Source organism: Rhinolophus hipposideros, assembly GCF_964194185.1.
Source record: "Rhinolophus hipposideros genome assembly, chromosome: 25".
In the NCBI taxonomy this organism is placed as follows: Eukaryota; Metazoa; Chordata; class Mammalia; order Chiroptera; family Rhinolophidae; genus Rhinolophus; species Rhinolophus hipposideros.
The window spans coordinates 2,584,107-2,728,285 of NC_138071.1; the positions used below are offsets into that span (position 1 = coordinate 2,584,107).

The window sequence follows — 144,179 nt, forward strand, 5'->3', positions numbered from 1 at the left end:
TCCTTAATGAAATTTATTCCTAGATATTTTGTTCCTTTTGATGCAATTTTAAATGGGATTATTTTCTTAATTTCTCTTTATTTCTGATACATTGTTATTAGTGTATAAAGATGTAATATATTTTTGTATATTGATTTTGTATCCTGCAACTGTACTGATTTGTTGATTAATTCTAACAGTGTTTTTTTTTTTTTTTTTTTTTGTGGAGCCTTTAGGGATTTCTACATATAATATGGAATTTGCAAATGGTGATGATTTTACTTCTCCTTTGTGCCTTGGATGCCTTTTATTTCTTTTTCTTGCCTAATTACTCTGGTTAGGACTTCCAATACTATGTTGAATAATAGTGCTGAGAGTGGGCATCATCATATTGTTCCTATTCCTATTTTCAATACTCATTCTCATAGATATTTTTGATAATCTTAATAATTTTGATACTAATCTGATTATCATGTTGATGAAAAAGCTACTTCCCTATAAATGTAAAGTTTTGCATTTAAGAAAATACTGTCTTTTTTCCATGATGTGACAGTTTTATTTTGCAACAGGCAAGTGTTATATTTACTTAAAGAATTCAACATTTGCTATTAGACATTTTGTGTTAATCACATGACTGCGTGATACTGAGCACAATGATTTCTGGTTGAAGCAACATTATCCCGATGATGAAGACCAGAGTCTTCTAACCAGGTATCTTAGATTTTATGCTCATGTTAATACACTTCCCATATTGAGAAACATGATTTCATTGTGCTAGGGGGACAAAATACTCTCTTTCTAGAGAGGTCTTACATTTCTCAAATACTTAAAGTCATTCTGTTCATGGCCCTATAAAACTATCCAAGGTATTTAAAAATCACATGAAAACTCACAGATCTTACTGCTTTTATTTACTCAGTGACCCACAGACCTTCAAATATTCCTCTGGAAACTAAAGGGCATGTCCAGATTACTTTTTAGTCAATGAAAAACTAGCTAGCTGTGATGCCATATGATTTGTTTAATGTCTGTAAATTTAACTTAATTTACATTTCTCAGAATTGGGAGACTTTCAGATATTTATCCAAACTTTTGCATCTATTACATGGCCTTTAAAAAAATAGCTATGCAGTGAGCACAATGAAAATATGTTCATTGAAAGTAATGTTGCTAATGCTTTTACTTACGAGGTATGATAGTCATGTTTGCGAACTCATTCTAGAAAAAGTGCTACATACCTCATTGCTGAATATCACTATGGTCACCTTTGAAGTCCTCCCCTTGGGAGGCTATGCACTGATGCCAGCACCTAGTCCACCCTTCAAAGCAATTTTGGAACTCTTTCTCTGGAATGGCCATCGGAGCCATCATCATATTACCCTTGATATCCTGAATGTCATCAAAATGTCTTCCTTTCATATTTCCTTTGCCTTTGGCCAGATAAGGTAAGCAGGGAGGTTGTTCCAATACAGTTATTTGTTTACTGGCTGAAAACTCCCTCACAGACAGTGCCGTGTGAGCTGGTGCATTGTCATGATGCAAGAACCATACATTTTTGGCGAAAAGTTCAGGTCGTCTAACTTTTTCACGCAGCTCTTTCAGCACTTCCAAATAGTAAACTTGGTTAACTGTCCAGTTGGTTCAAATTCATAATGAATAATCCATCTGATATTAAAAAAAGGTTAGTAACAGTGATGCAATAAGTTCGCGAATTTAATTGTCACACCGGTATTCTATGGTGGATATCAGTAGGAAGGATCTTGTAAAAATAAAAATATTTTTTATGTCACTCTCTGGAAACCTGGGTTTTCTATTTCCTGCTACAAAATTTTAAAATAACATTTAATGAATGGTAGAATTGTAAGTAATGTGTTTTAGTAAATAGCCTTTGACTATTATAACTGTTTTTATAAAGATTTTACTACACATTCAATATGATGAATTCATATCATTCAAATGCATTCTATTGTTAACATGGATTCACAGCATACATGGATAATGGTTCCAAAGGAACCGTTATAAGATATACTCTGAATTTGTATGAAGAATAATAGACACATGTTATGGGTCAATGTATAATAAGGGTCCAAAAGGCAGAATACACAGTTTTATTAATAATCATTCACTGAAATTACTGAAGAAACAAAAAGAGAAACATTATGGTATAAATCAGAATATTAAATATATACCCAAAATTTAACAAGCTTTTATGAGTCCATTAATTCATAGTAGTGTGATGTACAGTATTTTGTTAAAGAACATTAGCTACTGCACAAACATAGGGAATGGTTTCAATTGGATAGTATAGCTCACATTTTAATAAAATGCAATGCTTGTAAGATATTTCCACCTATGATCTATTGATCACAATATAGGCTCTGATTCCCTTATGGAGGAATAAGCTACTAACAGATTAGTCTTCTCTAATACTATAACGATCAATTTTGTAGAAAATATAAAAGACAACTCCCTGAAGGCTATGGGCAAATATGAACAAAGGCTAACAGATTTTAGAAAGGAGTCAAACTTGAATGAAAGATGTGGTGTATTGTGAGTTCCTGGTTTTTGCAATTTGGGAATAAAGGTGGAAAGTTGAAGCTTTGGATGAAAACCCATAGTCTTTCTGGTATAAGAAATAGAAAATAGCTCAAGGTAACCATTGCCATAGCGAAATGACAAGTAACCCTGAAAGTAAAAGACCCAGAGAAGGGGAAGCCCAAGCTATGTGCATGTTCTGCCCAAATATTCAGCTCAAATTCTGCTCAAGTCTCTGAATCATACATAAGGATCAAGAAAATTGAATTGAGATTTGAGATGTCATAGGTGAGGCAAGAGTTTTCAGTTTGAAAATCAAATCAAGTTAATTGCCTACCAAGACAAAAATACCAACACTGTTCAAAGAAATATAAAGAAATCCAGAGAGTCTCCATAATGTAGCACTCACAATATCCCACATACGATCCCAAATTACTTGACATAGAAAGAACCAGGGAAATGTGACACATTTCAAGAAAAATATAATCTATAGAAGCTATAATTATTTTTATTGTTGTGTAGCAAATTACCACAAATTTAACAGCATAAAACTACATATGCTTATTATTTCATAGTTCCCATGGATCAGTAGTCCAGGCAAAATTTAGTTGAATCCTCTGCTCAGGGTTACAAAGTTACGATTGAGGTGTCTGTTAGGCTGATCTCTTATCTGGAGGCTCTACTGGGGAGTAAACTGTTTCCAAGATCATTCAGGTTGTTGCAAAATTCATTTTTTTTATGACTGAGAACCCCAACTTGTTGCTCATAGTCAACAGGAGGCTATCTTCAGATAGTAGAGGCTTCCAATAGTTCCTAGAGGCAACCTGCATTTCCTTAATATATGAGTTTATCCAGTATGCCTCCTACTTCATCAAAAATTGATAGAAATAAAAGGAGAAATAGATAATTTTACAATCATAGTAAAATATTAGGTCTAGGATTTGACTTATAAGATGTTAAATTAGCCAATTACTCTTTCATGGATGGTGGCTGAAAACTACCAGACTCCTGGGTAAGGGAAAAAGGAATTTATTTTTCACAGCAAGCAGCACAAATGCCAGCATATTTATATTACTTGCTCCCTTGTTCCCAAGGGAAGCCAGATGGGTGTGCAGTGCAGATGAGGAATGTTGAAATTGGGGAATCCACTGCTTTTATAGCGTGCAGTAAACAAGCACGTTTTTTTTCTGGGGGTTGGGTGGTGGTACCTCATTCCTTAAGGTTACCGGTGGGATCATCAACCCAGAAAATGGCCCAGATAAAGAAGGGCCAGAGTTATGTAGTGCTGACATACCCAGCAAAAATATATTGGAACGTAAGCAGTCCAAGGAGAACTATGTTTCACAAGAGATTTTTAATACCACTCTCTCAACAATTGATAGAAAAACTAGACAAAATATTAATAAACACACAGAAGATCTGAAAAATACTGTAAAAATAATTTCAACCAATTGATAGTTACAGAACATTATACTTGAATATAGTGCTCCTGGTGTGTTTACCAAAATAATCCACATGAAGGGCAATTAAGCAAGTCTTGATATATTTAAAAGAATAGAAATCATACAGAGTATGTTCTCTGACCAGAAAAAAATTAAGTTAGAAATTGATAATGAGATATCCAGGGAAACTACAAATATTTGGAAAATACCATTCTGATAAATAATTTATGGATCATAGAAGAAAATACAAGGGAAATTAGATATTTTTAAGGGAATAATATTGAAAACATATTTCTACGGGTAAATTCAATGAACAAAGGCTAAGAGATTTTGGAAATATAAACTTGGTGGTGTAGAACTAAAGCAATACTTACGGGGGAAATTTATAACTTTATATTTTTATGTGCAACAGCAAGAAAATTCTAAATTAATGATTCACCTTAACAACCCCGAAAAATTAGAGGAAATTAAACCTAGTGTTCATAGCAAAGAGAGAAAACAAAGATACAAATAGAATTCAATGAAACAGACAAGCAATAGAGAACATTTAAAAGCCGAAAGGTGGTTCAGTGAAATAATCCATAAAGTTGATCATCTTTCAGCTTGCTGATCAAGCAAAGAGAGAGAGAGGGAGGGAGAAACGGGGCGGGGGTGGAGGTTTGGGGAGAGACTGAGAGAGAAGGAGGAGGGGAGAGGTCAATAATGAGAGATGGATTATCATGACATATCCTATAGATATTAAACGGATAATAAACAAATATTAAGAATTACTTTTTGCCAAAAATATTACTACTTAAAATATAATTTACCTAAATTGACACAAAATGAGACAAAAAATCTGTGACCTAAGTATAGGCAAAGTTTCTTAGAAAAGACACACACACACACACACACACACACACACAATTATACTTCAGTAAAGTTGTTCCATAAAATACAGTTTTCGGGAGTAAATTCTTGGTATTATATATATTTTTTCTAACCACAGAGTGTTAGCATCTTCAAATATCTGCGTCAGGCAAATGCTGGAGAACATCACAGAAATATTATGACGCTTAAACACACTATGATAAGAGGCTTCAACATGGCTGCCAATGATCTCCACCTCTGGGTGGTCACTCTTATGTAATCCATTCCCCTTTAGGTGTGGCCTGGACATAGTGACTTGATTTTAACCACTAAAACATGCAAAGGTGCTGGGGTGTCTCTTCTGTAATTAGGTCACAAAAGATCATGTCTTCTGTCATGCTGGCACTCTCTCTTGCCCTCTTGTTTGCTGGCCCTGATGAAGCTCGGTGCCATGTGAGATAGTCTATGGAAAGGCCCAAGTTGTAAGGACTTACATGAAGGCTGTAGACCATATAATTCATGAGGAACTGACATGTTAGTCTGACAACCACAAGGAACTGAATTCTGTCAACAATATCATGAGTGAGCTATGAAGTGGATCATTCTCAGTGGAGCCTCGAGATGACTGCAACCATTTAAGAGAACAAGAGTCAGAGAGTTAAACCAGGCTCAGTTTCCTAATTTACAGAAATGACTACATAGTAAGTGTTATTTTTTTCATCTACTAAATTTTGGAGTAATTTGCATCTATAGAGAACAAATACACACACACGCACACACACACACCACTACGAACGTTAAAAATTAGAGGATAAAAGTAAAAAGGAACATAGATTTCCAATTCTGAATATTCATGAGTAGAATTATAGAATTAAGAAATCTTAGAGCTAGTGGTCTTAAAAATTAACTACTAAAGCCACTTTTTAAATTCTCATCCATGGTAAAGTGCTATGACTTACCCAAAGACATAACAGCATGTTTTAATTGGGATTTCACTACCAAAGTATGGTAATGGCCTAGTGGTCCTCCATATGTATGTGTATATTTCTTACCCATATCTCAATAACAACGACTTTTATGTGACCTTAGCAATGTTAACTGAAGGTTTATGAGGAAAATAATATGAATGAAGATAAATATTAACATCAAGTAAAGATAAAATGTAAACAGATGCTGTTTATCTGCTATACTAAGCACGGAATCAATGTCATCTGCCCTGGGTCATCTGAATTAATGAACAATAAACAAAGTAATATTCAGTCAGATTTCAACAGAATAAGTGGGGTGCAGAGTTGAGAAATATGCTCATGAATTAAATTTACATAGGCATCCAATCAGGATTCCTTTTGTGAGCTGATGCTGGTAACAAACTGAGCACAGGACCTGTCGCAAGGTAAAAGCTCCATAAATGTCAGAGATGATGATTATTTTAGAAACAGTCACTTTTAGTCCTTAATTTTTACTTAAGGCCTATACAAGACACAAATTAAAGTATGTATAAGTGGCATAAAGTTATGCATTTTGGCTGTGTGTGTGTGTGTGTGTGTGTGTGTGTACACACAGCCTTTTCCTTTTTTCCTTTGGACTCCTCCTCTCTCAATAAAATGACGTTCTGTATCCTCCACATGCCCCGTGTAACCCATGCTACCAAAGTGAAGTTCATGCTTCAGTATTTTATGTACATACAGTCATATTTAAATTCATCATACGTGTATATGCACATTTGTATCCACATCCATATTCATATCATAGCCATATCTGTATCTATATCTCTAATGTAAGCAACACACAAAACACATGAGCAATAGATTACGCAGTTTGCATAATGAATCATGCTCCTGGAGTTGTGTGACCACAGAGGTTAGGTTATGTAATATGTTTACATGTAAATGCATATTTATGTCTATACTTAGGGGATTTTTGTTTGTTTTTGGTCTGTGTTTTATAATATAGTCTATTAAACATATGTGTTTGCTTTTTTGCTACACATATGTTACACATGTTAAAAAGTAAACATATTTTGCTTTTATAGCTGAACAGTACCCACTAGGAGCTGTTTTGACTGAGCTTTCCTTCTTCCTCTTTAATGATATTACATGAGTGTGATGGGGCCTGTGGCAGAATATATTCGATGACTCTTTCAGTGATGGACACTCCCATTATTTCCAGTTCTTTCCTCTCAGCACAGTGCAGCGGTAAACAACACTGTGTGTGCATCTCCACCGACTGGGATTGCATTCCCACGGGACAGAGTGCCAGGAGTTGCCACAGGTACAAAGGTCTATATAATTTCTCATTGTAATTAAAATGGCCAGATTCCTTTTTAAAAAGCAACCTTTCTCACATTACTGCTAGCATTGTAATTTGTAGTGGACTCTGTAACAATGCGTTTTGTTGTTCCTCACCATATGTGTGTGTGTGTGTGTGTGTGTTACTTAGATTACATAATATAATATAAATGATACATATATGTTATATGCATTATTTATGTTTTATATATATGTATGAATTGTAGTTTTTCTGTCTTGGTAAGACGTGTCTCCTGTAGATATAGTTTTACCTATAGACTGTATACGTAATTGCGTAGTTTCCTACAAAATTTTATATTGCTTTAGTTTTACATTTAAATTTGTTTGAAATTGTTTGCTCATGGTTTAAAAGAAGGTATGACTTTATTTTCCAGAAAGATAAATTATTGAATCAGCATCATTTATTAAATGATTTATTTTTGCCCATTAAATTGAGTACAACCTTTGTCACATATATATTTCTAGATCTGTTCCACTTTATCTCTTGGTTTATTCCTTTGTCAATACCATATTGGTTTGATTACTTGACTATCCAGAAATTTATGATAACTGGTAGGGTGAGTCCCCTCAATATTCTCCTTTATATACTTGCGGGAGGGCATGCAGTATCCTCAGGTATTTTTTCTTCCATATTGATTTTAAGATTATTTTACTCCAAAATAAAGACAAAACAAAAATATATAACTGAATTCTAATTGGAATAACATTAAATATATAAATTACATTTGAGAGAAATGTTATAATATTAAAACTTCTCATCTAAGAACATAGGTTGTTTTTCCATTTGTTGAAATCTCATGTCTTAACAGGATTTTATACTTGATATAGGTTGTATGTCTCTCTTGTTAAATTTATTTGTAGTGATTTCATAAACTCTTTCACTGTTGAGCAAGTAATAAAAATGTCATTTCCATTTCTAGTTTCTTACTGCCTATTTAGAGAAAAGATACTGAATTAAAAAAAATAGTTATTTCCTATCCATCCTCACATTACCATTTACTGTTACTGTTACTGTTTTTACTAGTCTCATAATTCTAGGTATACAATCCAACTGCAGCAATCCAAAAGAGTTTTACCACCTCCCAACGATGTTTATACTGATTATTTAATTTTGTTTGTATTATATTGTGCATATATTGTATTATATCGTTTAACACCTTTTATTAAACTGGGTTTAATGTTAGCTATTTAGAGTAATATTTGCTTTTGATTTTATTAAAGACAATATTACATTTAAGTAGTTCCTCAGTTCCTTTTACTTAACGCTTTTACAGGTAATGACTGTTGAATTTTATCTAATGCTTTTTTGGTATTATTCTCTTCAAATTATTTGACAGTTTATTGAGTTGATAGATTTCTCAGTATGGAAACATCCTCACATTAGTGGAATAAATATTGTTTTATCATGCATTATTATTCTTTGGACCATGGTAGATTCCATTTTGTACTACTTTATTTTAAATTTCAATATATTATAAGTAAGATTTATCTGTACTTTTATATGATTATGTTGATTACCAGGATTTGGAGTTAATGTTGTTTCAGCTTTTATACAATGAGTAGAGCACTTCTATATTTTTTCTTTAGTCCATAATAGTGTACTTGACATTTAATTTTTCTGTTCTTTGAAGATGAGATGGAAGTCAGTGATGCTCCAGTGATGTAATCCTGGTGATTTATCAGTGCTAGCTCTTTAATCACCTTTCCAGTTTCTTCAGTGGTAACTGGTATGATCAATTTTCCACTTGTGTTAATTTTGGTAACTCATATTTATCTACAAAATTATCCATTTCCTCTAGATTTACAAACCTGAAGGAACTGCATGCACAGAATTGTATGTCCTAGTCTTTCATAATCATTATAAAATAATTATTTATATTTATTTATTTAAACCAGCTTTATTAAGGCATCACTGACATAAAATTGTACGATATTTAGTGTACATCATGGTGAGTTGACCTATATATACATTGTGAAACAATTCTACCATCTAGTTAAATAACACATCCTTCACCTCAAACATTTATCTTTATCTGTGTGGGGGGGGACATTTAAGTTGTACTCTCTTAACAAATTTCAGTTATACTGTACAGTGTTATCAACTATGGTCACCATATTATACATTAAATCTTCAGATATTATTCATCTTATAGTTGAAAGATTGTAACCTTTTACCAGCCTCTCTCCCTGTTTTACCCTCCCTCCAGCCATGGTAACCACTTTTCTACACTATGTTTCTAGGAGTTCAACATATTTTTCCCTCTAAGGTTCCATAAATAAGTAATACCATTCAGTATTTGTATTTCTCTGGCTTATTTCACTTAGCATAATAGCCTCAATGTCCATCTACGTTGTCACAAATCACAGAATTTCCTTTTTACTCATTGCTGAGTAATATTCTGTAATATGTATCTCACATCTTCTTTATCCATTCATCTGTGGATGGACACTTAGGTTGTTTCCATATGTTGGCTACTGTGGATAATGCTTCAGTGAACATAGGGGTACAGATAGATCTTTGAGCTCCTATTTTCATTTCCTCTGGATATATACCCAGAGTGGAATTGTGGGATCATATGATAATTATATTCTTCTAATTTTTAATATCTCCTTCACAGGTTTTTCTGACTCTAATTTTTAATCTTGTGTGTGTGTGTGTGTGTGTGTGTGTATGTACACATATGTATTTCTATTTTATTTGTAATCAAGACCACATTGTATTTATTTATTTTATAGACTTTTGTCAATTAGATTTATTTATCAAATCTATCTTTTAAAAAATTAGTAGCCCATTAATTAAAGCATTATTTCTTTAAGGTATCTATCTATCTAATAGTTTAAAATATTGCTTGTTTTCTTTAAAGTTTCTTAAGATGAATACCATTTTCTTATTCACCTTTCTTTTAATTTTAATAATAAAGGCATTTATGGCTATACATTTCCTTCAGAGTACAGCTTTTCTTGTCTTTTCTAGGTTTACAGTCAAAATATTTTTTATTTCTTTGTTTTATAGTGAGTCTGTAATCTCACTTTTTTTTATAAGATTTTATTGGGGAAGGGGAACAGGACTTTATTGGGGAACAGTGTGTACTTCCAGGACTTTTTTCCAAGTCAAGTTGTTGTCCTTTCAATCTTAGTTGTGTAGGGTGTTGTGGAGGGTGCCGTTCAGCTTCAAGTTGTTGTCCTTTCAGTCTTAGTTGTGGAGGGTACAGCTCAGCTCCAGGTCCAGTTGCCATTGCTAGTTACAGGGGATGCAGCCCACCATCCCTTGGGGGAGTTGAGGAATCTGGCAACCTTGTGGTTGAGATCACCCATGTGGGAATCAAACTGGCAGCCTTGGGAGTTAGGAGAATGGAGCTCTAACCTCCTGAGCTACCGGGCTGGCCCTGTAATCTCACTTTTTATTTCCTCTTTTATGTAATGATTTTCCAGGAGTACATTTTCTAATTTTAGGGTAGTTTGGATAATTTTGGTCATTGTTTTATTACTTTTCAATATACACAAATACTATCTATATACTAGTAATGAACAGTGGTAAATTGATATTTTAAAATTCAATTTAAAATACCACCTAAAACTTAAGATTGTTGGGAGGTTAATTCTCTATACATCTCTCTCATTTTGGTATGTCCGACCAGTGCAGGCACTGCATGTCTTTATTCTGAACCATCTTTTCAAGGGTGCTTTATTTTTCAAAACATATTTTTTTAGAAATGTCTTCTCTGGAAGACAAAGATAGTGTCTCCATACACAGCAAAAGGTAGAGTTCCTTATTGCTCACTGTAAAACTTTTATGTCTCTAAGCTTGTGCAGTTATCACATGACCACATGATCTTTTTTGCATCATCTTGTGGGAATTGAGGTTTGGAGAAGCAGTGCAAATGCTGATACTCTGACAGCTGATCTTGCTGTTAGTAATAAACTATATTTTGCCTCTGACCCAGAGTCTTCATCTTCTGCCAACATTCATGTAACTGTGGCAGGCTAACTTTTTTGCTTACAAGTAGGGTAAAATTTTAGGAACTTTATATTCGTGACAAAAATTCTTAGGGATAAACCTAACTAAACATGTACAAGACTTTTAAATTCAATTTGTGAATATTACTGTTATTAAAAAACAAAAAGCCCCAAAAACTAAATGGAGAGATAGACATTATTATTGATTGAGAGACTCAATAGTGTTTTGTCCATTCTTCTTATATTAATATATAGATTCAATGCAATCCTTCTCAAAATTCCAAGAGGCTATTTTCAAGATGTAGATTAGATTATTTTAAAATTTACATGGACATTCAGAGGATTTCAAAGTAAAATCAATTTTTAAAAGGAACACTGTTGGAGGACCTATACCACATGATATCTAGACTTACAATAAACTATAAGTACAGTGTAGTACCCATGTAATACCAAGAAAACGAATTGATGGAACAGAATAGAGAGCCCAGAAATAGACCCACAGATTTACCGTTATTTCATTTTTGACAAAACTGGTAAATTAGTTGAATGTGGAAAGTCTTCAACAAATTGTGCTGGAAAAATTGGATATCTGTATGAAAAAGAGTAAATCCAGATCCCTGTCTCACTCCATAGAACAAAAGAATAATTTGAGATAGATCATAGACCTAAATTTAAAACTCAGAGCCATAAAACTTGTCAAAGAAAACTATCTTTGTAACCTCAGAGTAGGCAAAGATTTGTTGGATAGGCCACAATAAGCACAAACCACACACTTAAAAAAAGATAAATTGTACATTATCAAAATTTAATTTTTTGGTTCATCAAAAGACTCCATTAAGAATATGAATAGCCACTGTCTGGGAAAAACATTAACTGCACATATGTTTAACAAGTGCTTGTATCTAGAATATACATGTGGTAGGACAATTAAGTTTGCAAACTTTCTACCATGCGCTTACACGGTGGAAAGTTCACGAACTCAATTGTCTGATCTTTCGTGTGTGAGTGTTTGTGTGTGTGTGTTTATGTGTGTGTACACATGTACATATGTATACAAATAATACAGAGGGTGCCAAAAATGTATACATATTTTAAGAAAGGAAAAAACTATTAAAATTGTAATACTCAATATATATCAATAGCAAAAGATGAATACAAGTCACATTTGACTTCTGCAATTACAAGAGGTGCTCAAAGTGGTTACCATCAGTGTCTAGACACTTCTGATTGTGGTGAACTACTGCTTGAACAACATTGACCAAAGTGTCCACTTGTATATATTTTTTGGCACCCCCATTATATATGTAGTTATACACGTACACAAATGACAATAAAAATTCAAGCAAATCAATAGAAAAATGGGCAAGATATATGATTGGTTTATAAACACTTGAAAAAATGTACAACCTCATTAGTTATCAGAGAAATTCAGATTGATACCACAATGAGATATCATTTTTACCTACTACAATGGCTGAAAAAAAAAAGATACTAACAAGATGAAATGTTACTACGGATACTGAAAAACTAGAACTCTCCTATATTGCTAATAGGATTGTACAATGGTATAGCCCCTTTGAAGAACTCTTTGGCAGTTTTTTGTAAAGTTAGCCGTATGCTTACTCAGAAATTCCAGTCCCCAATATTTACCTAAGACAAATAAAAACATGTGCACAAAAGACTTGTACTCCAATGTTCATAGATTTATTTAAAATAAACAAAACTTCAAAATAACTCAAATGCCCATAGTAGGAGAATGGAAAAACAAATAGTGGCACATCCACATGAATGAAATAATACTCAGCAATAAAAAGAAGAAACTACTGATGCATGCAACAGTGTGGGTGAATACGAAAATCATCATGATAGGCTAAGCAACTCGGACATAATCGAAGACACGGTGTTTAAATCCATTATTATGAAATTCAGATTAAGGCAAAACTAATCCATGTTGATAGAAATTAGATAGTTATTGGAGGAGGGAATCAGGAGTAGTAATTACAGGAAAGTGGCAGGAAGAAACTTTCTGGGGTGATGAAAATATCCTATAGCTTGTTCGGCGTGATGGTACATAGATATATACAATTGTCAAAACTTATCAAACTAAACATTATGATCTATGCATTTTATTACATATTAATATCTCAAATTTTAAACATATGAAAATACCTGATTCTTTAAGGAGGTAGAAGAATTCACTTACTGACCTAAAGGAAAGATGGAAACAATTTAGAACTAACAGAGTAGGCACATATTTACCCTTTGTTTGAAGGACAACTTCTGTGTTTATCTGAGTTGAGAAGCAAAGAAACAATGATCTTCTGTTCCCGGAACATCAACCTGAGTGCTGAGCAGTAAGGCAATTGCCAAGGTTTAAACTCTCTCTTTACAGTTTTCAATGGTGTTCTATTGTACTCTGTGGATTTAGGGGGAAAGAAATCAAAAACAAAACTTGCTAACTGACTGTATTAGTTATCTATTGTTACAGTACAAATTGCTCCAAAACGTAGTGGCTTAAACTAACACACATTTCTTATCTCATGGGTTCTGTGGGTAATGAATCTAGGCAAGACTTAGCTGGGTCTTCTCTATAACGGTCTTTCATGGGCTGAAATCATGTATCAGCAAGGCTGTGGTCTCATCTGAAACCTCAACTGGGGGCGGATCCACTTCCAAGTCTACTCTTGTGGATTTTGGTAGCATTCAGTTCTTCGAGGGCTGCTGGCTCAGGTTCCTGTCACAGGGCAGAGAGAGACAGCATGCCAGCAGCATGGAATTCTGAGGCTTTTGTAACCTAATCTTGGAAGGTATATTCTGTCACTTTTGCCTTATTCTGCTCAGTGCAAGCAAGCTAATAGTTCCAGCCCACGCTCAAGGACAGGGACTACACAGGAGTTGAGGATCACTGATGGTCACCTGAAATGCTGCCTGCCAAGGTACTTACTAATTCACTTAGCATAGGAGATAAAAAGTGTAAGGTACTACACGGAAAGTTGTATTTTCTGGCCTTCGGTATGCATGAGCTATATTATTCAATAATATTAAGAAATTTACATGACAAAGAGAAAATGTAACAAACTTTAAATATACCTTCATAATGTATAAGTGCATAATATAAACACTAACTGACAGGAAAATGAAGTAATATTTCAGTTATAAATGATTAGATATGCATTACGATTTGTAAAGTTAAGTACTAAAGGAAATATGGTTTAAATAACTATTTTAATTTAATTTTGTTAGACAACTGGATCATTTTCAGAACTATAAATCTGTGCATAGTATATTATAATATTTTTTATAATATAGTAGATATAACTTGATTGTATAGACAATTGATTATTTATTGGCTTGATTTTTCAATGACAGAACTCATCCCAAAATAATTATTTCACTTTAAAGCAGGTTTTCTAAAATACTGATTTTTAAAAATCTATTGAGTACACTATTATTATTATGCACTTAAAATAGCTAGAGAAGCGAAATGAGTTTGAAAATATTTCTAATATGAGAAGAAATTATATTTCTTTTACTCCATAGTTTGAAATTACCATAGGGTTTCTTCTGAATATACTAAACTACATGCACATAAACAGGTTAAAGTTTTTATTAATATATTTATGAGTCAAGCTTCTGCATTATCCATAATCCTGGAAGCAAGATTTGATAAATAGAGGTTATCACTTTTTGAAGGAATTTTAACAAACCCAAAGAACGTTGTTAATCTCATCAGAGACCAAAACATAAACCTCTTTCGTTTCATCTTGCTTAAACTGTGCAATTTTTTTAAATGTATCTGTTACTCTAGGTCAAGGGCCACTAGGGAAATGTTTCAAGCAGCTGGTAGTTTAATACAGTTTTCATCTTTCTCTTGAATTAAGGTTTCAGATTCTCTAATCAAAAGTTGTCTCTTTCCCTCGTGCCCCATTGTCGCCCTGATGGTGATAGAGGCTGGGGGACAAATGTGGCTCTTCTACTTCAGAGCCATTGAGTCTTGGGAAGTGTGACTTTCTCAGAGCCAAAGAAGGGGAGTGATTTATGTTCTTTATACTACACTAAAAATAAGAAGCATAATTTGAGTTATTTATGAATCCTCCATAGCCTTGTGTTTAAGGTAGTTATTCTTTGGGAATTACACTCAATTTTTAAAATGGCTTTTAAAAGGTGATGCTAGGAAAATCCTAGACCTTCTCCAAGGATTCATTTATCAGAAAAAAACAAAGCTAAATACGAGGTGGTCTTAAGAAGTTGTTTCCTTCTGCTTGTGAAGGTATTCACATCCTTGTATGAAAGAGGTTTCGTGTCTGAAAAGCTGAATGATCACAGAGCATGTCCACCAGCTAGAATCTAGGAGGACAGCACTTTGGGTCTCAGTGCAGACCAAATGGAATATTCCAAAGTTCTTCCAGTAGCTGTAAATGTCATGGTTTCATTTTGTAATGGGTTGTTTCAACCTAATCGTTTTTATTATCTTTGGTATGAATGATTATGTTTTATATGATTTGGGGATTTCCTTTTATTTTGAAGTAATTTTATAATCATACCTTTATAAGCATCATTCCCTGTCTTTTGTTTAAAAAAATATCCCTTGCTTATTAGTGGGCTTTCCAAATACCACCTTCTTTATTATAGAGAGACCCAGGAGGGAGTCTCTGCTCTTCAGAGTCTAAAAAGTAAAGACTGTTGGATAAAAAGAGACAGACGTCACCAAGGGACTCGAGCCAATGTAGTACTCCAGCAGCTTTATTGGGTGACATTTCTCTCCTGTGGATGGTATTGGTGCTGCAGTTTATGGTGTAAATACAAGTGAGTCTTCTAAGCATTCTCTCTCTCTCTCTCTCTCTCTCTCTCTCTCTCTCTCTCTCTCTCTCTCTCTCTCTCTCTCTCTCTCTTTCTCTCTGCCATCAGGTGGATTTTTGCCAATAGTATCTTGGGAATAACTTCAAATGCGTTTTTGTTGGATCACCAAGGGAAATTGACTGAGAAGTCTCATTATTAGAGAGTAAAAAAACTTAGAAATTGAAGTGAAAGCTTCTGCAATGTATAAATGAGGTCCTTTTTGATACAGGCATGCATGTTGTAAGAAATACAATAGAGCAGATATGAGGCTCAGAGTTCCCTGGATGTGCCCGCCTTACCCTCTGCTGTGCCTTTTCACTTGCCCTTTCTATCTTCTCTCCCTCTTCCTGTGCTGAAGTCCTCATTCAGGATCTTCTTCAAATGCTTTTCATTCTTCAAATTCCTCTCTCTCCAGATTGGTTTAGTGCCCTGTCTTGTGTCCTGTCACAGGACCCAATTCCTACTTAATAGCATGAATCACATTATATTTTAATCTTTTGATCCTTTAACCTTCTGTGCCGCTAAGTTCTTTTAGAGGAGGGACTTATGTTCTAATTCTGTGTTCCACTTACACACTCTCACGATACTCTAACATTTTTCTTCCATAACCACTATTTTTACCTACGTGTTGGTGCCTGCTTACTACTGCATACTTGCCTCAAGACTAGAAAACTTGATGAAGTCCAGGACGTATCTGTGTTATTTTCCATTTTATTCTGGGTGTAGCATCGTGTGTGACATCTTGTAGCTGAACACAATGCCTGGTATATCTATGTTCACTTTCTGTGTACCCAGAAAAAAATCTTATTGTCTATCGCATGTGATAGGCCTATTTTCATTTCTGTTTTCGCTCCTAACAGTCCTTATCTGACAGAGCCACTGGATGCCTTAACATCTCCTCCCTCCATTCAAAACACAAGCAGGAAAGCACAGTGAGAACAAGGAAATACCCTGCAGGCCAGTGCCCCAGGCCACAGGCGTCAGCCAGTTGAGAGCTTGCAGGGAAGATATTCAACCTGACTCAACAACAGGAGATTTTGTGCTCAGTTTTTGGTTATACGTTTACAGCAGGATATCTTGGGAATGCCACTATAGAAGAGCAGGTGTGCCTGGCTTCATCACTTAGCAATGATGGATTCATTTATGGGACTTATCCAGGTAACCAGAACAAGAAGTATGGATATCACAAACTTGGCTCTTAGTGCTGGCTCAGTCATGAGCTCAAACCTCCCTTTGCTGAGTCATTTAACTTCTCTGGGGCTTTCACCGCGGGGCCTTGCAGGCCTGTCTCTTCAATCTGGAATTCCCTAAACTCTTTGAAAGGCAAACTGTTGCTCATTGGCAGTCCTCAGCGTGGTATGTCTTCTCTCTGAAACATCCTCTGACTGTCCCCACCTACGCCTGAGCAGTTAGGTACCACCTCCTTTATGCTCGTGTAGGACAGTGACGACTGCCTGTTCCTCTTCCTCTGCCTCTCCTCTTACCTCCAACCTCACACACTGTGAGCTCCCAGTATTTCCTCTACGTGTGAATTGCCAGTGCTCAGCATGTGGTTTGATATAAACATTCAATATTTGTTTGTGGAACGTAATGAATAAGCTTTGGCTTTATATTTCTTCCTATGTTAAATGAGGGAATTGAGCAAGAGTGATAGTTTTCAAATGTTTAAAAAGTGGAAGAACCAATTTTCTCTGTTAACAAGTTAAGGGAAGGGCCACTACATTGTGGAGAAAAAGAAGAAAGGGCTTGATTGGAAGTAAGAAAGGGGTTACCGAAATGTGTCCACCTGACCTCTCTACAAACAGAGCAGTAGGAGGTAGAGAAATAGTTAAAAGAAACTGCCCTAGAATCACGATTGCCCATTTCCCTTGCAGCTATAAAAATGTAATTCTGTTAAAGTTATTTCAAATAGCAACATTTTTTTATGTGAACATTTTTTGGTGGAATGTTTCCTAAAACGTGAAAATACTGACCTGCTTCCCTAAAGAACAGAGCACGGGGCCGAGGTCCCTGATCGCTCCCTCAGTCAGGCCTCGCTAGGAGCCGTCCTCCAACGTTTCCAGGAGCTGCACTAGCCAAGCCTCGTTATGATGTGTTTATTTGCCTGCCTCTTCCCTGTTTGTCAACTGCCATTTCTTCTGCTGTCACTTTTTCTGACCTAATAGCTCCCTTAGCTAACCTCTTTTCCTCAAAGCCCCTGAGCACTAAATTTTCTGTGAGCTGAAACAATGGAAAATAAAGTTTGTTTAGAAGTGTATATTCACACACAAAAATTAGTAGGTTTTGAGAAAGTCAATGGCCATTGTGTTGGAAGGTGTAAAGGTCAGGAAGGTTATTTAGGACATTTAGAGTCTTAGCGTTATTTCCTGGCTTCTATGTCTTTGGGCTTGGGGATTGCTTAGAGTCATGCTACTACAAGAGGTCAGTATATATGTTTTCTAGAAAAAGTAACCTTGGTACAATCTAAGAATGACTGAATGAATGTATGTACCTTAGATGACTTAAAGCATTTAAACCATATTTTTACAAAGCAAACTAAAATAATTTTGAGCATGAACCCCTAATATATATTTATTTATAAATTATACACAAGTACTTTTGTACTATATATATCATAAAATATACATGAATATACAAATTACAAATAACAAATATAAATGCTCATTGTAATATTTTCTTCTCACTTCACGTGATGGTCCTGGGCATGCCCCAGGATTCATGCAGTTACACACTCTTCTCTGCTTCGGATAACTATGTAAGGATAATAGCTTCGACTTTAGCTGGGCAGAGAAGCTTCTGCCAAAGAGAAAATTAATTTAGTTGCTTTTTAAGGCATCAAACCATTTTTTTTCTGTCTGAAACCTAACATGTGGCTTAACATATAGTAGGTGACTAATAAATGTTTGACGAGCGTTGAATTAATGAACGATGAGCATTGAGTAGTCCATAGATGCTTTCTAAACACTTGTGATCCATTTGATGTGCTTGGCTCACGTTAGACCTCTTTCACAGTGGGTTCACGTATTATGTCATCATTATTGTGAACGTCGCTGGGCAGGAACGGCTGTCAGGCATGCTGGGGTTTAAATGGCAGAAGGCTTTGAGCCAAGACAGGGTAAACGCAGTGGAAGGCTGGTCGCCACGCAAGGTTTCCACCCACCTATAATATGCGCTAGGGTAAAACCTGGCTTAATAAAAACCCTCATGCCGTACCCAGGGGTACCTGGAATGGGGCTGGGACACTGACAACAGCAGTCACGAAGTAGGGTGATTCTCAAAGCCAGGCAGATAACCGTATTGTGACCTTGGGAAGGGTTTGGAGAAATGGAAAGGAGCAGCAAGAACACATTTGGGTTGAGTTTTGGGGCACAGCTGTATCTCAGGCCTTCTGCTCTTACGCTGCACGCTCACCTTAGGTACTCAGACCTCCGAGCCAGTGAAGTGCCGTCCGGGTGCTTGTATCCGGACACTGGTCCAGCAGCCTGCTGGGCGGTTCCAGTTAGCTGTCTTTAGATACCTCAGACAATGCATCATCTGCATGATTAACTCAGCAGTTTTCCCCCAAATCTGCCTCTCCTGAATGTTTCCATCTCTGCAGGTGGTATTACCACCACCCACCTAGATGCAGAAACCTGGGAGTTGGTTTTATCCTCTAGCTCCCTCATCCTTTACCCCTGTCTGTTTGGCTCCATTCCCTCTGCCAGCATCATTCCTTGCCTCCTAATTGGATTCCCTAGCTCCAATCTCATGCCCCCAAGTCATTTACACATTATACCAGAGTGACTTTTATAAATAGAAACTTGGATAATATATCTTCCTTGTTCAAAGAAGATAAAAAGACCCTGTTCTGCTCTTCTCTTCCGCTTCACCCACCCATTACCTACCCTCTGTTCCCCCTCCTCCAATTTGGTTAGCCTCTTATGTTGAACTGCTTTCAATTCTTCAAAGATGCTAGGCTGCTCTCAAAATTCTGGGCCTCCACCCACATTGCTACTCTGCCTGGGACAGTCTTTTCTCCTCTTTTCACTTTCACCTTCTGGTCTCCGTGGAGACATAACTTCTGGAGAGGTTTCCCTGATTCCTAGATGAGACTGCATCTCTCTAGGTATTACGCAGCAACCCAGAACTCCCCTCCTGGCTGGCTCAGTGACTGTGCTAAGTGGTTGCGCCAGCTTTTCTTCTAGACTGTGAGCTCCATGCGGGACATGGGCACTTTATCACCTCCACTGCTGCACCCCCCACGCCCATGACAGGGCTCTCACCTGCATATATATTTGTTGACTAAAACAATGAGATGGTGAGGGCCCTAAAGTGCTCATAGGAGTGAAGCTAAGTGATGAGTCAGATGGACTAAACAAGTCCAGCAAGGGGCAGCTTGAAACACTTGGGAGCTCACACTTACCTCCTGGTGTATCAGATACCGGGCTGGTGGATACCTGGCCACCCCACTCTCCCCCCCACCCCGGAGGGGACACCTGTGTTTACCTAAAGAGAAGGCACACAGACCTGAGGACAAATCCTAGAGGAGTAATCCTGGTGCACAACTAAGAGGGCTGATATAAGAACTCATTGAGATAATCTGTGGGCAGGGCATGGCCCAGTGACCTGGTATTGGATGGGCGCTTGTGGTACAGTCATGCTGTGCTCAACATTACCCAGCAGAATGCTTCTGCCGCAAAATAAGAATCCTCAACATTTTTGGGCACCTTTCCTGAAATCAGACATTCTTCCAAATGACATAAGAGAATTATTTAGTCTTTGTGGGACCATGTGAAGAGTTGCTCTTCTCATTCTTACCTAATGAGACCACCGGAGAATAGAGAGGGTGACTAACTCACCCAAACTCACACAACTGAGCAAGATACAGCACTGGACCATCTTGGCAATTCTACCCCACGGCCTCTCATTTTTTCCTTATAGTTTTATTTGAATTTTATTTTGTCCCCATTAAAGGGTAAGATGTTTACATTTAATTCAAGGAGTATTTATTGAATTCCCTACCCTGTGTGCCACATTAACTACTGTGTGAATTTAAATTTACAAGTGTTTATTACTGATTATAACTTTCTTGAAGAGTGCTGTAACTTACTGATATTCAAGGACTGCAACTTTGGGGGAAGCAGAGTTTGCCACTCCAAAATATTTATCTCTGACCGTGACTTTCTTGAGATATGGATTATTTTAAGCTGGCTGTTTTTAAGAAAGAAAAGACTCAGAAAGAACATTTGATCCGCCCCCCTTTACTGCCTAAAAGGATTTAGATAGCAGAAGTGCTCCAGGCAGGGAGCTATCATCACAGATAACTGTAGTTCAATATAAACTAGGTGTGACTGTTGGGAGGAACCTAGCAGGACCAATTTAATCAAAGTCCCCTCTGGGACCCATTATGAAAGCTGGCCCAGCAAACATTTATTTACGAAACATTTGCTTTTCCATCTTCTTGTGAATTGCCTTCCTGCCTTTGAAGTTCCAAACTACAATCCCCCCTTCTCTTCAGCTCCAAGGGGCATCTAAGCCTCAAGTGTCCCATGTATCCTCTGGCCTTGTATTCTTATGAAACCCCCATATGTCATATGTAATAAATTGGGCCATTTTCTCAATCTGTCTCATGTTAGTTTGATTATTACTCCAGCAAGAACTTAGAAAGGTAGGAGGAAAATTAATTTTTCCATCCCCAACAGCAAAAAACAAACAAACAAAACAACAACAACCAAAAATGAGGCAAGGAAATATATAAGAAAGGGATAAAACCGAATCTTCCAGAGCATCTGCTCTCTGTCCCACTGCTTTGGTTGTAGATTGTGCTGCAGTAGACTGAATACTTTCTAAATGTTTGTTTTTTAGTGGCAGTGCTGTCACTAAACTGATCTGACTCCATCATACAGAATCTAAACAGTCCAGGGCCCTAGATATGTTTTCTAGACAGTTATGGCATTTTTACACACACCACTTCTGAAATCCCTAAATTAAAAAAAAATATGTTAGTCATAGGTCATTGAGCAAATGCCATTGTCTTTTGGGAATACAGTCTGAGTAACTGTGGGCAGAAACTATAAAGGCAGTGTTTTTCAGGTTTAACTGAAAGTAAGTTTGGTTGCACTGACTCTTTAAAGCTAAGAAATGGATCTTCTCAGTCAATTGGAATCCACTGCAATTGGATTTTGAAGAAATGGAATCCCTGGGATTTTATTAATGATGTACCTAGAAAGAAGACGTATCCAATGTACATTTTCTTCAATTTTGATAACATTACTGTGATTCCTTTTTTGTCCTAGAGATTCAAAGAATGAATTTGTTCTAGCTTTCTACAAATGAATTCTGCATTTCACTCAAATAAAGAGCAAAAGTTATCTGAGTATATTGTTTAAGTGCTTTTTTTATCTGCATATTACTTTATACTTGTTATTGGCTCAGCAGATTGAGCTACAATCAGAACACCCCTTTCCAAATGGAGAGTTGATCTGCTACACAGGCGTTTATCTGGCCGCACAGCAGTGAAGGGTCCTGTCAGCCTGCCTGGGCCTTGGGCCAGAGGCTCTTCAGGGCCCTCAGACTTGCCTGCCTGGGTGCCTGAGTTCATTCATGCAACGCAACTGGTTTTACCTGATCCACAAACCTGTTTGACCAAAAATAAACAAATAACTAAAAAACCTTATGAATAAAAGGAATTTCAGAGTCAGAGTGTTAAACACTCAGCTGGGGGTCAGAGTTACAAAAGCACACTATTCCACTAAGAAAGTTTGAGATTTTTGTATTTTTTCGTTTAGCATTGTCCACCCTGAAGGTTTCTACTTCCCTCAAGGCATTGCCAGAATTTGGGTTGTTCTGGGGCTGGCTCGGGAAGAGTAAGGAGTTGGGAGAGAGGGGATGGGGTGATTCTGGGTGGGGGACCCTGGGGCAGTCAGGGAGCAGCGCTTTTAGTGCCTTCCCAGCAGCCGGGGGAGGAACCCCTCTCCGCGCTGTGGCTTCGCCTCCTGGCCCAGACCGGGGGGAGCAGGGAGCGTGCAGCCAGCCGGTCCCGCCCCCAGCTTCGGGCCCGGGCCCAGAGTTCGAGGCCTCCCCGATCCGGATGTGATGAAAAGGAGCTGCGGAGAGAAACGTGTGTCAGGAGCGTAGGGTGGAGGGGAGTGCGCGGCAGAGGGGAAAGGTCCCGCCAGGCGGGGAAGCGGCCGGGCCTGCGGGCTGGAAGCGGGGGCGGGAGCACGGGGCGGGCGGGAGCCGCCACCGCGGGGTCTGGCCGAGCCGGCGGGGGGCGGGGACGGCGCGCAGGGGCGGCCGCCGCCATCGGGCCCCCGGGGCGCGAGGCCGCGTCCGCCCGAGTCGCGCTAACTTTCCGGGGCGGAAGAGGAGGAGGCGGGGGCTCCGAGCGAGCGGGGGGCATGCCGAGGTAGGTGGCGGCCCCCGGGCCGGGGGGCGGCGGGGGTTTGGCCCGCGCCCTGTGCCGGCTCCTGGATCCAGTCCCCGCCCCCTCAGTCCGCGCGGCGACTCCCCGGGACCCCGCTGCTGTCCCCCCGCTTTGGAGCCGAACTTGGCAGGGGTGGGGCTTGGGGGAGGGGAGCTGGGGGCGGGGATGCCCGCAGGGTGTGCTCTTCCCTAAGCGCGCTTCTCCCTCCAGAGGCGGCCGGTTCCCAGCGCCCAGCACCTAACAGCCCCCGGCGGCAGCCCCGCGGGGCGGCCGGCTCGGCGCAGGCGGAGGAGCGGCCCATGTCCGGCGCGGGCGGAGCGCTGGCCCCCGGGCCCCAGCGCGGGCCCGAGGCGGGGGACGGGCGCCCGGGCGCCCCGGCCCAGGGTGAGTGCGCGCTTGCAAGTTGCAAGCTTCTTTGTCGTCGCTGCGTTTTGAGACGTGCTCCCACACACGCCGGTCGGGAGGTGTCTGCGTGGGTCGCGGTGTGGGCAGGACGGGTTCCGACCTCGTAGTCGGGAACTTCTTGCACAGTTGGTGTTACTCCAGCCAGTTGGCCGGGATTCCCGGCCTATTCACGCCCGGGACGGGAGGGCGGGTCCGCCGGCCTCCACTCCCCCTTCCTTTGGCCGCGCAGAGACAGGATGACAGGCTGGCTTCTGGAAGCCAGCGCCCGGGGGGTCCTAGGACGCGGATGGGTGGGTTCTGCAGCACCTCTCCCGGAGGGGCTCCAGTCCTCAGGGCTTCATCGGGCCCGGGAGCGCATCCTTCCTCCTCTGGCTTCTCGTGCTCCTCTGCAGTTCGCATTAGAATCCAGGCTTCTGTGCCCAGTTGCTTTGGAATGGCTCTTACAAACGTTTTCAATAAGTGTTCTCTTTTGAAGTAAATATTCCTTTAAAGAAACACTTTCTAAGAATGAGTTAGCTCCTTTGTGTTCTTTCAAAGTGTAAACGTATATAGACTAAAAAATAAAATAGTCCCGTTTCTGCAAAACTTCTATAACAATCCTGCGTACACCGGTCAACTGTCTTTCCTCTCTGGAAGGTACCATCAGGCTTTCATTGGTGACTGAGATCGGGCCTCACTCCTGTCACAGAGTTCTGATACTCATAGGAACTAACTAACATCCCAGAGCTCAAAAACCTACTTTATACTCTTGCTTTTAAGCATATCTGATAGCTTTTATCCCCCCCTTAACAGTAATGTAGTGGGGTTCTTCATAATCTCTTTATTAAAGGCAGCAAAACGTGGACAAGAAGTTCATGTGAAACTCACGGTGAAAGCATGAAACATCCATGGCTAACTCAAAATGTTCTAGCATTCAGGGCTGTAAAAGTGAATTATGTTTATCTTTGTTTTTTGTTTCTAAACAGTGAGTCCCTTTTTTCTAAACAGAAAATAGAGAAGATCTGAAAATCAGAGAATTAGATAAACATGTTTTCCCAGAAGCAACCCATGTGCTGCACATTCTGTTGCCGACACTGTCACTGTCCTGTCCCAGGCATGTCCTCTGTGGTCATTATCGACTCCGGGATGGGTTGTTGATGTTCACCCTTCAGCTGTGAATCACTGTTGTTAAACAATGCCTGTCAAAAGTCAGCTTCCAACACACTGCGAACACGATTGATTTGGAAATAGTTGATTTGATGTCTACAGCGTCCAGCTTTAATACTACGTTTTTTAAAACCAGCTGGAAGACCTTGCAGGGATGCTGAACGCACCTGTTCAGATGCCGTGTTCCTGGCTACACATGGCCTGACGTTTCGAGCAGGCCTCTAGGATGGCCTGAAGGAGAACGGAGGTGCCATACAACACACGTCAGTCGGGGGGGGGGACTCTTAGGTTAGATTTTACCTGAAAATTGGTTTAACCTCAGCAGCGAAGTTACATACTGCTTTTTTAAAAATTAGTTTAACATTGATTCCCAACATCCTTTAAATAGGTTATCAATTTAATTGTAAATGGAATATAAACTTGATTTTTTAAAAAGAAAATCCTCAAGATCGTGTTAAAGTATTGTATCTCAAACTAGCAGACTTCCTAAGATGGACTGAAAGCAAAGCAATTGTTGGAGCTAGTGGCTAGGGAAAGAGCTTCGAGGTGTAGCGTCCTTTGGTTAGGTTGGTTTTCTTGGTCCACACGCTGGTGCAGAAGCTCTGCTAACAGGGCACTCTTAAGCCCTTCCTCAGGTGCTGTCATCCTCCTCCCTCTTTCCTTGGATTCTTTATCATCTTTTCTGAAGAATAGCTTAATAATGGTCTGGTAGGATGTGGCTGCTTAGTTAATTGAAACTTAATATTAAAATTTACATATTAAAATCCGTGAGAAAAATGGAAGGTTTTATGAAAGCTAACAAATATCTTTTCATGAAGAGGAAAGATAAGATTAAGACTTTCTTGCAATTAAAGTTAAATATCCATCTATCTATCTATCTATCTATCTATCTATCTATCATCTATCTACACATATATACAGAGGATGCCAAATTTTAAGAAAGGAAAAATACTGTTAAAATTGTAATACTCAATATATACCAATAACAAAAGATGAATACAAGTCATGTTTGACTTCTGCAATGACAAGAGGTGCTCAAAGTGGTTCCCATCAGCGTCCAGACACTTTTGATTACGGCGAACTACTGCTTGAGCAGCGTTGACCAAAGTGTCCACTTATACACATCTTTTTGGCACCCCCGGTACATACATATACACACATCCATAAAGACAGATGACATAACCTGTGTTGTGATGAGCTCTCTACTGCTGACAATGTTAAAGCCATAGGATGTTAAAGTTGAAGGTAATTTTAGGGGGTCTCTAGTCTGAACCACCCATCAAATCTAGAATCCTTTCCATATTCTTTTAAGGGATTAGTTGGAAAACTACATGTAAAATGTGGTGCATGTTACAGGCATTCGGAGTTCGGTTTTCCTTATTGCTAGCATAACTCTGTCTCTTTGAAACATCTACCCTTTGGCTGTGACTCTGCAAACAAAATTCTATTGCTTTGAAAACATTATAAATCTTTTCTGTGAATTTTGAAAGTTGTTACAGAGCAAGGACATAAGCTCATATGCTCCAGTCTGTGAGGGGAACCAGGATAGGTGTCAGAGGATGGAGAGCAGTGGGGATCGTGGGTCACTAGAGCACTCGGGCCAGGTCATTGCTGCCATTTGGGTCAATATCTTCCAATATTTCACAAGATACTGGAAATAGGGATTTTTATATTATCTCTTCCTTTTTAAAAGTTGGCACCTAATTACATATAATTTTTGTTTAGGCCAAACAACCATATCTATAGGCCCCTAAGCAGCTGATTTGTGATCTGTTATAAAATAATAGAAGCTAAACATGCAATTTAAAATGATTTCCCTATTTGTGACTGGCTTCTGAAAGATAGGTTTGATTTGCAGACTCATGCAAAGTACCTGTGTAAGTATCCTCATAGGGGAAGGACAATTTGAGCTAAACTTATTTTTGTTTTAGGAGAGAATGGATCTCGTAAACGTGGTTCATCTAATTGTCATTTTTTTTCTTGTTTGGATTAAGCATTTTAAAATTCATTGTGTTATCAACACTGAAAATGTAGGTATTTGCTTTTTTTGTGAAATAGTTACTACAATCCGTATAGTCAAAAGAGCCTTTTAATTAAGTGCTTCATTCATAAAATTGCAATTTGTAACAGAGGATCTTTAGAAATAATTTAGTTCAACTGGCTTGCTCTTTGGAAAAGATGTCCAGAAAATTTAAGTGACTTGCCCAAGGTCTCATATACAGTCAGAAATCTGGGCAAAGCACAAATTGTAAAACATATTATGTGACATTGTGATAAATGTAGTTGAAGCAGAGAATCAATACAATTTTCCCTACAGACTATGAATTGGAGATAATGGGCTCTGGAATCTGTGAAGCACTTGAGTTTGTTCCCTTTCCCACCCCACCCCCACCCCAGTGCATTTGCCAAGACTGCTGGACTATCCTTTAATGTGATAATGTGTGATTTAATGCACTCTTCTCTCTTGGGAGAGTCCTCTGAGATTATTAGGCGGACTTTTCATAGCAGAATGCAAAATGCCAGTGAAGTTAATTAAAAATAATTTAAAATAGAAGGTAGGGAGAAAATCTTCAAGTTGAAATTACAGGAGAAGAGCTTTGATTTAGAAGCTTAGCTAAGTTGTCAGGAGTTTATAGAGGCTAATCAGATTTCCTTTATGGGAAGCCTGTTTATTTCAATGTATACAGTGTATGCTTATAATACCCATATCCTTCTACTTTTATCACTTTATTTTATTTTTTTGATTAAGGATGGCATTACTCAAAGTGTGCCATATTTAGACCGGTTCTGTCTGGCTCTCCACTGGGGAAGATTGTGCCCTGTAGGAGGCATTTCGAAAGTGTAGAGACATGTTTCGTGGTCGTAACGGTGGGGTGGGGTCTGCTGGCATCTGGCAGGTGGAGGCCAGACATGATGCTGGTCATCTCACAATGCCCAGGCCGGAGCAGTCCGGGACAGAGCAAACAGTGACCTGGCCTGCAGTATCAGTGGTATTGACATACTGACCACCCTAACCTCTCAAGGCCACTGGCAATGGGGCTCAGAACCTCCCGGTGTAAGACTCCAGGACCCGCGTTTTTTATAGGCAACAGGTCTCTTTATCTCTGGTTAGAATCATTGTTGTGGAGGCGTTTATTTACAGAAAGATGGGACATTGATATATTTAAATTTTTTTTTTTTTTGGTAGAAAAGCTTCAAAACACTTTTAAAAAGTCTGCTTTCCAAGTTCCAAACTTGAAGTCCTGTCAATCCATGTACATATATTTTCTATTAGTGCTCTCCAGCATTTTTATCACATACTCCAATTAAAAAATGAGTCCTGAGGATTCATCCCCAAAAGTTCCTTTGCAAAACTATATGTCCTGAGTGAAAATACATTTTGAACGTTAGAAAAAAAAACATAAATAAAAATTAAAAAGGATGAGATAAGAATTAGTATATGAATAGGTATGTTAATACTTTTTTCTCTCACCTCCCTAGCTATTCTGGCTTGCCACCCTGCATTGCTCTTTGGGGATGTCAGTATTAGGGAATAAAAAGGAAAGAAGTTCCTAATTTGCACATGAGATGTAGTCATTTGTAAATCTGATTTTTGGGACCTGGATTATATCCTTTCTCATGGAAACAGAGTGATAAATTAAATTTAGTTTCCTAATAAACCTCAAAAAATTGTTGGAATTGAATTTTATTAAGTTTCATATGTTTATAATGATAAGTCATCGAAAACATAAAATAATAGAAACAAATATAAATAACCCAAACCAAAATAAATTGACTAGAAACTGTTTTGAAGCCCTGTTGACCATAGGATCTTATGACAAGACAGGCTTACCTAGAAAACTATAGAACCTTGTCTAGATTGAAGAAGATCTGGGGGCATTTCCAAGCACCTTAGAACTAGCCTTCCAATTTCCTTTTATGTCTAAAGGAATTTCTGTTCATTTTATCAGTTTAGTTATAGAGTGCAAAGCTTAGCAGCGAGGCATAGTCATTTTCCCTTTGCTAAGAAAAGGAATCCAATGAGTAAGAAAAGGATGTAGCTGGGAAAAAAGCAAGAGGGGAAGGTGGGAGGAAGGAAGGAAGTGGTTAAAGAAGATGTCTTTAAATTTAAGAAAGCATTTTTGAGAAGTTAAACTGTTAGAGCTGAGACCCATGGAAAAAATGTTTGAGGGGAAGCATGCTATGAACTGAGCTGGCAGCTAGCATGTTATGGAAGTAGATGATGGGGTGAAATCTTGAGTTAGGCAGAAGCACTGCTGCCCTTGAAACAGGTCCCAAACATATTATGGAATAAATGATTGGGAAAATGGAGGGCTTGATGGTTGTCCAGAACAAGTGTGAGTCAGGGCACCCAATAACAATGAAAAGAAACAGTTTTGGGGTAGAGGATGGGAATAGGGAAAGCATTCATATGTGTGTGTTTATAATTCAGGACATTTGTATATAGGTTTAATTTTAGTACTTATTTTACTTTCTACCATAGCCTTTTTGTTTCCTTTTCCATTGCTTATTTCTGCCTTACTTAGATGGTCTATAAATGTATATATATTTACATATATATATGCTATATGACAAGTATGGAGAGAGACAGATTGATTAGTGAAATGAGGGGGTTACAAGATTGTGGGGGAAACACATGCATTGACGTAAACCTATAATACGAGATAGAGGAATAGGTGGTATAAGGGAGGCAGAGAGAAAATGGGGTGGGGAACATGGGAGAAATACACCATCTGAAGCTGGGGCGTTTGGAAAAACCTCAAGGAAACATTGGATTTGAGTTGGACCAGGACGCATGGTCGCGGGCCTCAGCTCGGTGGAGATGGATGGTGGGAAGCAGGTTGAGAGGGGCTTCCTGCCGAATGCTGAGCAAGGCACTGAGAAGTGGGCTGGGCTGTAGGAAGGAGCAGGCAGTGAGGTAAAGCTGTGAAGGTAGGCTGAAGTCATTCTGAGCATGGCCCCATGCTCTTGCTAAGGAGCCTGCAGAGCCTTTTGGCACGCGGTGGTGAGTTCTTAAAAGGTCTTGAAAAGGAGAAGAGTAGGATCAAATTGGTGGTTTTAGGAAAATAAATCTGGTGGTAATTAAAAGGATGATTTTGGAGGGAGGGACAAGAGTGAAAGTATTGATTATCCAGGAGGATATTACAATAACCTGACAAAAGATGAGGACCTAGGGCAAAACCAGTATGAATGGAATTGAGAAAAGGGATTTAAGAACAATAGCAAAAGTAGGATAGAGCTCTACTGAACTGTGAAAGCCCCTTGAAGGCATTGATTTTTACCTACTCATCTTTAATTCTCCGAAAATTAATTACAGTGTCCAAATTGATTTGAATTGATATGGTTGGGCAATATATTTAATATGGGGGATAATGGAAAGGTAGAAATTTAAGGTAATCCGTAGGTTTGCTTTTCATCCTGAATGGAAATATAGGAGGAGCTGTTGAGTCTTTTGATCATGTTGGCTCCATGGAACTTAGCCATAGCCATGGTGGCCAGTTGGCCAGTGGAAAAGAGAATTGATAACTACTGGAGTGGTGAGGGTTAATCTCACAGGTGGAGAGTTCACAACCAGGTAGCTCATGGGTGAGCATGATAGTGAGAGAGAGGACTGAGGACCAGACTGGGGAATGGCTGTGCTTTAGGGGGAAGAAGGAAAAGAATACAGGAAACGCGTCCAGACGCGTTAGATGTTTTGTGGTCATGGAAGATGAGAAGAGTTATGATTTGTTAAGGGAGAAACAAGGGAGAAAAAAGAAGCACAGAGGGCTTCTTTTTGACATACGGATTTTGAGTATGCTCAGCACACATTAATGGAAAGAAAGCCCGGGACAGAGAGATTGAAGCTGCAAGCGCATGGGGTGGGGAGTGGTGTGTGGGCATTTGTAACTGAGAGTGAAATTCTAGGAAGGAATGCCATGAAGACACTAGTCTTAGGACAGTGGGAATGTTCCCCTTTGTGATGGCGATGGGAGGAAAGGATGGTGATAGCCTAGAGAAACTTGATCTGAAAAAGAATGTTGAAGGCCTTGATCTTCTCAGCGAACTAGATGGTAACATTTGCTGAAAGCAAAGGGTGCAGTTAGGATGAGTCAAGACATTTGAGATGCGTGGAAAAGATTTGGAAGAATGAAGGAATCAAGAAGGACTCCATTTGGACCAAACACAAAGACAGCTTAGTAACACAGAGGGCTTAGCTAAGAATGAATGGCATAAGTGTTCGGTATGCAGGGTCAGCGTGGTTAGTGCCTTTCTCCTCAGAGAGCATGTGGGGGCTTGGGAATGGAAGAAGGTAGAATGGATTTTTGGAATTAGTACAGGGTTGGAGGTTGGCAGGGTGGAAGCAGTGAGGGACAAAGGAAGGGGATCTCGCGTGTGTGGGAAGAGAGTGTTGGTACTAACTAATCTGGTGTTTCAGGCTGTCTGGGGAGCCAGGGAAGCCAGAAGTGCAGCTGGCAGGCTGTGGTCTCTGGCCAGCAAAAATCGTGCCTCGGTCTTTTTGGTCCGTTCACATACAAGGACTTAATATATATGATTGAGTGACCTTTACAGGGTGACGGGAAGCTGGGGAATTTTTGGGTGTGTGAGGGCCTTTCCTGTTTCTTTGAACCTTATTTCCTGGATCTTGTTGAGATGATTTCATGGAAAGATCTAATAACAGTGTGCAATTATTTTACTAGCATATTTTTATAATAATAAAAGATTTGGGGAAAATATGGAAACATAAATTGACACAATCGAAAGTTATGCCATTTGCAAATGGAAAATTCATTAGAGCAGCAAAAAGAGAGAAACCAACCAAATTGTCTTTCTGAGTTGCTGTATTGTTCTACTGTAGAGAGGCAGGGGGCATAATTTTTGTTTTTCTTTCTACAAGTCTTTATTAAATTTTTCAGTTTTTATTACGGGAACGCCGCTGCTACAGGCCCTCCTGCTAGCTTGACCAGTCGTGTGCTTATGCAGCAGTGTTTTGGTTCTCCCTCTCCCCCTCCCTCTCTCTCTCTCTCTGTCTCTCTCTCTTTCTTTCCTTTTTGCTCTGTCTCTGTCTTTGCCTTTATTCCCCTCCTCCCCCTCTTGCCATTAACACTTTACTGAAGTTACTTAAACTTTTCCCATTTTTTTACAGTAGCATACATACCCTGGAGGAGGTAAGATTTTAACCTTAAGGTTTTGAAATTGAGTTGTATTTTCTAGATTCTAATTCTAATCGCTTAGGGTTCACTAAGTAGGAACTATGAGAAGAGTTAGTTTAACATTAATTTCGTTTGTGGTTTCTACTTGCAGTCCACTTCTGTTTTCATATGCACACCCACATGATCTGAAGTCAGATGATTCAGATACATGTGCTTTTGTGCCTTAGTTTTTAGTAGTTTCATGAATAAAGTCTGAAATATTTTTTCATGCTAGCACATTTAATTTATTATCAACATTGGTTTGAAGGGGAAACCCTGTCAACAAATATTTTTTGTGTGCCTATCATGTGCAAAGTCTTGGGAAGATTAAAAATGTTTAATACGTAGTTTTGTTCACAAGGAGCATGTTGACTAGGTGAGAGGATGAGATATAAATATGTGCCAAATTAAATTGTCTAAGTTTCAATTCAAGATTACCGCAAGAACCAAATGAGAGATTAGTTTGTGGCCAGTTGCCAGCTGACGGGTACAAAATGGAACATCCAAGTTGAGGGAGAATCTCAGGGTGGCAAAAAGAACTTGGATCTTGTCTGGGTTGGACTGTTAGTGGCTCCAGCTGAGGAATACACAGTTTGTAGGTGTTTTGGGTTTGGATTATGTATAGTTGAGCACTAAAAATAAGGCAACTTGTGGTTGAGCCGGTGACAGGTTCTCTGAAGGAGGTGGCAGAGTACAAAGGAGCCAGCCTCCTCTCATCACTTTTTCTGTTCCAAAATACAGTCTTTCTACTCTTTTTCATGGGGGATCAGCCCTTGATCTTTTGGATATCTATGAACATAGACCTAGCCTGTTTTTATTTCTTCCATCTCCCAAGCAACATGCAGGATCTTTAGTTAGCTTTTCTGAAGGGTTTTACTATTTATTTCCCCCTGAGAGACCAGGTGAAATGATGGAGCATGAGAAAGGTGTAGGAGGTTCCCGTATTAATGTATGTACAATGTTACAATAACTTTATTGGTTTTTTATCACATGCAAAATGAATTTAATACCTGAGCTAAGGAGCCACATATTCGATCTTGGTGTTAGGAAAGAATTTCTGGTTGGAGGAGAAAAAGGTTGGAGGCACTGGTCGTAAGTGTGGAAAAGGAAGTACAGATTGGAGATTAAATTGGCAAGTTGTAACTAATCGGATCTGGTACTTGATTATGTTCGGGCATGAGGAATAAGGGGAAAACGGAGTTGAAAAATGATTCTGCGAATACCATTGACTGAGGTACAGACCACAGTTGGAGAAACAGGTAGGGGCAGAAGAGTAGTGGACATGAAGTTTAGGAAATACTGAGTTTGAGTTGCTAAAGATGTACTCATGTAGAGTTGAAACTTCAGATCTATAGGTCAGGCAGGAATCAGGTCTAGGTTAATGGACCTGCATTGTCCTTGGAGTGACTGAGACTGTGGGTGTTAATTAGATTGCAAAGATTGCAGAGCCAGCATGGGTTGGTAGTGCCAAAGGAGAATCCAAAGCTGGCGGTGTCCCAGAAGGCAAGAGGCTGGGTTAGTGAGTTAAATGAGGGGCTCCTGGTTTGGGCCAGTAGGGAAATTATTAGCAAGGACAGATCCCCTAACTTCTGACCCATATCCATCAGCCTGAAGTCCGAGAAATCCACTTCAATATACTTCTAATGCTTTTATTATCTTATTTGTGGCCTCCCCACTATTTGAAATGTTCTTCTCCATCCTCAGTCACTTATTCATTTCAAGATCAGATACAAATTGTATCTTTGAAATGCCTTTACAAATTGAACAACCTCCTTTGGTTCACTTCTGATTTCCATTGGCTTTCATTCTTGTTAACCAGAGAGCTTGGGAAAGAAAGCATTCTTGATAAAATCGCTTGGTATAACCGAGAGGTAACAGAAAAGTTTTTAAAGTTGCTGCACTTATAATAGTGATCATGCTAAAAGACTAAAGAAGGGTGTGTGTGTCATCATTTCCAAAAGGGGAAGATGGTAGAGTCCTCAATTCCTTTTGGTAATGGGTTAATGGACTGCTGAGTAAGGGAACTGCTATAGATAAGGCATCTCTGGATTTCAGCATTCAGCAAGCAAACTCTTTCACGATAGCTTTCTAGACGAGAGTAAGCAGACTGGCATGCCTATAAGAATGAAGAGAATGTGATCTTGAGATTATTATGCGAAGTGAAATAAGTCAGACAGAAAAAGTCCAGAACCCTGTGACTTCACTCGTATAAAACTGAAAACAACAAAGGAACAAGACAAACAAATGAAGAAACAAAAACTCATAGACACAGACAATAGTTTAGTGGTTACCAGAGGGTAAGGGGGGAGAAGGGTGGTACAAGAGCGTAAAGGGGGTCAAAAATGTGGTGATGGAAGGAGAACTGACTCTGGGTGGTGACACATAATGTGATATATAGATGATGTATCACAGAATTGTACACCTGAAACCTAACAATTGTCACCCCAATAAACTTAAAATAAAAACAGTGAATAGAATGTGATGGCTCTGAAGACCATCGAGTGAATTGAGGGTATTTAGCACAGGCTATCTCCCTATTCCTGGAAGTATACATTCCTACTCTCCTTGGCTTATTTTTGGGGATGCTGGATGTTGAATGTTTTCATATGAATTTATGTTATCAGGTTGGGCGAGGAGACCTTTATGAGCCCACGTAACTCCAAATTCCATGAGCCTATGAGTGTTTGGTTTTAGCATGAGTGTACTTTTTGGTAGAAAGAACACAATTAAACCTGTAATTAAGGAGGCCTCAGGTCAGTCATCCTGAACAAATATTTTTCAGATGAGGAATGTTAGATTTGGATAGAAGGCACAAGAGATTAAGATGCCGGAGATAATGTGTCCTGATCCCCCCCACCCTGCATCAGCCTGCTGTCAGCTAACCTCCCCACTGCTGGTTTCGAAGTGCAGACTACCTGATTCTTTCTTCCCCCCTCACTTTTTAGAGCCCCGATTTATTGAGATATTATTTGAAGTATTGCTACCTTTTGTACCTATCATTTGTGTATTCATATTCAGTTGCATGTGCATGTAATTTTGTAATTACTTTCCATTTTGCTTTGTGTATAACCCACTCTTCTCTACCCACTCCAATCTGTAAACTACGTGTAGTTGATTCCATGTCATTTTTTTCATTCTTTTGGATCTAAACACACCATAAGCTTCTGAAAGCATAAGAAGCCCTTTGATGGAATGCATTTTAGATTTTGCTCAGTCTTATTTTTGAAAATATTGGTAATAATTGATTAAGCTGACTTAAGCATTAAATTCATTGAATGAACATTCATAGTGTATCTGTGATTATATAATAAAATAACTTTATCTAATTATGAAATTTTATGTATCTCTTTATTCATCTGTTAAAAATGTTTTGATTATCTCAACATGTTTTTTGGATAATGAGATTTTAATCCATTTAGAACCTTACGCAAAGCAGGTAGGTTTTCTTAAAGGTCATTCGGCTTGAGGGATTTTTTAAATTTTATTTTGGATCAGTGCAGAAGAAAAATTCCAGAGCCTCAGGTCTTCCTGAAAGCTGCCTTATCTTTGGTTTTTCAAAGGTTACATTTGGGAAGCATTTGTAGATTTCCACATTGTTCTGAGCCTCTGGGAAATACAGACCCAGATTTTTTTACTTTTCCCAGAGATTTTGTTCTCAGATTGCTTGAGATTTCATAAACTGAAATACACATAGACCATCTGAAATAATTCTGGTACTGAGTGGAAGAGTAAAAATGGAATTGTTTAAATAAATTTTTTTATCAATAGAGGAGATATGAATATAGGTCGCACAGCAGGAAGAATATACAAATTATGTAGATTACGAACAATCTGTCCTAGGTTATCATCAAATATTTAATTGAACTAGATGAGATCCAAAATGCAAAAGTCCCAAAATTTAAGCACAAAGAAAGTTGCTTATACTCTATAATATAAGAAATACGTGTATTTTACACTGATTATGTTTTGTGGGGTTTTTATAAGATTTTATAAGGGTATCTGTCAAGTGTTGTCATGTATATTAGTTTTTAATGAAGTAAGCAAATGAAGTATGGACAACAAATAGAAAATGTATTTGATGATTAGTTCATGCATTTACAGCTCCTTCTGTGTAAATCAGTAAAATATTTGAGGCAGTTTCTAAGAGTTTTTAGAAAAAGATTCAAATAGAATAATGAAATATAGGTAGCCTACGAGTTTCAAACCTGGGAGAAAATTAAAATGTACAGATTTAGACTGTAGGGTCAAACCCATTTATTTAATTTTGTTTGTACATTTAAATAAAAAAGAAAGTGTTTTCTTTAATATGATTTTCATTGTTCATAAGGAAAAGAAATAACGTACAGCTTCTTGGAGGAAACAATAGTTTTCCTTATGTTAAGTCTGGAAACAGATTTCTTGCATGGTTTTTCACTTAGGGATTACTGAAGAGATACTGCCCTCAACAGCCTCCCTCTGATAAGTTTATAGCAGGTTTTTAAAAGGCACTTATTGCAATAGCACTTGATAATAGCAAGTGTGAATGAGTCCGTATTATGTACCAGACACTGCTTTCCAGGCAGGGTTTCATTTCTTTCCACACCCACCTTATGAGGTAGGGATTGTTATTCCCATTTTACAGATGAAGAATCTGCCAAACATCCGGGTCTCACATAGTCAGTGGTGGGCCCAGGCATCATGCTTTCAGATCCGGGTTCTTAACCATTTCTCCAGTTCAAAGTACAATTTATGGATAGTTTTCTGTCCCAGAGACCCTAACAACAGTATTTTTATTATCAGGGAGGATTCATATATCTGGACTTGTAGATGACAGAATTGTCCCTATTCCTTGGAAAACCTTGGAGTATAGAGACCTCTATACTATATTTGAAAGTTCATCAATAACTTTGACAGGCTAATTTGATCCTCATGCAACGTTCCTAGATTCTTCTGTTACTTTACCTGTTAAAAGCATTTAGCTCTTGAGGTATATTTGCTTGATTACAAACTGATGGAAAGAATATCCATCTTTAATAGTTTGAATTGGTTGTCTTATAGAAAAGTTTAGTCTTAACTATTTCTACCTACTGGAACTAGCTATAAATCACCTGACAGCCGATTTATGCTCAAAATGAAGAATACCTTACTAATGAACCATACTGACCAAGAACAGAACGTGTTCTCTTTCCTTAGAATTTTGGGGAAGGGCTGAGTGTTGCAGTGGGATTTTCTACACTGGGTGGATATTAAATTAGCTGAACTGAAAGATCCTTTCCAATTCTGCATTTTAACATTCTATTTCCAACTGAATATCTATCTCTGAGACCCACACTGTATTTTCATCAGTAAAACTGAGCTAATGTTTTCTTCCTTATATCGTTCATAGTTCTGAAGATCAAATACATATTATATATTAAAGTTCTTTGAAAATTGCTACTACTACAATTACAGAAATTTGTTAATTCTTTCAACAAATGGAAGTATTTTATTTTTTATTTATACTTATTTAACAACCACCTACCAGCCGAATGGCTACTACACGGCTCATATTTTACATATATTATTATTCAATTGACTTATTTTTAATGCTCTTAAATTTTTCTCTCTGGTTAATCACCATTGAATTATTTTATTCTCCAACTGTCTGAGATAAGTAAAACTCTCAAAGTTTTAAATTTAGATAATGCCAACTAGGTAAAACATTAGAGAATTTTAAATTAAATGGAAATGCTATTTACCTGAATCTTTCTCATTCTCCTTCAGCAGGAATAATCGAAATTGGAGAGAGATTGCTTCTCACCATTCATGCCGTTCTTTAGAAAAATAGCCAAAAATAAAGAGTATTGATGACTGTAAGATAATAAATGACTGTAAGGTAATCATTTCTGAATAGGACATATTATATTTAAATTCATCATGTAGAACTCTTTTTGTCCTTTGATTCTTTTGCTTAATTCATGCTTGTCACTCTCTTTGAGAATTAATTCAAATCCCATGCCTTACAAAGGCTTTTCTGTGATACCCTCTACTCCATTCTAAACACCCTTCCGTGTGGATATGAAGTTTTGGCTCTATTGTTAACCCTCATGCAGACAGAATTTTAGAGCCAGAAAAGGCCTCTGCAACCATCCCTCTCCATGTCCTCATTTCCCATTGAAGAGAATGAGGCCCAGCCCCAGTCACAGAGCTGGTCAGTCAGTCTTAATCCAGAACTGTGACCTAGGCAGTGTTCATCACCTTCTGTTTCATAGTGGCTTGATTGTTTCACGCGTATGTGTGGTTTCCCGACCTAGAGGATTGTTGTCAGGGACAAGCTGTTTTTTCTTTATCTGAAGATTCTTCTGCACTTCTGTGTGCAGAGTCGTCACCCTAGAAAGGCTGGGAGCTACCCTTTCGGAAGCAAATACCAGTGGTATGCGACGGTCTTTTGGTCTAATGCTATTTTCAAAGTGTCTTCAGTTTTTATTTTAATATCTAAAACATAATTCATGTATGAGCACAACTAACTGCCATTATATGTAATTCAGGTTTTGTATTCTCATAGTTGTCCTGACATGCAGACAGAACTAAATATCCCTGTATTAATTAATGACTAGATACAATTGTATTTTCGGATTACTTGAAGCATTGTGACAAGGTGATGAGAAGCAAGGTGTGTATCTCAATATTTGATAGGCGCTTCTAAGTTTTCTCTAAACGATTTCATACAGAAGAGCTTACTTAGAACAGAATCCTCCAACCTGGCCTAATATGATAATGGCCTCCCCCTTCCCCACCACCCAAATTTAGACGTCTGAGGTTGGGACCTGTGCCTCTTTATGTTTAAAGAGCTCTTAAAAAAATAAAAGCTAAAGAGAACTGTTGGCTTAGAAGAACATCATACTAATTGAGGCAAAGGCCCCCTTTGATGAAAGAATTGTGTTATGTTGGAGAGGGGTACTTGTTGGACATATAAATAGAAACCTTGTAGAAAAGTGCAGATTGATGACTTCAGGCATCATTGAGATTACGTGATTGTCTACAGAATACTTCATTCAGGCCTACGTAGTAACTGAATGGCAACCACAAACCTTCGTAAATCTAGAAAGGAATTGATTAAACCAGGACTGCTGTGGCCTCTGCTTTTGCAATTCAGAAGTGACACAGCAAACTATTGTGACTACAGAAATCTGCTATTAGAAACTGCTATTTCATCACTGTAATGAGTAATAGCTGACCTAACCTACTGCAAGTTGTGGTAAGGTTGGTTCTATGGCTGGACAGCATGGTGCCATCTTACAATTATCTACCGATCAAAGCTCACTCTGCCTGTGTTTCTTCAATGTTAGATGTAACTGTGCATCATTTATGAGGCTGCTATGTAGGTATTCCTTAAATGTTAAAGAGAGTTCCATAAAATAATGTGCATATACTAGAAAGTTGTAGAACAGTCAAGTGGTCACAGAAGTTCATAGACATGAAGAATTGGAAAGTCGATTTGAATGCGTGGACTTCTTTCTGAGCCTTGCTTTGGGCTGGTGCTGTGGGTCATAGCAAAAGCCTGACACCAACTTTTGAGCCAAGACATTTAGTTTTCAAAGGAGGGAAAGTTGGATAGACTGATGATTGTGATTTAAAGGTAATTACATATCCTTTTCTTCTTGAACATGAGACAGAGGATGATAGTTTTTCTTTTTTCATTTGAGAAGGACTCTGGGGTCATTTAATTCTAGAGGTTCACAGTTAAAGAAAGTTAAAAAAATGTGATAAGCTGTTTCTTAAAAATATTTAGAGCAGGAAGAACTTTATTTTCCTCTTACTGGTGGGTTTCTATTAAATCCATGTATATGGACCACATGACGATTTCATTTATTCTGTGGAGAGTTGAGAGGTTCTGTGTTTAGCACTTGGATATTGGACACGATTCAAATGTGAGTCAAGTGTGTCTAGAGGCTTTATTCAACCCTATTTTCTTTTATTCGGCAACACTTCATAATGCCCTGGTTTCATGAATTAATTTTAATGGAATTAAACTTGAACAGCTCAAAATTATATAATTAATTTCATTCAGCTTCTGTTTAAGTTACTAATTGAATCAAGCCTACTAGCATGACACCTGGCGGCAGGCAGCTACATAACAGTAAGGGCAGTAAGCCTGGGCTCTGCTGCTGAGAAAGTCCATGTGTACGAGTGAGTTTGTAGAAAAGTCTTTTCTGACAATCCCAGAAAGGTCTTGAGTTGACTGTAGCAGTGGAAAGATTCTTGAAGTGTTTTAAAACATAAAGATTTTAATTGGAACTAACATATCTCAGGAAGATCATTTTCTCTATGGTAATGTTGAGTAAATGTTACATAAATCTAGAACATACTGGTTTAGCATGCTTCCAATTTCTGCTTTACTGTTATCTGAATATGGTTTTGCTTTCCCAAAATACTTAGCCTTGGAGACCCTACTTTTTTGGAGCTCTTAGCCTGGACTTAGTCCTAAGTGGGCGTCCATTTATTTTCACGTGTTTAAATGTGTTTTGTTGGCAGAGTTTTCAATTGTTGAGAAATCCCCATGGTACATGAGACACTTTTGCACGTGCAGACACTTTTTCCTTCCACTGGAAATGTTACCACAGTTGACTAACAACTTCTGTTTGCATCTCTTTCCTTTCCTTGCTTCCATGGCTTCACGTCTTCTAGCTTCTTTCTTTGATTCTTTTTAATTGTACAGACACGACTTGATACACTTCTTTTAAAAATACGCACTCTTTTAGTGAGCCTAGTCATTTTGACAGCTTCCGAAATCAAGTTTAGGAAGATGACTGTTTCTAGCTATAACTTTATTTGTGGCCTGCAAACTCAAATATCGACCGTTGACGTCCTTCATTAGACTGTAAACTCCAGGAAGGTCTGGGCTGTGTCTCGTAATTCATCATATCCTCTCTGCCTAGATTTATGCCTAAACATCTACTATGTATAAATATATATTGGTTTAATTAATAAAGTATTCTCCTGGTCTCCAGGTTTTCTCAGTCAAATCCAGACTAACTCAGTCGTCTCTAATCCTGATTATCTGTGCAAACCCCTAGTTATTTTCTCACACGTACCCGTCTTGTTATCCAGTTGATTAAAGTCTGTTGAAGTTCTCCCTGGACTATGTCAAGTCTCCCTTTCGTTTACCTTCCTCTGCTCCTCCTGTTAGACATTCATACTCCAGTGATTCCCAGTGATGTAAGTTCAGTAGAATCACATGAACCCTCCTTGCCACCCCGCCCCCCAGTTGAGATAGGATCTTTGGTGATGGGGTCAAGGAATCTTTTGTAAAAGCCTCTCAGGTGAGTTGAAGTGAAGTCGAGATTGAGAACCACAGGTGTGCACAAATGTATTCATCTTTCTCCTGCATGGTTTTGATTAGGGAATTCATAAAGCATCAGTGGCTACATCTACTTATTTATCTTGCTTTTAAGTCACGCCAAGATTTCTCACCTTGGCATTAAAATATCCATTCAAAGTCTCTATTCAGCCTTTTACTGTCTTCTCTCCTGATGTCCCTCTCAGAACACTTCTCTCTAGAGCTGAAATCTTTCCCCGAGCGTCTGCTTGTGGAGTTTGCCTTTGCTGTCCTTCACTTAGGGTGGTCTTCCTCCCGTCTCTATTTTCCAAGTCCCACTAATCTTTTCAAGACCACCCAACATACCTTTTTCTGTAGGGCCTTTCTGGAGCTCTGAATCCTGATGATTTTCTTCCTTTGAACTATGTTAGTGCTCTGTACCTCTCATAACATGCATTTTGGCTTGTGTTACAGTTTTCTTTTTGCTTGAGTTTTGTTCCGAATAAGATGTTACTTTTCCTTACTTATTGGCTTTCCCCCTGAGAGCCCAGAAACCCACATATAGATCCCTCACTAAACACCTCCCTCTCCGACAATGTCTAACACACTCCTTGACTTTTCCAGGTTTCTATGGAGAGAACTCTGCACCTCTCACTTTTCATCCATCGGTAGTCTGACTTTCATCTCTACCACTCATTAGAGTCTCTTCTTTGGTGTTTTCCCTACTGCCTCACCCCCTACTTATATGGACTCACTCACTTTCATCCTTGATTGTAACCTTTCCACATTTCTCTGTCATGGCAGATCACTTACTGTGTTCCAATTATTTGTTTACAATAATCTTAACAGACTATTTCCACTGTAAACATCTCTGTTTCTTCAATGCTGGGCACATAGTGGGTGCTCAGTAAATATCTGTTATTCCATCAATAGGTATGCAATAGTCCATAGAGGTGCCACTCCTGGTTTCTTCAGTTACGGTGGACTGCAATTAGAAAAAAATCTGTAAAATGAAACAAAAAGAGAGAAAGATGTGTAACATTTAATGGTAATAAATGTATGTTTTTTTATTCAGAAAAATGTGATAAGGAAAATACTGAGAGAGACATAACTCAAGCCACCAATAGCTGCTTCACACATGGAGAGATGCAAGACCAGTCTGTTTGGGGAAATTGTTCCAATGACGAGCTCATCAGAAGTAAGTACCTTTAGAGGAAAACAGAGGGATTTGATGATATGACTGGGAGAATATGCTCTGAGTTAATTGTACCATATAATTTTGCTGGAAATCTAATAAATCAGAGTTTATCTGAAAGTGTTTTCATGAGTATTTTAAAATGTAGGGCTAAAACTAGGGTATAAATAATACTCTGTTTTCATTCTTTCTTAATAAAGGAAGAATTGACCTGTAAATTTTAGACTCGGTTCTCAGAGACATTTAGACAACACTTAATTCCTTCTTGAGCGGTGACTAAGTGGAAGTCAGACAATTCTCAGTATAAGTGGACTGTGACACTAAAAAGATAGAAAGACAGAGCTAAAGGACAACAAGTAGTATTGTGACAATGCCACTCTGGTCCCTGTTCGTGTAGCCAAATGATTCCAAACTTGTTTTTAAATTAACATCTTTATCTCTACTTGATTTACTTTTATTTTCTTACTCTTCCTAAGACTGTTCTGCAGAATATATACAAAAGCTTTGGTATGTTTTCATTTTACCCTGGGAATACCTAGAAATACCAGCATCTTTGGGTGCTATTCAAAATGCTGAGTGATTGTCATGTTCTCTGGAGCTCATGTTCTGGTCACTAAGTATCCCCAGGTGGGTTCGAGGTGAATTTATTATGTAAAAAATTATTCTCTGCAATAAATGTGTAAGTATAAAGATCACTGCTATGCCACACCTGGAAGAGCATAGGAGTAAATCTTTTGGAATTCTTTTTTGAAGTGGTAACCAAGTTACCATGTCTTATTCTTATTCCGAGAGTGGACAGAGGAAAAGAATTCCTTTCTGGAAATCAAGTGTTTTTCTTTTTCTTTTTTTTTTTTCTTCTTTTTTTAAGTTTAGTTCTTCAGTTCAGACAACTCCATAATATAGAGTCTTCGTTGTGTTACGTATTAAACTTACTTTGAATCTTTGAATATTTCCTTTCCTCTCTAGAATGCCCAGTATCTGTCCCTAACTTATAACCAAACTGAATAAAGCAGGGGGGGGAAAAAGACAAAAACAAAACAAACAAACAAACAAAAAAACAGAAGAAGAAGAAGGAATGAACCAACTTAGTAGAAAACATACAATAACAATAAAAACACTATTCAAGGAAATTTCAAGATTTTAAACAAAATCTCTAAAAGTGAGTACATTTTCGTTTTATTTTAGAACCACTTTGGTTTTTTACACTTTTGTCTTGGAGAATGGAATGGGAAGGAAATGAAACTCAGAAATTAGTGAGGAACAAGATTTATATAGCTTTTTCTCAAGAATCAAATAAACACTATTTCAAGTAACCATTTATCCCCCAAACATGTATTAGTTGTCTTCTACCTAAACACTGACTCTAATGCTGGGAATCATGGTGTTGTGATTTCCTAACAACCAGAGAGCTAGTGAGAGCTAGAAGAGGTCTTAGAGATGATTTTAGCCCCACCTTTTGGGGAACATGATTGTTTTCTCACTTTTTTTTTCATAGTCAGAATTTTAAGTGTGTATGTTTCGTTTAATCGATTTACCTTTCCTACTTCCCCAAGGCCCGCACTAGGGAAAAGTGAATAAGAACTCATAAGACAAAACCTGAAATACAAGCACTGTTGCATAAGGATAGGAAGAGTCATGTTTAATGTGTTAAACATTTTTGTGCTATTTGATGAAGCTCATTTTAGCCACAAAATTCATTAAAGGGAATGGATTTGAAATGAACTACTCTCTCTATTGTCTATACTGATTAAGTGGACAGTGATAAAAAATATTGTAAATTGCATGAAATTGTTTTTTTATTGAGATAATGATGCAGCCTGCACCATGGGACACTGGAGCATTTGGGAACAACTGTCTCGTTTGCTACTAATGTACACTGAAGGAATGCAGAGAGAGGGAGATTTATGGCCCCTCGGAGAGGCTGCTGGGAAAGCTGACACATGGATGGATGTGTTATACAAAGATAATGGCTGCTTCTGCCCGAAACCTAAGCTGACAAGAATTTCCAAATATATGTTGGTGAAAATCGGACATTGAATTTTGATAACAAATTTCAAAAACTGTATTTTGGGTTATTTTCCTGGTTATACTTTCTAGACAAAAGCGATTTTGTTCAGTCTACAAGAAAGATTTGATATCCGGATTTGCCAAACTGGACAGTTTATGTCACCTTCAAACCCGACTCAAGTCTGGACAGCATTTGAAAATTCGATGTTGTGATAGCTTCTGCTCTTTCAGCTCCTTAACTTGAGACTACAAAGATGCCTGAATCTCCCTTGGCCTTTCTTGCAGTCTTTGGTCATCTCCACATGCTTTGATGTCTGTCTCTTAACCCTGCTGTTAGGGAGATGTGTGTCTTCCTCTTGGTTCAACATATAGCCCGGTTTTTGGGGTCCAGTAAATCTTGGTAATAACAATAGGCCCTGGAAAGAAGGCTTTGGCTCAGAGCTGCCTGGGGGAGGAGGGGACGTCCGCGGTGAGTCACCATCGGCTGTCTCCCTTTCCAGCATGCCTATGTGGCTCCCTAAGCACCGTGGAAGGGGTGGACAGCTGGCTTTCACGGAATTGCTTTCAGTATTCCCACTGTAGTGTGGCATTGAAGGGATGGAGGCATCAGCAGAAAAATGAGGCTGGCTGGGCTGTGGGATCATTTTCAAGTGCACAACCCACTCTTTTTTCCAAGGTTCCATGGGACAGCTCAGCTGCATAAGCAAGAAATAAAGGAGGAGACTTTTGTTTAATATGACTCCTTTTTCTCTATCTGTTCTTGAGAGAGTTAGTGAGAGCTGAGCTGACATGTAGTCCTGGATGGCTGCTGTCTTCTTTGTCGGACATTTAAGGCATAATTTATAGGGGACTGTTAGCTGTCAGTGTGATGAGGCTGTTTTTACTTTTCTGAGAATAACTGAGCTATGGAAAGTCAAGGGAGTGGCTGCTTTGGAAATTGTATTCTAATTAAAGGGTGTATTCTCAGGCCTCATAAACGGGATCCATGCTGAGAATAATTTCCAAATTATTCTGTGAACTTTAACCCTGATCTCAGTGGACCACCCACTTGTGGCTCACACTGGTTCGTGCTCCACACAGAAGTTCCAGCTTTGTCTGCCTTTCCCGGTCCTTCTAGAAAACACTGCAAGTAGCAGACCTGAGGTACTAGCTCCCAGGGCCTGGATTCCAAATTGGCCATCCTTGAGTTGTCCACTTATTAGAGAGAATCCTTTCTGGAAGTTGTATGTAAAAGAGAAGAAATCCATATGGAATCAACATTTCAAGTAAATAGGCCACACACAGTCTGGTCAGGCAATATGCACTGTGATTTCTCTTAGAAATTTAAGTTAAAAAGACATTCTAACCCTCAAGTTTGTTTGTTTTTTTAAAAAAGAAAACTAAATCAAATAAGTAAAGAATTAAAAACTAAATGGAAGTTTTGTGAGAAAATTTTATACTTGGAAAGTTTTGTTTCTCATTTTATGAGTTTTTATCCTTTTCACAGTTTAAAACGCTTTCATATTCAGAGAAAATATTTTGGTATATAATTTAATTTATGAAATTAAATTTTGTAGTTTATAAGGGCATCTTTTTATGGGAATACCAGTTAAGACTTTGGCTTTTTCCCTCAGATTAGCATGTGTGATACAGTATGTAATTCAGAGGTATGTCTTGTTTTAATAATCATTGTTCCTCTTTCTTACTTAAACAAATGTTGCAGTGAAGTGACACCCTCAATTAATATTAATCTTTCTGTTTAACCTATAATATGTATAAACTGATAATAGGCAATAGGCAACATTTCATATTTTAATTAGATTAGAAAGGGAACAGAAGTAACATTTTGATCTCAGTCTTTGGGGGGATTTCTAAAGTAGGAAGGAGTGTGTGTGTGTGTGTGTGTGTGTGTGTGTGTGTGTGTGTGTATGTCTTCCTGTGCTTCTACTCATAGGCACACGTGATATTTTCTTTTAATTTAGGTCAAATTTTACTATTGTAATTATTTCCTATAGCAAGAGAGCTTACAGTTTCTTTGTTCCTCTTTCTAAACTGCCTCAGGTCTCTATCTCAGATTTTTCTAGGTCTTTCTGAAAATTTTTATTGCTTAACTTTATCCTTGGACATTGCTTTTACATAAATGTCTCCTAATTCTAAATGTCATTACTTAACTCCAGAAATTTTCCTTAGCTTCTTTTCTGAAATAAATTTCCTATTAAATTAAACTATTTTGTTCAGCTAATTCTCCCCTTTGTGATTTTGTGGAATTCCCATGATCTGAAGCAAAGTTAGAATGCTCTACTTAAATGGTAATCCCCATTCTATTTAACCCATTTATTCATTTTGAAGGGGTTTTAGCTCTCATAATAGTAAGGACTTAATTGATAGTAGAATGAGAGCCCTCTTTCCCTAATTCACACGTGCTTCCTATTTATGGAGCCAATGTATCATGCTTTTCACCCTTCGCACTATTTGAAACGTTTCTCTTGGCATCCTCTGAGTTTCCCCTGAACATCTGTTATTAGAAACCCTATTATTTCTTTTCCGAGCCTTTGCCAACTTATTGCGGATCACTCCTTCATGCATATCGTTTCTTCATTTTACAGAATGCATCCACTATGTAAAATACTGAGAGAAAGGCAGGTACTCAGGTGTATGATGTATATACTTAGGACATGTCTTACTTTGATGGTAAGGAAAGAGCACTAAGAGTTTGGATTTAAATTTTTTTCAGCAGCTCTTATGTTTGCATGCATATTACATACACTAAATATTATTTGGTTTTCTTTAGAATTCACTTTATATGAAAGAGGCCATAAATAAGCGCTCTTCCCCATAAGTCTACCCAGTACAACTGGGAGAAGTAGCTTTCGTGTTATATTTCTTAGGTAATCTTATTCTTTCCCTAATACTTAACGTTCATTCATTTTAGGAACCCATCTTGGGAGTAAGTTGTGTAACTTTTGTTTTGCCCAGTGTCTTTTCTTCCTCCATTTGTCTCAGAAAAATTTTGTTTCTCAATATGCTGATCAAATAGGTATGTGGCTGCAGTTCAGATTCTTTGATGATTGCCGTTAAAGAAGAATATTTAACGAGAAATTATTGCAAAATCCAGCTCATGGTTAGGTTTCAGTGTTAGGTGGATAATCATAAGCTGTTTTGGATGGCTACCCACGTTGGTCAGAAATCGCCATTAGACTGTGTTCTGTAATGGAGCCCATGTTCCCTAACACATTCTTCTTCAGGCTTCATCATCTGGGCTCCTCTGGGTTTTGCTCAAGAAGCTAGAGAGAACCATTGTTCATCTTTTGTTTTGAGCATGTTATGTTAGGGTCCTAGAGGCCAATGGAAGCCAATTGCTAGGATTCAGACCCTGGATGTGTCATGACTACAGGTTTTGGACGAGTTACCTAACCTCTTTGATCTCTCTCATTTTTAAAATGGAGGTACTACTGCTATATACCCCATTGCGTAATTTTGGAGGATTATACGAGAAAATGCATATTGTGTACTTAATAAGCATAGAACTAAGTGAGTAAACATTCAATAAATTTATCAGTTTTAAGTATTGTTGTCCTTGGGCCCAAATGTCACTTTTGAGGCTCTGTTGTTGTTGTTGTTTTTCTCCATGGTTCCATTGGGTTATATGTACACAGACATGCTGTGTACACAGACCAGGTCTCCTGAGACCCTTGACATTTATGTCCACAACAGATGGTCAGCACCTTAGATATACATGGTTTATGCTTAATAAATAAACGCTTGATGACTTATGTATATTGAATTAATGAGGGGAGGGAAGAGATGTTTTACCCATGTTGCTCCTGTTGTTTCAGACTTGAAGGTCCTATGGCAAGGATTCCAAATCATTACATATTCTGTTTATTCCTTCTTACCCCCTTACTCCCAAACCAGTCTGGTTCATTCATGTCAAGTTCCAAGTATTTTTAGGTGACTCTAGTGATATTAAAGCAACCAAGCCCTGTGCTGTTCACTGATAAGGCTATTCACTTATCAGAATAAGGCTATTCTGAGGCGTTCTCAGTGAACTTCCAGAGCATCGCTCTGGAACATCCATTGTCCACACAGGTGGGCAGGGGTGGCACTGTATTTAGGGCCTTTTTGCTCCCTTACTCCTTATCTTTCTTTCCTGCCTGTAAGAAAAAAGTTTGAGACGATTTTAGTCCCCGCCCTTCCTTCTTCATGTCTCCTTCCCTTGCTTGCTCCCTGCCTTCCCACCCTCCTTACTGCCCTCCCTCCTTCCTTCTGCCTTCTAATATCTTTCTCTGCCTTTCTAAAATGGTTTTTAAATGTTTTGTATACTATAAAGTTCAATGTATGTTGTTACTGTTCTTATTATTATATTTCATATTATTATTCTAATTTGTTACTTTACCCTTCACTCTTACCATACACCATGATAATTCATTCCATTTTCAGCTTATATCTTACTACACTTTGTCAAAGATTTTCAGTGTCTTCCTAAAATTGTTTGATCTTTATTGGGGGAATGAGGTATTATTGAAGTACACATGGTGGGTGAGGGCTCAGTGAGGGATCCAGGTTTACTCCTTTCCCATTTGGGAGTTCTTTGAGCTCAGGGAAGAGCTGAGGCCTGGAAAGTAGCTTCGACATCACTCTGAAAATGCTAACCACTGAAGAAATAAATAACATTTAATGATCAAGATCATAAATGCTGCGGTCTAGATAATTTTAGTTCTCAAACCTCAAACTTCCTGGATGTGAACACTGTGAATTTACACATAAACAATTTTTTGTAGAACATGTTGTTGTATGGAATTTTCAGCATTAGGCGCCAGCGTATACCTTGGAAAGCTGAAGAGGAAGTCGGTTACACTAAGGGGTGCGTGTAGCATGCCGACACTGCTATGGTAGGGTGCAGTGTGGACGGTGCAGAGCTTGTCTCTGCGTTCAGTTTGCAGTCTGGTGGCTGACACACACTGTGCATCTTGAAATGGTAACAAGCGCTATGAGCGCTATGGTGGGAAGTCGCAGGTGGCTGTGTGTTCACATTTGAGAAGCACATATTCTGGAGGGAGGGTGGGGTCAGAGAGGGTTTTCCAGAGGAAGTAGTGCCTATGACGAGACAAAGGAGTTAGCCAGCTCAAGCAGAGCACGGGAGGGGGTGGGGTCTGAGTGTTTTAAGCCAAAAGAATAGAACACCTACAGGTTAATGGTAAGAGAGAAACTGACCGGTTTGAGGTGAGTTGGAGAAGTTTTGTGTAAGCTGGGGTGTAGAATGTTAGACGAGGTGCTGAGAGAAACAGGAGGGAAAGAATCTGTTAACAAGGTTAAGAGAAGATGGTAGGTATTAGAGGGATTAGCAACTTAATCAAATGTATATTGTGCTTTGGCTATATTTTAGGATAATTATTCTTGCAATCATTAGAAAACAAGAATGGGAAGAACTGAAGCCATTAAGAGGCCAGCTGGGAGACTTGTTATTAATCTAACTGAGAATGGAGGGTATCTGGGACTGAGGTGATGGCATGTAGGTTTGCAAGAAGTAGATGGATTCAGCTTTTTATGGGGTACAATCAGTAAGACATATGGGGTAAGTGGATGGCAGGGGCTGGGAAGGAGGCCAAGGTTTTTAGTTTGGACAAATGAAAGTTGTGATGAAAGCACAATGGAGCAAAGGATTTAAGGACATTGTCCAAAGAGAGTTTGCAGTAATAGATGGTGACGTTAGAGAGATAGAAAAGGAAGTAAAGATAAGAAGGGTCTTAAAATAAGAAAAAACAAAACAAAACAGAGGGTCTCACAATCACTAAAGGTTTTTATTTTTTAAGAACTAAAACAAAACAGTTATGGATGCAGTAAGTAAATGGGACAAGTGGAAAGAGAACATGGATTATGAGAATTGGAAATATGAATTTAAGATTTCTGAGGTGGAAAAAACCCAGATAAAGACAAGACCTAAGATGTGGTCATGATCTTGGGAGACTAGAATCGTTTAGTTTATAATATAAAATAGTTTATCCTAAACCCACAGTGCTAGATTTAGAAGAGGTTTGGGAGGTTTTTATAAAAATTGCCATATTTAGCAGATGGGGAAACAGAAATCCAGGTGTTTTGTCTAATCAGTATAACCAATAAGAGGGAAATCTGGGGCTGTGTGTGTGTGTGTGTGTGAGTGTGTGTGTGGGTGTGTGTATGTGGGTGGGTGTGTCTGAATCTCTTGAATTTCTCATTGAACCTCAATGGTGTAGGAGAAATCAGCCAGTTGGTTATCTCTGATTCTTTGTTGCTTTGCCCTAAACTTAGTCACCTGGTGTAGATGAGTGGAATAGTAATTTGATATGCTCTAAGCTGAGCACCCTGAAAAGAATCAATAATGACACGCATTGTTTGGAGCTGCTGGTTTTCTTTATTGTAAGATTCTAAACGATTTCCAGTAGACATACAAAATTGGGATTTTTTAGAAAGGATATGTGTGTGTGTGTGTGTGTGTGTGTGTGTGTGAACTTATAAATGTGTGTGTGTGTTTTTCTTAATGGAAGATTTCTTTTACAATAGTTGCTTCTAGGGAGTTATGTGAAATTGGGGACATATCGATGGAGAGGACTTCCACTTAATATTCTGTATACTTTCTTCTGCATTGTTGTCTTTTTTTCTCCATTAGGTAAATTATTTTATTATATTAAAAGCAATAATATTTTGAAAGGAAAATTCTCCCACAAAAAACCAAAAATTATCAGGGTGAGGGCCCAACTTCTCCAAACTGCATTAGGGCCTAGTCAGCTGTGGGAAATGTGTCAGGTCACAGGTAAGCCAGGAGCCTGAGTTCCTTTAGGTTCTGCAGAAGAGAAGACCAGTTACATAACTTGGGAGGTGGACAGCCATGCAAAATGAGAACGCAGAGCCTCTTGTTAAAAAATTAATAAGAATTTCAATACGGCAAGAGCAGAGCATGAAACCAAGTGCAGGCCCTTCTGAGCACGAGCTGGGAGCTCACGCCCATGAAGCTGGGCCTGGCTGAGGGTGTGGGGAGATTTAGTTCTGTTAAGCACAAAACGGTACTTTGTACCCATTTTATAATTTTCAGTAAGTTCCTGAAATTCAAGAAGGAAGGTGTTTTTCTGAGCGTGGCAAATTATCTGATATGTCAGTCACAGGCACGCGCAGTTTGCATAGCTGGAAGGCCAACTCGCCACTCTGGTTTTGGCCTTATCCAGGCACTGAAGGAGTGAGACCTGTCCTAGGATGGGCTGCTCTGGAGGGTGCGGGCACGTTCGAATGAGGAGGTGGGTGCAGTTCCCCTGCGCTCTTTCCAGGGACTCTATCCCCTCCCTGTAGCACCGCTGAGACTCAGCATTGTGACCTGTGCAGGGTTTCTTTGGAGTCCTCAGTACGTGGTTGTGAATCTTGGCTCCACAGGGTTCCAACCGGAAGCTGGGTTTTTCCCATGTCCCCATGAGTTGTGTAGTGAGACAAATAAAAGTCAGGGAAATCTCAGATGCTGGTATTAGAGGGTAAAATTGTATTAAGTGTACCAGAGAAGAGAGTGGGTGGAGAAATTTGTTCTGCTGTGGAACATGATTGAAGTAAATACATTTTCCATGGTTCTTGAGAGGTTGGACTGGAAAATTTCAGGGAAAAAAATGATTCCCACTGTCTCAGATTGTCACATGTAATTCCTTCATGCCAACGTGATCATAGTAAGACCGTATGTCTCCTCTTTGGATGCCGCCCATCATTCCTATCTTTATGAAAAAGATACTAATATCATCTGTGTGGAGGCCTAGCTTTGCAGGTCACATTCTCTACGTTTCTTCAGGAAACAAAGGTGCTGTCACAATCACAAAGGTGAGTGGTAATGTAGACAGCAGCAGCGACAACACACCCAGTGAATGGTGTGATTATGTGTAATTATCACTGACCCACCGTTCCTTTGAGTTAGGTTCTTCTTATTGTATTTATCTCATATCCAGTAAATTTTTACACGTCTAATCAAGTAGCTCTGAATATGAATATTTACTACTGGAAATGTAAAATTAGACCCATATTCAGACATATTTAAGTTTTCAATGTTTTTTGCTTTAGCCAGTTTAACATGGTTGATTTTTGGTCTGGCTTTACATTTTGAAAGAAACAGAACAAAAACCATTCAGTATTTTTTATTTTAATATGCATAACTTGCCTTTTAAGTTTTAAACAATAGGATTCCTTTTAAATTTATTAAATTTCAAACATATCCCAATGAAATATGTATAATATGGTATATATGTATCATAAAACCGTTTTTTTACAGAGGATTAAATAATACTGACTTTTGCCATAAAGTCCGAATTCGCTTGGACTGATTCAAGGCAAGATGTACAGTTTCAGGCTGCAATATGTATCTTCTAATTATTTTACCGTTATATTTGAGCCTAGTTGCCAATCTAGTATCTGGAAAGTTGCTGTGAAGTGATGTTGATAGTACATTAATTCCCAGGTGACACTGAAAAGCAAATGGCAGAACGTTAAATTAGTGAGTCAGATACTGTGTGAAGAGATGTTGAGTGTTGTATTACTGTGACTCTATTCATGCCTTCTCCTCCACCTTCTAGCATAACCTATTTGATCCCTAGCTAGTGTCTTATTTGTCCTCTAAATCAAGACTTCCCAGTGTTTAATGTAAAAACTTCTTTTAATTTCTCTCAAATCATATTGATTCTGGCCTTCTTGAACTCACATCTTACTTACGTCTATTTCACTTTAACCGCCTTTCAAATATGAACACAACTTGGACCTTGTTATCACCGAGATCTGCTCCATTGTAAGATTTTGAAATCAGAAATTTACTTTCTCATTCATTCCTGCTCTTTCCCTTAATAATAATTATGCCTAATCTTCTAACTATGTTCTTTTCCCCATATTAACTCATCTTCTTATCTTCACGGGCCTTTTTTTCATGGCCCTCTGGGACCAGCAGATGATCTTTCATTATTCCCCTAAATTCTATGACCTTATGCCATACCTGCCAAGCTTACGCTGAAACAAGGTAACAGACCACACCATCAGTCTTCTCTCTTGAGGTTCCAAGAGCTGTGGATCATAGAGAAAAAATGTTATATAACAGAAGGACTAGCTTTAACATAAATGGGTGTTCTCTAATCTTAATCAAGACATCTCTATTATTCACCTGTCCTTTAATTTCTAGTTGATTACCCACTTTTGGTCCATCCTTGCCTTTTGATTTTATGACACTTACTGTTATAAGACTCAGATTGTATTCTAGTTCTTTCATCACTGAGGCATTGTAGAGTATATTTAAACACCAGACTGGGGTAGATGCTGATTCCTTTGCCCACATTGATCTCTGTCCTGGAGGCTAAATACAACTAAAACCATCTTGTGATCCTGATACATCACCTTTCCTCTTCTTAGTCCCCATTTGTTCTGTAGCATCTGACACGACATATTTTCTGCTTGAAATTTCCTCCTTCTTCTGCCACTCCTCCTTTCTGCTTCTGCAGCAACTCTGGCTTCCTTTCCATGCCTTGGATACCTATGAGTTCCTTTCTGTCTCAGGGCTTTTGCATATCAGGTCTCTCTCCAGGCTTAATGGTCACTTCCAACAAGAGGCCTTCGCAGTCTTCTCAGTCTAAAATGAATTTCTCTATTTCTCACTGCACCCTTTCCTTTCTGGCCATTGTCACGATTTGAAGTCCGTGTTCGCTGTGACATGTTTAATGTCTGCTGGCTTCAAGTTGCATCCCCAGTAACTAGCATCGTCCCAGGACCACAGTTAACTTTCAGTGGACTATTTTGGATGGTTGACTGTGGGAATACAGTACATTTTACTTTTTACTCCACTGCTTCCTTCCACCAACTTTTCCCACAGCGAAAGTACATTCCTTGCTCTTCCCACTACATGTCCAGTATTTTCCTTCTCCCAAGCTTTATTCGGGTTAACTGTCCCGTATATCTACAGCCGTATGGGCAGGCCTTCTGTGATTCCCCCTCATCTGCACTCGCAGAAAGTTTATCTTTGTCTCTCCTAAAGGACTCGCTAATTTCAAAATTAGAGTGTGCGTGGTGATGGTTCTCTTCCCAGTCACTGAGCCGAAGGCTCCTTGGAGGCAAGATGGCATCTCCTTCAGCTTTGTACCCGCACTGCATATAGCCCAGGGGTGTGCACAGAGTTTATTCCCATATTAAACTAATATGTTAATTATTGAATAGTTGAAAATCTGTACTTTTTGACTACATTCAGCTTCTCTGTAGGAGACTGACAGTTTTGAATGGGTTAAGCTATAGTAATTTGTTTTAAAATGTGGATTGATTGTCTTTGATTCTTTTAAGGAGCTTGTCTTCTGAGTCTACAGTTCATGCCGATCAAAGGATACTTTGCATTAGTAATATTTACAGTGTTATTACTTATAGCTAACTTGGCCTATCGGCAGCTTTATCAGGCGGGGGTGGGGGAGTAGTATTATTTTCAGATGAGACTGAGCTCAGAAAAGTCAAGCATCTTGCTAGGGCCACACAGCTAACGCCCGGATTATCCAGCAGTGATTCTCATATCGGGTGGAGTAGAGGGAGGGGTAGGGACGTTGTGGCATTTATTGTCTCCTAGTGATTGCATTAAAATCACAGGAGCGGTGGCAGTTTTCCCAAATTATTAGCTTATTCAAAGCCCAAAATTCTAATGCACTTCCCTAGTTGGAAATTATTGCCATTCTGCCACTATTAATGATGTGAATATATCGTGCCTTTGTGTTGGGTCAGAAAAAAGTTGGGGAAAATTGCAATGTACTATACTCTTTCAGAACCTCATCTTTGATGATAAAGTCAAGACAATTTCCTGGCTTAATATATACTTGATATCTTAGAAGAAAGCCTCCCCCCGCCCCCCCAGATCTATTTACCCACTGCCGACAAGAGAACTTGGTCTCATTCCAAGAGAAAGACAGAAAATCTTGGCATTTTGTGGTATCTAAGTTTTATAATATTGGGGGGAAAACGATTATATTTTGTACTTGGAGCATTGTTAAATGGCACAGTGATGTTGGATGGCACAATAAAAGGACTTTAAAATCTGAAACTTGATGTTGCTATAAGGAATTATTTGATGATCTTAGGAATTTTGAATATTAAACCTAAATCAAGGTTTATGTTATATATGAGTCAAAATTTTAAGAATGAAAACGGTTTCACCTGTTTTTCTGAAGAATTACAAATGTCTCCTTTCATCTTCCTTTGACACTCTCTCAAATTGGAGTACGCTCTTTCAGTTAAAAATCTCTGGAATATGCAACTTTCCAATTAAGTGTTTGTGGACATATTGGAAAGAATATCTCCCCAACTGTTATAGCTAGTTTGTTTTTGGAGTAAAGTCAAGTCCCTTATAATAGAGATACAGTTTACCTAAGAGTCATATTAATAAGTAAAAAAAAAATCAGCTTTTGAATAATATATGAATTCTTATGGTATCAGTGGTATCTAGGCATTTGGGACGATACATAATTAGTTTCAATTCCCTTTGAGAGGGAGATGTGAATGTTAAAATAAATTGCTGATGAAGCATATGCTTTGGAGAACTGCATTTCAAAACTTTGTGCAATATCAGCTATTTCTTTCAATGGTATGGAGTATAGCATAAGACTGAGAAGATTTATTAGGGGCAGTTTTAAACCATTCTTATGGTATAAAAGTTCATAGTTTGCTCACTTAGGACCAGTTACTAAAAGAAGAATGACGCATATGTGTAGGCCTGCTGGGAACACCATTAGCTTTGTACAACTTCTGGCACAAATATTTGCAGCCATTAAACCAACAATAATCATTTGCTTGTATAATAATAATCAGCATCACAATATTTAAGCTCTTAAAAGGATTTGGTCATTTCGTTATTAAGAGTTATTCTTTTACAAAACACTGAATAATGGATCGTCTCCTGAAAAATCAGTACTCATAGAGTGAGAAGACTTAGAATTGTGAAATAAATATACTGAGGGAAGAGGGGAGGAACAGAGTTTGGAATAAATTGATTTTATTAAGTAAAAAGTGAAGAAACTGCCTCTATGAAAGGGATTACTTTGCTTCTGGAATAAATATTCCAAACTACATTGTTCTTGCACAGTAAAGTATCTGCATCATTCTCACCTTGAGGGGTTTTTATAAAACTTGCAGTTTTGTTGTGGAATATAGACTATAATAGACATAGTATATGTGGTGTGAAACCCCACCCAAGCCCAGTTATCATCTACTCCTGAGTTTTGACGCACACGAAGAAAATGCTGTCCCTTCTTGTGTTTTGCTTGGACGCTGGTGCAGTTCATCATTGTCCGGAATGCGTTCACAAGTTTTCTTCCTGAGAAAGGAGCCTATTACTTAGCCAGGGATTCAGCACTCCTTGCTCATCAGCTCTCTCAGGTTTATTTTGATAAACACTGGGTACATGATCAGTTCCTGTCCCCTCTAAGTCGAAAGAAAATGAGGGGTTTGTGAGAACACGCGCTGGGAAGAAGTCTTCAATTTGGTTTGTTTTTCTGATGACATCTACAGTGTTAAAGTAAAAATATTTAAATGGAGCAGTTCATACAGTGCATACTTAATGTGTAGAAAGCACACATGTGGGAGTAGTGCTCATTTTCTGCATTTATTTATTTGTGTTTTTTTTTTTTACTACAAACAAACAAACAAAAGCCTAACCACCACTTGTTGGATCTGAAAAAACAAAATAGGATAACAACTTACAGAGTCAGACTCTACAACTCTGGCAGGCTGAGTAAGTGCGATTATAGCTTGGTCGGTAATAATGACAGATTTTAGTGTCCATTTTAGTGTTTGAAACACTAAATTACAATGAATTGAAACAAGTTGGTAGTTTATAGTCCTAGAATAGCCATTCTTGGGGGATAAGGATGATGTTAAACATTTTGGGGTGGTTTTATGCTTTTCCCCTTCAAATGCGGGTAAAGTGCCAAGCCATGTTTCGCGTCTTTGCATATCAATACAAATGTGGAAATATTTCTGGATGGTGTGTTTGCAAGAGAGGCTCATTATTATGGGCATCTCCCCCCAGCATATTCCTGTGATACTTTTTTGGCACACAGTATTAGGACTCAGTCCCTTGGAAACTGCCATAAAGAAGTTGGTTATTCAGATAACTTAATTTTTGTAAATCTTCATAAGGGCTGCTTCAACGGTGAGAGTTTTCAGTTGGGCCTGATGCAATCCACTCTATTATGCCTTGCTAACTAACCGCTGAAATCTTACATTCTGTTAATGAGTATGCCTGAAGAGTGTGGAAGTACTGGAGGTGTCACTGACGACAGGTACAAACATAGCATGGTGCTTTTTTTGAGTAAGGGAAGGTACACACATGGCAAGCCAATTAGCTTAACTCCCGTATTCTAAACAGATTCCTCCCCCCCAAAAAAAAAAAAAAAATTGGAGGACAAGTGAAAATGGAATAATGGCCTGAAGCTTGCCTGACTTGTTAGCCAGCTGCATTTCCGACAGGAGTGAGGCTCCTGGTCAGACAGTAAAGGGGAGCAGCCATGCCTACAGCAAGGCTGTGTGTGGACAAATGAGGAGGGCAGTCCATGGTTTGGGTTCTCCTCCCGACTGAGCCTGATTGGCCGTGGGGCACTGTGCACATCACTTTTGTCTTTCACCTTCACCCTCTGCAACGTTAGAATATAGATGGAGGTGCTTTCTTCTCTCATCACCTCATGAGGTTGCTGGAGGGTCAAACAGGAAAATCAAAACGGAAATGTTAGTCTAGTCTCCAGATGGATATTAGTTACACCCAATGCTGAGAGTAACTAGTATCTAAGTTAAAGGAAGAAGCCAAGGACTTCTTTGAGTTATGCCTTGGAAAGAATGGGACCTCGTCCTTAATTGTATTTTGAGGTTGATGCAGAGACACTGCATGGAGAACTAGACACTCTGGATTCTGTCCGCGGCTGCCCAGGAGTGAGGGGGAAGATTCGGGATGCAAATGATAGCCTATTTTACACAATCGTAAAACAAAAACACATTACTGGTTTCCCACAAAAACGTGAAAGAATGAGCCCCTGCACTGACTAGACCCCTCTTTATTTTAAAATTAATTTTCAGTTTTAAATATAATGACACAAAAGAATACTGCAAACACCGATGTACCAACCACTCAGATTTAACAACTGTTAACATTTTGCCAAATTTTCTTGAGGTTTTTTGTTTGATTTTGAAGAAATAAAACATGTTTTTCTCAACATGGCAGATTAAACACATATTCCATTCTTTTTGGAAATCTGACTTAAATGATTATAAATTAATAATGATTTTAAAAATACATACATTTAAGAGAGAGCACAAAAAGGGAAATAACAATGGAGCATGAATGTTAAGAATTTCCTGGAAGGTGGAAAGTAGATGGAAAAATAAGAACTGACCCCGTAGTTCTGAGAAATCAGAACCTAAGTGTCAGTATGAGCCAAGATAGTACTTACCTGCACAAGGTTCAAAACTTGGAGGCATCGGGGTTCTTGGAAGCTGGGATGAAATTAGGACTGGAGAAGAGTATAAGTTGAAAGTCTGGATACAGAAGACGTAACCACTGGTTCTCCTCCAGCCCCCAAATCTGAGCAGCCTTATTCCGTCCACCGCGACCCTCACAGGACCCAGGAGAGTGATGCTCTGGAGAATTTAAATGAGGGAGGCACTGACATAGCAGAGCATGGAAACGAATGACCACAGGGGGGAGTGAAATCAACTGCCTGAGTAACAAGACACGTACACAGTTCTATTCTCCTTTCCCCTTATGCATTAATGGCCATAATCCAGATATCACAGAGCAACAGAGAACGATATTCATTTTCATAGTCTCTTTTGGCCACTAATATTCCAACTTTGGGGGAAAAAATGGAAGAGATTTAATCTTACCTGCTGGTTGCCATTGTCACTAAGTGCAGCCCTGAGCTCCTGATACCTGGCTAAGGGCCTAGGAGCTGTGAACCTGTTAAATGAGTAACTGTTGGCTAGGGGTGGCAGAAAGTGCTCAGTCACTTCTCTCAGCCCTTCAGGTTCACCTTGTTCCCAAAGAATGTTCCTATTTAGGTGGCATACCTTCCACCCTCTTACACTTCTTTCTCTAGAAAAATAAGATTTTAATATTGATGTCAACGGATATTACCTAGGCGGCTTAGATTCTAAATTATAAGGCCCTAATGAAGTGGGTGCTTACACTAATTTTTTTCCACCTTATTTTCTAGATATTATGTCACATACATAGTTTGTCTACATGTTGACAATGAATCGTGGACTTATTCTCCTGCAATAAAGTTAGGGAAGGTGCCTTAGACATCAGTGTGTTCAACCTCTGTGTTTTTTCAGTTGACCTATTGAAGCAGAGAGAGGTAAACCGTTTGTGCAGAGATACTCAGGTACTTAGTGGCAGAAGCAGGGCTATAATTTTTGATGATCAATGAGAATATGTAGTTATCACTTGCAATGTGTAAACCACAATGTGGTTTTTGTGGGATTTGAAAGGCGGCTATATTAATAGAAAATAATTACTAGAAATTAACAGGAATTTTTAAGGCCCTAGGTAGATAAACTTACTCAATTCACTGTCCAATTGCCCATTTGTTCTCCCCTAAGAGTTTGCCTTTATGATAAAAATTGCTCCTGGTCAGCAGTCTACCCATCTGTGGTTCCAGTATTAGAATCACGCTTCTCCAGTGAAGACAGCAGAATCCCTGGAGAGAGAGCATATTTTTGAAATCACACAAGGTATTATGAAGGGGTGTGTGTTGCTCAGAGAAACCCTGTGGAGTTGGAAAAGGTTGAGAGCTACTGGTGGAGAATTGTGTTTTAAGCGAATAAAGGAACCTGATTTAAGAAATTGGAATAAAACATGAAGATAAGTACAAATCAGAGTGATGATCTCTTTTCTAAAATCTGAGCAGATTCATAAGAACAGTGGCAAGATTCCCTCATAACCATTCATTTTACTGTTAAAGAACATCAAATAATTCATGCTCTTCTCTGTAGCCTCAAAACAATTTCCATCCAATTTCAATATAATAGATGTGTACATTTCAGAGAAATGGATGTATGTGTTTCTTTCTTGGAAAGTAATTAAAGGATAAGATTTCCATAAGTGTTTCTTAATACTCTGAATTGTGGTGGTATTTTGCATTTATATACAGCTGATGGTCCCTTACTGTAACTTTTTAAGAACTCTTATTGGGAGTGTCTTGATTCTTACTAAGTATTTACGCCAACTTCAGGTCAGTTATACTGAGAGTGGGCTTGTAAGTAAATAATTTATTATAGTAATGGCTTATATGGTAAAGAAGCACAGTGTCAGAAAGAAGATTGCCAGGAAGGGTTTACAGAAGCACATTCTGGGATTTTTCTAATATATTTGTTTATGTTTATAATTTGAATTGGGCAATAAATAAATGGTTGTCCAGAGGACTGTGTGAGTATTCTCTAGCCATGCTGGTTTCCATCGGTTCAAAAACTGTGCTTACCTCATCCACATCCAGGCCTGGCAGGTGTTGTTGCCTGGTCTGAAATCCTGTTACACATTCTCTTTGAAGACCCCTTCCCCTCAGGTCTCTGCTGAAAGGCCAAGCCAAGCTATCCAAACCCAAATAGTTTCCCTTGTGATTCTCTCTGAGGGTATTATAGTACTTTTCCTTGATAGGAAGTATTACCGTAATTTCAAATGGTATATTCTATTTATTACTTGATAAATTACATGTTTAATATCTTTTTGTTCACCTCTATTTAACTAGTTGTAGCACTGTGTCTGATACATAGTCGATGTTCAGTAAATATTGGTAAAAGAATGCATAACTCATAAAGAAAACATTTTATATGTGATGGGCACGTCCACCCACTCTTTATCTTCAGGTGCTAAAAGATCTCTTATAGTTTCAGGTTTTTGTTTTGTTTTTTGTGTGTGGTTTTCTTTTTTTACTAGCTCCAGTTATTATTCATAGGTTTTTGTCTACTGCTGGAAAACTGAATAATGTTCTTCAAAATATTGATGGAATTAATATGAGGTCTATGGTGATGAATAAATTTGACATTCTCATTTTTCCAATTCAGTTGAATTACAACTAATAAATGCCCTTATAAATTGCACAATGTGTGGAATAGTTATGGGGGGGGGTGGGTTTGGAAGGTGAACATACTCGCTAGAGGTTTGTAAAACCTTCTGGGTGAAATAGAAGAAGTCATTACTAGGGAGTTGCAGGAGAAGCCAGTTGTGCTTATGTTTTCCTTGTTTCCTTTTCTATGTAAGCAATAGGTACTTATTAAGACTTAGTATATGTGCTGCCAAAGTGAGCACTTAACTAAGACTTATTTAAATGACTGCAGTTGTGATCTGTAGAATGATCATTATCTTTTCCTTCCTTCATTTTTCTAAGTGACGACTGTTGTAGGTGCTGGAGCAGAGATTCAGAAGCTCTGGGCACTTGGATATAGCACTCAGTGAGTGCTCACTGAGTCACTTATAGAACAACCTGTTTCTTCCTAGGAGGAACACACAATAGGGTGGAGAGGGCAGACCTTCAAATGAATTTTGCTCCGGGAGAAGAGAGGAAGGAGCTTTGGGGTCAGCATGTGACCCAGTGCTGACCAATGGGACATCTCCTGGAGGATTTCTGGGAGAGGGATTTTCATGTTCTTAAAAACATGGTTGGAAAGATCACCCTCTGTTTTCAAGGCTGTCATCTATGGATGGGATGTCTGGAGCTGTGCCAAAGAGTCTTAAAACTATGAGTCAGACTGGAAAGTGTATATATGAGGATGACAATGAAAATACAGAAGCTGCAAAATGAACAACACTAGAGCTGCCCTGTCTTTCCATTTCCTGTTATGTAAGATAATAAATATCTGTGAGCTCCGTGAGGGCAGGTGTTTGTGGACACTGTACACTGTCGCCTCCCTTATGCCCAGGACAGAGTCTGACCCTGGAGTATACATACTCCACAACTAGGTTACAATAACTTTAGTTCGCAGGCAAAGGTACCTTGGCAGATTTAGTGGGTTGTCATGCAAAACTAGAGGAAGAAATGTTTGTGCAATTAGTCTCACGCATGTTAATATTTAAATATGGTTAATGGGTTTGCTTCTCTGTGTTTAGCCATTTCCTTGTGTTTATGTTTGGGTAACATTTTATTCCTACAGAGGTTAAAATGGTCTTGATATATTGATAAAGACAAAAGCCTATACATTCCCCAAATTTTAAACCAGCCCTGTAAGAGAGGTAGGGGTAGGGGAGAGATTTCATCTTAGGAAAAGACAAGATGAGAATAATGAGCAAACAGTGTTATTTTTACTTATTAATTTACATATTGAAAGCTTTCCATTATCTTTAAGCTATAAGCTATTGTTCACATATAACAAAGAATTTAAAATTCATATTTGTGAATCTATCTCTGCAGGTTTGGATAACTTATTGCGCCATTTTTCTGAATATGGTTATTTACGTGGGATAAGCAGCTTGTTCATTACATCCTCATGGTGAAATGCACCAGGGTCTTCTACAGGGGTTGGACATGATAATTAAGACCATCCAGGTCTGAGAGTCTATTCTTAGAACTTTGCTTGGAGTCCTAAATTTTCAGATTACGTATGTCAGAGCAAGCTGCATCTATAATGAGAATTGTTACTAGGACTAAAGCACAAAGGTTTCTTTGTCTCAGGCCACATCTTAAAGGAATTTATTGAGGAGTGAATAACTCTGCTAATAACAAACACTCAGCAATGAACTTTGAGGGCTGTGAGCTATACTAAACCTCTAGGGAATTCATAATGACGAAATTTTCTTTTCTTCTGATTTACCGTGTATAAGCTACTGGAAATACATTTACTTTTAAATGTTCAGTTAGCAATTCATAGTTTCCTCTACCTAATTCCGTATCTTCTAAGTGGGATTTCATTTGCATTTCCACTGCTCTAACCTCAAGGAGATATCAGTTTTACTTGTACATTAAGTTGGATTTACTTTCATTATAGGGAGGAGGAAAAACTTTTAGCTATATAATTTGGTACTGACTTTTTCTCTGCTGTTTTCAAAAAGGTCACTTAACTAGTATTTTTGATGCATTTCCCTACACATACTATGATATCTGTACCTGAATCTTTAATTCCCTTGTTATAACAGAGAATGTCTTGAATCCTTGCTGTAGCTGCACCATCCTCATATTATGCTTTTACAGCAATTCCCCAGACTCAGGAAGGTGAAGGATGAAGTTTATAATGGTATTGAATACCAAACTGTTGCTTGATTTATTCAAGAAGGTTGTTACATACTGGGATCAAATGACAGCTTAAAAGCTCATATAATTCATCATCACCAGTTAATTTTCACTGGGTGTCCACTGGGTGCTGCGTGCTGCACGAGGCTGCCTGTCAACAGGGAGGTGATGGGTGAGGTGAGGGGACGCGAAGACAACAGACACTTGTCCTGGAGGTGCTCGCTCCATAAGTCTAATGCCCCATGTTGTTAAGCTCTGTACAAAATGTATGTGACTGAAAGTGCTGTATTTTCTGAAGGGTTGTTGTCGGTGGATTGAGCTCCTGCTCACGTTACTATCTAAGCTGCTACCAGAGCAAGTGGGGTGACACTAGATGGACCAAGAGTGGGCATCTCCTCTGGGCCAGGTCTTTGCTGAGCAGCACACATTACGTGCATACACTCACAGATACTTTTTGTCCCTATATATATATAACTTCAAAATATTCCCACTGAATGAGATCCAGTTATCCTCCAACCCGATGTGTGTGTACTCTGTGTCTCCCTTGTGTGACACAAATTAGTCACATCCAGATGATGTGTCTAGAGCTAGTGTCAACACGCTCCCTGATCCAGAGATTCCGCATCGTGTTTATTCTTTCTCTGCTCTTGATCAAAACTGGATATACCTTCTCATGATCCTGCAACTTATGGCTTAAAACCCACCTGAGTGTCTCATGATGACGGAAGGACGGGACGGCCGTCTGGTAGCTTCTCAAGGACAGTCCTGGTGAAGGGAATATCGTGCTGGCTAAGGACAGTACAGAAGGTGACGTGGCAGGAACGTCCTAAGCGTCTCTCGTGAGTTTTCCCTGCCCTTGGCCTGGGTTCTGTGGCCAGTGGGAGTCGTACTCCCAGAGGATGTGCTCAGCCTTCCCTTGGTGCTTCATGGCCGCGTCTCTGAGAAGGGTTTAGGGAGGATGCTGGTGCCCGGGCCTTAGTTCTTTTCTGGTTGATAACATTGACTTAGATTCAGGGATTGCCTTAGGGTGGAACAGTCACAGCCCTTTATTTGGTAGGCTAGGGAATTTTCTGGCAGCATCGTTTCTTTAACATCTTTGTTAACATCAGTATCCTTTTTTTGGAGGTGGTGGCGGTGGGCATCACATTCTGGTAACTGCCACCAAAAGTTGTGTCAAATGCGACCTTTGACTCTGGCCCGCTGCCTTGCCACTTTTGTTCTTGTGCTCGCTGCTCCTCTGTCTCCTTCGGTCTCATTTAAAGTTTCCTTTCACTCGCTCTGCTTCTGTGGATGGGGAGGTTTGACAGCGGCTGCCCTTTCCTGGCCGTGTTCCCTTGTGAAGGAGTTCTCTGAACTACTGAGGGGCGCTGGGGAGGCACTCGGGACAGCCTGGAGCTTTCAGCTTCCCCAGCCCCTGCTCCCACCTCATTGCCGGTTCCGTGTTCCATCACTTCCCTAATCAGCGCACTAAATTTAGACTGTAACAGATGATCCGGCAGCTGAAGCTCAGCTAACACGCACACCCATCTGAACTTTGGTGGTCCCACGTCACTGGTACCAGGGCTGTTGCTTGCAGTTGTTAACCTGGATTGTACGAGGCAGGTGGGGGCGGAAATCCAGCGCTTTTCTATTCACCAAGGCCCACTCAGGCACGGAGGCATATTGAAATTTGTCAGTAGAGGGGAATACCTTTCCTTGGTTACACAATAGCAACCTTATTTGGTTGTTGCTGGCCAGGGCTGTGCTGCTTGCAGGTAAAAACAGCTCTCATAATAGAGTTGCCTATTTTTTCCAGTTGGCTTTTACCTTGGCCAGCTGGAATGGCGTTTATTGTGTTATTGCAGCAGCTCCTGAAAGCGGTAAGATTCCGATATACTGACATGTGAGTAGTTTTCTACAGTTATCCTAAAACTCCACCCTTAATATGCACACAATCTGTGCCCCAGGAACTAATGATACTTATGAGAATTTTAACTAAGTACTTTCCTGCTGTTTTATACTGATCACTGATTCTCCAGCCTGGGATGGAGTGATCTCATTTTCCCCATTCTTGCCTTTTCTTAGCTAATGGCACATTTCAACAGCCTACTACTGATGCAGGTTTCCATACTAAATCTGAGTTCTTGGTTTCCAGTTTTCTGACTGTGTCTTTGTCTTGCCAGACCGCTCTTCTCACATGGTGTGGGGCTAACAGCACACAAAGGCAGGACTGGAATCTGGGATGTGCGTCACAAAGCTTTTCTGCGTCATCCAGGTGTGTCAACATGCGTATTAGGTCAAAACCTAAGAGCACTGCATGCTTCTTAGTGCGGAGTCTATGTGCATGCTTTGTGGTCGTTGAAAGCTGTAATCAGTCTGTAAAATCTCTGGGAGAATTCTGCAGTTTCACGTATCGGGTTTTCAGTGTATGCTTTTCGTAGCTCTTAACTACCCTGTCTTTACTGTACAATACATTGCTTAATGTTTGTAGATGCTGAACTTGGATAAATAAAGTATATCTGACATGTTATTTAAAAAGATAATTCTTGAATATGCCTTATCCCATCTTGATAGACAATCGAGTGTTTTTTAAGACTAATAATTATTTTTCATCTTTTCCTATCAACCTTATGGTGAAACACTAGCAAGTTCTAAGAAATGTCTAACCAGTGATCTGAAGACTGAAGTCTGACCCAGCAGTTCCACTCCTGGGTATTTATCCAGAGAAATCCAAAACACTGATTCGAAAAAATATATGCTCCCCTGTGTTTATTGCAGCACTATTCATTATAGCCAAGATACGGAAACAACCGAAACGCCCATCAATAGAGGATTGGATAAAGAAACTGTGCTGCATTTATACAATGGAGTATTATTCTGCCATAAAAAAAAGAAATCTTACCATTTGCAAAAACACGGATGGACCTAGAGAATATTATGTTAAGTGAAATAAGTCAGATGGAAAAAGACAAATACCATATGATCTCCCTTATATGTGGAATCTAAAGAACAGAATAAATGAACAAACAAAACAGAAATAGACTCAGAGATATAGGAAAAAAGAACTGATGGTTGCTAGATAGGAGTGGGGATCAGGGAGAAGGTGAAGGGATTAGAAAGTACAGATTGGTAGTCACAATATAGTCATTGGGATATGAAATACAGTGTGGGGAATATAATCCACAATGTTGTAATGGCTATGTAGGGTACTACACGGGCACTGGACTTATCAGGGGGATCATGTCATAGATGGTGTAGGTGCCTGACCACTGTGCTGTCCACCTGAAGCTGAAGCTGAATACTACTGAATGTCAACTATAATTAAATATACATACTTAATTATACATATATATGCATATATAGCCATCGGATGTGGAGTACAACATAGGGACAATATAGAGTACTATATAGAGTACCATATAGTCAATAGTATTGTAAGTTATATACGATGTCAGAGGAGTAGTAGATTGGGGAGGGGGGTTATCACTTTGTGGGGGGTGTAAATGTCTAACTATTATATTGCTTTATACACCTGAAACTAAAAAAAAAATAATAATAATGAATAAAAGAGTGAAGTATGAGTAGTTAGCTACCTGATGTCACTTTGCTATTGTTTTGGGAATTGGGTATGGCTTCTGTTTGTTGAGACATAGCACAGTAACAGTAGGGCTCTTCAAAGTTTTGGTGCCCACTAATCGAGTCTTTAAAAAACAAAAGAAATGCCTTTTATATCTTAAAAAAATACATATTTGTCCTGAATATACCCATTATTACCTATTAGAAAACTCAGGAGTGATTCTTCAAAAGAACGTGAAGACATTGCATTGTTCCTTGTAAAGTTACCATATAAGTATTATAAAAATTTCAGTATGTAAAATAGGTTTTTAGAAGATAGTTCCTTCGTGTTCTCTTTTTATTGAATTAATATGTTTTCTGTCATACAGAAACACTGTTTAGGCTGTTTATCTTCTGTAAAATATAGGTGTATATATATTCATTTAGATATACTTATCATACAATTATAAATGACTTTAAGCAGAGGGCAGCTTTGTCAGTTGAGTCAGAGGAAAAGGGTTAGTACAGCAAACAGAATCCCATCTTCACAATGCAAGGACTGTGGTCTTTCTATGAGGAAAGCTCGCAGACAGCTATCCTTAATGAAACCTGCTGCCTTGACCCGGCAATATTCTGATCTCAGATGAGTGAGTGGTAGGCGCCTATTATCCAGGGAGATTTAACTAGAAACTATGATGTACAGTAGCCGACATTCATGTGAGGATAGAAACAAGCATTAGAGTAAAGCTACCTTTGGGGATATAGTCAACATTCTTGTTGTTTATTGGTTTACTGTCTGGTGACTTTTTAGAAGCACATGAAAATCTTAAAAGAAAATGCCGATTACTTTCCTTAATCTTTACTTTTATTTTTCTGTCAAGTTGTAATTTTTCTGAAAAATGAAAGATAATGTTTGTATATGTATTTGTAAACTTTTATCTACAAGAAGGTTTTGGGTTCATTTATACAGAAACAAACAAACCTGGTAACACAGAATAAAAAATGCAAGCCAAACAGTAAACCAGAAAGACATGGGAGGACAATTGGGCCGGCAGGGTGAGGAAAGGGAAGAACAGGTAGGGAACCCCGCGGTTAAACCGCCCCGGACCCGTGAGGCTCCATCATGCTCTCCTAGTGCAGGTCCTGATGCCCAGGGAGGTGCAGGAAGTTTCTCATGATCAGGGACCCTGGAAACACCGCCTCTGACTTCAAATCTTGTGGGTCTTTTTCAGCTCCGGTGGGCGTCACCACCTGCTGCTGACTGCAGCTTGTGTGGGAAGCAGCTGGGCACAAATTGCTTCTGATGTAAAAGTGACCAGCCCATCTAGTTTGCCTGGGACTGTCCTGGCTTTCAAACTGGAGGCGCCACAAACCAGCCCCTCCCTGCGTCGTGAGCAAAGCAGGGTGGTCGGCTGCCCCAGGAAGGAGAGAAATTTAGGCAGCTACAAACTGGTCCTCCACTGGCGGGTGTGGCTGGGTACTTTTCCTTTCCTCCTGACCGCATGACACAGTGTCACCCCTCAGTGACAATGAGCTCCTGCCTCGCAAAGCTGAGCTGCCACTTTCTGAGGTCCACCTCAGGCGTGGATGTGGCAGTGGTCTCTCTACTGCTACTAATGCATCGCTTCTTTTTTCCAGTTAAATGTGTTGTCTTTGGGTCACTTGGGCTCTGCGTAGTTTACGTATATTACATGCATATATACCATACATAGTTGTTAGTAGGCCTTGGTATAAACTATTAACGTTTTATAACAATGGATCCCAGCATTTATCCCATGGCTAAATAAAAGTTTATTTTTTATGTGATGGTATGAGGATACCCTTCCATGCCGGTGAGAGACTCCTTCCTGCTGCCCTGCAGACCCCTTCTGTTTGGTTTTTGTAGCATGTTTCTCTCAGCTGTAGTCAGAGCTGAGTTGCTGCCAAGTGCAAGAGAGAAAGGACAGGGAGGGCACGCCCATGTCCTAAGGCTTAGAGGGGGCCGAACTAATTGCTGCTCTCGTTACTTCAACACTAACATGGATACATGGTGGACCCAAATTGCAAGGAAGGCAGGGAAGTGGGTTAGCCAAGTGCCCAGGACAAAGGGGAGAATGGGTTGTGAAAAGCTAGCACTCTCCGTCTCCAGGCTGTACTTAAATATGTTTAAGTATTCTAAATGTTCTTTATCAAATGAAGAAAAATGATTGATTTTCCAAAGAATTTCTAAACTTTTGTCATCTTGTTTTGGGAGAAAGTACTTCCATCCCCTGCCACCTGGTGATTTAGTTTGCAATAATGAAAACTGAATTACTGATAAAATGCTGTTAGATGTGTGATATCATCATAAGACAATCCACTCCATCCTGTGAGTTCCCAGTTATGTAGTCACAGAATTTGGTTGAGGTTTTCAAATTGATCAATGTTCTAAAAAATGTCACAATTCCAAAATATGTTTCAATATATTAATATATACAATTAATAAAGTGAAGATGGAAAATACAATATATGATGAAAGAAATCATAAGCTCAAAGAAGTAAATACAAAAAAAATTCAGAAGGCTCTTGAAGAACTAAGAAAACAGGGGAAAATGCCAGGAGCTTCCAAACGGTGTTAGGATACAGGGGCCGCCAGGTCTGCCCTCCTGCGAACGGTTTGCACCAAGCTGATGAACAGGTTTGTCCATGAGTACATTTATTTTAGTTGATTTTAGCCTAAATGTACAACAATCAATAAAGTAATATAATTTTATTATATTAATGAATATTGAAGTAAGGTAAAGCTGTTATTGTACATACATGCATATTGTACATACATGCATTTTATATAATAAAACACCCTATATATTGTATATTTTCTACCACTGTCCTGTGTGTGTGCTTGTGTTTATAGATGACAGATAGCAGAGTTACTGGGCACACAGTAAAATCTTTGTAACGATCCCTGGGAACAGTAATTTCAGTTTGTACCAAGTCACTTCCCACCCTCCCCCCCCTCACCCCCGCCAATGTTCTATTTAGATCATTTTGTTACTGACAATTTTAAATCCTAAGCATTTAATTTTGATTTTTTTGTATGTGTACAATACCCATTTGAACTGACTAAATGGCATGAGAATTCTTTAATTTTATTAAATTTGGTTTATGTAAAGAGACGAGCAACGAGCAACGCTGATGATTTGCACATTGTCACCCATTATATGCTATAGCACAATGTTGCTTCTGTTGCTACGCCAGTAGCCACAGTTAAAGTGTAGTTAAATAGCTACATTGTCACCAAGGTTTAAAAAAAATTTACCAAAATAAGTTCATACTATTGACTCATTACTACCATATTTATTATTCTTATTGAAAATCATGAGATCTAATTCATTGGCTTCCTTCCTGATTGAAAATATTTGAACCTAAAGCACAGTACTTCTTAAGACATTTGTAGCTATTCATCATGGATATTAGAATTACAACCATGCTGCATTGTATGCGCAATGATTTTTTTTTAAATTCTTTACACACTTGGTAAGCGGGTGACCAATGCTATCCAGATTTGAAGATGTTGAATGTTCATATAACTGGTATTTGAAATTTTGATGTGTATTGCATTCGTTACTGAATATCAAGACTACATTTTTTTTGCTCATATAGAGTGAGTTTAAAATGGGGTCTTTTGTAGAAGCACCCATCCTGTTTAGAATGATATAACAGATGCATGAATGTTCACATATCAAACAAAATGCCAGCTTTCTGTAGAAAAGAGGTGTCAAAAAGTTTCTTTGTACCTTTAACACATGTGATTATGTAGTACAAAATGCAGAGTTTGTAAAATTTCTTGAATATACAGGCAAAAAAATGAATAATTCAAAACAACTCATAAGTTCTACATTGTATTGTCCCTTTATAACGCAGGCGAAGGTAGCAGCGTGCTCCCAATAGAGCTGAATTTGCACAAGTTACACCTCTGAAAATGCCAGATGGTCTATGGTCTACTTTGAGAGCTGTCACATATGTAAAGATTTGAAAAAAGAAAGACAGTTGAATGAGAGCAGTGGGTCATTAAAGGGAGAGCGAGGGTCCCCAGGCATCACTTGTGTTTTAAGAAGCATTGTGTCGTTCCCATATTAGCATGCCTTTTTTTTTTTAAAGCCATACACAACTTTTACACAATAAGGAAAAGAAATCTGTTTAGAGCCCAGTAGCCATAGTTTAATCAGATGGTTTTGTTCTTTGAGAATAAAATCATGTTTCTGACTTGGTTTTAGTTACAATTTTGCTGTAAGATTCAAGTCACACCCATGAAAAATTTTCAATGAAGTTAAAATAATGTCTGTTGAGATAGCACATACATCTAAGGTTTATTCAGTTTTTATTTGATTTGTGCATCTGACAAAAAAACTAAGAAAGTTTTAATGTTGAATAAGAAAAAACTGAAGTGAAGAGGTAATACTTGCTTACCTGACCATAATACAAACGATAGTAAAAATAATTAAGGGACAGTGAAACAAAAATGAATGTACTATCATTTATGTGTCAACAGAAGTAGATATCATTTTGAAGACTGATATGTAGCTAAATCATTAAGGATATGTTTGAATATCACTCCAGCTATACCCAGTAATTTGCAAATAGTCCATTTTGATAGCAGAAAAAGGTCAGCTCTGTCAGGTTTAGACTATGGTGGCAAGACATAGTTGTCTTTTACCACCTTTATTTTTGTTAAGAATGTTTAACTATTCCATGGTAATTTTAAATTTATCTTGTATTATGGAATATGACCGGACATTTTTGATTGATAAGAAGTCTCCCAGCACTGGTCAATGACATTTCAACTTAGCGGAGCTCTCAGATTGCTTCAACTATGCTTTTCAGAGAAAAAGTGGCCCAACACATTCCATTTATTTGGTGAGATTACTGGAAAAGTGCTCTGAAAAGAATGCCAAATTAGGTTTAACTGTCTTCTCTGGCATCCTCTTAAATAAATATGCATAACTAGCTTTCTGTTCAGTAGCAGTCATTAGGATGGCATTCTATTTAGTACAAGAAGTTACAGGAGCAGCAAATTAATCTCTAGATCAAATGATTGCTCACCCGTAAGAAATAGATCTCCTTTTGCAGAGGCCTCGGTTGCTGATTTTAGTTATGAGAAGGGCGTATATAGCATTTAACAAAGAAGTAACCTTTTCTTTTTTTTTTTTTTACCTCAGAAGTTAGGAGAAAAACGAAATATTTTGATACATTTTATACCATTATTTTGTGGTTTTAATTTTTAGACAATTACTCTTTGTTTATTACTAAACTGAAAAACTAGAAGAGTTCATATATTAGTTTTATAAATCAGATTTTAATATTAATAGACTTGGTATGAAAGCATGCTTTTTAAGTAAAAAATGAATTTGTCTTTTTCTTGAAATATATGCATTCATGAGTAGAATATGTTGATAAGTGAAGATACTTTTCTTCAAGAGACATAGGATATGTGAACAAGGACAAAGGTAAAGGATGTGTGCCAAAACCATGCTAAATTAAATGCAAACTGTCTTCTTTGTCGGAAATATATACCCCGTCTCAGCCAGTCTCCAGGTGACACATAATCAGTGCCTTTCAGACATCACCATTTGCATGGATAACTGTATGGCTTTGCAGGCAATACATTTTCTAAGTTGAAGAGTTCTAATATTCAGATTTAATTTACATTTCATAACTACTCATAATCTTAAATGGAAAAGAGGGCTCATTAAAACAGTAGTTTTCGATTTTGAAATCCCAGGAAATTATAAAATAGTAAACTCTGACAGTGAATGGATTTTGTTGTTCTGTTGTTTTTAATTGAAATGCTATGATTGATAGCTTTGCTTAGGAGCTACCCAATCAGGGTAAGTGTTCATTTCAATAATCTCATTACTTAACCAGTATAAATAGATAACTTTTGGGGAGAGACCAGGGCTCTCAGCTGCAAACACTAGAATTCATTTTGGCTCACTTAAATAGATAATAAATTTATTAGCAGCACAGAGACTCTCCCTAGAGTTACACAGCCAAGGCTCACGCTGTTGCCGGTCTGCTCTGCTGGGAAGTGGCCATCAGACACCACACCCGCTGCCAGGACCGGCGAGGGTCTTTTTCACTGTCTGTGCCGAGAGGCTCCAGCTTGCTGGTATGGCTGCATCGCGCGTGGGTCATTTCTGCACGGAAATCATACTTCTGCTTCGTAGGACTTTGGTCACATATCTGCCTCCTAGCCACAGAGGAGTCTACGAGTGGAATAGAGGAACTGACCAGAATCAGTTAGGTGTTCAGAAATGCTGGCATTACAAATGATGGCTGGTTTTATTCTGCTGCGTTTATGATTCATTATCCAAAGAGTCAAATTAGTTTGTCCTTTCTTAGTGTCAAGCTAGTAAAATAGCCTCATATTTTTATTTTAAGCTAAAGTGCTTTACTTTTCATGTACAGGCATTTAATATATCTGGAATTTCTTTGCATGGGGTACACATGCACTTACATTGCACATATACATTGGCGGATGTGTGAGGAAGTCTTCCTGTATGTCTATGCTTGGACCAGCACCAGACTGCTTTAGCTACGGTCATTTTTAAATAAGACTTTATATTTAGTAAGTCAAGTCCTACAGTCCTGTTTTCCTTCCTTAAAATTTCCTTCATGATTCTTGATCACTCTTCCTTATAAACTTTTGGATTAGCTTGTCAAGTTCTATACAAATGTCTGTTGGGATTTTTATGGCAGTTACACTAAACAAATAAATTAGAGAATTGACACATTACCAGAATTAATACACTTATACTCTCTCCATTTATTAGGGTTTTCGTTTATGTCCTTCAGTAATGTATAATTTTTGTTACAACATCTATGCCCATTTTTTTCTGGTTTAATTCCTACATACTTACAGAATTTTGTGATTGTTGTTGGCTTTTTTGTTGTTATTGTAAAAAGTTACTAGTTACTGTTGGCATAGAGAAACTTTATTGATTTAATGTGATTGATCCTGTAAATATCTTGCTAAATTGTTAGTTTCTCAAGATTTATAGTTTCTTAGATTATATACACATATCAAAAATTTTGCTGCTTCTTTTTCAGGACTCAGACCTGTTATTTCTTTTTTGTGCTTATAACATTCACCAGGACCTCTAGTGTAATGTTCCATAAGAGAGGTGAAGGTGGGCCTTGTTTTTCTGATCCTGACCTAAATGGGGGCACTTCTCATGTGCTGACATTTAACTTTGGTAAATGTGTTTTATCAGATTAAGAAAGTACTCTTCTATTCCTAATGTCTTATAAATGGTTTATTTTAAAATCAAATTAAGGAATAAAGATAGAAATGGGGTCTTCTCCAAGGTTTAAAATGGAATTAAAAAGAAAAACAACTGTATTTTTCTACTACTGTCCAGCTTTGGTACCTGAATTCATTTTTCTTTTATTCCAAAAGATAATCGAGTGGTTTACCATTATCAGGGATAGTGAAGTGAGACTTCTGTGTCTCTGGCACGCAGAGAACCCAGTACATAAAAAGCGAACCACTTTTGCTGTTGAATGAGTGGTGGATTATTTTTTTTCAGATTTCTAACTTAAATTTGCTTAAAAAACAAAACACTTTTTGTCTTTTTGTATCCCATGTGTAAAGTCGCCCCTGAGGACCCCTTTCTCATTTTCCCTTTTAGTAAGGATGCTTTCTCTATGTTTATTTGTTATTGTTTATGTTGTTTATTTTTTAGGTTATATTTAATAGTTTTTGTTATTATGTCCATGTTTATTCATATTTTCCTTTTCCTTTTTCTCTTCATTTTTAGTATCATGGGTAAAAACCCCAAAAAGTCTGTTACGGAATGTATTTTGATTATTTTCAAATATTAATTTCTATTTTAACTTTTCCTGTTTTTAAATTAGCCCAACCTCAGCGCCTGCCTCAGCGTCAAACTTCAGCACAGGAACCCAGTGAGGAGGAAATAGGCAAGATGAAGGAGTGCCACCAAAGTCTGCGCAATGGCAACGGGATTCCTCACGGGGCCAGACTTGCGCCTGCAGACACTCGGAGACTTTCAGCACCTGTTACTCAAAAAATGCACAGAAAAATTCAGTCTAGCTTGTCTGTGAACAGCGATATCAATAAGAAGAGTAGGGTAAATGCTGTCTTTTCCCAAAAGCCAGGCTCTTCACCTGAAGGTAAGTTTGAAATATACGCATATTTTATTTGACCAGGTGTCAAATCGTATTCACTAATAATTATTTGATCAAGCAAATGCAAAATAAGAACCTTGCTTATCTGTTAGACAAACAGGAATATTGGTAAAATGCAACTTCATCCTCCCCCATACCCCAAAGAAGAGCACAGGCTATGAAGGAAGTTGACCAGCTGACATCCTGCTTTTAGGTTATTGTCTCCTCGAGTGAATAGTCATTCTTTTATAACTGCTTTACTTTTTAAAATAGCACATTTAAAAGACGAATACAACGTTGTGTTGGTAGGTGAATGCACGTAAGGATATTTTCTGTTCCTGATTCAATATGTTTTCTGTGGTTGAGATAAAATTAACTGCTTGTATTTTTGTCTTGAAAATCAGTTCTTAACTATGCAAATCTTAAACCAGAAAAAGCTTTGGTAATTTCCATGTTTTTGCCAGGGACTGGGCTGGGGGTGTCTGTTGCTTGACTGACCAGCCTCCCCCGACCACGGTGCTGCCAAAAACTGCCCCACCACCCTGCCCATGCCCAGCTCACTGTGGTCTTGCCATGTGCTCCTCTCAGGAACTCGTTATTACCTCCTCAATTCTGCCTCATCCTACCCTTGGCCAGGTGAAAGTCAGATTAAATACTATGAACCTGAGAAAGCTTTCCTTTATTATAACAGAAACCCATGTGATGACAATGGGTTTAGAACTTACAGACGTTTTTTTAATAAAAATGGCTTGCTGTATTATATTAAAAAAGGAACAGTCTCTCCCCATATTTCCGGTCCTGCTTTCTCCCAGCATGTCCATGCTACTCTGCTCTTCCTCTTACCCCTCAGCAGTTCTCGAGCATCAGAACACTCAAATATTCTATCTGATGTATATGTAGTGTATATATATCTTTCTTATTCCCTTTACCTTTCTATTTTAATTGTCATGACCTCTTAAATAAGGGAATTTTTGTGGATGCCCCTGTGAAATTGGCCATGCTTATGCATAGAGATAAATTGAGTTGTAAATAGGAAATTGTACTGAGAGTTACAGGTAATGAGTGGGAGAAAGGACATTGCATTTTGGTTACAGGTGTTTCAAACTCAAGTGTTAGGCTGATCAAATGATATGATAATAAATGGTCTGCATAGTTCCAGGTCAGTGACACTACTTTCCAAACTAATTAGATTGAAAGGGGCATGATTGACACTTTAAAATGAGTTTGACATGTTAGCCGCATGGTCATCTCTGAAGCATAGGTAGGCTGTTAGCTAACGGGCTCTCCAAGGAGGTGGGAGGCAATGCAATTTTCTTTAAAGGGTCTTTGCTTCGTAGGTGATTGGGTGAAATAACTGAATGCAATTGAAATCCACTTGTTTTATACATTTGAATTTACTTATCATGCCCCTCATCTCTTATTTTCCATTTGATATTTACTTATTATCAAGAATGGAAGCATTTGCATATCAATCCAACTTGAAATTGCTCATGGAATTTTTATAAAATTTTTCATTATTTGCTTCTAATATCATGTGTGAATTTATTTCTGATGTAAGAATGCAGCTTCACAAGCAATATGTGAAGGAAGAGGAAAATCAATAGCATATAAATGAAACGTAGTTCTACAATCCCTTTCTCTTCTTCTCCCTTTTCTTATCTTCATTCGTCCCTCTCACATGCACGCTCACACATATGGCCCACCATAAAGATGGGTAAGTGGGGTCTCTTGTAATCCTGATCTATCATAAAATCTGTTCTAGATTGGTATTGGAGGGGGCATGAAGAGCATGAAACACAAATGAATATGACTAAATATATTGGCAATGTCCTATCTGTAACTTTGCTATTTGGCTATAGAGTTTAGCCAGTTGTGCGTTTATTTTACCTTGATTGTTTGAATAGATGAAAACTCCATCATCCAAGTTTATATTTTCCCAGAGTTAGATGTCTTCATGCTTTTTGCTGCTATTCAAGGTTGTGACCTAAAGTTTTGTTGTTTCTTCTGATTTTCAGTTTTGAAGTTAAGTTTGTTCTCTGGCAATGTGCTATATTTAAACAACAAACAAAAAGCAAGTGTAGAATTGGTAGATGACAAATTAAAAGGAAAACATGCTTAGCTCTGCCATCAGCTAGCTAGGGAATTGGGTTTTTCTGACGCTGCTTTTTCTACAAAATGGTGTGGATTAGAAATCTTCAAAGTAAGTTTTGGTTCCAAGATTCTGTGATGCTCTCTTTCCAGCAAAGCTCCTTCACTGTCAGGAAGGATTCTTGCTGTGTGGTCTATGTGAGATCCTTGGCCAAGGAGAAATCTAATACCTGCGGAGAAGAATAGGGCAACCGCAGAAAGGGTTTTCATGAATAGGTAGCATCTGTATTTTAGGAGGCCTATATTTCAGATCCATAAGTCTTGAACAGTCTCAATTTGTGACATGAATAAAAATAGATAGAAATTATTTTTAAAGCAATAACAATAAGGAGATTTAATAGCTAGAATTTTCTCACATCTCTGTTTTTCTTTTTGTATCACATTTTTCTTAAGTCTTCAACATCTGTGCCTGTTCTTACAGCAAAATGAGTAGTAAAATATTTTTCACTAAAAACCTCAAACACAGCTAACCATGACCAATGCTTTTTTTTCTAGGTAGGTGGTGCTTGTGGTTATGATTTTTGTATTGCACATAAATAATATTAACAAGTAAAGGGTTTTTTTTCTTGTTCAGATGATGGAACTCAGTATTTAACCAGTTCCTAGTGTTTCAGTAAGAGCAGTAAGGGCTTCTTTGCAAAGTTTGGAAAAGACTGCTGAGATACGTGCCCATTGCTCATCCAGAGGAAGGCTGGACGTGGCCACATAACTGAGGCAGTGTGTTGGTGACATGTTTTCGTGTGTCTTTACCTACGGCTCACCTGAGGCCTGAGGGCAGATACACATGTGTTCCATCCCACTCTCTTTTTAATCTGTGCTGATTCCTGTAGTCCGTTACCTATATCCGTTCTACTAAGTATCGTTCTACCCTCTGCGCTCACAGGAACTCATGTAACCTTCCCCACAACACTGTAATTCTATGAACTATATGTAATTATCTGATTATAAACGAAACTGAGGAACAGAGAAGTTAAGGGAATCCACCAAAGACAGTTGACACATGATAGAACTGAGATTTAAACCCAGACAATTCTAGCTCCACAGTCTATGCTATTAACCATGAATATTTTGCCTTATTAAAGTTCTTATTAAAAAGAAAAAGGTGATTTACTGGCCATTCCAATGTTGCATTGAATGTTGGTGTTACAGCTGCAGGTGAGGTAGGGGTCTTACAATTAGGATAGACTGGCCTTCTTGAAACCCTTCCTACTAAAATTTTAAAAGCAATCCTCACACCTGTATCCAGGGTTCATTTTCCTTCCCCACCAGACTCCAAATTACCGAAAGACTGGGCTATGTCTGAGTCAGTTTTTCTTTTTTTTCCTTTTTCTAATTTACACTGCTCAGTACATTAGCTTCAAAGAGTTTCCCAGGAGTTATTAAGTGATACAATGTTTTATTCCAAACCACTTTATCCTACACTTCCTTGAAACCTGTGCTGGAAAATATGTCTCAGATTCATTTAAAAAATGTTCTTTTAAAAAATTCCTTTTTTACAATAGAGGGAAAAAAATACCATCCAGGAGAATAGTGTCCATTTAATTTAAAGGTTTTTAAATTAGTAGATTTCTACTTGTTTTGTTTCATTAAATATTTTTATACATACTTTAATTTTCTGATTGCATCACTCAGGTGTAGAGTTTTGAGACTGAATGTTTAAGATTCTTGACCTTTGAAATAATTATAGTATAATTTAGTATTACACAACATTCAAATTGCCCAGGGTTTTCATCAGACTCTTAAGACACTTCTTGGAATAGGAATGGCGAATCCTAAGACATTTTCGGTGTGCCGGTTACAACGATACAGGAGTTTGTGTCAAAATGAAGTGGCAACAAAGATATTTGTGGAAGAGACTTGATGCTTTTCAGGAATATTTGTTAATGCACGCTGCGTGTTGACACTGTAGATTCAACATTCATAGAGAAGTGCATGTGTGGCCCGCAGCTCACTGGACACAAACGGTGCGCACGAGCATCAGGCCCAGCTGGCTCTCCGCCGCGGGCACCGTGTCCTTGCCGAGCGTCCTCGCTTCCCCGCCCGCAGTGTCTGAGTAGTGGTAGCGACCTCACAGGGTGGTTTGAGGACCAATGGCGTTGACGCTGCCTTCAGCTGGGCGAGAGCACAGCCTGGCCCACCGAGGCCCACCGAGGCATCTGAAACGCTAGCTCCTATTTGGGCATCTTACCCGCGGTGCTCAGAAGGGCTGGGAAGGCCAGCGTCCTGCAGGAGGCAGTGTCCGCGGGGACACCTGGCATCAGGTGAGCTTAGGCAGCCGAGACTCGAAATGGGAGAAGGAACCAGGCCGCAGGCAGCAATTCTGACGGGGTAGAGCCCGGTGTAGATGGCTTCCCTAAAGGACACCGTTTTATATCAGTTACACTGTCTATTTCTTTCAAACGTTGTATTTTCTTTCTTTTCTCTCCATGATGCAGAAAGGCCACAGCCCAGTCGTGTAACACCGGGGCGCCTTCTCACTTGTGAGAGCGCTGCCCCTGCACGCTGTTACCTTTACAGCCTTTCTGTGCTTTAGCCACCAACTATCACCACAGATAAAGCCAACCAACCCGGTTAGACTTACGGACCTTGGGGTGCTGATTGCTCTCCAGGAAGCCTGTGGACCTATGGAGGGAATTCAGCTCAGCTCTCTGAGTTTATGGGTTCTCGATCCTCCCTTTTTTTCAGTCTATTGGCTTCTTACCTCTGTGACCTTTCTCTCCTTTTTAGCCTCCCCGCCCTCCCCCCTTTTCAGTGTGTTTCCCCCTTGTATCCTAATGTAGCAGTTCTATTCAGCATACCATAGAGACACGGCATCACCCTCAGTAGAAGTACAGCCATGATTCTGGGTGACTGTCTGGGTGGGTATGTACCCCAGGTGAGCAGGACAGTTTGAAAAGCTCAGTAGGTGGTCACATGGTTCCTTAGGAATCCATGGTAAAATGGTAACAGTATCTTTCTTTGACCTCATGGCCTCCCCTTCTCACCTGGTCTGCACACCCTGACCTGGTCCCTTGACATTGTACCTTCACTGCGGTGTTGGGGGGCCCTGCACACGCAGTTAGGTAACATAGCTCACTGTCTTTGCTTGTCAGCCTAGAATGTTTTCACAGCTTTCTTTGCCTTCTTGACCTGTGCACATACTTTTCAAAATTTAACTCAGGCATCATATTCTGATGCCCCAATTTGGGGCTAATTGCCCCTCTTTTGGGTCCCCACAGTACAGTACCCTCCACATGCAAAAGGGTACTGCAGTTTATTTGTTTTTCTGTCTGTCTTCCTATACTGAAACATAATCTCATTGAAGGCAAAGACCCTGTCTTTTCTACTCTTAATTCCCAGCACACTGCCTGGTACCTGGCTTATCATAAGCACTCAGTAAATACTGAAGCAAGGAAGGAATATAAACTGGAGGGCATTGATGCTTATTCTTTCACATGCTCTAGTCATTACAATGGAAACCTCAGGAATGGCTGAAATCCTCAAGGAAAAGAATGTGGGCAGACAAAAGGGAGTGCAAATATTTGAGCCAAAAGAAAGGCAAAAGGAAACTCAGCTGAGGCAGGATTGGAACTCAGAGCCCTTGCCTCCCATCCCATCCAGTGTTCTCATTATTCTGTGTAGTTTTCAGTCAGCTACACATCCCCAAATCCCAAAACCAGCAAAAAATTAGAAAAGCAAAATTAAAATTTAAATGGTTAATTCTTAATTTTCGTAGTATTGTAAAATTTTATTCATATTTTTCCACATAGAAAGTTCTCGGTCTTCCCTGTAATTTTGGAAGTACTAGTATTTTAGTGGAAGGATAAAAATAGGGCTCTATAATATGACCATAATGCTATAATCTGAGCTTCCAGAAACCAATTTTCTGGGACTTTGGCAAGATATGGTGCTGCATTCCTCAGAACACTTAATTTGCTTGGATGATGTTTCGTTCTGTTGTGCTCTGTTTTCTCAGGCACAGTGCCTTCTATATCCCATGTCACAGTAACTGTGGGGGAGAAAGGCTTGGAATCCTGCTTTCTGGTGTAATATTTGCCAGGTCATTGTAAAACAGGATTTTAATAAATTTTACTGCTCAGCCAACAAACTAAATGGAACAACAGTAACACAAAGAAAATGGCGTGTGTGTGTATGTGTGTGTGTGTGTGTGTGTATAGAGTAGGCGTGATCAAAGTTGAATATGCCAAAGTATAAATCATTGTGCAATTATAAATCATTGATTTTTATTTACTAGAGATACTTATTCAGCTGTTCTTAAAAAATTAATTGTCTATTCAAAGTATTTATAAGTAGAAAGTGTTACTTTAGGGCTGAAAATAAATATTTAAATATACTTCCTTAGGAAAATAGGTTAACTATATAATTTATGACTTATAGTAAATTAGTATTATACCCATCCATTTTATGAGGAGTAAAGGAAAGATTTTACAAGGTCCTGAAATATATGTTATTTAACATCTGTAACATAGAAACACCTCACAATATGTGTCAAATCTGAGCTTGCTTCTTGTACGCTAGCCGACAGCTTTGCAGGCCCTGTTAAGGAAGAGGTAGATGCCATCAGCTGTGTATGGACCCCACCTCTCGTTTTGAGTTTTGTAGCCAAGCTGTTTTAGGCCACTGCTCTAAGAATTTAAATTAGCTTAGCATTCACTCAGGAGATGGGTGGGGAGGAAATGAAACAATGGAGATACAGATAGACTGGCCAAGAAACTTTGGGGTGTGGGGTGTCAGAGCAAAGAGACTATTTAGAAACCCAGCTTCAGAATAATAGACTAAATGAAAAGACTCTAACAAATTGAACAAATCTTCTGACCCTATGAATACCCTATTTGTACAGTGATGAAACATTCAGGTGCTCTTTTTATCAGGCCAAACAGTAATAGGTAGTAGGGTAGGGAGGCCTTGTAGGACAGATGTTTGGTGTCATCACCAAGAGCTGTGCCAAGGGCAGGCAGTGGTTCTAGTTTGGGGCTGCGTGAGGGTCCTGGTCTGGGGTAATGCTGAAGATAAGTGGAGCGGCAGTCAGATGGGCATCCTGAGCAGGACTGCCGCTCATTTCCTAGTTCCATTAGTTGGGAAAATGAGTAGAAATGAGGAAATCATGAGGACAGCTGAAGGTAGTTTGGGTCTGATCATGAGTTGAGTTTTAGACCTGTTCAGTTTCAAATGATGGCGCACAATCCAGGGGCGTTCGGAAATGTGCACTGGAGCTTGAAAGAAGGAGTCAGAAGCAAGTGTACTAATTTCTGTTTGTTCTCATAGAGGGGATATTTGAAACTGAATCTGCATGAGTTTTCCTAAGTAGAGATTTAAGAGAAAAGGTCAGATGGATGAGAACAGAGTGACTCAGGGATCACTGGAGGCCAGCCAGCTTGATGGGATGGGGAGGTGGGTTCAGCTTCAGTGCCTGGGAGACAATCCGTGGAAAGTTCAGACTTTTCTCCAGAGGTGATGTCAGGTAGAATAAGTCAGAGTGAGGCCCTGGCACTGACTAGATAACCTAGGGGAAAGGTCAGAGGGCAAAGAGAAGAGGAAGATTATCTGGCTGAGAAAAAATAATAAGAAAGGTCATAGAAGAAACAAATGGGAAAGAGGATGTTATGGAAGCCAGGAAAGGGGTGTTTTAAGAAGAGGAAAGGAATTGCAACAGATGCCGCCCCCGATACTACTGACGCCTTCCGTAGGATGAGTTCTGAAATGATTCTGTTGGGCTTAACAATGTGGGTGTCATTTGGTGGCCTAATTAAGAGCCATTTTCATGGAGAAGCCAGAATGATACAGGCTGTGCAATGTGAGGAAACATGACAGCTCCAGAAAGACCAAAGTCCATGGTGGACGTGTGGGTCAGGGAGGCTGTTTGTTTTGTGTTACTTTGTTTTAATATGGGAAAGGTTTGAGTATGTCCACATTTCGGGGGGGGGGGGGGGGGGGAAGGATGCAAGAGGGAAAGTTTGAAGCTTTTAAGAAGGTTATAATGATACATTCTAGACAAGCCTGCATAGCATTTCTATAGTTTAGATCTAGAGCTCAATACACTGAATTGTGTGATTGCACTGCTGTTATCACAGCAGCAGCACTGAGCAAGCACAGCGGCCTTTTCTGAGTGGATAACCGAGGTGACTCCGTGCTGCACGGGTGTGTGGTTCACTCGTCTCAGAAGCCTTGGAGTAGTTTCTACAGAATGACTTTGTATGGGGGACTGTAACCTTTAAAATGATTTGAAAGTCTCTCTCAAGTCCTGCTCCTATCTCATTCCAGAGCAGTAATTGCATTTGAATGTAAGGCGTTGACAGGGCAGACTTTTAGGATCCGGAGTTCCAAATCTTTGATTATTTCTTTTGGACCATAAATTGATGGAAGTTGATATCTTCTTTTGCTTTAGATTGTTAAGGGCCCTGATTGAATTTGATAATAGCTTTAACACATAATGTAGTATTAGAAAGGAAATAAAACATAAACAAGTAAACAAGCAGCGAGAGTTAGAAGAAAAGTGTAGGAAAGATGAGCAAGGAAACCATTGCATAATTCAAACAAATAGAAAACAGTAGCTTAATTCAAAAACGCGTTTAAAATAATTTATATTTTCTTGTGAAGTGAAAGGCCGCATTAAAAGACTTGGAAAGGTTGAGATGTAACCTGTAATTAATTAAATTTTGATTAATTGTAGTAGTCTCTTACACTGTGATTCTGATCATTTTTGGTTCATGGGCTTCCTTGAGAATCCGACAAAAGTGTTTCAGAACCATGGGAACAGAATCCTGCTCATCTTGTGCATTTCCTGGAGGTAATTGGACACTGGATACATTCTAAAATCACATGTGTAAGAACGGAGCAGTGAATGGGGAGAGCAGGTAATGGGGTGCCTAATAAGCTGGGGTTTGGATTTTGATCCGAGTGAACTGGGAAGCCAGTGGTGGGTTTTGAGCAGATAACTAACGTGATTTGACTTACCACTTTTAAGTATCATCTACCTTTTGTGCTAAGAGTGGATGACAAGTACACAAAGGCCAGAGAAAGGAAGCCTGCTGTGCGCTGCCTGCAATAACTCAGATGGAAGATGATGGAGTTGGATGAGGGTGGCAGTGGGGAGATGTTGTGCATATGGATATATTTTGAAGGCAGAGTAAGATTTACTGAAGGATGAAATCTCAGTGTGAGAGAAAAATAGAGGATAAGTATGACCCCAGCTTATTTGGTCTGAGCAGTTGGAAAGTATGGAGTTGTCATTAATGGAGATTGGAAGTCTGTGAAGAACAGGTTTTGGTTCTGGGAGGAAGATCAGGAGTTTGGATGTGAACATGTTGGATTTGAGATGCCTGTTATCTGCCTGTTATCTGTCCAAGTGATGATGTGAAATAGGTGTTTGGATAGTGGAGTCTGGAGTTCAGAGGAAAGGTCTGCAGCGTGAGACTCATTTTGTGAGTCATCATACAGAATGTTCAGGGGATGAGATCGCCAAGTACTGGGGTCTCAAGCCTTGCACCCTGGGTATTTGTAGTAAAACCTTCTGGGCTTTACCTTGAGAATGCAATGAGGTGGGGCCAAGGCATGAGCACCGTTTAGAAGCTCCCCATGGGATTGTAATATGCACGCAGGGCTTAGGACTGCCTGGGAAGGAGGTCCAGTTAGGTATTCCACGAACTGAGCCCTGGACGACAACAATACAGAAAACGAAGAGGAGCCATGAGGAAAATGAGGATGCATAACCCGGAATGGGGAAGGAACCAGTACAGAGGGGACAGCTTAGCAACCAAGTGAAGAAAGTATTTCAAGATGGAGGGAATGATCATGTATCAAATTCAGTTGAGAAGTTCAAGAAGATGAAAGAGCAGGGACTGTTGACATTGTCCTATGAAGACCATTGGTGACCTTCATACTTTTGGTGTTGTGATGGGGACAAAAGTCTGATTGAAGTGGGTTCTAGAGAGAATCAAAAGAGAAAATTTAAAGAATTGTGTAAGAATTGTGTAAGTCTAGGCTACTCTGTTCCAGGAGTTTTTCTGGAGGAGACTAGTAAGAGGGCTGTGAGCTAAAGGGGAATGCTTTAGAAATGGGATTTTATTGGTTGAGTTTTGTTGGTAATGAGCTCGTGGAGGGGAGCTATTGATGATGCAGGAGAAGGATATCCTTGAGCAGACAGAGGAGAGGAGATCTGGTACTAAGTACCCTATGCTGTAGTTACCGATCGCTATCTATGTCTATATGTCTCATCGTCCCTCTCAGTTTTAGATCCTTAGTAGAAAGCAGCCATGCTTTGAGACTGCCTTTTCTAATCACTGCTTTTGTACAGTGCCGTACTTATGAGGCACTTTCTGTTGCGTTAATTAGATCTTCCTCATGACCAGTAGGATTTGGTATCGTAGATTTACAATTTTGGAAACCTTCTCTCTAAGAACATATGTTATCATTTGGAATGATGTGAAATATGCTAAAAGTTTCCATTCATTTTAGAAGGATTTAAAGAAATCATTTCATAGTTACAATAATAGCACTAGACACTGCATAATACTGTAATTCTCAAAGGAGGGAGTTTTGGGGAAGAGGTACAGAATATGCAGGATGTTTTCAGTCGTCTGACAAATACTGGCTGATGACTCATGAGTCTCCTGTCATTTGTGAAGTGTGTTCACAGGGAAAATAGTGTCAGAGTATTGTTCACTAAATATAACTTTTGTCTTCAAATATTTGAAGTGACCACTTACACTAAAACTATTTAAATGTGCACAATAAATCATTTTCTTTATATTTTGTATTTCAATTGAACTGAAATGTTACCACTTTAGCTAAAGTGTCCTACCTTTAGAAAAAAAAATGGGTTCCATTTTTGAGAATAAAAGAATAGAAATATTTAAATCAGCAGATAAACTGTAGAAAATACTGTTGTATAATCTATACCTTAATCCATATCTCAATGCCCACAGACCATCTGGAGGAAAGAGAAAATTCAAAAGTTTAAGCCTAACTGGATTATATTCATGTTCCTTTGTTTTTAAAACTGTTTTGATAATACAGTATTTTATATTTTTTGGTTTTGGTGCCTTCATAAATTTCCTATTTTTCCCCCCGGTGTTTGGTGTTTTAGTACTACATTATTTCAATCCCTTCCTTTCTGTGCCCTCCACTTTTATGTATATACTGAAAAAATGTATTGTTTTGATGGCTAAATAGTCACTAAAATGTTTAACAATCGTGAATTATAATGTGGGAGAGGGATTTGAACATGGAATTTAAAAAAAAAAAAGAAGATTCTGAAGGAACAGGAACCAAAGCGTGCCCTTCATGTCTAGGAATCTGTCTGTTTTGTGCACTAGTCAGTGAACCTTCCATCTTTGAAGCTCTCGCCTGCCAGCCCAGTTGGTACCCCGAAAAGTTTACCTTCTGTATGTCTGTCCATCTGTCTCCTCCCTCTCCCATCTCTCTTTTTTCCCTCCCCTCCTTGCTCTCCTTTTCTTACTTCCTCTCCTTCCTGATTCATTTCAGTTAGAGATTTTGCCTGATTTCATTGAACAATTTATAACAATTTAGAATAACCTAAATGACAGTGACTCATGACATTTTCAATAATAATGTTTTAATACTCTTCAGATATTAATAGTTTTTTTCTTCACTTGTATGTTTGTGAGTCTGGGTACATAGCTTTAAAAAAATAGCTCCAAAAATTTCTATCTAAGACTTGAGACTTTTTTAACAATACTTTTATTTTCTAGATTGAATTAGATTCTCATGGTATTTGAGTTGATTTCTTTCAGAATACATAGTTGCTTCACTATTTGGTTTTTTTAAATTAGATTCTCAAATGACCCTGCCTGACTCCTAAAACTAGTTAAGGTAACATAGAAATACTAGTTTCTCTTAGAAATGTTTCCACAAATATTAGTTTCTACATATAGTGTCAAACTATTACACTTTGAGAATCTTTTATAATTAATTTGTATGACTCTCAACTAGCATAGAATAAAATAAGGTAGAAGGGAGCTCATGGTATAAAGTCACCATATTTCTGAAAAACTCTCATAATTTTTTTTTTGTTTTTTCTTTTTCTTTTTCTTTTTCGGTCATTCTAATAACATTTATTGAATCCTTTCCCTTTCTGATAAATACCAAGTATAGACAAATATGCTTCCGGTTCCTTGCTCTGTTGGACTATTTATTTATCCTACTTCCAGTATTACACTATTTTCAGTATTGTGCACTTTATAAAGAGTTTTAAGTGTTTAGTTTGGTTGGCATAGTGGTGTAGACGGCAGACCCTGAGACCAGCATGTGGGGTCTGTATATCAGCTCTGTCACCTTGTTACTGACGTGTGACCTTGGGAAGGTGAATGACCATCCTGTGTTGTAGGATCTTTCTCAGTTTTCGTACTAAGAATCTCACATCAAAGAAAACTCCTCAGTGCTGGGCAAATCATGAAGGTTGGTTACCCTAAACCTCACACAAGTTATGTAATCTTTGTTTCTTCCTCTATGAAATGGTGGCAATCATATCTGCCCCCACAGGGGTGTGGGAAGGATTAAGTGAGAGAATACATGGAAGAGGCTCTGAATAGCTCCTGGCCCATGCTAAGTGCTCAAAGAAGATTAATTTCCCCTCTTTCTCTCCCTTCCTTTCCTTTAAAATTGTCTTGACTATTCTTGAAACATGAGTATTTTATATGAACTTTAGAATCTTCTTCCTAAGTCCTGCAAAACACCCATGGGGACTTACACATTGATTTGGGAGAGAATTGACTTCCTCGGGACATCAAATGAATATGAATATGGTCATTTCTTTTTTTATAGGTTTTCTTTAATGTTACTTAATATGTTTTAAATAATTTTCTCTCTAAAGCTTTTGTACATCTTTGAAAGATATATTTAGGAACCCTAAGTGCCTAATACACTTGTTGGTATCACTATTTTTAGTTTTAGACTTTAAGTTTTCTTTTTTATAATTAAATTTATTAGGGTGACCACTGTTAGTGAAATTATATAGGTTTCAAGTGCACATCTGAAAATGTCTTTATATAGAAGGTTTGAGTGCACCAGGAAGCTATTTAAAAGATTCACTTATGATCCTCCAGCTCAGGGGTTCTTAACTTTGGGAGGAGCCCGTGACTGTGATGAGGAAAAAACAACAAAAAAAATCAACTTAACTCATTAACTTCTATGCTTTAAATGAAACTTGGCATTTTCCTCAATTTTAAATATAAGCAGTATACTTCAGTTGCACTAGTCGTACCTGTGACTTTGTCACTGATCCTTCCGATCATATTACAGTTATTGCAGAAATCATGAAACATCGTTGATGCTAATTGCTACTTTAAAATTATAGTAGTTATCAGACCACCACTAGATCTTACTATTAATGTGTTTAAAAAAGAAGCACATATTTATTCTACCTCCACTCTTAAAATTATGATAGCTATTTCAACATAATTGGTTTCCTTTGAAATTATTTTTTACACATTTAAAACTATTTTATATGCATGTACACACACACAAATAACAAACAAACAAGAATATCTAGCCCTTTTGCATTCTTTGTAGTTAAATACTATCTTTTGTAATACACTTGTTTTATAAGCTTTCTTTTCTGTGTGTGGTTTTCATAGTGCAGAGAACAGTTGTTTTTTTAATAGCTTTATGTTTTTTTTTTTGCTCATAAGAAATTGAAATAAGAATAAAGGGCATATCTAAATGCCCACCTTAAAAAAAATACAGTAAATAGTAAATTTCTAACTGTTCTCATGTTTACGTCTTAATGACATACTTTTCCCAAGGCATGGTTACAGAGGCATGCAGAAAATTAACTTCATGGTTTTACATGCCACAATTTGGGTAATCTTAATTTAACTCTCCATAAATAATTGCAGGGGTAAACAGAGGAAATGTATCAAAAGTCAACAGCATGGTGAAACATTTGTTCCAGGGCTCTCAGGCAAATCTTTCGAAGGTATTTTATGAGATGGTCTCAAGCCCCCTTCTTAGCACAGGATCCAGTGATTTGTACTGGCTCGCCTACTTCTTATACTCTTTACGGAAGGGAAAATGGAAGATGGTAGACATTCTCTCAAGTGGATATAGAAGGCAATTAGAAGAATAAAATTGAATAATTCTAAAACAGTTTGCTCAGGGAAATTAATCATATTCCCTATTTTGAAAGAGAAAATATTCATACAAATAAATAGTAGTTGTCTCCTAGAAGATTGAGAAATCCAGGATTTGGGGAGAAATGTGAACATAATTGAAAGAAAAGAGCAAAATGGATTAATATATTAGTTTCCAAAGACATATTAAACTTGCGTAAATTTCTGCTCTAACTTCTCTTGGGAAATCAAACTGGAGGAACTGGACCTCTTGGGGAATAATATCCCTATAACATAACATAATTTAAAGTTGACACTAGAAGTTGAAGTTTATTTTTTTCCTAATAATTATGCTCAGTGAGGGATGCAGAAATTGCATTTTGGAATGACAGAAGAGTAGTTATTTTAGAAAGAACTTTTCAACATCTGTGGTAGATATCTCCTAGAAAATGTGTTCTGTGCAGTGACAGGAGAAGTTGAAGTAAAACCCAAAGAAATCTTTGCCTCAGGCCGTACAAATGAAATTCATCAAGTCAACAGAGGTATTTACTGAGGGTCTGCCATGTGCCCAGACCTGGGTGCTACATTCTGTAGACCAGTCCCATTTTATTTTTAATCGAGTGTCTTTGATGAATCGGTTTTCTGTTATTTTTTAAAGAATATACTCTTAGTCAGAAATAAGTATGAATATACTGGCTTTTGACCCCAATTGAACATTAAAAGTATTTATTTTTTATATGGATCTGCCCTCCCACACATTCTCTCATTCAGATATGGATCTCTTGATGAATCTTGCAAGTTGCTTGAAACCCTGGCGTTGTGGCATGTCATTATGGCATACCTGCCTTTCAGAACCAAAAATCTGGATTGTCTTTTCAATGTGTGTCTACAGCGAGGAGCTGAGCACTGCTGAAGAAACCTGGATGTGCACGAAAGGCACTACACTCACCGTGTGTGGTCTCGGGTCCCCCCTGGATTCTCAGATTTGCCCACCAAAGCTTCAGCGTCCCTAAATCATTCAACAGATCATTATTGGGCTTGCTCTGCGGCTGGCACTCTGGTGCACTGCGCAGAGAAGCAAACGTGCTCTTTCCTATTTTCCACCTTGGCTCTTTCATTTTTTTGTTACTATCTTTAAAACAAAGCTCTCCAAATTTGTAGTTTTTCTTCTTTCACTTCGCAGATTTCTTGAAAGAATACCTTCCTTCCTCATTTTCCAATCACTCTTCTTTTTATTTCCATCCCTATCACATCACTGAAATTTCTCCTGCTAAACATGGTGTTTGGCACAATCTCCTTGAACTACTTTTCTCTCTTGCTTCCATGGCAGCCCCCTCTCCTGGAGTTTCTACTCCCTTGTTAAATCCTCAATTTCCTCTTCCAACCCTTCTTCCTCAGTCTTTTCCTCAAATGCTCTTGTCCCCTTTCATTCTCATGCTTTGCGCTGGGTGCACTCTCCTTGGGCAACATAATAGTCCACTCACTATAGGACTTTCGGCTCCCTCTCACTCCCTCACCCCAACGTGTCTCCCGAGCTCCGGACCGGAGTCTCCAGCCACAGCCACATCTTGGAAACCTGCATTTGAGTATCCTCAGACCTACTATGTCTTACGTTCAAAATGTTTTAAATCAAACTAGTTTCCTTCCTATATTTATTCCTTGATAAATGGCTCCAGAAACCAGGGAGACATACTTGACTCGCCGTCACGGCCTCATCCAGTGTCTTGTCAGCTCCTGTGAATGCTCCCTCCCTTACATTCCTCTGAGTCATCCTGCCTGACCCACTGTCCCCACATTGCCACTGATGCTGGCCTCCATCCTCCTCATTTCTGAAATGGAAACTTGCAGGCTTTCTACCTATTTTTCCCTGATCCCCAAATATTGAGCTACTCTTATCTCAAAAACAATTGTATTCTTGCGTCTACCTTTGCAGAGCTTCCACACTGCCTGGGTCCTTTATCTAACATGTGCTTCTGGGCTTAGCCAACTTGAAGTTAACCTTGTATTCAGCATTAATTCTTAACTTTTCATTGTGCTTTGGATGTCGGGTTAAGCCAAATAATGGTGTTCTTCCAGGCCAATAAAAGATCCTGAGCTAGACTTGAAAATCCATTGCTTATAGAAAGCAGTATCATCGTAGAGGCTTAGTGCTAGAGCTGCACTTGGAGATCATTTCCCCCTTTTTTATGTGCATCTGGACACGGAGCAACATGACGTGTTCAAGTCTAGTTTGCCAATTAATGACAGAGTCAAGTCTAGCAAATAGGTTTCGATTTTCTGCATCCTAACAAATAGGCTAATACTTGGCTATCTGTGCTTCTCCTGAAGACGACAGGCTGATCATCAATGGAAGCGTCTTTGTTTATCTGCCCCCAATAATGTTATTTCCCTGTTGCTAGAAGCCTTACCGAAAGCAAACATACAAACAGCAACAAACCCCACAGGCACGTACAGGGTTTCTTTTGGGACTTCTGCACTTGCCCGCCTGAAATACTGGAGTGGGTAATGAGCTGTGACTCAGGAAAACCTCGGTTGGGGGTGGCCCTGACGAAGTGCCAAGGATTGGGAGACAGCCAGTAGGAGGGTTTTTATTTTTATCTTCTTTACCACAATTTAAAGTAATATAGTTAGACACAAAATTTTTATTGTATGAGGAAACCCAGTATATCTGTTTTTGTCAGTTTTAGAGCACTTGCAAACTGCACGTTCATAGAGTTCCTTGGCTCTGGAATTGTTTGCACGCTAAATTAAGGTGGAGGTATTTATACCTTATAATTTCAATGTCATACTGTGCTGTTCATCTGAGTCTTGTGATGGTGCCTTAAAAACTCAAATGGTGTTAATAGATAACATGGGTGGAGAACGAGGGATGTGGAAACAGTAATGCCATGTTACAGAAATTAATTCCATAAGTCACGGAGTTTACCACTTGTGCCTGCTTAGAAACATTGCTGTACCATGTCACATGGCTTGTTCCTTTATGTTGCCTAGAGTATGTGAGGCTGATGTCCCTTGGTCAGGGCCTGAGATGCCCCCTGGGCCTTCTCAAGTGATGCTCCTCTGGCCACGGGATGCCTGTACCTCCTGCTGGGGACGCTCCTGGGGACATGGCAGGACAGTCATGGCTCCGCCCAGCTCTGCGGAGTCTTGCTAAGGAATGCTCAAGTGCCTGGAGAGTCATGCTGCCCCCAGCTCTGAAATGCTGCCAGCTTCCTCTTAGGGTGTGTGTTTACACCCAAGCTGCCATGGGGACCTTGTGTCACACGTGCATGGCAACCCTGTGGCCTCTGTAATCGGCGAACATCAGTGACTCAGAGCATTCCATACGAGGAGTTCTGGTTCAAGTCAGCAGCATAAGGAAGATCCTGAACTCACCTTCTACAAACACACCAAATCCTAGCTACATATGGATTTCTTCTGAAAAACAAAACAAACAAACAAACCTAAAAACTATCAGTGAATCCTACACATCAAGCAAATGAGATTAAAAAAAGAACTTATCAAAGCTGGTAGGAGAGGCTGAGACAGAGTCTCGCCATAAACCCCACCTCTGGTGCAGCCACCCACAATTGAGAGGGAACTGAAAACCTGGAGCTTCTCCCTGAGGAGTGAAGAGTTTGAACCACATTGGGCACCTCAGCTTTTAAGACCAGTACCAGAGAGATAAGCCCCCAAAACCTCTAGCTTTGAAAACCATTGGGGCTCCGGTCCTTGAGATGCACGGGCAATAGTGACCTGAGAAATGGTTTGTACGAGGCTCGTGTGCTGGGACTCACCCAGCCTCCCAGGGCCCAGCACAGAGGCGGCGACTGAGAGGCGCCTGAGACTTTATATGAAAGAGGCTTATTTTCATCAGCCTGAGGGTCAGGCATCTGGTTTAACCCTCATGTGAGGGCCTGCTGGGGTACTCTCTGGGAATGGAGGCTGGCAGTCACCATCTCTGCTCTCCTCTGCCTCTCTCTCTCTCCAGCTCACCAAGTCTAACCCTCTCCGGAGACCTAAACGGGCAGGCGCTAACTGTGTTCTCTTCTTCCGCCACCCTCCACATTGCCAATATCTCCCAGGGACAAGTTTGTATGTGTGTCTGGTCCCCTGGGTTGCCTGGCTTCTACCAGGACACCACTTGATCACCGAGCTCTGGTGGCCTGCGCAGCTTGAGTTCCCGGGTTCCATTGGACGGTAACACCACAGAGCCTGGTTTTGACACCTAACACCCACCTGGCATTGCACAGATGGCAGTCTGAAACATACTTGCAGTGATTCTGTGAAAGAGGCCTAAGTGCTTGACCTTCAGCTTGGGCAGGTGTCAGGGCTAGCACACATTTAGGGATCTGCTCGTATGCACTCTGGGGAACACAGACAGGTGGATGCCATCTTTGAGCTCGCCCTCTGCCTCACTCCAGGTCACCTGTATCTCCTGGAAAGGGAAATGTACACTCATATGGTGCTCTGATTTTTGCAACTGCCACCAGGGGCACCTCTAGATTGTCTGGCCCTGGTAGCCAGTGGGACTTAGGCTTGTGGTAGTACCACAGGAGATCTATATCTATATCTATATCTATATCTATATCTATATCTATATCTATCATCTCTCTCTCTCTCTCTCTCTCTCTCTATCTCTCTACTATCTATCTATCTATCTATCTATCTATCTATCTATCTATCTATCTATCTATCTATATTTGCAGAATTTAAAAGCTGTTAACTGAGGGTCTGGCTTCCAAAAAGTCTGAATCTAGTTGTTGACTGAGTCTTCCCTTGGGGAAAATGACAGATCTTGAGACAAAAGAAATGACAGATATTGAGACAAATTTGTCTCAATACCTTGAGACAAATGAAATGGATATACAATATATCAAAATTTATGGGATGTAGCAAAAGCAGTTCTACAAGGGAAGTGCATTGTGATATGCCCACTTAAGAAATAAGAAAAATCTCAAGTAAAAAACCTAAATGCACACCTCAAGAACTAAACAATAGTTTTTGAACTAAAAATAGAAGAACTCAAGAACTAAAAATAGAAGAACAAATGAAGCCCAAAGTTAGTAGAAGGGACAAAAAAAAATGATCAGTGAAACTAAGAGCTGGTTTGTTGAAAAGATAAATAAAATAAAAGAACCTTTAACTACACTCATGAAGAAAAAAAGAGAGGACTTTAAATTAGAAATGAAAGACAAGATGTTACAACTGATACCACAGAAATGCAAAAAGATCATAAGAGATTATTATGAACAATTATATGCCAACAAATTTGACAACCTAAATGAAATTGATAAATTTCTAGAAACATATAAGCTACCAGGACTGAACCATGAAAAAATAGAAAATCTGAACAGATCAACTGCTCGTACAGAGATTAAATTAGTAATCAAAAACCCTACCCAAAAACAAAGTCAGGACAAGATGCCTTCTCTGGTGAATTCTACCAAACATTTAAAGAATTAACAGGAATACTTCCCAAACTCTACCAAAATATAGAAGAGGAGGATACACTTCCAAATTTTTTTTACGAGGCCAGCATTACCCTGATACCAAAACTAGACAAGGATGCCGCAAGAGAAGAAAACTGGAGGCCAATATCCCTGACGAACATAGGTGCAAAAATCTTCAACAAAATATTATCAAACCAAATTTAACAATACATGTAAAGGATCATACACCATGATCAAGTGGGATTTATTCCAGGGATGTAAGGATGGTTCAGCATCCACTAATCCGTCAATGTGGTACACCACATTAACAAAATGAAGGATAAACATCATATGGTCATCTTAACAGATGCAGAAAAAGCATTTGACAAAATTCAATGTCCATTTGTGATGTAACAACAAACAAAAACCCTCTAAACAGAGTGTGTATAGAGGGAACATATCTCGATATAATAAAGGCCATATATGACAAACCCACAATTAATATCATACTCAGTGGTGAAAAGCTGAAAGCTTCTAAGGCCAGGGAGTAGACAAGATGCCCACTCTTGCCACTTTTATTCAATATAATATTGGAAATTCTAACCAGAGCAATTATGCAAGAAAAATAAAAAGAAGGCAATCCAATTTAAAAGGAAGATGTAAAGCTGTCACTATTTGCAGATGACGTGATATTATGTATAAAAAACCCAAAGGACTCCACCAAAAAAAGCCACACACACACTAGTAGAACTAACAAATGAATTTGGTAAAGTTGCAGGATACAAAATCAGTAAATATACAAAAATATGTTGCATTTCTATTCTCTAATAATGATATATGGGAAATGAAAATTAAGAAAACAATCCCATTTATAGTTGCATCAAAAAGAATAAAATACCTAAAAATTACTTTAACCAAGGAATGAACGACCTATACTCTGAAAACTGTAAGACATTGATGAAAGAAATTAAAGATGGCACAAATAAATGGGCAGATATTTCATACTCATGGATAAGAATAATTAATATTGCTAAAATATCTGTATTACCCAAAGCAATCTACAGGTTCAGTGCAATCCCTATAAAATTCCAATGGCATTTTTCACAAAAATAGAACAAACAATCCTAAACTTTTTATGGAATCACAATAGGCACCAAATAGCCAAAGCAATCTTGAGAAAGAATAGCAAAGCTGGAGATATCACGCTCCCTGATGTCAAACTATATTATAAAGCTATAGCAATCAAAACAGCATGATCTTGGCATAAAAACAGACACAAAGATCAATGGAACTGAATAGAGAGACCCAAATAAACCCATGCATACATGGTCAATTAATTTAAGACGGAGTCAAGAATTCACAATGGGGAAAGGATAGTCACTTCAAGAAACAGCGTTGGGAAAATGTGATAGCCACATGAAAAAGAATGAAACTGGACCAGTCTTACTGCATACACAAAAATTATCTCAAAATAGATTAAAGACTTGAACATAAGACCTGAAATCATAAAACTTCCAGAAGAAAACATAGACAATAAGCTCCTTGACACAGACTTGGTGATGATTTTTTGGATTTGACACCAAAATTAAAGGCAACAAAAGCAAAAATAAACAAGTGGGACTATATCATATTTAAAAAGCTTCTGCACAGCAAAGGAAACTGTCAATACAATGAAAAGGCAACATACAGAATGGGAGAAAATATTTGTAAGTCATATAATTTGATAAAGGGTTAAAATCCAAAATATATAAAGAACTTTATAACTCAATAGCAAAAACAAAAATAAAACAAACAGTCCAATTAAAAGATGGGCAGAGGATCTGAATAGACATTTACCGAAAGAGAACATACAGATGGCCAACAGGTATGTGAAAAGATGCTAAACATCACTGATGATAAGGGAAATGCAAATCAAAACCATAATGAGATATCACCTCGCACCTGTCAGAATGGCTATTATGAAAAGACAAGAAATAACAAGTGTTCAGCAACGTGGAAGAAAGGGACCCCTTGTGCACTGTTTTGCAGGAATGTAAATTGATGCAGCCACTATGGGAAACAGTATGGAGGTTCCTCGAAAAATTAAAAATACAACTACCTTATGATGTGGTAATTCTACTTCTGGGTATTTATCTGAAGGAAATGAAAACACTAACTCAAAGATATGTGCACCCCCCTGTTCATTGCAGCATTATTTACAATAACCAAGATATAGAACAAACCAAGTGCCCATTGATGAATGAATGAATAAAGAAGTGGAACATATACTGGGGGTGCCAAAAAAATGTATATAAGTGGACAGTTTGGTCAACGTTGCTCAAGCAGTAGTTCGCCGTAATCAGAAGTGTCTAGACGCTGATGGTAACCACTTTGAGCCCCTCTTGTAATTGCAGAAGGCAAAGGTGACTTGTATTCATCTTTTGTTATCAGTATGTATTGAGTATTACAATTTTAATACAGGTTTCCTTTCTTAAATGCATATACATTCTTTTGGCACCCTGCATAGACTCATACAATGGAGTGTTATTCAGCCATAAAAACAACAAGAGATCCTGCCATCTGCAACCACATGGGCCTTGCGGTCATGATTCTGAGTGAAATAAGTCAGAAAGAGAAAGACAAATACCATAGTATCTTATATATGGAATCTTAAAAAACAAAACAAACAAACAAACAAACAAACAAAACAACCCAACTATGAGGTCAGAGATACAAAGAACTGACCAGAACTGGCCAGAAACATGGGGTTTGTGTTGGGTAGCAAAATGTGTGAAGGGTGTCAAAAGGTACAAACTTCCAGTTATAAAATAAGTATGGGGATGTGACGTACAGCATGGGTATAGTTAATAATACTGTATTACATATTTGAAAGTTTTTAAGAAAGTAGGTCTTTAAAGTTCTCATCACAAGAAAAAAATGTGTATCTATGTATATGATGACAGATGTTCACTAGACATATTGCGGTGATCATTTCACAGTATATATAAATACTGAATCATTATTAGTATACCTGAAAGTAATGACATACAACATTATGAGGTATAAGATATATCTTAATAAAAATAAATAGAAAAGCATCCAATATGGCAAGGATGTTATTTTATCATCATCAACATCCCCTTTTGCACGATTACCCCAGTGAGTACTATATGGCTTTAAAAAAACAACAAAAACTGATTTCTTTTCCTAATATACCTTGTACTATATTTAAACAAGCACAAATAAGAAGTGAAACTGAAATGTGAGTTGTGAAATAAATATGGTTGTGAAAATAAAAAGAGGAAAACTATTAAGCTTTTGGGAGAGATTTGTTAGATCATTTTTATACAAATATATGTTTTCATCAAAATTAGAGGATTTACCTTCTTGTATTTTGTTCTAGCCATAGATAGTATTGTGACCAACTTTAGCAGACTGTTACACATTGATTCTTTGTAAGAAAATGCTTTTAAGACCTAAAGTTGATTTTGTTACCCAGTAATTATATTCAGCCTTGTTATTAATTAAACGTTTTGGATTAGAGATATTTCAGCTGGCCAACTTAATATATTGTCAGCATTGCGTAGGTGCAAATAAAGTAGGATCTTACTGTTTTGCTTTATAGCTTCCTGAGAAGATAAATAGGCAGTAATTTAAATATGGAAAAAATGATGGTTTTTAAATCTGCTGTAGCCAAACACCAGATATACTCGTCCTTTGTGGGCAGATTTTTGCTGCACTGCTCTGCAGATTCTCACAGAGTTCCATCTCGGTTCTCTCTTTTCAAGTTCAAGCCTTTTATAAACCTCCTTAGGTTAGGACAGAATGTATGGTGACCAGAGTGAGTGAAAGAAAGGGTGGTGGGGGTCCCGTTGCTGTCATAGTCATAACATTCAGTAAGCACTTACCTGATCAACGCTTTATTGAGAATGTTCCAGGCATTGTCTCACTCCTCGCTGTAATCCTACTGGGACAGCACTTTATTAGCAGCTATCAAATTTGCGATCATCAAGTATTGGAGAGATTCCATAAATGGATGTAAATATTTATTTGCACCATCAATATTTTTCAGCTTTTCTTTCCCCTCCTCTGCCTGCACACAAACTCTACTCGTAAAGCGTTTTAAATAAACACGTCTACCAACTGAACTTTTGCTCCTCTTCAGCATTCTGTGTAAAGCTCCGGGAAAAGTGTCCTCCTTTATATGTTGTCTTCCTTAAGTGGTGGACCAGCAGTTACTGGATCAGATCTCTATGAGAGTTTGGAATATTCAATGAATTGACCACAGATCAGGCAGCAGGATAAAGGAATAAGAGAAGCAAAAAATCTGAGCCATCCACTTCCTGTGATTGAAAATATGAATGCACATCTCATAGGAGGAGGATGGATTCCAGAATTTGGACACATGGAAGGAAAATGACTGAGGAGCCCGTTGTGGGGTGTGGGAGGACGCTGCTGGTTTGCCCCCAGGCTCTTTTGAGTTTATGGAGAGGAAAGATAATAGTAAAGATTTTGTTTCTGTAAATGTGGTTGCCTTTGTGTTGCAGTGGAAAATGTAGTTGTCTTTCTTTTATCCCCTGAGCTAACTCACTTTCTTCTTCAGTAGGAAAACATTGGCTGTGCTCTGGCCAAGACGCAGGGCCTGGAAGGGAGAAGAGCAGGGTGCTCCAGGGTTCTGTGCAGAAGGTGCGCGTCCAGTTTCTGCGGGCGCAGGTCACCATGGGGCGGCAGGCCAGCTGCCCGGCGCCCTCTGGTTTGGAGATATGGGGCCACTTGGAGCTGAGCTCCCGAATCTGCTAGAAAACATTTCCTGCCTCCACCAGCACTGTGAAACGCAGAACTCCCTGGAGACAGCTGTGTCTTGTCCCTCACAGCTGGCTTTCCACAGAGGCCAGATACTAAGCCACCCTGGCTGTGATTTGGAATTACCAAAACCCACTGCTAGCCTGCTTTTGGTTTGAATTCAGGAAGGACAGTCTCAGCAAAGCATTATCTGGGAAGGGGACCGCCTCCACCCAATGGGGCCTCCTCTGCCCAAGGCGTCCCCTTGCACCCCCACCAGGCAGATGGGAGCCTGAGCAGCTGAGAACAAGGGGACACCTGTGGGTTCTCCGTAGCTTTACAACCAGGTGTGAGCTCAGTGCAATTTCCGAAATTACTGATCACACATAACTGATTGTTCGCGTTCTAATCTGCATCGCTTTGGGGTGCACTGTTGGCCTGTTAAAAAGGATAATGAATCTGCTTCTCAGTATGTAGTTTACGTGATATGAGCCTGATTAAGAAAGTATTTTCAAGCATTCTAAGTCATAGGAAATGCTGCTAGAGATTAGTCAAGATGAAACACATACAAATCTGCATTTACTCGAAAAATTCTCAGAACTCGCTGCTCTGTGCCCCCTGTACTCTGCTGCTTGGTGTCTTTGTTCCAAGAAATTCAGAGCACCTGTCGTACCACATCTTAAAAGAAGGAAACTAAGGAAATAGAAGAGAGTTGTGTAGAACAGAGCCCAGTTTACGATGCAAATAGTTTCCTGGTGGTTCTTACTCAAGTTTCCTCTCACTGTAACTAACTGCTTTTCTCTATTTTCCTAGTATTTTTGGCTACGTGTGACTGGGGAAATCAGTCGGGGATAATTTTATTATTAAACTACCATGTTCTTATAGAAACAAATCTCCAGTCTCATTTTAAATACAACAGAGCCCTGTGGATCAGTCACAGGTATTTTCATTAGGCACCTGAGATGCCGCTGAGGTGGGTTTCTGTTGTTACCTTTATGGGATTGGGAAGCTGGACAGTTTCCAGACATGCCAGACACGTGGGTTTAACACTGATGACCTTTCCTATGGGACGCACAGATTGTGGTTGGGATTTTGTCTGCAGTAATTCCTCACTTTGTGTTTTAAATCAAAATCGCTAAAGGTTTGCTTTCATGCTGCCCTTGAGCTGCTTCACTGCTCGGACGCTCCTCTGCTTTCCCTCATGTGCAGTAGCTGCCAGGTTTGTGCTGGCTCTCCTCTCAGGAGCACACGGAATGGGGCCTGGTTTGCAACGGGAACCCTGCCCAGCATCGAGCTAGCTTCTCAAAGGTTAAACTCTTTTGGCAAAAACTGCAAATATGACTGAATAAAAGCATAAAAACTAAAAACGTCAAGAATGGAATTATTTCTGACAGGGAGCTACATGGATGCAGAGGACTCATCATCTTTTTTAAAGTTTGTTTCTCTATTTAAGTCTTCTTAGTTTGTAATTCTTATAATCCTCTCTTTGATGCAAATAAAACCAGCATCTTAATACTTTTTATGATTCTTGATTTCCCTGGGGGGGGGGGGGGGTTGCGGGTGGTAGTGGTAGAAACTGTAAAAGCTATTTCTTCTTCGTTTGTTTTAACCTTTTCATTACCCCCAAGTCGCAACCAAACTACGTTTTCTGGAACACAACTGAAAGGAAAAATGTTTCTGGAGAGGAATAAAAATCAGATTACTAAATTGATTTGACACTATTAAGGATTCATTTTTTGTTTGTTTCTTTTTTGTTATATCTAGGTAGTTGTCTGCTTACAAAGTACAGGAAATGAAAGTTTCCGGTAGGTGTCTCTGTAAATGCACCTTGTTCAGTATCACTTAAATCTCTAAAATGCATTTTGGTCTGTGGCTTCTTTAGGGGCCTGTTAATAGATCTGGTTTTTCAGAGTAGCCCAAAGTGTTTTTCTAGTAAATTACCAACACCCTATGTTTAAAGAGGACGTCTGTTTTTTTGTAAGTTTTAATGTTTACTTCGCTTGTTCTTTGGAGACATCGGTCACTGCCATATGTCTCATCACTAGAGTTTCTATGTAATCTCTGCTCTTGTTTATAAACTAGGGACTTTTATTTTTATATTTCAAATTCACAGATTTCTTTTGATGGAGACACCGTCTCTCTCTCTTATGTCTATTTCAACAATGTGACTGGCAGTTTATCAGTTTTCCAACTCATAAACTTTGCTCTTACTTGTTGAAGGTTAACATTTACTATCAACTTTTCATTAAAAGTGAAATTCAGAATCATCTTTAGAAAGGAAAACGGACTTGACTCAAGGCTAAAAACAGACACATCAGCAAGACAAATCTGGGCTTTTAGGGTTATAACTGACGTTCCCCCAGAAAGATGACCCAGCCCTGTAGTGGCAACACACACAGCGTGCTGAATTAGAGTGTGGGCCCTGCCACTTACTGCCTCTAGGACTTGGGTAAATTTTATATATTTTCTGTAACTTTCTCTGTATTGGTAAACTGGGGATAATACCAGCACTGCTTCTTAGGAATATTATTAGAATTAAATGAACTGATGTTTATGAACAGCTTAAAACAGAGTTTAATACATAGGAATTTTGCTGTTGTTGTTGTTGTTTAATGAAAGAGTGATGAAAATGTCTCCTCTCCTGAGATAACGTATTTCTTAACTCTGACAACAACAAGTAAATACTTTCCCTTCATTAACACTGGGCTCCGCGTTCTACAGGAAATCACTCATACCTATTCATTATAGAAATCACGTTATGTTGTAGAAAATAGGCTAGCAAAAGAGTATTTGATCTACTTAGAGTTAAGGACTTTTTAAAAATTTTCTTTGTTTATTAAAAAATACAAAGATAATTTAACAGACTTAAATTAATTTGTAGATCTTGTTGGCTAACAGTAGGAGTTTGGAGAGACTGTATTCTTGGTTTAGGGCTTCTAATTTCTTTTCTTTTTTTTCATTTTTCATTTTTCAACTTTTTCTTTTTTTTTAAATTTATTAGTTTTTTTAATTTATTAGTTACAAGGTAATACTTAGACATTCATCATTTATATCCCTCACACTGTAGGTCTTCTAATTTCTATATGACAACTGTCAATATTGTCTAAGATGTGGAAGAGATTTTAATTCCCAGATGAATATGTCCTGTGAGTGGCAGTGAGAAGTTTAGTTTGGAATGCTGATCCCATCCCTCTTCGTCCTGAAGGCTGTTGACGTCACACCAGTCACGTTCAGTCTCCCCATCCTGATTACTTACTGGTTTCTTCTCTTTTTCTGCATATAGACATGGCCAGACTCCCTTGTTTGGAATCAGACAGTAAAACTTTTTATTTCATTGTGCTACCATGTCTTCTTAATGCCACCCACCTCTTCTTTTCACTGAATAATTTGTCAAACTTGTCCATCGGCCATTTCACTTCCTCAGCCAAAGGAGTGATATCTTGAATACATGAAGAACTTCTACAAATCAATAAGATTTGCTTCTTTCCAACTCCATAGAAAAGTGAGGGGAAAATATAAACACCCTGACCAGCCATTTCAAAGAACCGGAAACATGAACAGTCAACAAACATGAAAAGATGTCCAAACTTATTAGTAAATAAGTAAATGCAAAGGAAAACCACCATGAGATGCCATTTCCCACTCAATTAATTGGCATGTATGAAAGTATGACAATTTCAAAGATTGGTGAGAATGTGGAGTAATGAGCATTCTCATATTTGGTTGCTGGGAGTAAATTCTGGAGCAATCATTTGGAAACAAATTTGGTGTTACCTAATAAAATTAAACAAATACACATCCTGTGACCCAACCATTTTACTGCTTGTTATTTAGCACGTGTGCTCTAGGAGACTTGCACAAAACTGTTCCAAACAGTCATGTTTGGAATAGCAAAAACACTGGAAATGACCAAAATATTCATAAATAGTAGTGTGAATAAATAACTTATGGTATAGTAAATCAATGGAATCCTATATGCCTGGAAAATAGGTGAACTATAGCTGCATGAATCAACAAGGGTAAATATGAAAATCATAATGTTGAGCAAACGATACTCAGGAATTCCTATGGTATGGTTTTCTTTCTGATTATAACTGATGTTTACACATTCACTGTTGTAAAAACTGCAGTGAAAAGCAAGGGAAAGCTTCATTCAATATTCAAGACAGTGATTATATCTAAGGACACGAAGCTGTACATAGGAAGGGACCAATGGAGGCTTTGAAGACATCCTAACCCTCTATTTTGAAGGCTGGGTGGGACGACTATTCTTTCCCCTGTGAAATTGATTGATCCATCATATATAATTCTGTGTATGGTGTATTTTATGATTAATACATAAAGACTCTAATACTCAAAAACTATTCTTCGGGTTTTAAGATTACTCAGTGAAAGGTTCTTCAGTATCAAATGAGTTTTTGGAAATTTCCCTGTTCAGTCTTGAAATACAAACATTCCACAAAGGAACAGAAAGTTAAGGTTAAAAATGTTAGAATTAGTTAACATGGGTATTTGTTTGAAAGTATATTGAATAGAACTGGCTTGCTGCTAGTTAAACATTGTTTTCTTAATGATAATAATAATAATAATAATAATAATAATAATAATAATAATAATAAAGCTAGCCCTTTAAAACATTTCAAATATTTTACAAATCATGGTAATATAATCCTGAAGGGGCTCAACTATACAGAGACATGTAACAGATAATTAGGATAAAAGGTTATAGAAAGAATGTAGAAAGAGGGAAACCATAGACACTCTCTAGAAACCTAGAACTTTCCAAGGCTACAGACTTGGATTCATGTAGCTGCTTTTAGTGTTCTACTAATATGATTGGATACTACTAAAAACATTAGGGGAAGATGGAGAGAAACCTGCAGACTCCATAGCTCTACAAACTTTTTTTCCAGTTGTTCCATAGGTCATTGTATGTGAGAGTAGGCTTGGCACTGAGAAGAGTGGAAGGAAAGATTAGTGTGTTCTTTTAGCCTTTAATTATACAAACAACTCTGGAATCTTCCTTTACACAGTGAATGTGTAAACATTCTTTCCCTCTCCCCTTTTTGCCATCTGGCATGTAGAGTATGACTTTGTGTTTCTGCATTTCCCCCTTTTACAAAGTTAGAGACTTGAAGTTAGAGAGTGTAGAAAAATGGGTATAGTCAACGAGTTGGGGAGTTTATTATGGATAGTCACATAAGTTATTCAAAACCCATCAAAGGCACTCAGTTTTAAAGCCAAATACAGAGAAACACAAAGGGTGTGTTACAGTGGGGTGGAGGTGGGGATTGTTCTGTATTGTTGCTGTTGTTGAAAGCAGAATCCCTTCATTAAAGCTTGCATTGTATTAAAAACAAAACAAAACAAAACCAACTAACAATAACACACAAACCCAAAAACAATTCTGGTAAAAATTCTCAAATATTTCTGAAATTGGACAAATGTATTAATAACATTGGCCTCAAATGATTTTGTGACATGTGTTAACGCCCTCCAGAAATAGAAATTTCTTCCAACTGCTCTTCTCGTCCCAAAATTCTAAAGGAAAGAAGTTTAGAATATGGTGAACTAAACTGATAGATTGTAATCTGTTGGATTTCTCACCCTTTGATATCAGTTCATGAAGTTTACTAAACATTGTTTAGAGAAGCATTATTAGAGATGTCTTGGCGAATAATGGAATCGTAAAGTACTTCACCACACAGGAAATGGGAAAACAATGTAACTGTGTCATCATTCACTTTTGCTAAGGTACAAATCCTTAGCTAGAAATAGGCAGACGAAGTTGGATTCCAGAAACAATGGTAGGACCCAACTAGAGTCTCAATTTTTCTTCAATTCTTGTGAAACCCCCAAAAATTGAGACCATTAATTTGAGTCAATTTTATTGAAAAGTAAAACATGCTGATCTCAGTTTAATGAATTCCAATTTAACTATTGATCCAATTACTCAATAATATTTTGAATATGTCATTTACATAGTTTTCCTTCCAATTTTGGAGCAGATCAGTGGAGCATTTAAAGGAAATTTCTGAAGGACTTTAATGTCATGGAATCGTTTTATCCTATATTATAGAGAGCTTTAGGAAGTAGGGAAGATGCATAAGGAGGATAGAGAATTGGACCCTAGGACCAAGGGCCATGGCACAGTGTGAGAAAGTGATAATCTAGCCTTCATGTGCACATGCACAGACAAGGTCGGACAATTAAGTTCGCGAACTTGTTGCAACAATGTTGCTAACCTTTTTTGATATCATTATTCATGATGAATTTGTACCAACTGGACAAACAGTTAATCAAGTTGACTATTTGGAAGTGCTGAAAAGGCTGAAATGTGAAAATGTTAGATGACCTGAACTTTTCACCAACAATTCATGGCTCCTGCATCACGACAATGCACCAGCTCACAGGGCACTGTCTATGAGCACTGTCTGTGTTTTTAGCCAGTAAACAAATAACTGTATTGGAACACCCTCTGTACTCACCTGATGTGTACCCCAGTGACATCTTTTTTTACCCAAAGATAAAGGAAATATTGAAAGAAAGACATTTGGATGACATTCAGGACATCAACGGTAATACAACGACAGCTCTGATGGCCATTCCAGAAAAAGAGTTCCAAAATTGCTTTGAAGGGTGGACTAGGCACTGGCGTCAGTGCATAGCTTCCTAAGGGGAGGACTTCGAAGGTGATTGTAGTGATATTCAGCAATGAGGTATGGAGCACTTTTTCTAGGGTGAGTTCATGAACTTAATTGTCAGACGTCGTATGTACAGCTACAGTCTTTTCATATGGAGTATCTACTTCTAAAGATTGCTCATTTAAAATTTTTAAAAAGATTCTTTATTAAAATTTAGCTAACATACAATATTATATTAGTTTCAGGTATACACCATAGTTAGTCAACATTTATATTCCTACAGACGTGATCATCAGGATAACTCCAGCAACCATCTGACACCGTACCACCTTATCACGATATTATTGACTATTTTAACTTAAGTTTCTTTTTGAGCTTCCAATCCACAGAAGCCTTCTAGGACTGTCTGTCCTTGGGCTCTGGAGTACTTATTTTGATCAACACATTGTTCAGTCTATTGATGATTTCTATATTTTGTGTTCCTTCTTTTTCTCACTCTGTGGTCTCCTCCTGATTGAAAATGAAGACTGCTGTGTGCACTGCATCCTGGCCTGCTTGTTCTGTGAATTCCTGACCCTCTGCAATATTGTCCTGGGACAAGCGTCGTGTGGCCTCTGTGCCTCTGAGGCCTGCTGCTGTTGCTGTGGAGATGAAATGGGGGACGACTGTAACTGCCCTTGTGACATGGATTGTGGCATTATGGATGCCTGTTGTGAATCATCAGACTGTTTGGAAATCTGTATGGAATGCTGTGGGATTTGTTTTCCTTCATAAATATTTATATTTTGTTAGTGTTAAAACTGGAGAGTGTTTTAAAATGTTTCTTTTAAGGAGGAAGAAAAGCACATGGTAAGATTCTCATGAAGCAACCCAGTATTTGCACTGTTAACTCATTTTAAGTAATCTCTGAAAGCCTTTTTGCTCTAACCAAATCTCCATGGTTTGACATGTGAAATTTTACTACTTTTAAACTTAATAGGTTATAGTGACTGAGGGACATTTTGACCAAATCAAAACAAAAAGAAAAAGAAAAACTTAATGTCTCCTCCTTTTTATACATATTTCTATTTTTTAAATCATTCTCAGGAGTCCCTTGCTCCAAATGTATTATTTCTCCGTGGGTGTTAAAAGCAAACAATTTATTTTTTATGTGTATCTATTAATGGTTGACAACAAACATTTTTTATTTTAAAATAAACTTTGGGAAACACACCCAAACAATAGTTGGGCCCCCAGTGTTGATTTCCATGCTCTGTTCTCCACTTTTTTCACTTGTTAACAGATATTGAGTGTAACCTGGATAGAATCTGCTGGCATGCAGAGATGGATGCCATACAGTTCCCACCCAGAGGAGTACAGTTTAGCAGAGTTTAGTTCATGTAAAGAATGAACATTCCACACGGTACACTGAAGTGAGGATTATGAGAGAGAAACTCAAGAGGTATGGGGATACACAGAAAAGAACAGCTAATATCTGCTGGAATATTTAGCAGTCTTCAAGGAGAATGTGGTATTTGAGGAAGCCCCTTAGGACGAGTGATAACACCTGCTGCTTAAATGAATTGTTTAAATTTAGGATGAAGTTTTAGGTGAACAGCCTTGAACTGTGTGTGCACTTAAGCAGTTAAGAAAAATGTCTTAAGTAAGTATTTTCTTTAGTTGCAGGACTATAGTTTTAAAAATAAAATTTAACTAAAAATATGCATTTTGTTAAATGATTTAAAAGTAATGATTAAATTTTTGAAAAAACAAAACATAATCCATTTTAAAAGAACTATGTTTTATAAAAATGTGGAATACTTTTGACAAATTGCATTTAAATTAAGAGATTTTTAATATCGAAATCCCAGTATTCTGATTTTGATTTATTCAGATTTCTTTCTTTCTTTCCTTCTTTCTTTCTTTTTCTTTCTTACTTTTCTTTCTTTTCCTTCCTTCCTTCCTTCCTTCCTTCCTTCCTTCCTTCCTTCCTTCCTTCCTTTCTTCCTTCCTTCCTTCCTTTGTTTTCCTTCTTTTTTTTTTTTTATAATTTGATAGCTGTAAGTCTTTCTTCAGAGGAGTGGGGCATGTGTTAATTTATTTTGGTTTATTTCTTAACCGATGTTACATTTTAAAAACACAGTTAATCTTCAGTGCAGACCATTCCTTCCAATGCAGTGGGAGTCTACTAATGTGACCAATTTCAATATTACAGTTTTATGTTAAATTGGATTGATTGTTATTTTTAATTCTCCTGGTTAAATAACAAATTAATAGTAAAAACAAATGCATATTTTTAAGAATCCTTTAGCCAACCTAGACTTTTAAACCTAAAGCATGGAAATGCCACCTATGGTTTTCTTTTGAGATGAAGCCTAGTTTCTACTTATATCATTACTTAAAGGGCTTCAAAAAGAAAAAAACAAACAAACTCTTGAATCCCCCATTTAGTGCTATTTACACACACACACACCCCTTTAAATTATCTGGTTTAAATAGAATTCTAGTAAACAGCTGTCTTTCTCTTCCTTGTCTAAAGAGCGTGTTTCATTTATTACATCAAATATAAGAACATCTCTGTACTATTTCATAGAAATCCGATCTGAATATTTACATATACCCAGAGTTAGCTTAGGCGTATATATTAGGATGTAAGAGTGTCATCAATGTATTGACATATAAAGCCTTTTAATGACCTGGAATTATTGAAATATTTCATTTTTTATCCTGAAGAATTTTTCAACTAAGTGGTTTGTCTAATATTTAAATATATTCTGCTACTATTTGAGATAAAAACATTAGCACTTTTGAAGTGTTTCTCTGTAACAGAGAACATTAATAGCAGAATTTTTTGTTCATATTTATATTCATAGTTCTTTTCCTCTATTGTCTACTCCACAGTCATTCCGTAAAGTACTGTGTATGTTTAGAAAATATATATATATGCAATTGTGAAAATAGTTTCAATATATTTTAGAATTTCTGTATGTAAAATGTTTTGTTGAATTATATTGCCATCATGACTAAGTGCTATAGTTTACAGTTATAGAGTTGGTCTCTTTTTAAATGTGGAAACTGAACCTTAAATATTTTTAAACTGGACCTGTATTATCCTGAATACATTATTTTGAAATAAAAAAAATGACTTCTCTACTCTGCTGTAACATTTTCTAATTGATAAATTATTTGAATGATATTTGAACAAATTCAGCTGTAATTTGAAAACCTGAAGCTTTTCTTTATCTTACTACTTCCCTTTCTGAAGACTTCCTACTCTCCTTATGTAAATCATAGGACACACCCAAAATGAACTATGAAACATTCAGATCAGTTTATACTGCAAATCACAATTGACATGATTTCAAAACATAGTGTTCTTCAGAAGATTCATAATAGGTTAAAATGCTAATTTATACCCTTTTTAGTAACTTGTTTTCATTTATTTGCTTTGGAATTTTCTCCCAATTTATAAAAATGAAGGTACTTTTTTATTTTGCTTAGATTAAACATGAAAGATTTATGAAATTAGGTGTTAGATTTAATGAATTTCACTTAAACGTAAATCATCAGAAGTATTCTCATCTAGGGTTTTTGGTGGGCCCAATTTTTAAGTAGTAGGGAGTTTTTTTACAGTTAGTATTTAAGCTCTCCAAAATCACTTTATTTAGAAGACTTTCTATTTAGAAATATAATAATTTCATTTTTGTGTTCTTACAGTATATCAGCTATACCATTTTCCTCACCTGAAATATTCAGTGTTTCTCTGAACAATTCAAGGAGTAACCAAGGCAACCTTATGTAATAATGTTCCATTCTTTATCCACACAAACTCTATCAGTGCCCTAGATTCTAATGTGATAAACGTCAAAGTCACTGTCTCGTATAAATACTCGGAAGAGTCAAGTCCAGAGTCTCTGGCTTGCCTTCTTGAATTCCAGGTTAAATGCTTACGTTTACCCAACCACCTAATGAATAAGTTTATTTATTAATATGATTATTTTTCAAATTATTCAAGACCTTTATGCCCTTTCCAATTAGCTGTGATTTGTAGGCCTGTAGGTTTATTACATCTAATCTGACAGGCAAGATAAAATTTCATCAAACACTACAATATCCATTTTTCTCTTCCTTTTACACTAATGTAGTAAAACATATCATTTTTGTTTGAAAAGGTGGTTAATATATTGATAGGGTTTATTCCACACTTACTCTGTATATTTTTTAAATCACACATCAGATATTATCAAGGGAGTCCTTTTACCCCTTTATTTCCATGCCCCCTCTAATCAGCATATTTTTAGTGACTGTGTCGTCTAGGCATCTCAAGAGAGTCATATAACCCTCAGGAAGTTTCAACCTAGGGAAGAGGTTTAGCACTTCCCATGAGTAAAAACCTCAGTTCCAGTAGTGAAGCTAATAATATTTACTTGCTTATTTAAGGTTACACACTTTTAAAGATTTTAGTCAAAATGGAAGGGGCTGTGAAGAGGGGATAACATTATGATACAGCCTTAATGTGAAGAATGGTTTTTGCAAAAACTATCACTGATGACTAAATCCACCATGTATCTTCCTTCACATTGCAACATTCCCAATGAACGATGGCTGCTCTTTCTACTTTAAAGGACTGTCAATCAAAATATTGTATAAATGATCAAATTTTAATGAAGTCAGTAGGCAATCCGGAGGTGAAAAGGATTATACGCATAGCCACAGCCAAGCCCCACTGAAAAAGCAGAATGTACAGGCAAGCAGAACTCTTCCCCACCCCATTCTTCAGCAACCTGGGATGATGGTGTGACATTTTCCACTGGGCCCACAGCTATCGCTCCTATGCTGCTAGATGTAACCTGAGGAGGCCCCTGCCTTCCAGCCGAACCATGACGAGTAGTTCTACTTCCATCGTTTGGCCATTGTATATGCCCTCAATTCTCGCTAAGAGAGAATCCTGAATTTGGTTGTGAGGTGACCATGAAGAACACATTTTAGGTAACTATCCTTTGACACATTACCAATGTGGGGTATAGATATATGTGTTAAAGACAAAGTATAGCTCAGCAATTAGGTGTTCACTTCCAGGCAGGTCTTTGTGCAAGGTTCTGTTGAGGATGTAATTATTAGGAAAATTGTAAAAAGCAAATTCAAACAAATTCTAGGTTTGGCCTGAAAAATTGAAAAGGTTCTTAAGTTCTGTCTGATACATCAAGCGGCAGAAGCAAAGGAATTGCATTCCAAAGCCAAGAAAGAGGGTGTACAAAAGCCGCTGATTCGCTTGACATAGTTCATAGCCTTTTGCAAAGGAATAAAAGCCTGTTGAGCAGGGAACCAAAAGATCTCATTATACGATGAAGCAAAGCCATATTAAAGCTTGTGCACTAGTAACTATGTCTAAAAACAGCCTGCTGTTTTATATTGAACCAATACATTTCTTAACTTGGTAGGTTGCAGTGTAAAGATGTACAGAGCCGGTCTGCTGGATGCTATGCCAATTACAGATGTGGTGGAGTGGTGTCAAACACCTCCACACTGTTAGGACCTCAAGCAATCTTAGAGTGAAACAAAAGAAGTTTTAAAATGTCACCTCAAAACCGAAAAAGCACAGTTCAACCTGTTTGTAATGGCGCTGAGAGTCTTGAGATCACTTTTATTATATAATTTAATGTGGACATCCTACGATCCCTCCATCAGAATGCACAATTCTTTCAAGGACACGAAGAGTGCCCGAGAGATAAGGAGAATATCTTTCAAAAGGAACACCTTCAGATGACAAGGCATCTGTGATCAGCTCTGCAGGAACTGTGCTTTATTGGTGTTGAGGTGAAGGAGGAGGGAAATACCCATAAATACATATTATATTAGATTTTGTTAGATCATCAGGATGAATAATTGAGCATATTTACACAATTACACTTTAGTAAACTATTATGCCAGCCTAACTATAATACATATTCTGATAAAAATACATTAAATTGCAATCCAAAAGCAATTTGGCTGCTGAGGACATTATTTTCTTACCTAATTATTCACAAATTAATGAATAAAATTAAATTCCAATCGCTAAAGAAAATGAAGTATTGGTGAGAATCAGAACTACAGATTAGTTAAAGCAAAGATATGCAATGCATAACAGAATTAAAGCATTTCTTTTATTCAAACTCAGTGCTTAAAAAAGAACAAATCCATCATCTTGAAATTTGACTTGTAGCTTGACATTAAAAATAATATGAGTAGAATTTTCAGTGGGGTAAGCACAAAACTAGTTCAAGTTGTGTCACTCTCAATTACTGTACTCAGGTGGTGTGCCCATTAAAATTCCCACTTGTGGGTTTTGCTCACTATGCAAATGGGGTCATTACCTGGAGAATTTAATTGGTTATGACACTGAGAGTAGGACTTTTCCTTTCAAAATAAACCTACTTACACACATTTTCACTAGAAATTTGATTGTTATATATACTTCGGATTGTTTTGCTCTCTAAATATTTACTAAAATTAGACTGTCTTTGCTTCTTACGAATAATTCAGTGGATCCAAATTAATTTGATAGGGTTTTGTTTGTCTGTACCGCTAGTTGGAATGAATCTTTTATTAAGTTGTATTGCTTATCAAAATATTATTTAAAAATCTTTGTATCTTTCACACCACCTATCACACCTGGGCACACTTCCAGTAATGTTTTTCATTGTTTAATAGTATACATTTTCTCTTTCATAATTTCTAAATATTTTCATAAATTCTAAATATTTAATTTGAGAGGCTTCTCCCATTTTTCTCTTTTTTGTCCCTTAAAAAGAACTGTACAGCTAAAGAGTTAAGTTGCCCTCTTGGATGTGTAATATATATAATATTGCTCAGGATCCATGTCTATAACACTTGCAAGGTCCTTATATTCACTGATAAGATGGGATGAGGACATTCAGCTGTTTGTCAGAATTAGTTAGAGAGACACTTCTACCATGAACCGTGAGACAACTGAATTTAAAGAGAACAAACAGCTAGATTTATCAGGGCATCACTTCATAAGGTATATAAATATCTAATCACTATGTTGTACACCTGAAATTAATATAATATTGTGTGTCAACTGTAACTGAAAAATAAATTTAAAAAAATAAAGAGAACAAACAACAAATCAGTGTACAGCTGTCCATACACCTACTATCTGTTTTCATTGTGGGGATTTCAACTGGCGAAAACCTGCATTTATTGCTATTCTAATAAGGGTGTTGATAATGGCCTGAATTTACAATGGACACTGCAATTACCATGTGCTTTAGTGTACATGATATTCAACTGGGCAACCAGGAATTTAGTTCCTAGAAACGGACTCTACCAGTAGTTCCCAGAGTGAACTTGAAGTAGGAACAAGATTGCTCTAGGTGTTAATGATATAATCGCAGGGAAGGGCTAACAACTCCTTGAAAGAGAGAGGCCATACAGCCTAAATTTTTATGATTATACCAAGTTGTATGACAAGCCAAAATTTTATCACTAGCTTATCTGGACCTAAAGGTAATATTTTTCATTTAATGTAAAAAGGAATATTCTAAAAGCAGAAAAAAAATAATTCCAAGGATGATAGAAGAAGAAATACTACAAATTCATAACTGGACCATTGGGCAGGATTTTTAACATCTGTAACTACGGGAAATTTCCCATAGAATACCAAATATGGATCCGAGTCTCTGACATTCATTTTTCTATGATATTTCTAATTGTGCCCAGAGGATACGAAGGAGTTGGCGCATCCAATAAATAGAATCATTTACATGCACGAAGCTCCCTTTGAAGTTAATAGGACCTCTGAAAAGGGGAGTCAGGCACCAGGAAAGCAGAGTTCCGCGGAACCTACTTCTTTCTTTTTAACATGCAGTGGTATTGCGGACGCATTGGGATTTTCTTACTGCTTATCTTTTCTTTGTATGTGATGTTTAAGTTGGGAGTTGAGTGAAGTGCTTCATGTGGAGAGGAAAGATAGCCAAAAAGAGAGGATGTGATGATTAGCAAACACACATTTAGGGACCAGCTTTGTAAGATAGTATCCAAAAGGGACAGGGCCTGACGTTTGTACAGCTTGTTTAGCTTTTCAAAAGGAAACTATATCCATTTTCTCATTTGATCTTCACAATCCTATGATTCACCTAAGATATACATTTTTTACTTCCATTTTACAGATGAAAGAAACTGATTGCTTACGTTCATTTCCTAAAGTAATAGTTCCTGGTAGACCTAAGAAACCTGATTTCTACTCCTGGAATTTTTCAGTAGAAGGGTATATTTGTTAAGTAATCTTACATATCACTTAATACAATGAGTGGATTTAATGACAACTGCTCTGCTTGAAGCTGGGGTGGGTATATCAGGATCTGAAGTCTCTGTTTTATCTCTTGTCTCCCATCTTTCCTACCTTGAGTGGGTACCCTGACGTGGGCTCTAAGGGAGACTGGAAATCATAGCCACTGTGCTGGTTCTCTCTTATTGCATGCATTCACCCAAAAGTCAGTTAGCCTACAATATCTCACGGTTCTGTGCCTACTTATCCATGATTTGTCTTTTTTGTGTTTTTTCTATATGGATGAGGAGTCAAAAGTTAAAATTCTTCACCAAGACTGTTTGCTGGTCATTATGCACTTGTCCCTCCAGATCCGTTCACTGTCTCTGTCTGCTTTGGGGCAGGTTCCCTTGTGTTCTGGTTTCTAGTTGGCTTTGGCTGATGGCAATCGCTGACAAGAAATCAGCAGGTGGGAGGATAGAAAGAGGTCAGGGTAATAGTCCCACCACTCCCTGGCCCCCTTCCTGCCAGACTGCGGTTTTTCACAGTTCCGTTCCTCTATATAAAGGGGTCCTGTGCTGCAAGCCCCCCTCCCACAGTCACAGCTCCCTGCTCTGGCCCCTTCGGGCATGGAGAAGAAGTGTTCCCCACTGCTGCTAGATCCTGGCATTTCACATTCCCTTTTTGGTTACCTTACAACTTATTGTTTCTCTGTAAACAGTCCCTTTTATTAAACGCTCTTCAATTAAGCCCTCTGAGTGAGCCATCTGTTTCCTGCCGGTGCTCTAACGAGGAAGAGTGAGATTGTGTGTATGCAAATGCACATGTCTGAACCCAATCTCGTTATCATGTGTTTCTGAAAAGACAGATCTCTTGGTCTCTTAGATGTCTGTCTCTTTAACATGGACAGTTAGTCAAATATAATATCACAAGAACTACAGTAGACTCTCCAGAAATTCATTTAGCAATTTCAGGTACGATGCTCACACATTTCTATACTAAGATTTGACACTATAACAAGTTGGGGTTGGGAGAGGGAAGGAAAGAGGGTATCCAAAGTTTATCACTGAGCTTACAAAGCTTTAGGATCCCTAGAGACTATGAGGTTTTTCTTTGTTTCTTATAACCTGAAATGATTCAACCATCATTATCGACATAAACAGACCTACAACAGAAATTTTTGCCTAGAAATTAATCCCTCCAGAAATGTCCTATTTGGGGACCCTATATGACTGTAACCAACAGTAATAAAACAATTTATTATGACATCTATATGTGAGAGTTAAATAGTTCTAGGCAAAGTAGGTTCAGTGTTAACCTTAGACATCCAGTTCAAGCCTAAGTTAGTAAACTGATAACATATTTAATTAGTAAGGAGCATTTCCTGGCCACCTATTTGTGCCAGACCGTGTGCTGGCACCAGTGATAGCAAGGTGTCCATCAACAAATTCTCAGGAAAGACAGACAGAGAGAGAGAGAGAGAGAGAGAGAGAGAGAGAGAGAGAGAGAGAGAGAGAGAGAATGTATATCGATTTGATAGAATTAGAGTTATAATAGAGACAGCTATAATTGTTATGAAGATAGAGGTGAGAGTGACTAAGGGTCCCTAGGAGAGTGAGGAATGTTTTCCAGAAGAAGGAAACATTCAAACTGGGATTTGGAGAAGGAGTAAATGTTTATTTCTACATTCTAAAGTTGCAGTGATTTTGGAAATGATAGAGAGTAGGGAGCAATGGGAAGAAGCAGAACTGAGTCCACAAGTGCCTTGCTGACGGCTCTGAACTCTGATCTGTGGGGTATGTGAAGCCTTCTGAGGATTTTAATTAAGGAAATGGTGAGATCAAGTATATATTTTGATATAATTTGATAAGGGCAGCAGTATGAATGACAGACTAGAGGGGATTAAGAAAGAACTTGAGTAAGCAATTAAAAGATTGTGCATTCATTTATGCCAAGGATGGAGGGCCTGACCTAAGGCATTAACTATAGGGACAGATAGGAGAGGGGGAAGTGACTTCAACACGTTTCTGGAAAAGAGTTGAAAGACAATCCCTGGAGAATGAACATGCTGAATGTGCCCAGTGTTTGAATACAAAACCAACTGTATGGATGTTAAGTAAAAGTCAAGTTCATAGAAAATTTAAAAAGTCCATTCATTATTCAGGCCACAAATGTCATTTCTTCATTAAGTGAGATAATAGATCTGAAGTGCTTGTAAATAGTTTCACCAATATTGGGAAACGTCATCAGAATCCCATGTAGGGTTTACATGGTGGGAATGGTAGTATACATGATCATCCAGTGCGTGAACTAGTTAGACAAATGCAGAGTAAATTCTTCCAGTTCTAGTATGTTAGGGACGTACGCTAATGTCTGTGAGCCAGGGTGTGGGAGAAAGGAGTGAAAGCAGGACAAGAGCAAAGGATCTCCAGAATGCCTGGCAGATAAGAAGTGTTCATTTATGTATTTGTTGAATTAATACACGAATGAACAAATCAATGAATATATATGCATATATATAACATGAATAAATTAATGTGTAAAATCAGGTTATATTATTACAGCATACTGAATAATAATAATAATAATAATAATAATAATAATAACTGAAAAAGAGGAAAAATTTCCACTGGACTATAAACACAATGGTTTGATCATTTTCAAGAAAATCGACAAATCACTAACTGGTTACTGACTACTAACCGATTGGTTAAATGAGTTATTATCATCCAATTGGCTTAATGTGCTAGTCCAATCCAGTCATAAGTCTTAGGTTGGCCTCCAGGAGCTCTAAAATTGGTGAATAAATCTTCCAAAGTTCTATTCTTGCCAGTCTTTGACTTTTTGCGCAACCTGATTCAAATATTCAATTGGGCATGTTCCCAGTTTTGTGTTAGTCTGGGATGGGGTTTACTGGCCCCAAGAGGTTGCCTAATTTGTCTTAAGTTCTGTGCATCACACATTGTGTTTTCTTAGTTCTAACACAATGACCCATTCCTGCTTTAACTATTTTATTCTTCACCAAAAAAATAGCAAAAAGATCATGGAATTAAATTCTGTTTTCTTAAAAAAAATTACATTAAAATGTAAATATTTAAATTCACATTGCAAGTACTAATTGAATTTCAAGGAGTTCTTGAAAATCAAAGAGTGTACTAAGAATAATAAGGGACAAGGGGAGCCGCCAGGGCAACAGGGAGCCACCTGGCTCTGTTTAACCCTAGTGGTACAGCCTGGTACTTGAAGGGATTACAGTGCGGCTGCTGGCCAGAGGGCCAGTCTGCACCTGGCAACTGAATCATAAAATATGAGCTGAGGGCTTTTTATCTGTTCATGAAACTATTAATTGTTGAAAATATGGAGGACAAGGCAATGGGAATTCAAACCATAATATGAAAACCTAAACCGAATGTTTTAAATGTTGTATATTCTGATTTCTTGAGTGCTTTTGTTTTCAGCGACCATGCCAAGAATAAAGAAGTCACATGCTGAGGATTTTCATATATTATGAAGTCAAAAGGTGGCCATTCATCTGGATCACATTTTCTTTTTAACAAAACACTTTTTAAGGCTCTTTGACCTAAAATATGATAAATTGCACTGAAGTATATAAGTGGTACAGATAATTAGGCAGAAGTTACCCCCAAACCACCCTATTTAAAAAAATATTCAAAGTTGGCATTTTAATCATTTCTTCTTTAAAGAAGAGCACCCATGACAAGTACCATATGATTTCACTTATATGTGGAATCCAAACAAACAAACACCGCAAACAAATGAAACAAAACAAAACCAGACTCATAGACACACAGAATAAACTGATGGTTGCCAGGGGAGAAGGAGGTTGGAGGTGGGCAAAACAGAGAACGGTATCAAGAGGTACAAACTTCCAGCTCTAAGATAAACAAGTCGTGGAGATGTAACGTACAGCACAGAGAGTATAAACAATAGTACTGTATTAACTTTGTATGGAGACAGATGGTAAGTGGACTTATCATGGTGATCATTTCATATGGTATATAAATATCAAATCACCATGTTGTACACCTGAAACCTATGTAATAGTGTATTGTCAATTATACCTCAATTGAAAAAAAAAAAAAAGCATCTGCCTAGGACAAATGACTGTTTCCCTGGGGAGTACAGTTAATATTTACTAAGAGAAAATATTTTGCTTTTATGCTTTCTTAAATTTCAACAAACATGATTTTGAAAAGTATCAAAATGCCTGCATATCTTGTAATAAAAAAGTTATATTCTTTCTATACTCACTAAAAAATTGTCATTATGTGGAATTTAGAGATTGTCTTCAGAAAGTTTTTCTAAATGAAAAAATTACAGCAGGGATAATACATCGCATAATTACATTTCGAGTTTGCATTAATAAAGTATTATACTTACAAGTTTTACAACTAGAAGTAGCACCGTGGTTGTCATCTATTACAGTACACACAATTTGATTGCTACAGAGTAGACATATGCCAGAAACATTTCAGTTTAGCATGATGAATTTACCTTAGCCCTGTCAAGAATCACATTACAATGCCAAAGGATTGCTTTGAATATATGTTGAAAAACAGAAATAAATTTGTTGAGGTAGAGTTTCCAATCCCTTCAGAATTCTGTCATTACTGGCATTGGGACAAGGTGCATGGGAGCTCGGGTTACTCCATGGGGGATTTGCCAGCAGTGAATGTCACTGCTGTAATCAGGACAGCTACAGAAAAGGTATTGTTGACTGGGTGATACAAGGAGGTTATCAGCGTCACAGCCAGGATTCTAGCACACTCAATGTACATAAAAATATAAGGAGATTTAGAACATGATCCCTTTCTGAGCCTTTTAAACACGTTTGCATGGGAAGTTGTTTATATGAAGCCCATTTTTTCTGCTTAATGGTAAACCTCTCTGAAAGATTTAACTGAACTCTACTAATAGAGGCCATATTTGCCTCAAAATACCTAATTGTACCCATCGTTTATTCAAATGGTGGAATTTACATTTCCTTGGACATGAAGTACAAGGTTATTCTAAGGTAGACTGCAGGAGAGGCCAACAATTGGGAGATCGTTCCAAAGCCACTTGGGAACCACTGACAAATTCATGTCCAGTGTCTTTGTGAGCCTAAGGACACCACAGTCCCCTCTACAGCCTGCTTCGGAAATGCCAGGGGAAATAGTACTCTAATTTTGTGAAAGACCTACGAATTCTATCAGGTATTTGCTGCGCACTTTGGAAAGATTTTACGGTGTAGACATGACCACATGATAGGCTTCTTATATCCATAGCAACTTTTAAAGTCTAAGATACAGAATAAAGACCACTGCCTTAATAATACCAAAGGGCCACATCCAATAGCAAGATTGTATGCAAGGTTCACAGTGTAACTACCATAAAATTAAGCTGCCGCTTTCATTTGAAAAATGTGGCAGATAAAAGCAGTTTCAATATTCCACCATTGCATTCATGCAGATGTAGCACAGATATATTAAATTTTTTCCTCTCAACACCATGCTCCAAGAAAGCAGTAAAAGTATTATGTTTGCATGATACTGATTCGACATGTAGTCTGAGCAATATATGAAATGTTGTATTTTTAAAGGACTTGGCTTATGAAAAGTCATATTTGAGGGAGTGTGGAATCGATTCGCAGGAATAGTTTATGGTCTAGGAACTCTGACGAGGTAATGGGAGAAACTGGTATATACATATATATATATAAAAGTATATATATAAAAGAATATATATATATAAAAGTTCTGCCAGAAGAAACATTAATAACCTATATTGATCTTCATCATGGGAGAATAATAAAAAACATACAATATCTTTCTGTTTATATTTGCAACATAATAGTATCACTTACTCTAAAAACTGTTTATATTGTTTTCCGGTTTACCTTTTGTATGTTCTGGTTCCTTCCAACTCAGCTAGAAATACAAATTTCTACCATAATCAGGTCAGCGACGTGTACAAAGATACAAGGTCCAGTACGAGGAGATCCCAGACAACAGCGAACTTTGTATGGTGTGTTGATAAACACAAGGTCGCATCCGTGTTGGATGCAGCCGCCCATTTAATGGAAGAAGAGCATCCATAACATATCTGAACAAGGCTCGCTGACACTTGTCCAGCAAAATCTGACTACACAGCCATGCGGATCCTAATTGTCTCCTTCTCAAAGGACAAACCATGGCAAAATAGCCCAGATAAACAGAAGACATGGTGAGGAAGAGAACAGATAAATATAATTATACTGTACTGAAAAATGGTTGGCAGCTTATCCCAAAAAAGGGTCCATAGAACATGACATTGTGGCATAACAGACTATTGTATCACTGCAGGGCAGTGAAAAGAATATTGCATTCAGAAGGAAAAATGATTTTGATTAGGACTCTGGGAAATCCTTTTTCATATAAATTCAGAAAGTTTGGATGTTGTAACAGGTCTGGGATCTCTCCAACATATCTTCTATATTAAAATCTTAAAAAGTTGCAAATCTTTTCTGCTTGCTTGTTGTGGTCTAGCAAGGGAATTAATGGTATAAATCAAATCCATTCTTCCCTGAAGTTACTTGTATAACGAATCATGTTGAGTTTTTTTAATTGTGAAAGTTTCAGAGACTTTTTGGCAGCCTCATACTGGCTCATGGGCTCCAACGCTGGCTTTTAGATCAGGTGAGATGTGAAATACTCAGAAACTGGGGCTCAGCATTCTCTCTTAGATACGAGCCTGGAGCATCGAGATTCTCAAAAGGGAAACTCAGTTGTAAAACATTTCAAAATATAAATTATCCTTTAAATCACTTAACATTATTGTGTGCATGTTGTCTTTATGTACACAATACTTTTTAAAGAATAATTTGAAATGTTAAATTAATCCTGATAATACAGCAGTTTCTATTAATAACAATAGTACTTAAAAACTTTGTCACTATTCACGGTGGGAGATATATGCCTGAAACCACACTTCTGTCTATATTATCTCTCTTCTCTCTGCATCCTATCTGTGGACACTTCCTTCTTATGACTTTTGTCTTTCCTTTTATATTGGAGCTCTATTTTCATTCATCGCCCTTCACTTCTCCCAAATTGCCTGTTTATAAGTATCTTCTCCTAAGTCTGTCATTCTCTTTGTCTTGTGCGTTTCTTCAATGTTTAAGTCCCTCTCAACATTCTCAGTACCTTCCAGTTAAGTCTGGCACACATTTTTAAGTGGCTATTTCTTCTAGGCACTGGGAAGACGAGATAAATTAGAGTTGGCTCCTGCTTTTTCAGAGCACACAGTAGAGTGAGGGAAATAAAGATGTGAATAAATTTTGGAAATGCATTGTGAGAAGACTTAGAGAAATGTGACAATTCTATGGGATTACAAAGACTGAGGTTTATTTAGGAGGAACAAGAATTAGGGTGAAAATATCATTGAGCCAGTTCTTAAAGGATGATTTTAAGTTTCCCAGTCAGGCAAGGGAGAGAAAGGAGGACAGTTCAAGCAGAAGGAAGAACATCTACAAATCAGATATGTCACCCAGTATCAAGCTTTACAAATAATTTTAAGGATACCCTCGATCAAAGCATAGATGAAACAGAGGTCTGGGATTTCCATGAGGCTTTCCAGGTCCATCCTCCTGGAAGAACATGGTATCTCTGGCCCAAAATAATTTATGAGGCTTCCAAATAAGGTTTTGCAGAGTTATCTGACAGTCAGGAACATTTAAGTTATGAAACATGTCCACTTTATACCCAAGAGAGTTCTATAATTTATGGTATATTCTCCAAGGAGTCATGCTTTATAAATCCATATATTCTGGATTTATTTACTATAATAATCCTTTACTCATGGACATCCTGCTGAGAGATTACTGTGGATAAGGTTTCTTTCTCCTAGCAAATATCATTAGACTCTTTACATGTAAGTTCAGTTAACAGAAGGTTAGATCAATTCATTTCTCCTTATTTTCTTTCACCCAGTGGTCCTCCCCACACACAAGGAGACTGAATGGATCTTGACTCAACTGCTTGAACTCTTTTCTCTCCAGGCCCCTACTCATTGTCCCATCCACCTCTAATGCAAATGCCCAGTCATACTTCCCTCCCTATAAATAAGTAGTAACTTTTTATTATTTGGTGTATATCTTTCAGTAATTTTCTTGAAATATTTGCATTCTTCTTTGGGTATGTTAGGTTCAAATATGGGCGTATACTATGTGTGGTGTGTGTGTATTCATATATACTTTTTTTTCCCCTTAACAATATGTCTTATCATAGAAACTTATAAAAAATTACTTCAACTTTTTCACAATGTCAACAGTGGTGAAGGGGCTGAGATTTTACTCCATTTACAAGTAAAAAGCTATCCTGCCACAAAGTCATGAGTGCTGGCAGGAGATGTGAGACTTCTGGGTTAGAGACAAATAACTTTCCCATTAACAGCAACAGCAGTATCCAGAGAACCACCAGCTATACCAATAACCTGTGTGCCAGTCCGCAGAAGTAACACAAGAAGGATGGGCAATGCCTGTATATGGAGAAGGTTGAGTGACCCAAGCTTAGAGAACCCAAATATTTATTAATTGGCAGTAAGCAAACCTGCTTTACATTTTGCCCTGGAGGAAGATATTATACTTAATATACTGGAGAGTAAACAAACATGGCCTGTGCTCCAGAGGGAGACACTATATCTATCTTCCCAGGCTATTCATTATGCAAACATTCTTGCAAGACATGCAGAAATGTGAGTGGTGCCATGGAGGATTGTCTCCCAACGAACAAGTTTATACAGTTTCACAGTATGGATTTATTTAAACATTATCCTATAAATGGTCATTAATGGTTAAGGAAGAACAAATTCTTCTTTCTCAAATAGTTAACTATTTCCCCAGGGTCATTCATTGATGAACTTTTAAAATCATTGTCAAATTGTTGAATTATTTTTATTTTATTTAATGTGACCTCATTTTCTGAATTTTTATTTTGGTGGTTGTCTTGCATAATAGCAGTTTTTTTCCTGGTGTTTTGAATGCTTATTCTGTATTTCCCTCTTGAATGCATGCTTATGTTTTTTCTTTTTCTCTCTCAATTCCAAGTCTCCTTCTCTACTCTCTGGGAATTGTTGAATTGTCCTATCTGGCCCCTTGGGGCCACCTTGTCAGAATCAGGTCTTAGGTTGATGACTAGTGGCTCCTAACAGGAGATATTTCAAATTGATTCATGGAGCCAGTGCCTATATTAGGTTCAGGCTTGGCTTCAAATCTGAGTTGCCTCCCTCCTGCCTCTCAAGGTATGTCATCATTTAAGCCACAGTCCTTAGTGATCCCAAACAGCTCTGTTTATCCCACTCTCAAAGGACAGTGGGAACAGGGGATAGCTAGGAAACGGTATCCCAGATCTGTGTGTTGAGAACTGAGGCTGATGTAATAATATTCAACACATCACAGTAAATGGGCTTCCTGCTGTTGTGACTGGAGTCTGGAGCCCAGGGAGCCCATAGCCTCAGCTTAATTTCCACTTGGTGTACCTGTTCTGCTCTGTTCTACAGAGCCACTTAGCTTTTTTTGTGAGCGTAGATGGATGATGGATGATAGATAAAAGATAGGTAGGTAGGGAGGTAGGTAGATAAATAGATAACATGTAGATCTATACATCTTTTCTTTATAAAAACATAATTTTTGTTTTCCACATTGCTATGTGTTTCAAGTAAAAGAGGACATTAAATGATGAACTTAAGATGTTGCTTTGACTGGAAGCAAATACAACATAATAAAAGCTTAATTTATATCACTCAATAGCAAAACAGAACATTAAAAAAATACCAAACTGATTAAAATGGGCAGAGGATCTGAATAGATATTTTTTTCAAAGAAGACATACAAAAGGCCAACAGGTTCATGAAAAGATGCTCAATATCATTAATAATCAGGGAAATGCAAATCAGAACCACAATGAGATATCATTTCACACCTGTTAGAATGTCTATTATCAAAAAGACAAGAAATAATTGTTGGTGAGGCTGTGGAAAAAAGGGAACCCTTGCACATTGTTTATAGGAATGTAAATTGGTGCAGTCACTATGGAAAACAGTGTGAAGGTTCCTCAAAAATTATAATAGAACTACCATATGATCTAGCAATTCCACTCTGGAATATTTATCTGAAGGAAATAAAAACACTGAGAAAAAAAAAATCTGCTCCCCATGATCATTGCAGCATTTTTATAATAGCCAAGACATAGAAGCAACCTAACTGTTCATTGATAAATGAATGAAGAAAATGTGATACACACGCACTTACACACAAAAATACTATTCAGCCACAAAAAAGGTGCCATTTGTGACAACATGAACGTGACTTGAAGTCAATATGCTAAGTGAAATAAGCCAGAGAAAGATAAATACTGTATGATCTCACTGATAGGTGGACTCTCTTAAAAAAAAAAAAAAAAGGAAAGAAAGAAAGAAAAGAAAAGGAAAAACAAACCTGAATTCATAAAGAGAATAGACTGGTGGTAGCCTGAGGCAGGGGGTTGGGCAAAACTGGAGAAGGTGGTCAAAAGGTACAAACTTTCACTTTCTAAAACAGCTAATTTACACGGTGTTGCAGAAATGCGTACGATGTTAATCTTTCACAAGGTTATAAATTGACACCTAAAGTTTAGGATTAGTTTTGAGCTGATTTTAAATCAATGGAATTCTTCTCTAGGAAACCACCTATATTGTTATATTTCCAACCTCAGAACTGTCTTCCATGCCCTGATAATTTGATGACTTTAACACACTTATATGATTGTGTAGGGGCTAAAAAAAAATTAATACTTTTCCTCCCACCTAAATTCTTCTAGCTGGGCTAATCGTCAAATTAACAGAGACAGATTACCAGGAGAAAATAAACGTTTTAATACACGCACATGAGGAATTCACATAGTCATGAAAATCCCAAAGACACTGAGGCAACATTGAGTATATATGTCATTTTTGGACAAGAGAGAAAGCAGGACGACTGAGTGTTAGATTACAGACGTGAGAACGGGTGATTTACAAGTAGTTGAGGTAGAATGGACCTCAGGCGGCTAGAACATTCTTGCAATCTAGGGAAGAGACTTCCGGTCTTCTTGACTAATGTTGGGGTGAAGATTCTTAAGGTGATTAAGCCAAGTCTCCCTTCCTAAGGCAGATTTCTGTCTGAATCTCTTGGGCAGGAAAGGGGGGAGAGTCAAGGTTTCTTTTGTTTCTAACTAAAAAGCTTAAAATCACTATCCCAAAAGACAGCTACAGGATGGCAAAACTTTGGTTCCCTGTACATACCATATGTAACATATTACCGTCAGGTCTACGAAAGCGCGATTACCCAGAATCTAGGCCCACCTTCCTGGGAGGTGGAGACAGTGAAATCAGGACAGATGAGAAATCAGTACACCCAGCTGTTAAGTGTAGCAGTTCTGGAAATTATTTTTAGAGGTTAATCATAACCATCTGTGGATTACAAATAAAATCCATTCAAAAATAAAATATAACATTTGAATAAAGCTCAGACTCCAGTGAAATATTTTTATCATTTAGAATTCTTAAAATATATACAGAAAATCATTTCTCTTAAGAAATACGCTAATTCAAAATACAATAACAATAACATAGCCTTTCATTTCCTATTGTTATTTATAAATGGTGTAAAGAATAATTTTTTTAAAAAAGTTGCAAAGTTTGAATAAATCGTTAGGCACAATTAGTGAAGGACAATGCAATCAGACCTTGAAGGACGTTTTTCTCTAATACTGTGTACTTTTTACTTAGATTGTCACTTATCTAGTGACAATTTGAAATAAAATAAGGTATATATATACCAGACCTACATATTCATATGGGGACAAATTAGATAAACATAACCAATACATTATTTAAACCTTTGTCTTGGAAAAAAAGACCTAGATTCTATTCTCAGCCTGTTTTTCTGTTTTACAAATAGATATAAATAATGCCCTTTTAGAAGATAAGATTTATTGAGAGGTGTTTTTTTTACCTGATTCTTGAGAGAAGCTACTAGAATTACAAGATAGAAAATGTTGTGTATGCTGTCTCGCGGGCTGTGAAGGAATTCATGAGTCAGGTAGAAATGTGGAAAAGTAAGAGGCAAGTTGGCTAGGCAGAGTTGGCTGCCAACTACTGCAAACCACTGAGTCTTTGGCCTCAAGGATCATATTTTCTAACCAGGATGTAAATTGCTTCTGCTTGTAGTTGGTGGTAGGGAAAGGAGAGGTTAAGTTGGTTATTGCAACCTTTGTATATATTATATAGATTTAAACTGGAGCCAGGAGAGTGGATCCTATACAGCTGTAAAACCCCTCCCAGTCACAGGGCCTGCACTGGGCTGAAGTAAATAGAGACACTGAAACTGGTCTGCATCATGAATGTGCAGCAAGCAGAGGCCAAGAAGCTTTCAAAAATCCCCAAGCTAAATTACATTTATTGATTTGAATCATACCAGAGATCCAAATCTCAAAAATAGAAGATTTAGTGCCACCATTACAATTCTGTCTTAACAGAAAACAAGTTGCTATTTGATTAATAGTGGTGCCATTAAAATACAGCCTGTGGGGACAAAGCCCCAAAAAGCAGTTTCCAGGCTCTCGGCCTCACATAGAAAGGTGCTGGCTCGGGTAGTAAATGGCCATCAACTGTGATCAGATGGCCATCAGCTGTGGCTAGTTGGCCATCAGCTGTAACCCGTAAGCCATTGGCCACTAATATAACTGCTGTGGCTACTCTAGCAGAAAAGAAAAAAAAATGGGGCCTAGCAAGGAGATGGTGGCTGAGCCTGCAAGCGACACAGTGAGGGTTGCGAACAGTGTGGCTCCTGCTTCCTGTGTCTCCAACCCAGCCACCAGCGAGAATATAGTGATATAACTTCCCTACTTATGGCTCCGTGGGTGTTCCTAGCAAGAAGATGTTGGCTGGCAAGCATGGACTGCTGTTAGGACGGCGGGTTGCAGATTATGTAGATCCTGCTTCCTGTGTCTCCAGCCCAGCAGCCAACGAGAATATATTGGTTTGACTTCCCTATCTCCGTGGGTGTTCCTTTTTGGCCTCACCATGTCCTGTGTTCTTATGTGGGGAGCGGGACCAGAGACCCCGCCTGCCACCCAGCACAACACAGCCCCATACCGATATACAGAAGTAGTTTTCCTGAATCTCTCCAGAACCTTGTAATATCTAAGTTAAAATCAAACTTTTGGATTTCTTAGACCAGTGAAATTTCCAGAAACAGTTTCGAAAACTAACATAAGATTTTAGACTATTTTGTTTTGGTAAGAAAAGACATTAAAAAAAAAACAAAAAAAACCCTGCTACTTAATATCATCAAAAGATTTTAACATAAACATTAATCAAAACCAGGGTGGCCGGATGGCTCAGTTGGTTAGAACATGAGCTCTGAACAACAGGGCTGCTGGTTCGATTCCCACATGGGCCAGTGAGCTGCGCCCTCCACAACTAGATTGAAGACAAACGAGCAGCCACTGAGCTGCCAGAGGGTCGGCCCTATGGCTCAGTTGGTTAGAGCACCACCTCTCAACAACAAGGTTGCTGGCTCAATTCCCGCATGGGATGGTGGGCTGTACCCCCTCCAACTAAAGATTGAAAACAGCCACTGTACTTGGAGCTGAGCTGCGCCCTCCACAGCTGGATTGAAGGACAACGACTTGGAGCTGATGGGCCCTGGAGAAACACACTGTTCCCCAATATTCCTCTATTAAAAAAAAAATAATCAAAACCATAATGTCAAAAAAAGTTAGATTTTCCCAAAAATTAATGGTTGGCAGCTTTATGGCAAAACATAAATACATATTATTTACAAATCTTATCTTGAAGTGTACCTATGAACACTTCATCATTGAGTTGTATTCAAAAAGACTTTGAGAGGTGACTATGTACTAGGTTATGTTCTAAGTGCTGAGGAATAATAGCGAACAAAGTTTCTACTTTCAAAAAGATTACATTTTAGGGGGAAGAAATTTGAAAAATGGAGAAGTAAACATATCAGCTGGTAATGTTACAGCAGATAGAGAAAAATAATCCAGAGTAAATAAAATAAGGAATGTCAGGGTGGGACAAGTGGTTATTATTTTATGTAGAAAGTCAAAGAAGACCTTTCTAATAGGCAGATGTTTGTGCAGAGACCTGAAGGAAGTCAGAGAACAACTCATGCTGCTATCTGGGAGAGGGATGTTCCCAGACATGTAAATGTCTTATATAGTTCTTTGTCAAAAGGGAATAACCTTCACTGGTTCATTACCATTAACCGCATTCCAGACTTATTTGGATTTCATCAATTTCTCCATTAATATTCTTTGTTCCATGGCACCACATTGCTCCGACTGGCATACCTCCCCAGTTTTCTCTATTCTGTGGTAGTTTCTCCTTATCGTTCATGACCTTGACTGTCCTGAGAAGTAGTAGCCTGGTTATCCTGTATAATGTTACCCATTCTGGGTTTGTCTGATGTTTTGCTAATGCTTAGACTGAAGTTATGGGTTTGGGGAAAGAATATCCCAGAAGAGAAGTACCCATCGTGTCATGTCATGTCAGAATGTAGATGACATCCACATGACGTCACTGGTAATAAGAACCTCGGTTATGCTATTGTCTGCCACATTTTCCCCACGTAAAGTCACTATTGTCCGCTTTCCATACTCTATGCCTTGGAAGCGTGATTTACATTTTAAAAAGATCATTCTGATTGCTACTGTGAGAATAGATTCCAGGAGGCTGATACTGTAAATAAAGAAGCTGCTGCCTGCAGTGTGCTTGTCTGCACTGAACCCCCACATGGATTAAAAGAAGTTTCCATTTTCACTTGAGAATATATTTGGTAAAGCAGTAATAATTATTGATAGCATCAAATCTCAGCCCTTAGGTACAGGACTTTTAAAATACACCGTTTGACAAAATTAGAACAGTTCTGCATCTGCAATAAAATGATTGTCTTGAAAAACACTTGTGTGATTGAGTTGCAGACTGAACAAGCCACTTTTTTCATGGTATACCATGTTTTACTTGAGGGAATTACTAATAGACAAACTGGGTATTCAGACCTGGGTATTTGCCAGGCATTATCTCGAAAATGGATGAAGTAAGTCTATCAGTTCAAAAAACAACTGCAGGTACTTGTTGACAATAATAACATTTGAGGTTTCAAGTGAAAATTAAAGTTTTTGAAAGCTTGTATCCAGTACTCAAAATCATTTTTTTAAAAATGAAATTGGCCAATTTAGCAAAGAATATGATTTTAAAATATTTTATAATAACATATGTCAACATTTGAAAGATGTGTATAACTTAGTTTTCCAAGAAAATGGTGCTAAAAAATCAAGTATGAGTAAAAGAGCATATTACGTGCGAGAGGGGCCGATACGGGTTTTGATACAACAGTACAAACACTTTATTGATATGGCTTCAGGTTTCTCATTGCAACTAATCTTTAAGAAACTATTGCTTGTATTTTGTGTGTGTGTGGGGGCGGCGAGGGAGTCGGGGGCAGGGTGAGGCTTTATAAAAGAATATCCATAATTATTTTAAAAGGCTATTATAATACTCTTTCTTTTTCCATTGACATATTCATGTGAGGCTGGATTGTCTTCCTATATTTCAACCAAAACACCATATTGCAACAGATTGAATACAAAATTAGACATATGACATTAGACCTATGAAAGAGATTTGCAAAAATGTAAAACAATGAAATGTTTCTTTTTGAATATTTTTCTCTTGGAAAATATTATTTTTCCCAAAAACATGCTATTTTATTAAACATATGGTTTTATTGTTTTTTGAACGAATTAATAAATATGGATTAAAAATGTCTTGGTTTTAATATCTAATATAAAAATAACTGACAGATGTAACTAACATAAATAAAAGTTCTTTCGAGTTCTCAATGATTTTTAAGAGAATAAAGAGATCCTGAAACTAAACATTTGAGAATGGTTGCTCCAAAGGACAGTTCCAATCAGGTCACACCTTTTATATAACTTTTTAGTGACTTTAGGTTTAGCAACAGAAGCAATCATTAAGGAAAAGAACTTTCATAAAAAGTTAAATGACTACAACTCAAAAACACAAAAACAGAATTATGAGGCAAAATGGCTAACTGGGAAAATCATTACAACAAATATTACAGGCAAAGTATCAATATTTTTTATATATGAATACATTGCTTTTTTTCTAGTTAATCCCAGTTTTATGAAATATCCTCTCACTTTGTCTTCCTCTCTCAGGAAAATATACTAATATTTATCATTGGTCTGTCTAAATGGTGAAATTAGAAAAGTTTTAATGATTTTTATTCTTTTAATTTGTTTTTCCCAAATTTCTACGTTTTATGCCAGGAAAATATTTGCTAACAACGTTTAAAGGTCAGATATTTAAGTATCATCTTTAAAAATGATTTATTTAAATTGATATTTCTTACTATGCAAAATCAAAATCATTCAACCTGAATCTTTAAAATTATTTGAATAAAACAGTTAAAAATGCTTAAATGATTTGGTGCATGATTTCCTTATAAACATCAATAATTATAGATGTTTCTAACACTTCCTTCAAGTAGTTAGCACTTTTTCAACAATGAAATATGTTATATAGAACTTTAAAAAACAGAACCGTAATTGTTAGTGAATTTATGAATGTCTTTGTTAGTTCTTATTTAAAAATATAAGTATATTTGATAGAAGAAAAATGAAAACTATTGTTTTAAATAGGTTTGGGTAATACAAATTGATGTAAATTATTCTTATTGTACTAGTCACCCATTATGAACACAAGTTAAGAATTGCTAGTATCTGATTGCACATGATTTGAGGGATTGGCCTAATAATTTGAACTGTAGAAAACTTTGAGTTCAATTTGTTGTGTTTTTATTATATTAACTTTTATTTCAGTACAAGATAATACATGAGAAAGAGGACATTTTAAATTAATTTAAAAATTTTATCTTCTGATTTACAAGTTAGTATTTCAACATTTTCATAGTTTTTAACAATTGAAATTTTGAAAGTTAAAAATGGGAAAATAAAACATTTTGTCTTCTCTGCAGGGAAGTCAGATTACAACTGCTCTACAAATCAACTGATCTGCCAGCAGACTTCTGTGTGGTAGCTTAAACATGTTGGTTCACATACAGTTTTATTTTTTATTTCTCCTAGAAAAATAATAACTAACCAAATTCAACCTCTTTCTTCCCCAGACTGTGTTTAAAATATGTGTTTTTGGAGAACTTGAAATGAATGACTTGGCACTGCTTCTGACATTTTTAAGTACTCTGTTACTCTGAGAAATTAAATGGTCAGTTTACTAACAGTACTCTCAATTCCAAATTTCTCTTGCCTGCTCCGAAGTCTGAAAAATGGGTGTGCTTCCATTGACTGTGCCTGTGAAATCACCCTGTGACAGCAGTCTTTAGAAAGTTTTCTGTTACATGCACCACCCAACATAATACTTATTTAGGTGATTAAATTTACAATAACTATAATTGATTTTTCTTGTTTCCCAATAGTTAGAGCTTCCATGTGTCTATTTTTACGAGGCAGCAAGAGATTCCATTTTTACTGTAGCTTTCTATAGTGATGAGCAGAAGAAATTTCTATCCATTAGAACTTCTCTTCATGTTGACAATTCAGTTTCAATTTCTTCCCTTTATTTCCCCTTGTTCTTCCATTTCTCACTTGCTTTTTGGTTTCTTTCACTTGTTTTTATCAGTATTCATCTTTTCATCTGTGAAGGCTGCCTCAAAATAGATTTCCAGTACGGTAGAAATGACAAGCTTCCTTTAACTTTAGTTTACTCTTCAGCTTTCTTAGGCTAGCCCATTGACATATGTTCATGCTTGTTGAGCAAGAGAAGGAACGCTGTAGAAAAGATTTAGGAGTAGTTCAACCCTTGATGGTTATTCTTCTAAAAGTAAAAATCTTGAGGCAGTTGAAGGGAAGTTGTTTTTTCTCCTTTTATCTTACTATCTGGTTTGATCAATTTGTCTACCCTCGTAGAGTTATTGAAGAGGTCTCATTTTCATGTTTATTTGTCCCAAATGGAATAGAACTTTTTGTATGCCGTTATTCAACTTTGCTCCTACATACATTTTTATTTTAATCAAAAGCTTTCTTGGAGTGAGTGAAGGCCACCTACGGAGCTAGTTTATATCTTTAAAAGCTTTGTTTATCACCCAGAGTGATAGTCTATCATAGAGGTTCAAGGACATATTATTGTCTTGATTGGGCTTATACATCAAAGGGAAGAATTAAAGGGTTCTGATGAAAACGTTCCACCTGACACACAGGTGGCTGAAAGTATGTGCTATCCTTTCTTGGGTCCTTTTGTCACCTTTCTTAGCTTTCTTGTTTTGAAAGATGATAATAGTAGTATTTGAGTTTTCTGGGGATTTTTGTTCTATATTGCATGCTGTGAAAGGATTTTTCTAGGTTCTGCTTCTGGGCTCCCTCTGATCTTGTGATGTTAAACACACTGCTGTCGTCCCTTAGCATTACTCTCATCATTTTCTTCTCACTTGTTCCACTTCTGTCCTGTGTATGTGGGAGGAGGTATATAGAAGATGTGAGAGGAAATTTAGCAGAATGGCAGAGTAGGGGGATGTCAGGGAATCACACTGTTGAAAAAAGGCCTCCACAACTTCTAAAAGAAAAAAAAAGATAGGCTGTGCTGGTCTTTGCATTTTTTTCAACATAACCACAAAAGTTAACTTTTTTCCAATGAAGCCTTTAAAAAGAAATACTGTCACTTATCTTTGAGATACCATCTGGTTCCTAGAGTTGTGTCCCAAATTCATGAAAATTCATGGTTTGTTTCCTAAACAGTAGAGAATGATTTATTGGAGGATAATCCTGTATTTTCTAGTAAGACCAGTGCCATTTTGACCTTGAAGAACTGTGCAAATTGTAATGAAAGTAAATACTTCAATAAACCATGACATCATATCGTGATTCATTTTGCATTGTGTGTGTTTAAGGAAATACTAGAACTTCCTTCTGATAGTTTTAATACCTTGGGAAATATGTTGACTTTTTCTTTTGGTCTTGCCCCAGGGTCATGTTTGGAAATTCCACTCAGTATTAGAACCAGATTTAGTCAGTCAACAACAACAGAGAGAAATAATGTTGGGTTTTTCGGAGACTAGATACCACTTTTAAAATATTTTCCTTATGCCTTATTTTGGTGAGAAATATATACACAGATGAATGCAAAGGGAGGCAAGATGTTGACAAACATCTTGAAGAATAATTTAATATGGATTAAGTTTCCTGCACATAAGATCTTTGTAGTATAACTTTCTGCTATTCAGACCTCAGTATGCTCTTTCTTTGATATGATTTCCTGGAATGATTGGCTGGGATTATATAATTAAAACAATCTGCATGTGCTAGCATAAATTTGATTGTTCTAGACGTTAGGAGTAAATTTAATACTAACCATGATAAGCTTTGATGGTAAAAAAAAATAAGGCTTTGGGAGTACTTCATGATTTATAATCATCAGAAGTGTTTTAAATTCATTAAAGAACTTAGCATAGTTTCTGGCACATAGTAGGAGGTAGATGTAAATATGATTTTTTAAAATATAATACATGAAAGAATATACCAAGCAAATTAAATACCTAACAACTCTTCTTTTTAGAAATTTCCGTTCTGAGGGAAACAATGCTTAAAAATAAACATGTACAAGACTACAAGACAACTGGGAAGTAAACAGTAAGCAAACCATAAACTGATAAAATTAACTGTTCTCAGCTCCCTGCATTTGTGAATAATAATGGGGATGTTGCTAAAACCTCAAATTTTGGCTCTGGTGCTTTCGTTCAATAATGCACAGTGTGACAAATGAGTATTTTAAAACTTCAGAGGGCAGTTCACAAATTGCTCTCAGTAACGTATTCCAATGATAGCACTGCCCATATAAAGAAAACCTTTTGCTATAAAATATACTGTTTTATTAGCACACACTGTCTCTCTCGTTATTCTTCTCTCTCTCTCTCTCTCTCTCTCTCTCTCTCTCTCTCTCTCTCTCTCTCTCTCTCCCTCCCCTGTTTTCCTATCTCTCTCTCTATTTCTCTATGTCTATTTCCTGGTCTTGATATAGTATAATTAGCTCAAATAAAACCCTTCTTTATTTCATTCATGCATACATACATTTATTCAGTTTCTTTTATCCACACTTCCCACTTCCATCTGCCCTACTCAATCATCTTAATATATGTATTCAAATATATATATACACATATATACACATATCTCTCTATATATAGATACACACACACACACACACACACATATATATGGTTTGTATACATATATTCTTTTAAATGTGCCTTATTGAGGATTGTTTGCACACAGTTTTCAATTTTAGTAAATGATATTGCATATTGGGTTATCTATTTTTTCCCACTCAAATTAAGTTTTTAGGATCTACCCATGTTGCTTTATGAATATCTCATCAATTGCTCCTACTTACAGTACCTGGTATCATACTAATTATAGGTTATATAATAATGGGTAAAGTACTTAAATTAAGACTTAATTTCTTCTTTAATATATAAAATCAGGGATGATATATTCACTTCATAAAATTGTTCAGAAAATGAATTAACAAATGCATGACTGGTATCTAGGGTTCTCAGTGAACAGGAACGTGTAATATGTATCAAGCAACTCACTATGACTTGGCAAAATGGTAGAAGAATGTTGGGTAACACAGAAGATGAAACTGCAGAGGTGGAAGGACCAGATCATAAAAGCTTTCCCTAGAACATGGCAGGGAGTTTGTCTTTTTGTATGTTAAATTTTAAGCCAGAGTTTCCATTAGAATCACCTGAGGTCAAGAATTCATATTCATGGGCCCTACCCACAGGGATATGGCCTACCCATGTGGCTTAAATGAATTTTTCGTGTGCAATAGATTATTGCACGAGATTATATGTTTCTACTCTGTGTCATATTGACTTCTGCTCTTAAAATTAGTGATAGGAAAAGGACATCATTTTTAGAATCAAGTTTTAAAATCTTAGAACTTAGGAACAAGAGCACTTAAAATGCTTTGTTTAAAACAAGGTGAATAAGCCTTTAAATCTGCAGGGGGAAGTTGGGTCTGGCCTGTATCAACCATTTGTCTGTGTTTAGGTGGAGGCCATGATTCTCCTCTTAGTTTTGTCCATCTCTAAAGAAAAAGAAAAATGATCATCTCATCCAGCCCCCTCACCTTCAGTCTCTGGGGAAAAATGATTATTAGTCTAGTAGGCCCTCAGCCTTTTAACTCTATAAACAAATAAACAAAATAAAACCTCAGCATCTGCTTTCCTAACAAGCCATTCAGAGGGGCATATCTATTCAGACATGTTACAATTTGAGAACTTTTTGGCAGGGGGAGGCATCAAAGGGCACATATATTTTATTACTAAGATGTCCAATATTGTAGCCGATAGGCACATGCGGCTATTTAAATTTAACTTAATTAAAATTAAACATAGTTAAAACTTAATTTATTCTGTTGCATTATCCAGTCACATTTTACCTGCCCAAATAGTCACATGTGTCCAGTGGCTATTATATTGGAAAGCCCAGACATAAGACTTTCCAAGCACTGCAGAAAGTATCACTGAGAACAATGTTTTAGAAAGCTCATTTTAGTGGCAAGCATGGAGGACGCTTTAGTGGGGAACAAGACTGGAGTCCAGTTATAAGAACATGTTAGGAATCCACAAAGGATTCCTCCAAGGAACAGGAGCAGTAAAGATAGAGCAGTTGGGATGAAAGTGAAAGACATTCTTTGTTTTTGCAACAAATTCTTTGGAAAATATATTTATAAACATGGTTTTCCCAAAATTCTCCTTCCTTAAGAAAATGAAAAGAACTTTAATTATACTGCAAATGGGACTTTTTAAAACTTGTCAATAGGTATTGCCAGAATGGTTGTATCCATTTGACGTCCTACCAGCCCCCCATGACAATGAATGTCATCACTGAAAACACCTTTTCCAACTTGATTATGGCAACATTTAATCTCATTTTAAAAACCTTACTCTTCCTGGTCTATCTTTCAAATCACTATATATTTGATAATATTAATATTCATACAAACAAAATTGTTGACTTTTTCTCTTGCTCTTTTGAACAGTATTTGTACATTGAATGATCCTTCTTTAGATGCTAGTTAGACACTGCACATCTTTGAAGTGTTCTGCATGTCAGTGAAAATAGAGTTTCTGAGAGTTCTAGGTAGGATCAAGTAGGATGGCTGGTGGAACTCTTGGGAAGTATTACAGTAATACAGGGATCAGACGTACTTTGTTTTAGGCGATAGATGTAGGAGAGAGAAGCAACAATTTATACAAGAGGTATTTTGAAGGAATCATGAACATCTTTCAGAGATTTCCTAGCTATATGGGATAAGGAGCTATGGATGAGAAAAGCATCTCGTGTTAACGCAGAATGACTGATGGAGTTGTAGACTCATGATTAACACAATTAACTTGGGTGGTGATAAAATACGTTTTGGAATCACTGATCTGGGTCTTTGGAAACATGACCAAGTGGAAACTAGCAGGTATCTGGAGGCAAGGAATAGAGCTCAGGCTAGAGGAGGAAACCAGCAACATGGCTTTGGATTCAGAAGAATAAGAAAGTACTTGAATTAGGAAAATGAAGTGATCTCTGAAGGAGATGTTTAAAGAGAAAAGAGCCAAATCTTCGGGTTTGGGCAGTGCCCTTCCCCCCTTCCCAAATACAACATGTTTTATGTGCACTTAGATATGAATCAACCTTGGGAAGCAAGTATAGATAACACACTACACAACTTTATAAGTAATCAATGCAGAGCACACCTTTATCAAACCATGCTGCTTTCTTTTGCGTACTGCCATAGCCTCATCCTATGTAATACGTTACTTTTCCCCACTCCCAGTCTGTTCTCAACACAGAGTTCTAATTCCTCTGTGCCAACAATGTTACTCTTCTGCCTAAAACCCTACAAGCTAGCATTCCTTCCAAGATGGCGTCCAGGCTCAACGGGATTCTTGGTACACTCACACCCACCCATGTCTGAGCTTGCCGGTTGCCTCCAGCTCCCCCACTCATACTAGTTTTTCCAGCCACTCTAAACTCCCTGCTGTTCCTTAGCATGCCACGCACACTCACATGTCAGAACTTTGTCTCGAGCTGTCCCTTCCACTTGGAACATCTCGCCCCGTTTACCATTTGGCTAACGCGCTCGGCTTTTCCCAGTCTTCGCTTCCACGTCAATGCATCTTACTCTATTGTCTGTACCTTCCTGGAGTACAGCCACATCTTCGAACACTACTCTATTTCTTCTGGCTATTGACTATCCCTTCTTAATATACTACTTTATTATGTTTCTTGTCTCTTTTTCTTCCTCCAGAACATAAGCCACACCAAGGCCTCTGAAGTACCTGAGCACAAAGTCTGGCGCATGTAGGTATTCGATAAATATTTGTTGAATTATTTCTTTCCTCCAAACTGAATAACTTCAGTTCTTTCTACTTTTCCTGTTAAGTAACTTTGCCATTTTTACCATAGCTCAGTGCCATCCATGCTCTTAATTCTATTTTAAACTTTTTCCCCCCTCAAAGTAGCTTTATGGAAGCAGTAGTCTTAATGCTAGATTTTTATCATTTTGTATTTGCATTTTATATAATTGTCTGGCCTGCTTGTCTAAATGACATGTGTCAGGAAAATGGTGCTTACCAGCCACTCACACCTGTCTTGCTGATGTCTGATGGCTTGGCTTATTTTGTCTGGCTCACTTCATAATTCCTCGAGAAGTTTGGCAGAGCCTTTTCCAATGGTGTGAAAGCATTTTCTATGGACTTGCTGATGATGTGACTAGTTCCCTCTGGTGTTATAGCTTTCCAGTGGCTTAAAATAAAAGACTGAATTATTTCTATACCTGGCAGTCTTTATTGCTGCACTTCATCAACTCAGTCCTACTAAATCACTAATTTATTTTACTTACATGCTTACACAGGCATGGTGAAAAGGAATCTGCAAAAATGCCACCAAATAAAGTGCCTTTGTTATTGCATCCCTGGCATTTGTATAGACCAGAAGAATTCTTTTATAAATTCTCTACATTTTTCCTGTGAAACAAAAGCCATCTCCCTCAATTTGAAAATGGCAACAAAATTACTTTTATAAAAAAATTAAATATTACAGAAAGGCCTTCCAGTGTCATCATCTGCCTCAGGCACTTTGACACAATCAGGGGATGAAAAAGGCTAAGTACACTTCTATGTCTCCTCTTCTCTTCTTAGATTCAGCCCACTGCCTTCTTATCTTTCCAGAAATTCAGTATGTTAGTTTTCCTTATTATCTTGCTACACTCATCCTCCTGAAAATATCCTATTCCATGATATTGAATATTGACCTTTACAGCTCAAAAGAAAATTAGAGATTATTTATGTAATTCTTGCGTCATTTGAAATAAAATGGATCAAAAGACATTGGACTCCTTACCTGATACTATCTCTCTCTCTCTCTCTCTCTCTCTCTCTCTCTCTCTCTCTCTCTCTCTCTCTCTCTTTAGATACATATAGAGAGAGTAAGGGGAAAAAATCTGGTTCAGACATTTGCTGTTAGGTGGATAAAATATTATTTTCTTCAGTTTACGGATAAGACAACTGAGATCTAGAGATTTTATGAAACTCTCCCAATATTACAGTTAAATTGTTGCTGGAATTCATGCTGTTCAATTCGTAAAGCCCTCCAATTTATAATGACATAAACAAAACTACTTAACATTAACCATAATTGCGAATCATCACAATTAATCTTTTACTCAAATAAATTGTTGTTTTCTTTATAAATATTTACAGATTTTTGGCACTGGTGATAGCCTGAGGTTTTTATTTCATATTTTGGAGGAATACCTATTCTTCAAAGTATAGGCACTATAATTTTTGGTTGCTCATGAAATATTTATTAATGCTAATGCCAATAAAAATAATGCCATAGTGATTATGCTCTTCAGTCATTAATGCCCTGAAAGAAGTAATTTGCAAATTGGTACACTGTCACTCAAAGTATTAATTTACCACATGTGGGTAACAAATTACTTCTGGAATCAGGCTAGGCACAATTGTCCAGACTCTCTGAAGTTTTTCTCCCCTGTAGCATTCACATTCAATCAGTTGCCCAATCTTGCAGAGCTATTTCCATAGCGTGTCTCATGTATATTCCCTATTCCCTTCATTGATTGCCACTGTTACCTCCTGAGTTCTGGTCTTTCTTCGCTCTTGTTTGGAGAACTACATCAGTAACTAGTGGTGTTGCTGTCATTCTCCCTATACTCCATCCAAGCTATCCTGCGTGGCTGCCAGGTCAGCCTTCTCAAAGCAGGGCTTTGCTTCTTCATGGGCTCCTACATGAAATTCAAACTCTGGGCCTTTCTTTGCACACACACATGTGCACACACAGAGAATGGTCACGGACACACATACACAGGTTTTCAACATGAATGCACTTTGGAATCTTGCGTAGAACTTCAAACATTGATTCTGAGTGATCGATGAGTGTGGTCCAGGCATCAGGATTTTATAAAGCTTCCCAGGTGATTCTAATATGCACTCAGGTCTGGGAACCACTAATTTTTTTTTTAACATATTAAAAGAGGCAACTTGTTGCAAAAAGGAAAACAACTTCTCCCAAGAACGGGCAGAATGGTGGTAACTTCTGGATCTGGCCTTGAGGAAAAGATCTCCAGTTTATCAAGTGCAATTCCTCCGAATCTCATTTCCTCATGTGTAAATGCAACAGGAAGGAATAGCGAATAGCGCCAGGTTAACACATTTAACTAACATCAATATAGCACTTCTCTGCACTCAGATCTGTATTTGAAGCTGCAAATTTAGCCCTGAACAAAAAAAAGAAAGCCTCTGCTCTAACCAACTTCACAAAGCATGAGAGGCAATAAACAAGTTAAGAAATAAAAATACTTACAAATTACCATAAAAACTATGAAGGATAATTGATGGTATTATGAGAAAAAACTTGGTGTTTCTATAGTAAAGAGAATAGTCGGAAGTCATGATTCTCACATTTTAGATGACACTGATCTCTATTTTGCAAAAATCAACAAGTCGACCACATCAACGGAAGGAAACAGTAGATTCCTTAAGGCTTCATGTTTAATGTGTGGCATGTCAGACTGGAATTCTTGTCGGGCAGCATTAAGCAAGAGATTCTGCTTCATTGTTTTCTCCACTTTATACACCCAAGTTTTGATGAAATAGTCATATATAATCTACTCTTTTGGACTCTGAAAGTAACAAAAACATTGGTTTAGGATGGTTAAACTCAAAATAAACAATTGTCTGTACTGTACAATTATACCGTACTCTACTGTACTATACTGTACAAATATCCAGTTCTTTATGGGAGGTTGAGGAAAACTGAATCCATTTTTCCTGGAACACAGCTTCTGAGCAAATATGGATTTCTCAATCTTATAGATTGTCTAGATATTGGTAATCTTTGGTTGTTTGTCCACACTGCTAAAATGCCACTTTCTTTTCCTGGGGCCGTATTTGTCTGACCTCTTCTGGTAGGAATTCTAAAGATTCCACATAGGGCTGAGAGAGGCAATACTGGGGTCAACTCCTACTTTTAGGGTGTTTTGTGCTTTATAAGCTATTCCTGAATTAGAAAATCTGGATCCTTGTTAACAAGTCCAAATGGAATAAGACAAGAAGTGTGAGCCAAGATTTTAAGCCAAGCAAGTCTGGAACCATGAGTTGGCTACCATCTGGAAGAATCCCACAAGCAGATTATCAAGGCTGAAAGTGGAGATGTGTCTGAGAGCCTAAGGAAATGCTTAGGCAGTGAACACTTACTTTTTATCTGAAGTGGTCCAATTTTGCTGTAGCTGTCCCATTCACGACGAGTCCCAACTTTTTTTTGATGCTATTGTTAAAGAGATTCAATTTCTCCAATGCTCTTGAAAAATTCTCTCTGGGTAATTTTTTCTGTCCTTGTAAATGACTACCTTATATCTGCAATCACATTAATAGTAGTAGTAATAATAATAATAATAATAATAATAATAATAATAATATAAAACTATAAGTAGCTCTTATAGACGAATCGTCATCTGTTTGGCACTGTGGTAAAATATCAACCCTTTGGTTTCTGCTCTGCCTCCCTCTAATCTGAGGGCTAAGGCTCAATTATGCTTTAAAAAGACTCTTCATAGACAAACGCTTTGGCGGAAATAACATCTAGAGAAAGCAGGTGCATTCTCTGTCTGTGTGTTGTTGGAGGACTAGCAGCCTTTCTGCCCTCAGGGTAGAATTTCCTGTCTCTGACAGCGCTGCACGCCTTAAGAGGTTCACAGTCTCAGCGTTGTCCAACAATATGGGCAAGAAGACAGCAAGCTAGGCCGATAGGTTCCCCCACCCTGAAGCCAGATAGCGGGAGCAGGGACTGGCATGAGGGGAGCAGGCAGCAGGGTTCTGGGGTCTGAGAAGTCAGAGAGGACAGCGCTTCCCAGTACTTGTCCTGAGAGGCCCACCGCGCACGTGCAGCTTTTCGAGGTGGAGCAGGAAGTAGTACTCACCTGCTCTACCTGTCCAGTCCCTCAGCAGTGATTGTATTCTCCTTGCTTCTGCCGGTTCTGGGAGTTACCTTCTCCAGCTGGAGACGACTGAGGAGGGTCAAGCACCAGCTCCCAAATGCTCTCATCTAGGACACCTTCCTCCACAGACAGGAGCGGCTGAGTCACGGAAATCCTAAAATCCCTTTGCTTTTTGTGATTCAGCATGTGAATGTCCTTTTAAGTTCACAGCTTCATTGCTTTAAGTACACAAAACTGCAAAGGAGTCCAAACATTAGAACAAGGTAGAGGAAGTGTGGGGGCGGCCTCAACGTAAAGGAAATGCGAAACAGTAGCACTGTTATGAGGACTTTAGATACATTAACTCATCCACTCTTCTTAATAAGCTTATGAAGTAGATTCTATTATTATTCTGATTTTACAAATATGGAAATTGAGGCATAGAGAGATGCAGCAACCACCCAAGGTCACAGAGCCACTTAAGGCAGAAACAATACTTGAACTTAGGAAATCTGGCTCTACCAGCTGTGTTTGTAACCACTGCACTGCCCAGGAAGGTGTATTTGAATACAATTTATAAATTTCACAGGTGTTTGTTTTATGTAGTGTTTCAGGAGGTGGAAGAGGTGAGGCCTTCCACAGGCTGCCACTTAGACACGAGATTAATGTGCTGAAGCATCATCGGGGCCAATATCACGCTGTTTCATACATTGACCTTGGCTGTGCATTGGGAAGTGCAATGGTTTCATCGTAGGTCTTCCTCATTTACTCACAGGCAATACCAGCTGTGCCCCAAGTGGCTTATTTCCTGACTGTAATCCAGCAAATACTGCTCTAAGACCACATTAACATCATCCAGAAGACCGAAATGTGGTTATATAGGCTTGTGGGGTACAAAAATACAGTAGGATCTGGTGATATTTGGCATGATAATCTAAAGAAAATCTTCAAAAGTATTCAGTGAGAAATATGTCAGGGTTATTTAGAAAGCATATGTCTATAAGTCCTTTTGTGCTGTTATTTTAATGGAAAAAATGTTATTTTAGAAACAAGAGTCATCACTGTTAGTTAAATTAAATGCCTGAGTAAAAGAATTATGAACTATTTTACTCCATTGTGTCTCATCCTAGCCAAGGGTGGCTAATCTTAATATTAAGCAATTATTTTCTAAGGAGTAGCAAGGAAGCAATTAGCACATAAAACTTAAAGAAATGCCATCACAAACACAAGGGCAGATACAGTGATATGGAACTCAGTAAAGTGGGCATTAGACTGCTTACTGTATGCCTACATAAGCAATTTGCTTTGGACTCATTGTGGTCCATTCTTACTTCAATGAAGAAACTTTCTATATGTGTATTACACTGTTTAGTATCACCTTATAACCTATCTCTTGTGCCAAAAGGACCCTCAATTCATGACTGTAAATTATATCACCTTTAGAGTGTTTCCAAAATGACTCCCTTAAGATGCCACTTTTCTATGAAACTTCCATAGGAAACTGATACCCTTCTGCTTGAATATGATGAAATCTCTCTCCATTGGCGTTGTGCCACATGATATTGGGAATTGTTCACCAAAGCTGAGTTGAAGTAAATAAGATGCTCAGATTTATAGGGTACAGAATCCATTCTGTAAGCTACTCTTAATCAGTGTTCATGCTATGTCCAATTAGTTTATATTAACTTAAAAATCAATCCATAATAAATAAGAAACTTACGGTATTTAAGTCAAGAAGTTAGAAAGACTCCAACAAATTAAAATTGAACAAAGCAGGTGAAAAGGATTATTAGGGTAAACGTAGAAATTCAAGTTTTAGAAATCATTGTTTTTCAGTAAATCCAAGCACTTATTCTTTGAAAAACGAATAATGTAGATAAGCTATC

At 38.1% G+C, this 144,179-nt stretch overlaps 1 protein-coding gene across 1 annotated transcript; it reads left to right on the plus strand.

The window, feature by feature from the left end:
- Positions 1–23,531: 23,531 nt before the first annotated feature.
- MDFIC (MyoD family inhibitor domain containing) lies at positions 23,532–109,562 on the plus strand. The gene is made up of 4 exons (XM_081038330.1): positions 23,532–23,699; positions 42,391–42,513; positions 75,129–75,404; positions 106,957–109,562. The coding sequence occupies exons 1-4, from the start codon at positions 23,615–23,617 to the stop codon at positions 107,202–107,204; spliced, it is 732 nt and encodes a 243-aa protein (XP_080894456.1). The 5' UTR covers positions 23,532–23,614; the 3' UTR covers positions 107,205–109,562.
- Positions 109,563–144,179: the final 34,617 nt, after the last annotated feature.

Excerpts from the sequence above, each read along its gene's own strand:
- MDFIC (XM_081038330.1), top strand. The coding sequence starts at position 23,615 with ATGTCCGGCGCGGGCGGAGCGCTGGCCCCCGGGCCCCAGCGCGGGCCC. Across the intron at positions 23,700-42,390 it reads CCCGGGCGCCCCGGCCCAGG|AAAAATGTGATAAGGAAAAT; the intron begins GTGAGTGCGCGC and ends TTTTTTATTCAG. Across the intron at positions 42,514-75,128 it reads CAATGACGAGCTCATCAGAA|CCCAACCTCAGCGCCTGCCT; the intron begins GTAAGTACCTTT and ends TTTTTAAATTAG.